This window comes from Macrobrachium rosenbergii, chromosome 49, assembly GCF_040412425.1.
Source record: "Macrobrachium rosenbergii isolate ZJJX-2024 chromosome 49, ASM4041242v1, whole genome shotgun sequence".
Classification (NCBI taxonomy): Eukaryota; Metazoa; Arthropoda; class Malacostraca; order Decapoda; family Palaemonidae; genus Macrobrachium; species Macrobrachium rosenbergii.
In genome coordinates, this window is record NC_089789.1 from 27,426,106 (window position 1) to 27,536,105 (window position 110,000).

General features: G+C 38.6%; 3 protein-coding genes across 12 annotated transcripts in view; 1 reads left to right on the forward strand and 2 right to left on the reverse strand.

Moving 5' to 3' along the window:
• LOC136832206 (AT-rich interactive domain-containing protein 3C-like) overlaps positions 1-24,154 on the reverse strand; it is a 383,925-nt gene extending 359,771 nt beyond the window's left edge. For 3 of the 9 annotated variants that reach the window (XM_067093037.1, XM_067093034.1, XM_067093032.1), the window contains exon 1: positions 23,951-24,154. In XM_067093037.1, coding sequence (XP_066949138.1) covers positions 23,951-23,986 — 36 coding nt within the window. In that variant the 5' untranslated portion in view covers positions 23,987-24,154. Of the gene's footprint in view, positions 1-23,616; positions 23,636-23,950 lie in introns of those variants that run through there. The other 6 variants (XM_067093040.1, XM_067093033.1, XM_067093031.1 and 3 more) reach the window with 4 other exon arrangements.
• A 27,974-nt stretch (positions 24,155-52,128) lies between these two features.
• LOC136832208 (nuclear receptor coactivator 4-like) lies at positions 52,129-89,125 on the reverse strand. 2 transcript variants are annotated; one of them, XM_067093042.1, is made up of 8 exons: positions 88,816-89,125; positions 83,668-83,778; positions 82,610-82,693; positions 78,230-78,384; positions 77,579-77,713; positions 76,761-76,932; positions 72,449-72,655; positions 52,129-56,159 (listed from the first exon to the last, which is right to left on the reverse strand). In XM_067093042.1, the coding sequence occupies exons 2-8, from the start codon at positions 83,776-83,778 to the stop codon at positions 55,242-55,244; spliced, it is 1,782 nt and encodes a 593-aa protein (XP_066949143.1). In that variant the 5' UTR covers positions 88,816-89,125; the 3' UTR covers positions 52,129-55,241. The 2 variants fall into 2 exon arrangements, with proteins under 2 accessions (XP_066949143.1, XP_066949142.1); XM_067093041.1 differs by lacking the exon at positions 88,816-89,125 and adding an exon at positions 88,643-88,699.
• Positions 89,126-103,878: 14,753 nt separating this feature from the next.
• The window catches only part of LOC136832209 (blastula protease 10-like), a 16,349-nt gene continuing 10,227 nt past the window's right edge, over positions 103,879-110,000 (forward strand). The window contains exons 1-3 of the mRNA XM_067093043.1: positions 103,879-104,109; positions 108,479-108,698; positions 109,835-109,915. Coding sequence (XP_066949144.1) covers positions 104,059-104,109; positions 108,479-108,698; positions 109,835-109,915 — 352 coding nt within the window. The 5' untranslated portion in view covers positions 103,879-104,058. The remainder of the gene's footprint in view (positions 104,110-108,478; positions 108,699-109,834; positions 109,916-110,000) is intronic.

Genomic DNA, 110,000 nt, shown 5'->3' on the forward strand with positions numbered 1-110,000 from the left:
GACCATCCATGTAAATTTAATTCCAGGTAACCTATGGGGCTACTCAGACGAAACTCGGAGGCTCCCTCTACTTCGGCGTGGTAGTTTGTTACACGCCTGTGGTTTCTCTGGAACAATGCAACTGTGTGCACATTAAGGCTAGGATTAAATGAATGTCTTTTCAGGATATGCTTTCACATTTACGCTAAATCACGTTATTAGGAAGCCATAACAACACGTAGTTTATATCTGAAATACACCTTCAAATCTCATTGGCTGCTTTCATACAGGGACGTGTATTACTGTAGTCACTCTCACACACATACACAAGCACAGAGCTGAACTTATGGTAATATTCTGTCTGCTAAAAACAGACGAATTCTCCTTAGGCTATTCTAACACATAGGTCTGCTTGCTCTCTCTCTCTCTCTCTCTCTCTCTCTCTCTCTCTCTCTCACAGAGGAAGAAGAAGAAGAAGAATGACATTCAGTACCAAGACAAAAATACAGCAAATCTCCAAGGAAAGCACTGAATACTTAAGCTTGAAAATAGGGTATCATTTGTTTATGCAAATTAGTAAAGGCCTGCTATTATTTTTAAAAACTTAAGAATCAAAACAAAAACATTAATACAAGTTAGAAAAACTAAGGCAATGGCTTTAGGGTCTTTAGAATAGTGCTTGGGTTATCCTTACAGCAAAAAAAAAAAAAAGAATTATAAGAGAGGTTACGTGTGTAGAAAGGAACTTTCTTCATGTGTAGAAAGTTCTTTTCTACTATATTACGTACCATCCCAATTCTGGCCCGGGGTAATATTAATATATGGGGGCCAGGTATAGGGTACAGTTTTATACGTCCATTACACATTCGCAAATTTATGGGCATTGGCAGAAATACTTCCCAGTCCTACAGTAACGGTTTTGAAAAATTCTCGGTGCTACACGTGTGACAACTTGGCGCCTCTACAGAATGTAGATGCCGTCGCTCCACACTAGTTTAGTTTAGGTGCTAAAAGGCACTGATGGAATCCCTTGTTGAAAAAATTAGTCTAAATGAGAGAACAATAAACCAGCAATTTGAAACAAGTGACAGGAATACCATCAGTCCCATAGAAAAAGCATCGTCAAATAGCCACAGTCAATAATGTTATCAATAAATCTTATTTTTTCCGGAGTTCTAATAAGTTCCGATTTGTACTTCATTCATGATCATTCTACTTCACTCCTTCTCCCTTTTTCGTCCATTTCCTTCATGCTTTGGATGGATAAAGATACCGAATTGCCAACCCCATCGGCCTGCAGATAAAACGAACAGGGCGAAAGGGGGGCTAAATTTTTTTGACACTCCTTCTCTAATCTCTTAAATAAATTACGTAATCTCGGTGTCGTTTCAAGGTGACCGTTTTTTACGCGGACCGGTATACAGAAAACGCGCGAGCGCGCACACGCGCACAAAGAAAACGAGAGAGTGTGGGAGATACATGTTCAGTGAAGGAGGCAGGGCTGAATAACCACAAACATTCAAGGTAGTCCGTCACGAGGTGTATGCCTCTGGCAGAGATTAAGCATCACTAATCAGTGTGCCTATTTAGAAATATGAATATATGTATATTATATATATACTGTATATATACTGTATATATGTATATGTATATATATATATATATATTTATTATACAAATATACAAAATATACATATATATACATATACACATATATATATATATATATATATATATAATATATATATATATATATACATACACTCATACCTACATTACATACATGCTACATACATACATACACACATACACTGCTTGAAAATGGAATCTTTTTTCCTTTCTGGAATTTTGTATTTGTGTTATGCTGACATGACGGAATTTGAGTGAAATTTTACACACACACACTCGCACACAAAACATATATTTATATGTATATTGTTATAATATATATGAGCGTATGAGCATGCGCGTTGGTTGATGATAGGGAAGACTTCACCTTCTGAGAAAAAAAAAAAAAAAAAAAAGAGCCCAGAGCCCATCCCTCTAAAGTGGGACAAGAAAGAAGTAGTACTGCACAGTTTCGAACGGCTCCTGAAAATCAATTTAACTTCCCTGTCGCCACACGGCCTCCACCCCTCCCTCCGTCTCTACCCCCTACTAGGAAGTCGGCCCCCTCCCCTCCCCGCCGGCCACATATGGTAAAAAATGATTATAAAATAACCGCAAAAAGGAGCAATTCATCTTTGTCCTTCGGCGTTAACGTAAAGTAACCATCAATTTGGATCATCAGCGGAAAAATAATGCCGATAATCAGGAAATGAAAACATGTCGGCAAATCGGGGAAGAAAAAACGCGGACATGTTACTGAGTGGAAGCCTGAGACAGAAAAGAAATAACTAGGCAAATATATAAATACAAACGACCAATTGAACAAATAAAGTCATTTCTCCGTAGCCATCACGAGCAGCAAGGTTTCTTGATGAATTAGATAGAATAAAAAAATATGAAAATGATATAGATCCTTGATCTACTAATAAAAAAATTGACCGAGAAACAATCAAAGGCGTTCTCCCTCATATGTACAAAGTCCCAAATAAAGTCCCATTCCTGGATCACACCATTCAGTAACTAATAAGTAACTGGGATTTTCATTCATTGATCATTTTTGCATTGATACAAGGGAAACCGTAAGTTTGTGGAGAAGACCGCTGGCTTCCCAATCAGATTTCCACGCAAGAGCCCGTGCTTACGAGTTTAGTTATCTAACAATCACCACCATCCCACAAAATAGCTTTCCAAATGAATAAGCACCGGAAGGATAAAACGACCTGATTCAAGTTTTTACGTAAATGCTCACATATGAAGACTCAATAATCTATACTGAGAAATTTAGATAAAACAAGATTACAAATATACTACAACGTGGTAAAATTCAGTATATAAATGAATATTGCGTAAATGGTTTGTCAAAAAAATAAATAAAAATTATTCGACATTATATAAAGACTGCGGTAACATTTGCTCAAAAGCGTGCGCTATTGTAAAAGGAGTGTTCCCTTAAACAACTAAGCATAAAAAAGCGTAAGTTTAAATACTGTGGAAGAAGAAGCCGATATGTTAAAACCATTAGGATCAAACCTAACTAAGCTGATCATATAAGAAATAAATACAAGTGCTTCGCGAGAGAGAGAGAGAGAGAGAGAGAGAGAGAGAGAGAGAGAGAGAGAGAGAGAGAGACTTGAGCTTCAACCAGCTGCTCCTTGAAATAGAGGCATTTGTATATATCTAATCAAGTTCCTTATACTAAGGAGTAGAACATTTTCAAATAAAATTCCAGCTCTTATATTTTCTCATTAATATAATACAAACACATCACATTTTAATAAAACTGCCAGAGCGCTAAGGAATAATAATAATAATAATAATAATAATAATAATAATAATAATAATAATAATAATAATAATAATAATAATGAAACATCAGACATTTGCTGCGATAACATCGTTTCCTTGGCTCCAAATGAGCGAAGAAGATCTAAGGTCGCCCTCAGAGGCACAGGTAGGCTACAACCACCCCATCAATATTTATATCAGCGCTGAAACACTCTAAGACCTCATTCAGTAGCGCATAATAAAACCCGAATCGGAGGCCATATATGACAAATATCCATAAATCAAATCATTTCTGGCTTCAATATAGATCGAGGCCATAAAGTGTCAAGACACGGCCTGCCTCCAATTCAGTAGGTCTGCTTACTGCTTCTCACGGTAATATTATCGCCTGCCTACTCCTCCTCATCCCCGATAACTACCTGCTTAACAGGTCCCTGATATCTGCCCAAAACAGCCCCGGGCATCAGCCAACTCTTTTCTGCTAATTAATCAAACTTTAACGTTATCATAAGAGGTGAGCACAGCGACAAGGCAAATGGAACCCAAGGGAGTATTGTTCTAAGGATTCTTTTCGTTCCCGCGCGGGTACCGTTACCGTTGCCGCACCTGACGGGTTATGGAAGTCCGAGACCTAGAGAAAAATGGGCCTTGTTCCCCCCCGTCGCAAGGGTGGGAATGGCCGGACGGCACTTCCTCACGCCGCCGGTGGGAGGTACGATTCTTATCAATTATTGGCGGGTATTGGAACATCCTCCCAGAGAAGCTGATCTGGGGCGTCGGCCAGCGTCATACTGGTATTATCCTTCCATAATCAAACTGCCACTACCATGCCATCATGGAAGTGCCATAATCCGGCCATAAAGCCACAATCGCAAAAATCAAATCAAGCCCTTCATAATACTCGGGGCTATCGCCCTTCCAACTATGTGCCTCTATGCATTAAGGGGGCCCATTTTGATTTGAAGCGTTTCACAAAGGAGATCTCTCAAAGGACCGTCGTTCCCCTACAAACCTTATATAAATAACAATTACTCTTCCCTGAGAGTTTTCTAAAGAACCGCCACCATCCTACAGAAGTTTGATAAAGGCTCTTTACTTCTATCAAATGTTTATAAAATCATTATACTTCTATCAAATGTTTATAAAATCATTACTTTACTTGGAATCAAATGTTTATGAAACCGTGACTGCTCTTAAAAATATTTATACTGAACCACCACTCTTATAAAACATTTTTATGAGGAACAAACTTTCCGGCAATTTTTCTTACATAAATAAATAAGCATAATTTTCCCACTGAAAAATATTAGAGAACTATCACATTCCTACAATATTTTACCAATAATTTTATCTTACTGTTTTTATGACCAAATATAACTTTTTAGTGTTACAAACCTACCTTTTTTTTTTTTTTAGAAAATATTCTTTTAAAAATAAGGTTATGCAAAATTCTATAGATAACCACCACTCGATTACAAAACACTTCATTAACAGCCATACTTTTTTTAAATAAAAGTCTTCCGAAGCATCATCACTTTGATACAGTTCTTTTATTCAAAAGAATCTAACTTTACTATCAACAATTTCTGGTGAAACGTAATTGGAAAAATCAACAGTTTCTGGGGAATGATAACGTGTGATTTCGTACACTTTAATGAAACTGTTTGTAAACAATTCCACGCCAATTTGATTCCCTATTTAACGTTATATTTCAAAAAATATGCCCACGTCTCTACACCAAAATATGAATACTGTATATTCATATGCAGTATCAGCCGCTGAGAATTGCTCACGTAAAGCTATATAAACATGATACGGATGAAAGTGCCGACGACCCCCCTCTACAAAATAAAAAATAAGAAATACGTGACGGAATAATTTATTAATAACCAAATGAGGTGTCTATGCCACGTAGTCACTCGAAAACATAAACATATCCAATTTGAGCACCAACCTTCATGCGATCGAGTAATTGGATAAAACGCTATAAAAATCCTGATGAGGGACATATAATTCTTCGTTTGAGGAACCGTGTGATAACGCTGTTAAATTCGACATACGACAGTAAATGCCCTGTATCAAATGGGCAACTAAGGCGTTGCCATAAGTCACTCAGAAGCTGTTCACGTCCAAGTAACAAACTGATGTCAATAATACAGCCATAACTGTTAGAAGTCACTCGGCCTCGTCTATAGATCCTAAGATACACTTACCAACCTCCTTAATTAGCAAATGATGGGAAACTGTTAACCACAATGTGAACAAAGAACAGCTATATACCTTATAAAGGACCTTGGAAGCTTCAACAATCATCGATTAACATTCTTCCGAATATCTAGTTGTCATCCTAATCTCCTAACCATCAAATTCCCTTTCCACTCGAGGAGTTGATAAAAGACTCGTAACAACCCCTACAACAACTAGGTGGAGATTGATAGATAGATAGAATGTGCAATTCAGGCTGAAGGCCAAGAGCTGGGACCTGTGAGGTCATTCAGCGTTGATAGGTGGAGATTGAGACCATTTCATTTATTTTTCCCCCCATCAAAGGTATGTGCCTTTTCTAAATCATTCATTAATCATCAATACGTTTCTGAGTCTGTTTTACCAAGGGCTCCTTAAAGTGTCGATTACAGTAATTAAACATTGGTTTCCTCCTTTTTAATCCTCTCTCCAGCTGCTGCTAAGTTGGTCTATATCCCTCACATTGGTACACCATTTTAAATTTATTTATCTATTATTATTATTATTATTATTTTATTATTATTATTTCAGTAGATGACACCTGTTCACGTGGAACAAACACACCAAAGGGGCCACCAACTTCAAATTCAAGCTTCCCAAGAATGTTGGTTTCAACCTCCCACCGCAGACCCTACACTGCTGCAGTAACTGATCATGATACAGACCCAGTGATTTTTCATCGCACGGGGGGAGACGCAAACCCACATCTGAGTGGCCAGCCTCGACACTAACCCCCATACCAGCGGACCAACTTGACTCTTGATGCCAATTATGAAGAAATGAAACATTTTAAGCCTGTGTTGGAAGCGATGTGGTTAATCTATAGAGTTTTACTGTACATGTTAATTACGTTTCTAGCAGCCCTTAGGAAGCCTAGCATCTATGTAGCAGCCTCTTTGGCCTTTACCTGCTGCGCTTAGTCTTTTCAACGTTCTATAGCGGTAAAATCCTTGAAAATAAAATGACACAACGTAAATTAAGCTCCTCTTCAACTGGAGTGGAATTGGTTCTGCCGTGGCCAATAGGCCCACCCAGCTTTTAGGTCCTATATTATGAAGGCGAGGATCAAGCAGTCTTACGACAACAGTCCACAATAATGCTGTCAACAATGTCTTTATTACCTGGACACAATGCTACCTCCTCCTCCTCCTCCTACCAAACCCACCCCGGGAGGAGTTTAGATAAAGCGATATGGATGAGACTCACACGAGGAACAATCAGCTCCTCTGCCCGCCCATATACCCCACCCACCCCCGTCCCTATATCCCCTAAATCATACAGCAATATACTATGACGTTTCACTGAGGTACATTTCAATGTTTTTATCCGCCCAGGAAAATGGTAACAATGTTTAAAGGTTCAAAATTTCATACGTCAAAAACGGCTACTCGGCGACAGTCGTACTAACGTTTTCACATCCATTTATTTTGGGGAATGAACTCGCTAGATATGCATACATAAAGCTACATAATCGCGCTGATAGTCCCATCAATCTTGCCGCCAAAGAGACCCCGAATCGCAATTTGTTGTCTTAGGGAACTACGAAAGGGCAGGTGTAACTACAGGGCAGTAACACCAGCAGCACCTGTGCAAGGAAATTGTATCAACACACACCAACCACACAAGTCGGCATTTTTGATCTGGGAGGCATATTTGACAGTCACGAGTCGGGGCCAAACAATGTGCGCTCCTCTTTCCACGTCGCTAACATAAACTTTTTTTCTTTCTTTCTTTTGCTCATGAAGAGGGTATGAAATGACTCCGTGTCCATTTAGATTGATTGATCGATTGATCGACTTACGGGTTTCAGGCATAGGCCTATATGCCAAGCACTGGGGCAACTACGGTAAACCAGCGCTTAAAATCAAACATTAATTTGGCTAAAATTCATTAAAACTGTAAATTAAGATAAAAAAAAGTACATAAAATACAGTCTTTTATACGAATTAAATAAATCTGTTAAATCTGATAAAAAGTTAAATTCTGAAATAAGTTAATTTTCTTTAAAAACAACATTAGTTTCCTGATGTCACAATTATTATCAAGTAGTACCTTTTTCCATTAAGAGGGGCGTCTCTAAGACTGTTCATATTTCGGATCTCACCAAGTCTTTTCAATTCAATACGATCTTGCTATCCCTCTTTGACCTTGCTGCAACCCAAAACATTCGACTAACCACTAGGTGCTAATTCATGCTTATTTCTTCAGGAGAGCAACGAATGCCTCGGGAACCAGACCTAGACTATATGGGCCTCTCGCTAGTTAGTCAAGGACGTTAACCACACATTTACCGTCCTGTATGCATATATATACCGTGTGTGTATATATATATATATATATATATAAATATATATATATATATATATATATATATATGAGAGAGAGAGAGAGAGAGAGAGAGAGAGAGAGAGAGAGAGAGAGAGAGAGAGAGAGAGAGAGAGAGGCAGCACTGCACCACTGTTCTTACTGAGAGTGTTGTCGAGCCCGCTCCAAACATGAAGCACGAGCCTATCGTCACTACAAGGTCACCACGAGGGTGTAAAAAGGATTTCAAACTATGGAAAAATGGGTAAATGCGTCGGAAACGAATAAAACCCATGCCCATTAGTAGGTAACGTATAGTTTAAATGCTATTCACTCACAGGAAGATAACAGATTCCAGAGCAGAAACTTGGGCGATGAAAGTTCACGGAGCGAACGGATCCGAACAGATGCACGTGGCGAGGTGAGAAAATATTTAGGCCTACTTGAACCACAACATTCGTGCATTGCGTCGGTTTCATAGAGGATACATTATACATTTCTCAATTTCATAAAATAAACATCTTTTCATGTAGATTTTTCCTTGTAAGTTCAGATATAAAATTGGAAAAGCGATGCCATGGAATACATGAGGTGTAAAATGACTGGAAAACAAGACTACCTTCATACCATGAAAGTGGAAATAAGCTCAGACCGAGAGAGCTATCTATGGATTGAAGGAACTATTTAACGCAGAAAAGTGACTCCCAAATTATGAAACCCAGGAAAAGGGGACTTACATAAATGTTATAAAAAAAATGACTCAGCGTGAATGTAAAATCATGATGGAATGAACGAGCGCCCCCGAGGTGATATAGTGGTAGGTGAAGATGGGAAGCAAACATGAGAGGGAGGGAATAAAGGAAAGAAACAGAAAAATGAAGAAGGAGAAGAAGAAGAAGAAGAAGGCGTTATCAAGGACCATCTGGTAAACAAGGGGGGTGAACGGACCTCCTCCGCCGAAGCAAACCATAATACTATACCTGAGGTCCTCTTGTCCTTTATATTAGCACAGGCGTCGTCTGCATGATTCAATAGTCGCCTTCTTCATCGCAGATGTATTTTCGAACATTGTCTTTGAAACCGCATTTAGGCAAAAAAAAAAAAAAAAAAAAAAAAAAAAAAAAGCGTCTCTTGAAAACATGAATAAGCAAGTAACATTTTTGGCGTTCTGTTGTCCTTTATGTTAGCAAACGTGTCATTTACACTTACATTCTTGTAGCCTGCCTTTGCAATTATTCCCATAAATTCCCTTTGCAAAGTTAAAAAAAGTTTCCGTAATGATTAATACAAATAAATTTACAATGCTTCGCCGAGTATCTTCATGAAATATCTTAATAAAAAGAACTTTACATAACAGTCTTAGGCAAATTCAAACCCCGTGTAATAATGGATCAACTGGCAATTAACACCCTTTCACGGAGTTTACATTTATAAAATTTTCCGTCTACCTGTAAAAATCAGCATTTTCCAACAGGCCTCTGTAAATAAATTTCTCCAGGGCAACGCTGCGATAACAGAATCTTGAAAAATGCCAGACGAAATAATGCCATGAGAGAATAACAACATTCTTCGTTGTAGAAACAAATCAGGATAACTCGGACACAAATATCGATCCACCTCTTGAGACAAGACGTTACTGGCGACCTACATTTGCTGCTGATGGGGACGCAGGACAATTCGGAACAAAGGCGACAATTTAGGGCAATGAGGACATTCCACTTAATAAAAAAAAACTCCCTAACAACGAACAAATCAGATCTGTGGGCGACGCGGAACGTAAGAAAATCAAGCACAAACAACTGTCAATAGTCCTGGCAATATAACTGCCCTGGGAATCATTAAAATGACTAAATGGCGGCGTATTTTATAAAAAAAAAAAATGTCCTCCTTCCCTCCACCTCTCTGTCTACTTTTAATTTCTGGCGGAGTAATTAACACCGACCGCAGATCACAAACACCAAAGTACGAAAACATCAAGGAGCGAAAGATGCCATATCGCCAACAGAGAGTGTGACAATTCGTTATTAAACAACCAGGGTAGAACGTTCAAGCGATCGAACTAAGATCTCAGATAGATAATGAAATGAACAAACATGCGCTCCTTCTATTAACGGCTTTTGAAAAGGGGGGAAAAGGCAATCGATTTTTATACGAATCGGGACGTGTGGCAACGTCCCGATTAATCCCGCCGGGTTTCGATCCGTCCCTATCGTGTTTCAAGCGAACTTCTTCTTCTTCCTCTGGGGGAAGAGCCACGTCACGTCTTCTTCTACAGATCTTACAAAAACAACACAATAAAACAATGTCTCATTTTTCTTCAATAATAATTATACAAACTGAAATGTCTTATTTTGTACAACCGTTACTACTATTAATTAATCAAATTTTAGCTAGTTACTTATTATTAGTTGTAGAATTAACAATAATATTATTGATCATGACATAGTATACTCATGAAACATCTTCACGAATTATGGCATTTTGGTTAAACTTGTGTCCTTTAGATCAAAATAAACTGAATTCGGAACCACGTTAACCACTGCTCAAGGGATTTTCCCAGTTACTTCGGAACGCGATGAGACTTCAGTGACCTCGCCACTGGTTCCAAAAATACAAAATGATAAAGGAAGACCCAGTTGAACATTAATAATGCTAACATCTATGGTACTCTAAAATAAAGTTTACTTTAAAATTGTTGCAGCAGCTTCGAATTAAGATATAAAACTGGTATAATAGGCGTCTATGATAATCTCTGTAATAGTAGTAGTATAGGAAGCCTTACATATACAACGGCTGAGTTGAACTGAAATCAATTTAATAAGCTAACGATCTTCTCTAATATTTCGCAATTATATTTCGGAAAGACGTACCACACGTGGTGCGAATCTACGATAGAGACTGACTGGTGTGAGAGAAGATTACAAGCAATTCTTTTACCTTTAGACTTTGTTTAAAAAAAAAAAGACTGGGCCTCTTTTAGTTAAAAGAAATATCTTGCATTAACTAATACACATAGAATCAATAGCTCGTGACTTTATAATACGGTGAATCAATTCAATGTGACCTGAAAATATACTTACCTAACATTAAACAGCATGAATGCATTGATCTCTCTCTATAAGATATATATGTATATACACACATATATATATAATGTGTGTATATATATATATATATATATATATATATATATATATATATATATATATATATATATATATAATATATATATATATATATATATATATATATATATATATATATATATATATATATATATATATTATATAATGTACATACACACATCACGATTATCTGAATCACACACTGTAAAACCAGTAAGAGAGCATAGCATCATCTACTACTCTTGACCTCAATCACAACACAGACAGAACGAAAGAACCCGCTTGTTACAAATACAAGGCAAGTGCTTCAACAACACAACGATTTTCTTTGGGTACTTCAATATCAGTACCTCATGCCTGTACAAATGTGACATTTGCCGGTAGAAATCTTACATTACTGAGAGGGCTTCTATATCCACCCATACACAGACATACACAGACACAGACTCACACACGACCGATCCCACATGGCACAGAATTGCCGCCAACACAAACAACAGTGAAGACGAGACGGCGAATTCTTAATTTAAATTTGCCTACCCACCACCCACACCCCCCCAAAACCCCACCTCCTCCACACAATAGGCCCTGGGACTCAATCATCTTCAAAATACGCTTTCCTGCGGTGCTCTCAAACTTGTTCGAAACGGTCCACGGGGCTTTGACGGAAGCACTGCTGAATTTCACCGCAAAACAACGTTCACCTGCCTGGAGTGGAACTTTGATAAACACTTCTCTTCGATGACTTGAAAGGATTAGACGACCTTCATGAAAGGCAAAGCTAAAACAGACGAAATCGAAAACACACGGAAATCAAATCCGCGGACGCGAGGCGCAAGAGGACGAGTGATGGCCTGGGGCAATGACCTGATACCGGACAGACATCACCAACGACGTCCCTCTTAACCTTATGGATTCGGTCCCCATCTCCTCCACCGTCGCTCTCATGGGCAAACACGCATTCCTCCAGAGCTCCAGATCATTTCCCTTCTGCGCGATGCTTTCAAGGAAATGGTATAAAACGGTAGGATGCTTGAATCACAAAATCGCGCGCGTATATTTGCGTAAGGTGTACCGTTGTCACGATTTAAGTTACTTGTATTTTGAATGCCCTTTACGGAGTAATTCCGTAGCGGAATATTGTAGCAGGAATATCTTTTCATTCCTTCAATATTCTTGAAAGGAATTAAACAGTACAAGTAATTTTTTGTTTATCCATGGTATCAGGTAATTATTAGCAGTAAAAACCTGCCAGATTCGACGAGAAATTCTACGGAAATCATATTCAATTTTTCATCCCTTACGAAAGCCGTCATTATATAATTATTATTATGCATTTCGGGAGGCCATGCAATGCCAATCACTGGTTTAATAATGATGACCACAGCCATTGCGACGCTCGATAAATAAATCAAACGAAGTGAGGTAGATTTGTCGGTCGTCCTCCTAATTAACCCACCAGCACCATTAATATTATCTAATCCGTATTAGCCTACTCTCCTTGTAGCGTTGTACCTACTTCGGTTATTTTGCCCGTTCAATGAGCTATATATTATTAAGTATCCAAAACACACACACAAATATATATACATACACACATACATATATACGTACAGTATATATATATATATATATATATATATATATATATATATATATATATATATATATATATATATGTATATATATATACATATATATATATATATATATATATATATATATATATATATATATATATATATATATATATATATATATATATATATATATATATATATATATAATTATTGTGAAAACTAGTGTGCGTAAATGTAAAACGCATGTGCCTTCCAAGTTCCATGTATATTTTGTATATATCCATTTTCTCCGGAACGGGAAAAAAGCGAATGACGCCCAATAATCACACCAAATTCAATTATTCGTCGGTTTATTTCTGCCTTTTACGCAACACTGTGTTACACGTGATGCTTGCGTGACAATCTACTAATAACAGTGGCCCCCTCCGTGGTTAGGTATAGGGCAGTCATAGGCGAGGTTAAGAGGGGGTGGGTCCAGAAGGGCGAAATTCGTGAGGTAATTCTATGGCCTAATTAATTCACGTAAAGCGGCGTCGCAAAATTCCGAGCCAGGTAAGTTTCTGTCACAGGTAAGCTTTCTGTGGGTGTTGCTAATTGCAACAGTGACATTGAATTTCTCGACTTCCATCGACATTTCGGCTACTCTTACCAGAGCGAGCCTTGGATCCAAGAGAGAAATGAATGTGGATCACCTTCTTTCCTCTAAAACCCACACCTGTGAGGTTGGAGGGCGTTGAGGGCAATTAAGAGGGAGCTGCATGGGCGTGAAGCCTCGGTCTGATAGGTCGCTGCTTCTCATGTAATGTTAGCTTAGTGTGTTTCGCTATATTCATTCGCTATTTTCCGGTTATTCTTCACATATGCCTCCACTATTCTTCTGCGTCAGCGAAATATAACAGACAACAAATTCTTCAGTAGACAGAATGCTAAATATGGGTATAAACACGATTCGTGGCTTCCAAAGTAACAAAAATGAGAATTCTCGAAGTTGTTGTTGCTTGGCGGTCATAGACATTTAATGTCATGCCCTGCACTTTATTTTGAGTAGAGGAATTCGGCATCCAACACTGTCAATGAACCCATCAACAAGGCCCACCCGGAGAAGCTTTAACCGAACTACCGGCATTATGATGTAAAACTGTGGCCTACAATGAACTCCAGTGCCACTCAACTGTAAACATCATGCAATCTCTTCATTAATAGATTATCTTCTAACGAAACAAAACTACGCATACCCCACTCCACAAAAAAAAAATAAAAAAAATTAAAAAAAAAATAAAAAAAAAAAATCAATATGTAATTAAAATTTTCATTGATTATTACATAAAAGCGTAACACTGTGAAGTGACAGAAAGCTTTCAAAGCCACTCAACAAAAAATAGCAAGTATCTATTCTGGCGACGGTGCCAATGCCGTGGTGCCAATGAGAAAACTCGGCAAAATTAACGTCAGCAGGTATCAGAAAACGTTTGCATCAAAATGATTCAATTCACTGATTAAATCAACGTCTAGTTACAAAATCGCCTTTGGAAAACTTTTGTTTAAAGCTTAATAAATAGTATTATATTGTTATACAGGAGCAGTTAACATTTTTATGCTGCTCATAAAAAATACAGTTAAGTGTATTCCATTTACCGAAATGAACTCTTGTTTAGGAATCGACATTATTCATCTGTTTAACTATAGCTGACGTTAAGTAGGAATCGACATTATTCATCACAATGTAACTGTAGCTGACGTTAAAATAAGGAATCGACATTTTTCATCACAGTGTAACTATAGCTGACGTTAAAAGCTCATTTTCTGTGATACACTTATACTGGTATAAGTGAATTCATGGAAAACAACAGAAGGTAGATATTAATTAATAAAACCTAAAATCCTTGGCTACTCCAGCAGGAAGGGGGTCTAGTCACACTACCTCAATATATATATATATATATATATATATATATATATATATATATATATATATATATATATATATATATATATATATATATATAACCAACTTATATAAATACACAAATAATAGCAAGAACCAAAATGAACAAATTCCATGTTGGTGATGATGAATAAAATCATATGTTGGGCATCCAGTACCCTCATTAAAATGCGTTTCTGAGGTGATATGCGTCACTAGCGTCACAGATTAACAAAGAGAGAAAAAACTAACTCAATTTCATCTTCATCTCCGTCTTCAGTTTCATAGCAAGAACCTTCCCTTCATCATTTGGCCTAAGACCGGACCCCCTCCAATCTCTCTCCCTTTTTTTCTACTTGTTAAGATTTTATATTCGTTCTTTTTCATCAAGCAGATCTTCAAAGTCACATGATTAAAATAACACGTTTCATTTTTACTTTAATTTTTTTTTTTTGTGCTTCCTAGCGAAACTTACCGAATTATTTTTTCACATATGTATTGCAATGTGGGGTAAACAACATTTTATGTCTACAGCTTTCATGAGGACAGTATTCATCTACGCTCTATTAATAGCGTTCCTGTCTATATGAAATTTATCATCAGTTTGGAATTTTTACTGTATTCATGTTTATACATCTCATTATGAAGATACTCCTACGAAAGTGTTGTCATATTTCTACCGCATTCAGTATCTGATCCTTTGTATTTAAGTATTTATCTATATACTTCTGGGTTCCTCACTGACTTGACTACTTTAGCCACATCCAGCCCCATGATATTAATAAAAACTTTCTCTCTTACAATTAATTTCCACTCCTTTTTGTCCTTACTAAATTTCAGCCCTTTGTTCCCCAAGTGTTTTCCTTTTATATTATGGTCTTTATTCCTGACATGATATTTCCCCCATTCTCCACCAACAAAGCAAAATCATATTAACAGCAAAATAACAAATTATCTTTTATCATAACCCGTGATAACTCAAAAATGTATATATACCGTACCAAACAATATATTTCCCAGAACATTTCCTTGTGGCACTCCTCATGACAGCTTAATTACTGAACGTTAAAATTTTCAATAAGCATTTTCTGAAAAAATATTATCTGGCGTCATCTTACAATTTTCAAGATACACAACAAGTTCCGTGAAAGAAATATGAAGATAAAACTCAAATCTATCAAGTCCTAGGTAAGACAAAACGAGTCACCTTAAATATCGACTGACTGACATTACATTTTGGTAGCTGTCATCACAACGGCTTCGCGGTCACTGATGCCGTAACTGTCAGCATATAAAACCACCTGTAGAGTTATATACAATAAAAAAAAAATCACGATAGCTGAAATAATGTGATCTAACAAACGAAAGCAAACATCCTCACTTTCCAAAGGAAATAGAAAAAAAGAACTGACAAGGCAATTTTCCCGCTTGTCCGGTTATCAAACGGTAATTGTAATGCTGTCGGCTACATAAAAGGCAAGATGATAATTAACGTTATTTTTTTTCCCACAAAAGCTTCTACAAATCAAGTTTCCGGAACCGAGATCTATACCAACGGCGTGAGGTTCATGATTTGGTGAGGTAGCACAGTCGGCCACGTACTGCGCATATTGTTGTGTATTTCTACACCTTCGATTTGCACTATAGCCTACACACCTCTGTCCACAATTGCTTTCAAACACAAAGAATTAACTGCATGGATAGGAATTACGAGCGGGGAAGCATTGCGCATGCTGGAAAACACTGCATTTAAAATCTTCCTTTTTCATCCGTTAGATCTTCAAAGTAACAGGATTAAAGTAACACTTTTACTTTAATTTTTGTTTATTTTACTTCCTAAGAAAACTTACAAACAATACCCGGATCCTAACACGATCGATATCGATTGTTGGTAAACATTTAATGATATTATTATATGATGATGCGATGCCTCGTGGAAGCACTGAGTGCGCGTGAAAATACTGCGTTTCACATAAATGTATACAAATCGAGAGAATAAACACTATATGAAGTACAGAAGCATGTCAATAAACTTTGTTTCTTTTCACACCTTACTTCTGTGTTGGATTAATCATTTCTATAATTACAATTTATACATACATATATAATATGAAGATATATAATATATATATACATATATATATATATATATATATATATATATATATATATAACCTATATATATATATATATATATATATATACATATACATATATATATATATATATATATAGTATATTTTGTGTTCTTGATATAGCTATATTAAACTATATATAAATTCTAGAATTGAAAACCACCAGATCTACTAAACATATTTGGCTGGTTCATATCTAATTCATCCAGCAGTATCATTCACCCGCTACTGTCCGTTGTGTGGAAAAATTCTGACCTAAACACACAATATATACAGACAATTTTCTCTTGCAATTCACGAACAACTGAAAAATAAACTAAAATGACATAACATATATATATAATCATATAACATATATATATATATATATATATATATATATATATAATAATATATATATATAAAAGTAACACCTAACTTAAATCTAATCAAAAGAAAAAATTCATTGTAAGAAAAATAATTATTATGTATTTATATATATATATATATTATATATATATATATATATATATATATATATATATATTATATATATATAAGTCTATATATGTATGTGTATATATTTGTATACATTATACAGATAATGTATACATATATATACACATACATAATTTAACAATATATATATTTATTTATATGATAACAACAACAATGGATTAACTATTATGCAAACATGGCCTTAAAGACAATTCTTTGTAGTTTCTTAATGCTTTTCCTTATTTTCGTCTTATCATAGGTAACAACAAACAAGGTAACATCAAATTATATCCAAAATTGGAAATAAAACTACAGGTCTGAAAGTGGGAAGTTGTCAAAGAAAATCTCCTGAATCACAGCACCAGTTCACTACCAATTGATTAAAAGTTCCTACCGACGAAATAGAAAACTTAAAAACCACACAAGGCATATATTACCCAAACCTACACGATATACCCTCCAATAGATTATGAAGTCAAAATAAAGACTTCCAAAGTATCTATGTTCCAATTCAATGGAAAATCTTGAATACGAAAAAGAAAATATGGTAGATAATATGGTAATTTAAAGAGCAATATTCAACATTAAAATCACACTGGAAAATCTTGAATACAAAAGAGAAAATATGGAAAATCAAGGAGCAATATTCAACATTAAAACCACAGAGTTAAAATGTGCAGTACAGATGATCTCTTACCTCTTTGAAAGTAACAGGAGGTAGTCACTCTTCTACTAATGCGTAATCGGGGGGTGTCAGTTTATGCCTAACCGGTTAAAGGCCCTACAAACATAAACGCTACCTGTAATACGAGGCTCCAAGTTTTCGATCGTTCCCTGCTACTCGCTCTCAATACCACCACCGGGCTACTCGTACGAAAAACTACGACCCAATACGAGGGAATTGTATCTATATAAGAAAATGACGAGCCGTCGATAAGAACAGTCATCAGCGTCGCTATTCGGTCCAAATTCCTGGCATTTCTCGCTCCACGAGCTCTCTCAAACATGACCCGCGCAAGGGGTGAGGAGAGAGAGGTGGCGGAGCGGCGACCTACCGAAAGGCCAAACGAAAACTATCTCGAAATTGCTGGTCATTCCTACTGTCGTCGTGGAATATACTACACTGGAAAATGCACTGAATTTACTACACTAGAAAAAGACACAAGAGTTACAAAAGAGCGGAAAACTGAAAAATCAACTGCTAAACAGACTTGATTCGTGACAGAAACCCACCGATTTCGGAGGAATACTGTCACCGATCAGAAGAAGCAACACGTGGATAGAAATCTGACCACAAACAGCATTCGTTATCAGTGCAACCTTAAATTAACAACCACACGGAACAACACACCGCTGAACTGGAAGGGCTTTGCTCTACGTCACTCAGTACTGGCATCGACAGAGCTTCGAACGGTCACACACGCATAGAAACCGACACTTGGTACGAAACACAAAACATGAGCATGAAGCACAGACCACCAGTGCCTCCAGAGACGAATCATTTCTTTCGGAACTGGGACACCTCTTCACTTCCTAAAATGTTATAAACTGATTTTGACCAGTATAGAATATGACATGTTTTACAATAAACCAGTCAAAGACGATGGTCGTTATCACCTCATATGATACCTGGAATCGTTTGTATCGGGAATAATGCATTTGTGTATGGGCCTCCAGCGCTGAATACCACTTTAAATGGAAACCTTAAGCACTTCAGAGTTTTACAGACTGTTCTTATACAGTATGCAGAAGGGCTCTACCAGGATATTACCTGTCAAATACTACGAAATATAAGACTGAAAAAATCAACAGAAGATTCAGTGTTCCATGACAACACAAATGCAGCGCACACTTCTTGGCTAATGAGCAGTGCAATAGTTCTCTAACTCCACTAACCAGGAACCGCATATAAAACACAAATGAAATATAAACAGCTAAATAACAACAAACGGAGGGCCTTCACTCGTTGCTGTAAGCTGGACTTCCATATTATTGTAAAATCACTCGCTACGCACGCTAAATCCATGAAAATCTTCATTTTCTGGAAACCCTACATACTGGAGACAGTTTCGGTTATCTAAAACGACTGCCACATCCTTTCGTTACGTCACTTTGCGCGTCGATCCTACAATGAGAAATCTGACACTTGTTTCACTTTGTTTGGTTTATGCAGACCTCCCGCAGGTTTAATTCCTGTCTTTCAGGCCTTGAACGTTTTTCAAAATGAGGTGCTTCTTATATTTTATAATCGTCTTTCAGTGTTTTCTCATCCAGTGTCACGCAGCTCCTGAACGGAGAGTCTTTAGTTCTTTTTTAAATCAGCTTTCTTCTTGTATTAAATTGCATAGAAGATTATTAGTCAAAGCCATGATCCGTACTATTTTTCACCTTTGACACATATTCTTTATATACTGTGCACTTATTGCCATGGTCGAAGGCAAACGAGCTTTGATTAGTTATAAGATGTCAAAATTTACTGAGCTTGATTCTACCGGTGATTTCACTCGTGATTCTTTCAAGTCAAAATATTACAAATCAAAGTCTAATTCATTTCAGATAAAAACACGTTCGCATCCTCTGACGCTCTGGACGTTAACAAGATTACATTGCTCGTGAAAGAAATGGATATAAATTGTAATTTTTACCTGTGCGAAGGCGTTAACCGATCTAATTATGACTGCGATGAATCTTACAAGTGGAAATACAAAGGCTTTTGTATCGACCGAACTTTACACGAGTAACGGTCGTTGAAACATAAGCAAGAGGAAAGAATGATTTAATTTCCCTCTTGCCAGCGTCACCGGTAACTATAGGCCTGCTTTAGTGTGATGATGTCTGCACTGATAAAATACGAAGGGTGCCTATTTGATAGTTTTTTCATAACTAATATGCAATAAGGCAGTTTTTTTTTAATATGTACGGTTATTTTTTTAAATATTTATGGGAAGTTATTTTTCAAGAGTTCTTCTTGCAAAATATCAACTTTTCACGTCTGCTATGCACCGTCCATATTTACACCTTGTTACCATTTTTGAAAAATAAAATTTCTTGGAAAATTTATTTGCTCCCATTACAAGAACGAAAAATTATACTAAAGCTTGAAATAATAATAATAACAATAATAATAATAATGAATTAATTCGCAACAGGAAACAAATGCCTCTAACGCTTATTATGGAGGAACATGGGAGCCATAAATGTCAATTTGGGCAAGACTGCCCAAGGCATTTCGCGGACGCAGACATTATGAAGTCAACACTACATGAAAGACAGGAAACATTTTCAGTCACAACTACGTACCTTTGGACGCCCTAAGGACATTATTGAACCAGCAAAGGGCAAGCCCCAAAAATCAGGATAAAAATATACAATGGGAGCCTTTGAAAGAGGGCACTCTTTACCATATTGAAATGCAGTTTAAAAGCGAAATGCAGTTTAAAAGCAATCGCTTTCGGCACAAAATGTAGGCTTTAAACAACTTCGAATTAAGACAGAAATAATGTTTTTAGTTTCACAGTCTTAATAGAATACAATCAACTGGCTAAGAAACAGTCCACGGAGGAATACTGTCAAAAGCAAATCTTCGAGGACATTAAATCATTTAAGAAATCACAATAGCAAATCATTATTTAATTTTAAAAAATTGTTCTCCACAAGGATATTACTATTTTGTCAAATCATTCTCACGAGACCTGGGTTCAGCTTATGAAAAAAAAAGTTATAAAAACTGTCACATGAATGAAACCTGAATCTTTTATATCTTGGAAGATTATATTATATATATATATATATATATATATATATATATATATATAATATAAAAATATCATATATATATATTATATATACAATATTTATATTTATATATATATTTATGATATATATATATATGTATATATATATATATATATATATATATATATATATATACATCTTATGATTAGGACTTACATATTTATGAAAATAAATTTCTTCAGATCCTTGATAGCGATATTTACCGCCGTGTACGTCCTACGGTATGTATCCAATATTAAACGATTAGTTGTTTAATATTGTATAAATGCATTTATGTCAATAAGGAAAAATACCGATGTGGTCTATATATATATATATATATATATATATATATATATATATATATATATATATATATATATATATATATATATTCCAACTAATAAAAACATAAAACCAAATTCAACTCGAAAAGGTCGCAATCGTAGTCTCATAGAAAACGTCCCTAGCCATAATTATTGTAAGTATAATAATCCAAACGCCTGTCATGTATTACCACTACCTAAAATTTTCTGTGAGAGAGAAGAGAGAGAGAAGAGAGAGAAGAAAGAGACCTGAACTCTTGCTATATGGCCGTCAAGGGTATATAAAATAAACCAACCAAACCTTCTAATTGTTGGATGGGCTGTAAAATGGCACGTTTGGGACACCATGGATGATGTACGCCCCCTCCACGACCCCCCCCAACACCCTTCCCCGTCCTATTTATAACTAGGTTCCAATTTATCCCCGAGTTTTCAGATCTGTATAAAAATCTTACTTTATGTTTACCCGGGAAATTATTTATGATAACAGGTTTTCAACTCTTCGGTCCCATGATCTTGGACACGAACATTTCCTAATTCTTATAACGTTTCCACAATTCTTCAAAAGGTATTTAATGACAGTTACTCTGTGCATCCTGGCAGCAGAGAAACCAAAATAAAGATTATGATCCCTGTATCGGAAGTAATTCCACTAAATTCACCAGGAAAATGCAAATCTTAAAACAGTATATAGAAACTGATTTCAAAGCCTGAATATCTCCCATTTGGTAAAATAAAAGCTCCGATCTCTCAGCCGGAATCTTTCAATTTTAAAAGCTAATGACGGGTGACAACCACAATTAACTTCACGTCCAGCAAATTCAGTATCACCCATTCCACAAGGAAATAAGACGTTGGTGCCATAAGGACTGCACAGAAATATAAATAAACATAATAAGCAACAGTTCACAGAGGTTGGGTATAAGCAGGCCGGCCAAAAACCTCCGCGGAGCAGAGAAACGAAGGATCCTCTGAGCCCACAACATTTTCTCCATTCTACTTGGACCAATATTGTAATAGTAGTAGCAGAAGGAGGAGGTGGAAGAGGAGGAGGAGGTGGTGGAAGAGGGAGGAGGAGGCAGTCGTTTTATCAGATAAAAATAAGGATAAGGGGAATGAGCCGGTATCTGGTGGTCTACTGGGTGGGAGGTTAATGGACAGGAGGGAAGGAGGGGAGGGGAGAGGAGGCGGGAGAGGGGGGGGGTTGAAATGGGCCTACACATCTATCACCTTATCAGGACCTATGCGAAGGGAGTCTGACACCCATAAAACGGCGTATTTATGTCATACTCTCTGGTTCTCCCGTACCATAAAGACATTGACAGCATTTCTCCACAGTTTTTACTGCTTTGGTCCGATTCCCTCCAGAGGAGAAATTAAAGAAATTTATGGGAACAATTGTTTGTCCATTAGTTAAAAGAATCAAACCGAGGCATCCAGGAACGAGGAGGACGTTATATGCTTCAGTAACAAATTATTCTCTGCCAATGAAGCTTAACCGAAATCATCACATTGGCATTCTGAAGGGGCACTGAAAGAGCCTAAAAATGTAAATGCAATGCTGCGGTCTACAACGTCTGCTTGAACGTTAAGATCAATTTCACGTGTTATTTAAAACATAACACGTGAAATTGATCTTATATAAAACATAGGCAAAACAAGCCAGTCTGCAGAGATTTCAGAAACACGGTTAGAAGAATAAAGAGGACGAAAAAACGTGCTTCAAGTTGTGTAATCATGAACTGTAAATACACTTTCCAACTGTCAAATATAGTAAATGCACCTTAGTATAGGCCTGTTGCAAGTTGAGTGTACACAACACTTATGTAAATTTACACACTATACATCATTAACTGTTCGTCCTCTCCCTTCTCAGTTACAAACAAATTTTAAAATAACTCATAAAACAAAACCTGTAACCGCAATCATAAACGTCAACCCTTCTAACATAAAAAAGATATCAATTTTGTTGTCGCATTAATAGAGCAACTGGCCCTATTTTTATAATTTTCAGCCTTTTAAGCTATTATCTTGTATGTCTATATACAAGCCATTCTGAATTATGCAACGATAATTAGAGATCTATATACAGTCGGATTACATTATCCGATAATGTTCGACCATTTCCTCGTGTTGAACACAAACTACACAAGAGGCAAACAAATGGAAGGCTTTTCAATCACTGAGAACTCACTACGAACACCTGACAGGGGCCCTACTCTGTTTCTCATCAGGCCTATATATAAGGACGTGGTCCTTGCACGAGATTTCAAATGCCCGTGACAAAACACATTGTTTCCATTATCTGTCAGATATCTTAACCTGCTACTACGTTTGACTTTGCACATCACCTACTTGGCCATGCGAAGACCAACGAATATTCGGCTTATATCCTTCGCATGGCCAAAGCACCAATGCTTAGTTTTCCAAAAGCAACTCTGCACGTTCGACGGCCAAAACACGAAAGCCCACAGTCTGCAAACGGAACACTTCGAAAAGCTGCAAATACACAAAGCCTACGAAACCCCCACCTCGCATCATCACACCCACGTGGGCCTCCTACAGGAATGTAGACAATTTCGCAACCAAAACAATGCCGTTGGGTTCCCTTGTGTTTCTTAGCCGCTCATTCTCCGACAGCGATATTTTTCCCATCGCAAATTAGACACTCGTCTCCTAAGGCACTCACCATACGGCCGTCCTCTTCTAATTCTGGATGTTCCATCTGGTAAACAGGGATGGGATCTCGGTTTTTGACCCGAATTTTGACGGTTTTCTGATCACCACCACCAACAATTTTATCGATCGACAGGGTACGCAGAATCGACAATCAAACACCCTTCTTCCACCGACAACGGATTCACAACTGACTGAAAACGTGCGAGGGAAGCGAGACCTGTGAACGTTGCCAGATGCCGCCAAATGGTATAACGTCGATATCAAGCGTGATTACCGCCCATCACATTTCACCATCGAACGACGGTATTGGCCAGGTTCTGCCTGACTGCCACTTCCAGCAGTTCATAGATTGACGTTAATTACGTCCAAATCTTCCATTTCTCAGCCATGAGGTTTATTTCCTTTGATTAATTCAACATTAAACTGTTCAGTATGGGGTGATAATAGGGCTGGCAACCAATGGGTGGGCGAGACAGGGTGGGTGTGGGGATGAGGGCGTGGTTATCACAGTGGGCGGAGTTTGATGCCGCATGATCAACCAATGATAGCATTTTGATAGGGTCGCGTCGCCCCCGTCCGTCACCAGTTGCGAAGCGCGGGCGCTGTAGATGGGAAGTAATGGCTAGTTTTCGCGCTTTAGGGCGGAGTTTGATATCAAATTGATTGGCTATAATGGTGTCCTAACCCGCAGACAGGTTGCAAAGCCATTCCAAGGCGAATGTGCAATGATCAGCCCCGAAGTCTACCACACTTCTTATTCAAGTTCAGAATCCACGATGTTCTCTTGCCATTTATTTCCGGTCAGTATCACAGCATTGCTGTGATCGTCTGCTTCAGCAGAATCATTGTCAAAATACAATAGCTGCCCTCTTCCTGTTGACAGCAGTTTAGAGCAGGATAACAATTCCAATTATAATTTTATTAACATTAAGTAGTTTGAAGTAAGCAGCTTACTTTTTTTTTTATTCGAGTTGAGAATACCTGCTGACACCAGGTGTAACCTATGAACTAACTATAAACCTAACTTTTTTTTTTTACGTATTTAAATTTCTGTATTTGAAAGCCAGGGGAAGCTAAGCGGAAATGAAAGGTTATCTTAAATATAGAAGAGAAGTTACACGCCACGTTATATTGAGTAAAAAGAAAGATGCATGATGAAATATTGGTTTAATTTCACTACGGGAGCCACGTTAACAGAACTACTAATCTAGAAGTTGAAGTGCCTTGAATTCACGTCACTGCGATTCTACTTTTATCTTAGGAGGCCCTCCTATCGACCTTCAGTCGATTGACAGAGAAGGGTTTTTTTTTTTTTTTTTGCTTGCTTCCTCGTCGTTCTTAGTGCATGCTTGGTTTGTCAGCGGTATGGAATGGAATGGAATATAGAGTTTAAGCCAAAGGCCAAACGCTGGGACCTATGAGGTCTTTCCGTGCTGAAAAGGAAATTGACACTAAAAGGTCTGAAAGGTGGAGGGAAACCTCGCAGTTGCACTATGAAATAATTGTTAGGAGAAGGTGGATAGCAAGATGGAAGAAAGATAATATGAATGGGCGTACAGTAAAAGGAATGAAAGAGGTTGCAGCTACGGGCTCAGCTGTATGGGCTTTGATATTATACACGATTGTCTTAGTTACATCACAGACTGTGAACTCCCCACAAATGCGAGAGTAGGGTAATGACTGATATATTTGCATACCGGGCGAACCTCATGGCACGTTATTCGCCTTTGTATTTCATAATGTCTGGGATTCTTCGATCTAATTCCTTGAAGGTCCCTTTTTTTTATTATATGTCATGAGTCAAACCCGCTAATTGCATAGTTCTCTGGCTAATAACATAGTTCCTCATTGGATGGGTCGATATCGTACTCGGCTAGCACTCTCTAGGCCCGCGTTCGATTCTCCGGCCGGCCAATGAAGAATTAGAGGAATTTATTTCTGGTGATAGAAATTCATTTCTCCGTATAATGTGGTTCGGATTCCACAATAAGCTGTAAGTCCGGTTGCTAGGTAACCGTAACCAATTGGTTCTTAGACATGTAAAATAAGTCTAATCCCTCGGGCTAGGCCTAGGAGAGCTGTTAATCAGCTCAGTGGTCTGGTTAAACTAGGGTATACTTAACTTTTTTTCTAGCTAATTACGTAAAAGGATTGAGACCTTAGCCTGTTGGTCGTACCCCTCCCGAAAAAAAGGGGCGGCACATTTGGGCAAATATGAAAAGTTTAGAATGAGTCAGCTAGAAGACAATTTAAATTCCCAGCTTGGTCTCCTCACATCGCAGATGGTTTGTGTACAATACCTGCTGATCTCTAGTTTTCTAATAATCTTTGTTACCTTACACGCTGTGCAACGGGCACAAAAGCACGCGAATAGTTGGTGTTCATGGGAATGTGTCTGATATAGGCTATAGTATTCCTTCCTTTTAACATAAAAAATGTGACAACAATAGGCTACATAACTGAATTAATATTCTGCCCACATGAATATGTATATATATATATATATATATATATATATATATATATATATATATATATATATATATATATATATATGTACATATATACATATATATACATACATATTATGTGTATTTATATATGTATATATATAGTATATATTTATATATATGTATATATATAAATATATATAATATATATGTAATATATATATATATATATATATATATATATATATATATATATATATATATATATATATATATACATACATAAATCATCCCCCAAGTCTGTGTGACGCAATCACCGTAAAAAAATCCTCCACTCAAGCCTCTCTTTTCCTTATTTTTCCCAGATCTGCACTCATCACCAGCCTCCGTTCTCACAGTTCTCATCTGGGTTGATCTGATCTGGGTCTTTCAACTCTTCTGGTGCCCTCAGGAGCCCAGCTGCCACTACCAAGTACTAGTCTCTGAAGATTCTTTTTATTCTCAACGTACTAAATCATTTACAAATTTCGTCCCACAACATTAGGCTCTGTTCTGTCTCAGGTAAGTCTGTCACAAGCCTTCTTTGGGTTCATGTACGCATAATTGAGCTTTTCACTTAACTCTCGAACTTTTCAGATACGTACGAAACACCCACATACACACTCTCTTTTAAGCGATGTTGCTCTTGTGTTAGCTATTCTGTTATGCCTCGTTCTCTATATCCGAACTCCATCATATAGGCTAGCCTACATTGCAAGTTATACTGAACTTAGTAATGTTGTACCTCCCGTGAAGTAATTAGATTATACCTAATCCAGACAGAACTTATACACCAAGTGAGCCACTATATCTGTAATTACACACACACACACATATATATATATATATATATATATATATATATATATATATATATATATATATATATATATATGTATATGTATATATACATATATATGTGTGTGTGTGTAAAGCCAATATGATGTTATTTCGAGTCTTTTCATATTGGACGAAAGCAACCCTTCAAGTCCGTCACAGTGTAGTGGCAAGCTGAATAACAGTGTGTTTCAGTGTGCCTGTGCAGTTTATTCGTACAGCAACATTTCAAAAGCTCACTGGCATTGTAGTAAAGTAAATGAAAGGCTGAAACTAACATCACACTGACATACACACACACACACACATATGTATGTATGTATGTGTGTATGTGTATGTATATATATATATATATATATATATATATATATATATATATATATATATATATATATATATATATATATATATATATATATATATATATATGTGTGTGTGTGTGTGTGTGTGTGTGTGTCAGTATGATGTTAGGTTTCGAGCCTTGTCATTACTTTACTACAATGCCAGCGAGCTTTTGAAATGTTGCTTGTACGAATATAAACTGCACAGGCACTGAAACTTGTTGCACTGAATAACTAGTTTACCACTACAGTGGCGGGCGGACTTGAAGGGCTGCTTCACGTCCAATATGAAATACACTCACCTTTTAGTCTGAGAGCCAGAGAAGCAGAGGAAGTTGTAAAGGAAATTAAAAACCGTAAAGAATGAAACTTTAAATAATTAAATTACTGAAATGACAGAATACAATCAGCGAGTGTATCATTTGCAGGCCATATGCTGTGTAATAAACAAGTATACAGATACACACATGTATGTGTATATATATGTGTATGTATATATATGTATATATATATATATATTCCTTTGCATAGCATTAAAATCATCTTCACCATCTCTTGAACGTCGTGTAATGCAAAAGGTAGAAAAAATATAAAACGCGAAAGAACTAAAAATTCGTCTATGGGCACTACCGCCGGCGATGCACACAACGCCTAGAGAAAGAAAGAAAAGCCTGCATTACCGATCGAGTTTCATCCAGAGCCCATAAGCAAATGCCTTAGATTCACACGGCTCGCCTTCGGCTGTCGGAGGGGATTTATTCTCACAATCTCATTAACCTTGTAAGATTTCCAAGGTTCTCTAATGCGATCAGCAAAGTCACCGTACTAAAAGTGGATTTGGGAAAATATGACAGATGGTGAAGATACAAAAAGAACGGCTGTTTTCTCTCCCTTTCCTCTTTCACCTCCATTGCTCTTACAAGTTCTTAAAGAACGTTATAGGTCTGCTCAGGTATATACATATTTGACTCGTCCTGTTGCCAAGCCGCTAAGTCTAAGTGGCCGACGGCTTCCCAAGTCAGTAACTGACTGAATTGAACTGAATGTTAAATTTAGGCCAAAGGCCAAGCACTGGGACCTATGAGGTCATTCAGCACTGAAACGGAAATTGGCAGTAAACGGTTTGAAAGGTGTAACAGGAGGGAAACCTCGCAGTTGCACTGAGATCAATTGTTAGGAGAGGGTGGAAAGTAAAATGGAGGAAGGGAATATGAAAGGAGGTACAATAAAAGGAACGAAAGGGGTTGCAGCAAGGGCTGAAGGGACGCTACAAGGATCCTCAAGTAATGCCTACAGTGCGCCGCATGAGGTGCACTGGCGGCACTACCCCACTATACGAGCAGCAAATCGGAGTTCAAGAGACAGGTTTCTCTATGTAATTAACTTAAGAAATCCCCTCTGACAGAATGGATTCATTCATAATGTAAGACGTGAGCATCCACATAAGCCCGTATAGGAATGTTCCAGGCCATACCATCCATTCTACGAGTATAAATCATATTTAAAACTGTGCTTATGTTCGTCGGTGCAATGTCATTTTGTGAGATTACCAAATCCGGGGGGTCAGTGAACTCGGCGGGCAATTGGAGCAAATGACATCCAGGTACATAACTCACCAATATCTTGCGATTCACCTTGCATCTTGGCTATTGCATAGCACGGTGGTGACATCTGGTATGTAAGCATTGTTCTTAAAGAAATATCAAGCTTATGCCTGTACAGCTTAGTAGCCTTATCCTGGGCCGTAATTCTCCTTCCCACAAGAGGAACTTATCATGACCTGAACTTGCCCTCTGCATCTACTACCCTGTTCAATTATATATATAATATATATATATATATATATATATATATATATATATATATATATATATATATATATATATATATATATATATATATACACATACATACATACAGGTATATATATCCAGAATGAAGAATTAGCAGTTGGAATTCCATATATAAATGATATAATCCTGATGAGTCCGTGGGTCTAAGTGATACAATTCTGATGACTTATTCCATTAATTAACGGCATGAAGATTTTTTCTTTAAGATATCCTGTTACTTGATCAGAATCAACGAGGTGGCACATAAGCAAACCTTGGAAGCTGAGCAGTTGAACCGGAATTGAACCACTAAATGAACTGAAATTGTTGATACTGAGCCGAGATGGAACTATTTCAGTACAACGAAAGAAATCTCATTTTGAATAGGCTACAAAATCGAGAGATTAGCTTGTTTGTGCAATCTAATTACATAATACAACGAACACATAATACTTGTTTTGTCAACAAAGAACGACAAAGGGACTGAACGAAAGATGAAAGATACCATAGGAGAATAATAAATTGAAAAAATATGATCAATAATGAAGAGAATGAATATTATTGAACCTAACAACCATTCCCTTTAGTCAAAGAAACAGAGATGTGTTTTGAACAAAAACTGCTTTACTATCCACAAGACGTTGTCAGCTTTTGAAATATACTCAAATGAAATAGTATAGTGTACAGACACTCAATTTACTGCGCTTTCAGATTTTAAGATCTTTATGTTCACGCTAAATAATGAAGGAAGGAAATAATACAGAACAAAAAGAAAATACACATATATAAATATATACATATGTATATATATATATATATATATATATATATATATATATATATATATATATATATATATATATATATATATATATTATATATATATATATATATATATATATATATATAGTATATATTTCCTGCAAATTGATGAATGCTCAAAACAACTGTAATTCGTTGTAATACCTGTTTTCAAGAAAACTGATGCCCTCAAAGTCTTACCCATCATGGTCAGGCCATTAACCCTGGAAGAAACTCAGAATATACTTCTTCTGAGAATTAAAGAAGCAAAAGAAAGACTGCAAATAAGCAGGGAGAAATGGAACCTTCAAGGGGAAGACTCCCGTACATACTGAAACTACCTATAAATAGGTAATGACATATAGGATCAGAAGAATCATTTAGTTTTCCCCTGGCGGACTGTGGATTACCTCTTCGAGGCTCTCTCATTTTGATGATGTATATTTGGGCAGAGAAATGACAACTCTCGCCAGGTCTTTTTCCCCTATTATTTTCTCTCCCCACATCAACTACGACCCGCCAACGGTAGACTCACAGCTAAGTATCCGATGCACTGCTTAACCACTATAGGAATGCTGGATTGCAGGGAACGCCCCCGTAGTGATTCTCCCCGTTCAGTTCGGGAATCGAATGTTGGTTCCTCAGTTAGCGAGCAAAGTGTGCTACACTGACTGACGGAGATGAAAAACGACGTATTAAGACTGTATGGCGTGGGACGATGTTTTTGAAGGCAACCGAAAGTAGAAAAAGTTTAATGATGAATATGAAGACAAATGAGTAACTGGTTCGGTATAAAGGCGTCTCTAAGACGAGGCTCGGTTACGTTTCAATGGTTGGCAAGCATTTTCATTGATGGAAAAGAAAGAGTTTAGCTGCAGGACATTTTATGTAGGTTCAAAGTGGTGGGGAAAGAAAACAAGTCATGAATCGAATGTTGAGACGCTTGAAAATAGGCCTATCACACCATGCAAACAATCTCCAAGTCCCCTAAAATCTCAGCTTGGACTTTCAGGATAAATTCAGTTTTTTTTCTAAAATATGACTCGTGAGATAGATCTGATGAAAGCTGGAACAAAATTCTTGGAAATATAATAATTTTATTATACATTGATTTGTATTATTATTATCACTTTATTGACGCCCTTTGGACCTAGAGGTCCGCACCAGGCCTCTTATGCTTCTGCTAATTGTAGAATAGAATACAGAATTTAGGCCTACGACCAATCTCCGGGACCTATGAGGTCATTCAGGGCTGGAAAGGAAATTGAGAATAGGTAGGTTTGAAAGGTGTAAAAAAAAAAAAAAAGGTGTAACACGAGGAAAACCTCAAAGCAGTTGCACTATGAAATAATTGTTAGGAGAGCTTGGATAGCAAGATGGAAGACAGATAATATGAATGGAGGTACTGTGCAAGGAATGAAAAGGGTTGCAGCTAGGGGCCGAAGGAACGCTGCAACGAACCTGTAGTAATGCCTACAGTGCACGCCGTGAGTTGCACTGGGGCCACTAACCCCTAACGGGGCCATATATGTATAGACTACAACTGCGTGAATTTAGAATGGGCGTTTGGCACGAGATTTACTTCTGTCCTTTTATTTTGAGTTAGAAGTTGACGCTCGACGTCGTCAAATAAAGTAGCTAATTAATAAAGCTTTTAAGACATAAGACTGTGACTCATTCGTCCATTGTTTAGCAGAAACATTCATGTCTTAATATCTTTGAGTACATTTTTTTGAAGTCGTGTGATACAACCTAAAAGCGGCAGTATTGATCTTCAGCTATATTATTATTATTATTATTGTTATTATTATTGCAAAGTTAATGAACTAACGCTCGTATAGAATGGACAAAGAAAACAAAATAACAACTGAATATGAACAATGAATTGAATTGAACTGAATTTAGAACTTAGGCCAAAGGCCAACCACTGGGACCTATCAGGTCATTCAGCGCTGAAATGGAAATTGACACACAATAAAAGGGTGTAAGGAGGAAAACCTTATAGCTGCACCCTGAATCAATTGTTAGGAGAGGGTGGTAGGTAAGATGGAAGAAAGAGAATATGAAAGGAGGTACAGTAAAAGGAACGAAAGGGGTTGCAGCTAGGGGCCGAAGGCACGTTGCAAAGAACCCTAAGTAATGCCTACAGTGCACCCCATGAGGTACACTGACGTTACTACCCCCCTACGCGGCTGATGGTAATTACACTTGGCTGACGAATATTATTCGGTAGAAGATATCAGATTCCATGACTAGATTCAACGCTTCCTTTTTCATCATTCTTGTTTTCTATTATCCGTCATATTCTTTATTCCTAAGAAAAGTTTTGGCTAAAACGAAAATGATATCTATTATATCGATAAGTTTCTGCTCATGAAAGATAAAACACCCTTTTCTACTACCGAATAATGCCTTTCAGTAGTAAGAAAGAGGTGACATCTTTCCATTGAGGGCATAGAATTTATGGATAGGAATAAAATATCATTTTCGTTTTTAGCCAAAAACTTTCCTTAGGGAATAAAGAATATGACGGATAATAGAAGGCAAGAATACGATGATGAAAAAGGAAGCGTTGAATCTAGTCATGGAATCTGATATCTTCTACAGAATAATATCCGAATAATATTTAATTTTTGCAGCTAATCCCGTTATATTTTCATGACAAGACCCGTCATTTTACTTCCGAAAATATCGAGTTACCTTGCTTTTAACTATAAACTATACTATCAATGACAATATGTGGTGCTATTCTTACAACTAAAGTTGCATTTCTTCAAAAAGAAAGTTGCTGCTCTTGGAACTAAAGCAACATTACTCTCACAGCAAGAAATGCCGTTCATAGATCTACTCAGAAAATTGAAGCAAATGTCATTCACGTAACAGAAAACATCATTACTGAAAGATGCCTTTTAAATACATCGACAGGAAGCCATTCGTAAAATAAAAAAGATACGCTTAATACAGTTTGCCACATGCCATTTTTTGTATACAGACTGCTGATGCCTTCACACAACCGATACAATGCCCTTCTGGGAAATAAACAAAGTCATTCTCACGTATAAAAAAAAAAAAAGGCTATTCCTACTGACACGTGTCAGGGCGCACGTAAGGATGATACTCCTAATGCCGCACTGTATAAGATTTATCACAAAGGTGAAGACATGAAGACTCCCATCTAAGGATCACTGTGACTTAGCGACAGAGAAGAGAGAATTACGTAACCCTGGAAGCTTATTTAAGCTCCGTGAGAAGCCTTACAGGAGTAAGGTGTTGCACATCGCCGGCTCGGTGTAACAAACAAAACCTGCGAATAAAGTTCGAGACAAAATGGTGATAAGTTTTTTTTTTTTTAACTGGAATTTACTGACGTCAACATTTCTACTCTCGTGGTTTTACTTCCTATTATACATTTTCCCTCAGAAGGTGAAAACTCCAAAGAAAAATTAAGATAGCGGGCACTGACATTTTTATCAGGTGTCTTCGCTTAACACTCATCAGTAATGTATCGATCCCTTACATGTATTGGGCCACTTACCAATCACTGGTACTTCCAGCTTACTGAGGCATTTTCTTCCCAGCATTTATTCTGCACTATTTAACCAGCATTTACTTTGTCTAAGTCTTCTCTTAATCTCAATAATTCTATCTTGTACCCTTTCTCTTCACATAACCAAATTGTTCTCACCTAATGTATAATAAATAAACAATTCATCTCTGTAGCTTCAACTTCTCTTTTTCTTTCACATTTAACATTCACACTCATTTCCACTCCCACGTTTGCGATCATGGATATTCCTTTTATTCCCAAACCTTCTACATGCACCCTTCCTCCTTCCTAAGGATACAACATCTACTTTGCAATTTCCCTCATTCATCATGCCACCATTCATTATGTTTTCAGATACATTTATAAATGAATAACTTATTCTCCTACCATCTGCTAACATTCATTGCGCCCATCTCCAGGCTACCAACCTTGCCGTTGCTCCCAATCACTTTCATCACTCTCTTCTTAACACTTTCAGTCTCTTTTACCAGTCCTTGCAATTTCTTTTCACAAATGCTCATCAACACTATTTTCTGTAAATCTAGACACTGCATATTCCACTGTCTGCGATGTCTCTGACTATTTTCCACTTAGGTCTGTGCAAGGCCCTACTCTTCATTTCACTAATTTTTTTTTCTTTAAGTCAATGTAAAACTTCACATTTCAACTTTTCTAGTCACTTTGCTCCTCTTTGTCTAGTCCCTTTACTTATTTTTTTCCTTTAGGTCCGTGCTGTGTACCGCTGTTTTTCCCTTCTCTGTTGCTGTTCATATCTACTATCTTTAGGTCAGCATTAGGTCCTCCTCTTATTTCCTCCCCAATCCATTTTCCGTTACACGGCTTATTTTTCACTTCGGGTCAGTGTTAGGCTCAACGCCTTCCTTCCCACTCACTTATCTTATGTATTTCCTTTAGGTCAGTGTTAGGTTCAACTCCTTCCTTCCCACTCACTGATCTTAATACAGTATCTCCCTTAGGTCAGTGTTTGGTTCAACTCCTTCCTTCCCACTCACTGATCTTAATACAGTATCTCCCTTAGGTCAGTGTTTGGTTCAACTCCTTCCTTCCCACTCACTGATCTTATATATTTCCTTTAGGTTAGAGTTAGATTCAACTCCTTCCTTCCCACTCACTGATCTTATATATTCCCTTTAGGTCCGTGTTAGGTCGTGTTTTTACTCGATTTCCAGTCACTTTTCTTTTTCTTCCTTTTGGTCAATGCTATTTTCCTATCTTATTTCCCCTCTCAGTCATCTGGTTATTTCTTTTTCCTTTGGATCAGCGTTGTCTCATTCCTTGTCTTCTCACACTCACTTTGTGTACTTCGATCCTAAAGGGCAGTTTAAGGTCCCACTCTTTCTCTGCTCCTGGCCACGGTGCATATCGTTGCTTTCAGGTCAATGTTGACTCTCACTCTAAGTCATTCGCTTCATTTTTCTCATGTCTTGCTCAGGTTTCCAGTCTCCTTTCATTCTCAGTTATTTGCCTCATATTTTCCTGTAGGTATTGCCTAGGCTTACCATCTTTCCTCATTCTTAGGCAGTTTCCTTGCTTTCCCTTCAGGTTTAAGTTAAAGAATACGAGGTTTCTACTCTGGGTATCCGTCCCATGAAATCGGTGTGCATTGCTTTCCTTCAGTAACTTTCTGCTCCAACATATTTGTAAAACGGCCATCCGACGCCTTTTACAGAGTAAGGTGTTCTAAAACGTGCTGTTAACAGTCTGAAAATAAAATGAAGCCTTACAACATGCATTTTATAAGGTACGAGAGAGAGAGAGAGAGAGAGAGAGAGAGAGAGAGAGAGAGAGAGAGAGAGAGAAATCATCTGGTTATTCGAACATACTTTCCGCAATTGGTTGTTGTTATATGTAAACTGTCTTGCAGAAAGCAGAACAGGAACAAGACAAATAAGTGTAATATCAGTAATGTGAAGTCCGTGTGTATGTCACATCTAGTTTAAAGTTTTAAGGTTTAAGTTTTGGTAAGAAATTGACTTTTGAGAAGCATATACATAACAATGTTCCTTTATTTCTCAAAAAGTTGGTATCTCGTGGAAATAAATGTTTTCAAATGTTTTGATGATGAAGCTGTTATATCTAAGTGTTTTAACTTTTCTTCTTCCTTGTTTGGAATGCTGTTCTCCAGTTTGGTCTTTGGGTGCTGACTCCCACCTGTAATTCTTGAATAGAGTTATATCATCAGTTAGTTTTATATTGCCAACAATTAATGTTGACTTGCGGCACAGACGTAATGTGAGTTCATTATGTTTATTGCATAAAATGTACTACAACGACACACATCCTCTGCATTATTCTTTACCTGACCTACCTGTGTTTAGCTCACAACACTAGGCATGCTGAGGCTGCAAACAGCGAGTCATTTTCTAATAGCAGGTTTAACACTACTCTGTTTGCTATGAGTTTTATTTTGGCAACAATTAAAATGTGGGATAGTTTGCCTAGCGCAGTTGTGGAAAATTCTGATCTCCAAAAGTTTAAGAAAGAGTCATTTTCATTCCTGCTTTCTGCTGATGTCTGCTGAATCCAGGTGTATTGGTTTTATTTTCTGCTTCTCACATTCATTTATTCGTCGCCTTTTCCTACAACCTGTCTCTCTCTGTAGGCTGATTTCTCCTTTGAGCCCTCTTGGGTTTAAAGTCTGTTGACTTTGTCCACAAGGGTTTTCAGCTAAAGATTTAAAGAAAGAAAGAAAGGAAAAGGATGACATTAGTGGAAGAATTCACAGAGGACCTTTTGTGTCACGTAGTGTTGAAGTCAATGATAATGATGAAAAAATTTATTTAGATGATATTTTTTCAAATCCGTTAATAATGACATACACTAGATAAAACAATGGAAAATAATAATTATTGGGGAAAACTTATTCCTCTTAATGCCAACTTCTTGGGCTTGAAAGGATCCATAATCCTTTTATCCATAATCCTTTTATCAAGCGAAAGACAAAATACTAAAGCTGGGGATATCACCAAATTCATTAACATTATGCTTATCACAAACTTAATTAATACTAGGCTGCCTCTTTACGACATAATTTCATATGTACCGTGTGTTAAAAAAATGACATGTCTTGTGACAATCTGGAGGCCTTCCTTTTTGGTAGCACTGCAAGAGGGAAAAAAAATCAGAGACATGGCAAGAAGAAAACACACTCTCTTAAAAGTATGTCAGACATTGTATGCATTTCATATATTCCTCAACAGTATATGTTATTCACATCAATATAACGGTCGAAATTATGTGTATCACATGCAGCAACACTCAAAATACTTATCTCTGCACCTTTTCTGCTTACTTCCCCCAGAACCAGTGCTTGGCACTTGTCCTTTTCACAAGATTCTCGACTTCTGGGATGGGGCCGGGGACAACGCAACTTGGTTCTCCAGGGATGGGGCCGGGGGTAATTTGCAACTTGGTTCTCCTGGGATGAGGCCAGGGGTAATTTGCAACTTGGTTCTCCTGGGATGGGGCAGGGGGTAATTCGCAACTTGGTTCTCCTGGGATGGGGCCGGGGGTAATTTGCAACTTGGTACTCCTCATCGACCTCTGCAACATTCTTGGGGGACGAGGTAGGAGCTCCCATAGAACATCACTGATGAAAACTGAAAAGAGTAGACTCATAAGTATCATGTGAACCATTGATGATGATAATCACACATCAACGAAAATACATCTCATATAACAAAATAATATGCATGCTTATTCTTGCTAACATAGTACAATGAACAAACAAAATAGGCACAATCTTGCACCATGGTTCGTAAATATTGCCTATCTTTATGATTCTACATGGAGCATGGCACAACTGGATTGGAATATAAAAAGTCAAGCCGAAGGCCAAGTTCTGGGACCTAAGAGGTCAATCAGCTCTGAAAGGGAGAGTAAGAGTAAAAAGATTTGAAAGGCATAACAGGAGGAAAACCTTGCAGTTGTACTATGAAACAATTGTTAGAAGAGAGTGGAAAGCAAGATGGAAGAAAGAGAATATGAACGGAGGTGGTACAGTAAAAGGAACGAAAGGGGCTGCCGCTTGGGACCGAAGGGATGCTTCAAAGAACCTCAGGTAATGCCTACAGTACACCATGTGAGGTGTACTATAGGCACTATCCCCCTACGGGAGAATTCGCTATACTATTTACACATACGCACATAGCACAAATATGTCGCATTTTGAGCAAATAAAACATGCATAATTGTACGTGATAACGTGTGCTAACACATGCTGTCACGTGTGCTTATATATGCTGTTACTTTTGACGAACTGACACTGACAGTACTCACATTCACAGGCAATGGTACGTAATTATTGCCTCATTTAATGATTTAACCTTGCACATAGCAAAAAATTTTTGAATTTTGGCCTAATAAACAAGCATGACTGTATATGATATCATATGCTAACAATTACTTTTAGCTAAGCAACACTAAAAAAACACACATTTATGCACGATGGTTTGTAAATATTCCATATATCCTTTTGATTTCACGTCGAAATTTGGCAAATATTCATAACTTGCATGTGGTAGCTTTTAACACCTATCATATTTTACGAATTTTCATTAAAAATCATCACACTAATGGAAAAACTCACGTGCATCAATTTCATACCTATGAATTCCTATACATAAACTATAAACACCTTGAAATTTCCAATCATGTTAGCCGTAAGAAGCCAAAACCATTATCGGTCCACATAGCCATAAACAGTCATGGTGAAAAATTGGTGCGCGGGCAAAGTGCTCACTCTCAGTTTTGAAGGGAACAAAGGTGGTACCTGCCAAGTGTCCATGAGTAGGGATTTTACTTTTTTGGCTATGTTTTTTGCTACTAACAATGATCACAGCAACATATCAGGTGCTTCAATAGTTAGTACAACTATTCACCTATACGTCGTGTATAGGGCGTCAAATCGCCTCTCCTTTCTTGTGTTTCGTTCTTCATACATACATTAATCACGTCATATATGTTACTTGTTGATATTTCAGATTCTTTATGTATCTCACTGTATGCATCATTGTACGGCCTGGTCGCCGATATATATATGTACAATACCTGCCTTTTACATGTTCTGTAACGCATTATATATGTCTTTTTATGCCTGTTAACAAACACAACCTTTGTATGGTCTCAGGTCGCCCGCTACCTTTCCGTCCGCTTTCTGTATTATAAACACCTGTCGAGAATAATAAAAGATCAGTCTTTCACTTTGGGATTTCTTGAACCTCACACTGGTGACGCCGGAAAGGGACAGGTAGCACGGTTTTGGCCCAGCCATTAACGGACTAAATACAGCCGCAGCCTACCATCAGAGAGCCTTTAGCGGACTAACTATGGCGCAAAGTTTAGACCTCTGATAGCTCCCTCCCTGGTGGAAACCATGCCATTAACGGACTAAATACAGCGTACCCAAAAAGGGCACGTTTTGGTACTTCGTTCGACCACTCGAACAATCAGCACCATTAACGGACTCAATACGGCGCATTTTCCCGCGTTTTGGTGCGTGAGTAGTAAGGATGTCGGAAGCTGAACCTCAGTGCGAACACGCGAGCATCGTCTGTACACCTCTCTCGCCAACAAAGCCAGACCCAGTCAAACTTCGCCCGTTTTCGTGGCAAAACACATCATCATGGCTCCTGTGTGCATACGCGCACTTTTACGTGGCGTGCATCTCAGACGATGCTGTCAAATCTGACATCAACATGACGGCGCTCCCAGAAGAGGTGTTCAACAGAATCTCCCCCTGGCTCGATGCGCAACCGGACAAGGTCAAATACGCGGCCTTGAAAGATAAATTTGTTGGGCCCCTTCCGCAGTCGGGAGGAGCCAGATACCTCCTGACGATCATAGACTGCTCCACCTGCTGGCCTGACGCAACCCCCATGGAGGAGGCATCAACAGCGTCATGCGCAGAGGCCCTCCTCTCCAGTTGGATCAGCCGTTTCGGAGTGCCAGACAGCATCACTGCGGACAGGGGCCCAGACTTCCTGCCAGAGCTCTGGGTCTCCTTGGCAAGCCTGATGGGTACAACTCTACACAGCACAACAGCATACAACCCCACAGTGAACGGCATGGTTGAGAGGGCGCACTGCTCTCTTAAGGCAGCTCTCATGGCACGCTGCACCGACGAGAGGTGGAAGGAACAGCTGCCCTGGGTCCTGCTGGGTCTCTGCACCACACCAAAGGCAAATGGCGATGCCTCCCCTGCTGAGAAAGTCTATGGGGAGACACTGGCTGTTCCCGGAGAATTCTTCCTGCCGTCAGCCGACGGCACCAACACCCCCCTCCCGAGGTTGAGGGAACTCACACAGAAGTTCGCCCCCTGCCATAAGACCTTCACCGACAGAACCACCACCTACAGCCCACCCACCTTACACTCCTGCGCCTACGTCTTCGTCAGGGTGGAAGCCCGTCGGCCGCCCTTAACCAGGCCCTACAGGGGGCCCTACCGAGTCATCAGGCGGGCCGCCAAGGCATACCTCCTTGACATCCACGGGCGGGAAGACTGGATCACCATCAACAGGTTGAAGCCGGCATTCCTGTTGGACAGTGAAGTACGCGAGGAAGCAGGCAGGCTCCCCAGAGTTCCCCCTCAGTACCTCCCCGCAGACATACCCACTCCCCCACTAAAGCGGGTTCCAGGGCGGCCCGGGAAACACATCGAGCCAACCCCAGATGTCAGTTCCACCCCACACCCACAGTTCTCCAGGAGCAGGGGCCCACTCCGGCTGCCTCAGCGTTTATGTGATTAATGTTGTTTCATCCAATAATTACTCCTTTAATTATTGTCTTGGGGGAGAGTATTTGTAAGGGCGTCAAATCGCCTCTCCTTTTTTGTGTTTCGTTCTTCATACATACATTAATCATGTCATATATGTTACTTGTTGATATTTCAAATTCTTTATGTATCTCATTGTATGCATCATTGTACGGCCTGTCCGCTGATATATATACCTGCCTTTCACATGTTCTGTACTGCATTATATATGTCTTTTTATGCCTGTTAACAAACACAACCTCTGTATGGACGCAGCGGGGGCCCTCAGGTCGCCAGCTACCTTTCCGTCCGCTTTCTGTATCTGTATTATAAACACCTGTCGAGAACAATAAAGGATCAGTCTTTCACTTCTGACATTTCTTGAACCTCACAGTCGTAAAGAAATATATAACTTATCATCATTATTGTAGGAGGTCGAATCTGCGCAGAACTTTCGCGGTTTGAACAAACTGCTAAATTTCAATGGGATTGCCCACCTAGTGGGCCCAAATTTGGCCAACAGTCATTTGTTTGTTCAGCTAAAACAACGGCTAAGGAAATCAACCTTATTGCCATCCATTGTTCTATCCCAAACATTAGGAGAGAAAGTTATCTATGCACCCTTCTCTCTGAGGTGTGGCATTCACGTGTGAATTTTCTAAATCGAGTTTATCATGAAAATGATGCATCTAACATTGCTAGGTACCTGGTGCAGAACTATGGATTTCATGTAACTGGCAGTGCCATTCTGTATGCCAGCTGCAGTTGAATTACCTTCACACAGAGAATCCACTTGAAACCAATCAAAATTTTTTCACCCACCTGTTTTAGGACAATGTGCCTTGCCACTACTACAGTTATGACATATAGAGCTGATAGTCAGAACCATTGCTTTGTGGGTTTGGCATAGACTCCAATAGTAAATATTAATTTAGCCCTATCCTCCATTCCTTTATACTGCAAACACCTGCAAGGGCTTCTATTCCCTTAAGCCTGACAGAACTTCTTTGACCCCTGTTGTCTCCTCAATTCAGTGGCCCCACCACGACTACAACTTATTCTCCAAAAGGTGATCTTCTTGGTGCTAGGAGCCCAAATCAGTGAACTTGGCTCTCTTAGACCGGGACACCACTTCATTATCCATGCGACTAGCCATCACTTACTGTTGTTCCCTGGCCTATCATTCCTGGTCAAAAGCAAAGATCTGTTGAGGAGGAAATCCCTATTTTTCTGTCAGAACTTTAAAAATCTGGCAATGGAAGAAAGAGTTAGAATGGTTTTCATTTGTTCCAGACTTGAAGGAATGCACCTCTTGCTATTGTCTAAATATCCAGGTTTGGAGACATACATGGGAAGTTGATGGTTCTCCTGTGCCTAGGAAACAGGTCCACTTCTGGATGTGAAAACAGGTTGGCAAGCTCTCATATGACTAATGTCGAATTCTAGAGTTTACTGGCTAATCCACAGCAGGCGCCCTTGTTGGCATAAAGCCAGCTTAATCTAAAACTATAAAACTGAAGATTTCGCAATGAATAGACATCTGAGACGATCAGAACATTCTGTCATTGTGATGTTTATCAGTTGCTATAGACAATAAAACAAATTTAAAATAAGAATTGAGATTATTAAATTATTGCTATTATTCAACACAGCCAACTCCCTCACTCCTCATCTTTTTGTGGGTAAAGGGATCTAACAATAACTATTGTTATATCAATATGATTACATTGTAATCTGATATTTTATAGTTAAGACATTTTTTCCTTTTCTCAACTAAATTTTTTTGTATTCTTATCCTTTATTACATATATATTTACTGAAGAACTTGCTATGGGCTTGAATAAAGTTAATTTGCTCTTAGAACATGGAGGGTGGGGGAGAGTGACTTGAATTCAGCCAGGTAAAATATTTACGACAAGCCGATCTTATTGCACTTATCTCAGAAACAGGTTCCCCTCCCATACCAAGCAACATTGTCGTTGTGGAGGGGCTTCAGGGATAGGGACCATGGCCTGATCCTGGGGGGAACAACCATTTGGCGTCCACCTGGACCCTCCTCCAGCCAATTTTTGGCTTGGTTTTTTCTTAATCTTTCATTTTATCACTCTTCTTTCTCACTATCATACCAATCCTCTTTCTCCATCCCCGACTATCCCTTAGGTGTGAGTGTCCGTGCTACGAGGGCTACGAGGGTAGAAGCCAACTTCAGGTTGGTCTTTAATGGCCTCCTTGATGCCTTAGGGCACAGCATCCTTGTTTTTCTGTTTTTGTCCTTACTACTTCATGCGGGGCTCTCAAGGAGTGGACTGTATACTTCCCTAGCATATACCCAGGCCCATATGGCCAATAATGAAAATCAAATAAGTCTAAGGGGTTGGGGACAGACCCTACTCACAATCAGACCCCCAATTATTTTGGCTTTTCTGACTTAACTAGTTTAGAGACCATGAGTCAAACTATTTCCCCAGAAATCTCCTCACCCCTATCCTCTTTCACTATGTCACCTGTTATTTAAGCATATGATGCCCCACGCTCCCTTTCCACCAGTTCGTCTTTGGTGACTACTCTACAACTGTACAAACCAGTGTTCTACCATGAAACAACAGGCCAATACAGCACCTCTGCCTCAAAAAACTTTTCTTAAGGCATCAACTTCATCCTCTTCTACCCACCTTAAAATGTCCTCCAGTACCCACCCAGCCCTTTTGTCACCCCTCTTTGGACCCCAGAAGTGGGACAAGTACTTCATCATCCCCCCAACCGCTCCTTATGTGAACAATACACTCCACTTTCAAAAGTATCTGCAAAGACAGGTAAGAATGGTGAAATTCCTAACAAGATGCGACCGCTCACATCTTGTTATGGTGAACACAGAGGCTCAGGCTGAAGCAATGTCCACCCTAAAAGACCCACAAGGTAATGCCTTCCCTACCACTCCATATCCTCACCCCAACAGTTGCACTGGAATAGTGGTGATACCCTTTGAGCAGTGCCCTGTTAACAATGTCAGCTGGAGTGACTGACTGCTCAACTGATCTCAAAAAACTCCTAAGTGACCGCCATGAAGTTCTCCAGGTTACGTGCCACACCCTTGGGGACAAGAGCAACAGGAAATATCCACAAAATTTTGCAAAGATCATATTCACAAGACATATACATCGGAGATCAACATTACAAAGTCCAAAAGCATATTTCTCCCCCACGCCAATGCCAAAAGTGCTGGCGCTTCAGCCACCCAGCCAATTTTCCAGATCACAAGCGCGCTGCCCGGTTTACAGCTCACTTGAACATGATTGAGCAAGTTGCCACTCACAAGAGCACATTTGCACCAATTGTGCCGGCAAACATAATTTTTTACCGTGGCTACACTGTCTGCAAGTTTGAATCAGAGGTGGCTGCCCTCTGCTTCAAGCGTGGATTGACCCTGAAAGAAGCTAGACAGGAGGCTCGCCGCCTTGGCTTTACCATTGTCACCCTGGTCCAGATCGCGATAACAGCAAAACAAACAAGCAAAACCACTGCCAATATCACCCCACAACCAACCCCTCCCCCTCCTCTTTAATTCCCCAGTCCACCACCACCTCTAATACTTCCTTAGCCTCATCCCTTTCTTTGCCCAGACCGTTGCACAACCAACCCCTCCTGCCCCTCCCTCCTCCTCTTTAATTCCCCAGTCCACCACCACCTCTAATGCTTCCTTAGCCTCATCCCTTTCTTTGCCCAAACCGTTGCATACCTCTAAAGCACCATCATCCACCACCTCTTCCCTTCTTCTTATCTCAAGTGTATCTTTGTCAAACCCTTTTGAGGTGTTAAATTCAGAAACACCTACTTCTACACCCCTATTTTCCTGTCCCTCACTCCCAAATCTTGCTCTCCTTAACACAAACCCCACATGAAGAAATAAACTTTAATTTGGAACAGCTCCAAAGACCAATAACAAATTCTCCCCTTCCAAATTCCCAGTCACCTCCTGCTTGCCGTCCACCCAAGAAAACCCTTACAGCCAAGTCTCCTCCAGAAACCATGAAGGACATTGAGGATTACATAAATCAACCCTTTATCACGATCCCAAACCCAACCTCATCCCCCCACCTCCCCCCACACAATGTACGCTACTGTCCATCATACCACTGCTGAGGTCCATAACCCTCCCGCTATCCTTCGCCCAATTCCCCTGCCAACTTCCACAGAATCTCCACCTGCCTCACCTTTCCCCTTACCTGTCTCCTTTCCCACCCAACCTTCCAGTCAGACCTCTGTACAGAGAAAAAGTATCCTTGATCTTGCCTTACCACCATGTTGTACCCACAAGTCTCTCTCTTCCTATCCCTCCTCACCTTTAGACTTCCCTTCTACAGATGACTCAGGCGTTATTCCTGACACTCACCCATCCCTACTTCATACTGAAGACAATCCACCCCCATCTGACAACCCTACCTCAATCATACTGACTATAATATCAAATTGTATATCTCATTCCCTTTAACGTCTGCACTCCAATGGAACATTTGACGATTCCGATACCACAGACACGGTCTCAGTTATCTCCTCTCACAATATGAACCTTAAGCAATAATGCCTCCAAGAAACTTTCCTTACCCAACCACAGACAACTTTTCAAAATTACCATTTCCATTATTCTCCTCACTCCATTTGTGCTTCTTCTTTTCAATTCATCACATAATACCATACTTACACGTAAGCATTACAACAACTTTCCCTTGTACTATTACACAAGTCTTCCTACAACAATGGATTACCATAGCACAGTATCAGTCTACTTTTCTCCCTCCTACCCTATTGACTTGACTGCCTTTCAAGACCTCCTTTCCCAATTACCATCACCCTTACTTGTGATAGGTAACTTCAATAGTTGCCACTCATTATGGGGCTACTCGGTTGTCATGCACCCTTGGACAGTTTTAACACCCGACACATTTTAACACAAACACACATCCCTTTTCTTGTCTAGATCTATTGCTATGCTCTCCTGCTCTCCAACTAGACTTTCATTGGTCAGTATTAGACCACTTCATAACTAGTGACCACTTCCTACCATTCTTTCACCTACTTCTTATGTCCCACTTCCTAATCCTCCATGCCGGCGCTTTGATAAAGCTGACTGGCACTATTTTTCCATGTTTTCAGACATATGTCTACCTCCTACATCCTTTTCATCACCCTTGACATGCTTGCATACTTCACCATCACTGTTCTAAGTGCTGCATTCATAGCCATCCCACGGACCACCTGACCTTTCACATCAAAGTGTGTACCCTGGTGGAACAAAGACTGTATCAGAGATCTATGCATAAAACGCACTTCTTGGTGTATCTTCAAACAAAAAAGAAGCTCTCCTGGACACCTCACTGCCTTTATAATTTTCAAGAGAGCCACAGTCTTACTGAAATGCACAATACATGCTTCACAAATCACAAGTTGGAAATGCTATGTCTCCTCATTAACTTCTTCCTCCCCTATTTCAGCAGCTGTCTGGAGATGTATACATAAAATATCAGGAAAACACCCACCCCACAAAGCCCCAGTACTAAACACACATCATTTTATTGCTGACACAACAGAAATAGCCAACACACTAGGCCAATATTTTAGTCACATCATTACAGAAGAATATCTCCCTCCCAATACACAAACCATCCCATATTCAGATTACTTTCCATTCTTCTGTAACTACTTACTAAATTGCTGCCAGTCTTTCTTGTCCAGTATCTAAAAAAACAAGCTCCGCACAGTTAAACCTACCATACTACCTTGGTTAAACCCATGCCACAAGAGTAGACAATGGGAAACAGCTCTTGCCTGACTGCGAATTGACCATTCAAACCTCACACACTCCCACCTCATGAACAGACTCCCGCCAACCTGTGTCCAACTTGTCATATCCCTCTTTCCATATCCCATATAAACTTTCCCTGGCCCCAGCACACAGTTGCACGCAACAGAGCCTTTACCAGCCTAACCTCTCTTTCCCGTCCACCTTGCCTTCATGATATTCTCACTGAAACAGAACTCTTCTCCATAGAACGTGTAATCTGCTTCCTTCAACAAATAAATATTCCTCATCTAATATAACCTACCTACCAATAATTCTTATCATACTGTATCTATAATCAGCACAACATAGCACCATATGGTCTCAAGGCCTGGTGCTTGATTGATATTACAGTAATTCAGTTCAATTCAAAAACAGGTTGAAAACAAGTCAACAAATGTCAGTGGACAACTGTCATTAACAAAGACTGGATATTGTATGAAACAGTAATATGGACTACCACAGAAAACACAGTAGCAGAAGAAGTACTGTAAGTCTTTCCTGATATGTCAGTGGCTGAATTATATAGTATGGCCTTGTTGTTTGTGACAATGAAATTGAAACAATGTTCCAGACGTCTAGAGATTTGTCTTGGACAATGGCCTAAGACATTATTCTGCTATAATGTGGATGCACCCTTAGAAATGCCCTGTCAGGTGTACAGTTTTGACTCCCTACTTTTTCATCTGCACTCGTCACTATTATATAACACGTTATTAAATCTCTGAACTCCTTAAAAACTGTTTCACTTCTTTATTCCTTGCGACTGGAAAAATGTCCTTACTTCTCATTTTGTTTCCCTCACCATAACTAGACTGTATCTTTCCATTACATCTTCAAAATCATCTGACTGCTCCTACTTGACCACTGATGTCTCCTGCTACATATTACCTCATGGCTCCTGCCAATGAACCCCCTTAGGGATGCATTTACCCTTATGTGCTACAGTGGCTTCTGCTCGAATGCCCTCTGGAGCCTTCTACTAGTTTACTGTGGCAGTCCTGTCATGGCCTCTAGCTTGTCCAATATTGTTATGCATGTCCTGCATTACCTTCTTTACAAAGATCTTTCCATGCTTTCCCTCCAGCCTCTGTAGCAGCTTGCACCATCTCATCTTTAACCAGTATACAAATATCCTTCACTTGCTTTAGGGCGTGATGTCCCTTCCTACACGAGTTAGGGTAGAAGAGACTCTTTAGCCTTGGCAGGCAACTTTCCTAGGTAAAGGACACTCTGAAATCAGGTTGGAAGGGAACCTTTAGCCTTGGTAGGCAATCCTTCTCCAACCTGGGACTGTGCTATACCCATTGTACCATGGCCTTCCATGGTCTTGGGTTTGAGTTCCCCTGCTTGAGGGTACAATCACGCATTTTTCCTCATTTTTGTTCACTTTAATGTTTTTTCAAAAAGAATGTAGGACAGGCTGATGCGAAAGCAGCAGTTGCTTGGTGGATTATCAGGAGGGTGCTGTCTTCTTTACTTAATCTTTTCCTTCTCAACTTTTTGTAATTTCTAAATCCATCCTGACTCCCCTCACCTAATTGATATAGCAAACCTGGTGGGTTCCTTTTTTGCCCCAAAAGGTGTCCTGGCTCCACCTTGTCAACCAGTTGCTTCTGGAACTTTTTTGATGACATATGATCAGTGTTACATATCCATTGTATTGGAAATACTGTAAATAACATAAAGACTGTAATTGCTGACTTTATTGTTAATGCTTTTGATTTTTACTGTTGTCATTGTTATGGATATATTTATTAGATTTGCCTCTAATTTCAAAATGTTCACTTCAATTCTTTTGGGAGATATGGAACTCTATCCAGGGCCGCCTCCTCATTAACATAAGAAAAATTGCAGCATACTTTACTTAAATATTTTGAGGCTTAAGGTCAAACTTTCTTGATCTCCTGAGTTGTGCCCGTAACTATGATGTCATGCTGTTATCCGAGACATTTGTAAGTAGTAAGTAAAAAATTTAATTTTGAATCCCAAGTTTGATGGCACTGACTTCATTTATTGTTGTAATATCCAACATGCACAAGGTAAGGCTGTATCAGGACCTACTCAGTCTGGACCTATTTATCATCAGAAAAACTTGGAGTGTAGTTGCCATAAATTTTATTGAAGATTTTTAGTACGTTCTTCAATGCTAATGTATATATTTACTTTTTACCATAATACAAATATTGACAACTATATATAACTATCTGTTATCTGTTGGAGAAGATTAGTATGGCTCAGTCACAGGATACAAAAGCTTCATTCGTTATTTGAGATTACAGTGCAAAACACAGTGAATGACTCAATCCAAATTCCACTGGTCAACATGGTCAGTCTGCTCTCAAATTCTGTGTATCCTCTGATTTTGTCCAGCTAACTGAGTAACCCACACATATTTCTGGTAATAGATTATAGTACTCCTCGTATTCACAGATTTTCCAACTATCCAGTGCAAGGTCTGTGAGCATGTAGGCACTTTCAATCATTGTGCCATTGGGATGGACATATCTGTCAATCAATATAATCCTAATGCCACCATTAGAAGAATGCTCTGGCTGAAATCTAGAGCCAGTTGGGATTACATTATTGAAGAAGCTTGTCAGACACTTAACATTTCAGATACAAAATCTGATCCAAACACCGAGTGAAGTATGTCCCTAGAAAGGTCATCAACATCAGGACAAATTACCAGCCATGGTTTGAAGATAAATGTAGAGGAGCTTATCATGACAAACAAACCAAATTCAACACATGGAGATGAAATTGTTCACATGAAAACACCATTTTTGTCAACTCTTGTCATGCGTGTATGTAGAGTTTACCACATAGCTGAGGGAAATGAAAATAATTCCTCAAAGAAGAAATTCAAAGAAATTGCCCAGCCTCATGTGCGGTGAACCAAATGGCTATCTACCTTTGGGTCAGGCTTGTCTCCCATCAAACCACTACTAACAGATGATGGTGGATTGGAAAAGGCTGAACTGCTTCATGGAGCTTTTGAATTGAATATAGGATTTAGGCTAAAGGCCAAGCACTGGGACCTATGAGGTCACTCAGTGCTGAAATGGAAACCGACAGTAAAAGGTTTGAAAGGTGTAACAGGAGGAAAACCTCGCAGTTGCTCTATGAATCAATGGTTAGGAGAGGGTGGAAAGAAACACAGAAGAAAGAGAATACAAAAGGAGGTACAGTAAAAGGAATGAAAGGGGTTGCAGCTAGGGCCCAAAGGCACACTGCAAAGGCCCTTAAGTAATGCCTAAAGTGCACCGCATGAGGTGCACTGATGGCTCTAGCCCCCCTGCAGGCTTATATGGAGCTTTTGAAGTTAATCAATCATTTAAGGATGTCCCTTTCCCTGATACTTGTCATCCTGAATCTATTCTTACAAAATTTGCATTTTGCTATAGGGATGTTAATAAAATTGTTGAAGATCTTGTTAACTGGGATGGAGAAGAATCTGATGGCTTCTCCCCTTTGTTTTTTAAGAAGGTTTCTAGCGTGTTGTTTCCCAAGATTAGTAGATTCTATAGATTTTTATGCCAACATAGTATCTTTGCTGACAAGCGCAAGCTTAGTAAGTCAATGCCCGTTCCACACTGACCTATATGTACACCAAAGTAATGACAGGCCAATTTCTAGTTTCCCTGCGCTCTCCAGAGTTGCAGAAAAACTTATTTTTAAGCCATTATACAAGCACAGTATGTAGAATCTAAAGAACTGTTAGCTGATTGACATGCCATTTGCACGAGAGCCTTGATAAGGCCACTGAGTGTAGAATAATGCAAATAGATTTTAGTGCTGCTTTTGATTTAGTAAACCATAAGGCACTTCTTTTTACCTTCAGAATCTTGAAGTGGGTGGATTACTTCAAGATTTCCTTGCAGGTAGGCAGCAGCGAGCTGCTTTTCATGGGATGTTTAGCGAACCAAGACCTACTCTGTAAAGTCTGGTGTTCCACAAGGTAGTGTTTTTTATCTGCTGTTATTTATACACAAGTGGTACAGTTGTTGGCATGGAAAACAAGATTATTCAGTATGCCGATGATGCAATACTTGGGGGGGTAGTAAAGTCTCTACTTATGGGCTGGATGAGTGAATGGTGTAGTCAGTGGGGTATGAGGCTGGAGTCCAGTAAAACAAAAACTCTCTTGATCAGTAAATCTTGTACTGATTTTCCACCCCATTCTCCCTTTCTAGTGGAAGGGACCTGGCAAATGAGTCTGAAATTTTTACTGTACTTAGTGCAACTTTTGACTCGCACCTTACATTCGAGAAACCTCTACTGAAAGTTTCAGCAAATGTGGCACAGAAGTTAATTATTATATGTTAGGCTTCATATATTCATAACAATAAAATCAATGCATTATGCAGAGGTAATTTATCCTTCCTTTACTAGATCTCCGGTGTAGATGTCTGCTTCTGCCAGAGGTTTATCTGTTGTAGATAAGAGCAGTTCATGGTGGTAAGTGTTCCCTAATACTAGGATGTAAGACTTAGACCACTGACGGCTGGTCTTCGTCAATTTTTCATAAATTGTATTCTAGATTGATCCCCGATTCTCTTTCCCTGACAAGAGTGACCAGATTTGTTGAACAGCTGCATCAGTATGCTGCAAATGTGCCACATGGTTCCAGTAGCCTTTTATTCCTCATACTGTTGGACTGTGGAAGTCTCTCTCTGGGGATTGGGTGCAATTAGAACCTCAAAAGTTCAAGCAAAGATGTAATGCATTACTAACCTAAAACAAATCACCTCGTATTTTAATCATTTATTTATATCTTTTCATTTTGTTAATTTATCAATTTTCTTCTCTAATAATTCATCTCTTTAGCATTTCCTGTTATCTTCTGCAACTTCTTTCAAATGACCATCACATTCTTTGGAAGGTTGAACTTAAAGTCAGTGGCCCCTGTTGGTTTGTTCCATATTCACTGGACTTTTATCTTATGAATAATAATAATGAAATGATTCGTTCTTGTGTCAGTAATTATTGTTTTATTTTCTAACCTCCAGTATATATTTATATTTTATTGTCATCTCTCCATCATACCTATTCTATCATACTTTTGTTCCAAAATTACCTGCACTCACTTCCACTGTGCATATTTCACTGTAATATTTATGCCTACTTGCAAATCCTTACAACAGCTAAAGGCTGCTGGTTACTGGAGGTTATTTCATTTGTGATAAAATAAGTATACCTTAGTTTTACCAGACCACTGAGCTGATTAACAGTTCTCCTAGGGCTGGCCCGAAGGATTAGACTTATTTTACGTGGCTAAGAACTAATTGGTTACTTAGCAACGGGGAGCTACAACTTATTGTGGAATCCAAACCACATTATAGCGAGAAATGAATTTCTATCACCAGAAATAAATTCCTCTAATTCTTCATCAGCCGGCCGGAAACTCAAACTCGGGCCTAGCGAGTGCCAGCCTCACAACTCTACCGACTCGCCCAACGAGGAACTTTCATTTGTGATGGTCATTCTGAAATTTAAAGTTTTAATGTCTTTAATGTTCCCCTATACCTTGACTGACAAATTCCACCTTCCGCATCTTACTGACCTTAGGACCAACTACTGATGGGTCAATAACTCATTTTTAGTTTCACAACCCAATGTGTTGAAATGCTCCACAAACTTTCAAAGTTTTCTTTGACTTAACTTAGAAGAAAATTTCAAGCCACAAGACCAACAAATCCAAAACTAGCAATGAATTAATAAAAACCCTGAAACAGTATATAACATTTATTGAGTTAAAGCTTTGGTCAATAATATATACTAAAACCTGTATAGTTGAGATTATCAGGGTAAAATATTAACCATGGGTCAAAGAACAGCTGCTTCATATACTTTTTGTGTCGAGTGAATTATAGTGCTTTGACATGTTACTCATAAAAAAAAAAAAAAACCCAATATTGTGCTTTGTATCCATGAGGATTTTCCACCATTATATGTAACTTACAATACAAAGGTCATGCCCCAAACACTATCATTTAATTTACAATTCCCAAAAATAAATTACTCTAGATAAAATCTCGCACCAATAAAAGCTTTTCATGTTTTTACATCTGAGTTGGAGCAGTGCACTGATACCACATCACCAATATTGCACCAGGATCTGTGACCATTATAAAATGATCAAGAAAAGAAACCTGTGGGTAATTGCAAACCTTGTGTATACAAAGTAACAGGACCTACCCAATATAAACAAACAAATTTGAAAAACTGAACTTTTTTGTTTGTAAACAGTTATAATTGTACTAACTGCAGCACACGGAATGTTCTGATTTACCAGTTTTTTTTTTTTTTTTTTACTGTAAGGGCAGAAAGTCATTCAGTCAAAACAAAACAGCAGATCACTGTAGAATACAAATGTCTGTTCCCTCTAAAGTATAGGAAATTGAAAAGGAAGCAACTAAAAATCCCACAAACTGGTTAAGGATCAAAAATTGCTCTCGAGAAAAAATATACAAGTGCTTAAATAGCAAAAAATTGTAGGGTAGACTTAAAATGAGATATACAATATAAATTGCAGATCCAAAAACTTACTGAAGAATCACAACTCTTGGGTTTGGTATATCAGTAGGAAATGAATCACCAGCTTTCTTCAACAAAGCAATCACAAACATTGAAACTCAAACTCTAAACTCTACTCACCTCACACTACAATTTATCATCTTCCAAATATTCCTTATAATGAAGATGGCTTTTTCAAGTATAATCTCAAAATTTCTTCCTACATATTTTTTTTTTAAAGATACAGTATTGACACATACCAATATCCTCACTGCAAATGATATTAGCCATGTTATCAGCTAATATACCACAAAAAAAAAAAATTGAGTGTTCCATCAGAAAATAAAATATAAAATTTGACTTCTGACCTCATTCTGGTGTCACTTAGTGATATATTACTTAAAACAGGGATAATTATCCATATTAATTGCCATACACAATTACCAGATTTCTGTCCTAAGTTCAATTTCCTCAAATTCCACTGCAATCCTACTTTGACTTTGTAACAGAAGGCTTGAACAACTTAAAAAATAAATAAATTTCCATGTAATTTTCAAATTACATATCTTGTTGTAGAGCTTTGACACTCTGGTATTTACTTCGATTTTCTTTAAAGTAAATGAAAATACTTAGCACAAGCAAGATCAAGATCTTGGAGCTTTCAAAAGAAAAAAGAAAATCCTTCAAAAATTGTTAACTGCTTTGACATAACTTCAGTCAACACTACAATGCACTGTTTAAGTATACTGCAGTGACATAAATAAATTGAAAATATACTGCTCTGAACTGTTCATTTGCTGGCTTGGCAGATGTAAGCTTCAAACAATGTGCAGCTGAACACCCAACAAAAAATAAAAATATTCAAACTGAATATATATAAAAAAACTCGAAACACCCATTGTAAGCTTGGTATCCAAAATTTGGAAACATGATAACAAATAATCACTAAAATGTTTAGATTTTCTATTCCAATTCAGACTTTTGTTATTGCTGTAAACATTGAAACTTACAAAAATAAACATCATTCTTAACAGAAAAACTTGGGAAAATAACATGCAATGTGAATCTACCCATGACCATTGGACAACTGAAATATTGCATTACTACTTTTATAAACTACTTTATCATGGTATACATGCCCACCATACACTGCAAAATATATAAACACAAAAATTTAAATACATAAATTATTTAGTTACAAAAGAAACTTTCAGATGAACTGAAGGTGAAGAACCACCATAGGATTTTTCTAACTCTATGATAATTTAGCTTTTTATATATCATTATTTGTCTGATGTTGCTTTTAAAAGACTATGGAATAGCAGCAATAAACAAAAGCCTTATACAATAAAAATCTTAAAAGCTGAAACATATCACAAATGATATAAAAAAGGAGTGTCTTCCTTTTTTGTGATTTTTCAGCATTCAAAACTGACATTATATTTTAAAGGCATATTCATTATTGCCATACCTTTTACTCACTTCTACTTCTTTGAAAAAAATAATGGATGCAGAAACATCAAGATCAATTTACAGAAGTGTTTCAATAAAAAATTCAAATCCACATGCCAATAAAACGGGTTTTGAAGTAGGAAAAACCTATTTTTGGTAGCCGCTGTGAGTCCTCAAACGGGTACTCTTCACAGCCAGTTGTCTCTTCCCACTTATACTCAAAACAAAATAAGGAAGAACCTGAAAAGGTTCCTTGCATCGCCCAGTGTTTCCAGACGCCAGTTGAAACGTGTGATGGGCCTGTTACAGTTCGCATCTGTGGTAGACCCAATCCTCAGATTGGAGGAAAAAAAAAAAGTAAACAAATTCTGGCTATCACATGCAAGAAAAAAAAAAAAGTTGTGATTGACTTCATCAAATGAGTCAAAAAGTTGGGGAGATACTCCTGCTGTGGACTTGGAAGGGGTCTCTGGCAAAACAGGTCACCCTGACTCCTCTATCTCTACGAGTGACAATACACAAGGATGCCTCCTTGACAGGTTGGGGAGGCCACTAGGAAGATCATCAGTTAGCAGGGAGGTGGTCACCTGCTCTGAGGAAGTGTCACATCAAATCATAACACTGACTATGTAGTGCAGCATGATTTAAAGTAATATATGGAATTAAAAAAAAAAACATTCAAGTGTAGCAAATTAAATGTAGCAAATTAAAGAAATCCAACAATAACTGACTTTCAGATTCCTCTGAATGTAAAATATAACTAAAGAATAAATGTGAGCAATAAGATAATAAAAACTAATATCAGTATCCTATTTGACATTACTGTATTAGGTAGCTTTCATATATTTCCTATAGCTTAACAAAAAAAAATAGTTCTATAGCCTTTTTAATAACCAACTATCTAAATTACTTTGTGCAACAGTTAACATGGAATCTGGAATGAAAGGCAGAGATAATGATGTTTTACTTAGCTTTAAGTTTGAACTGGCTGCAGGGCTGCAAGCAAGCCAAGGACTCTTATCCAAAGTCAAGTCGTGCATTTTATCATCAAAAAATTTATTATCAAAAAGACTGTTATTACCACTGTTACCACGGAGGTAACTGGCTGATGATGGGGTACCAGTGCTCAATACAGGCTCTTTGAAACAAATTTTGTTGGTTACATTTTCACGGTGCAATCCAAAGTCTTTCAACTTCTTAGCCAGCTCATCACTAGCTGTTTGACTGAATTCCTTTTTCTCATCATCATCTTCAATCTTCTCTTTTTTCTCTTTGGCCTTTTCTGCTTTTAACTTGTGCAACAACCAAATATTGGAATGAGTGCTCAGCACAACATGTGCAGCCTGAGGTGAGGTGGTGGACACTGTTGTAGATGATGACAACCACATTTCACCTGGAGCTTTATACATAGACCGCTTTGGCATGTGGGCAAGGCTGGAAGGGTTTTTAACTAACCATTTTGAATTATCTGATGAGAGAATATCTGCCATATGTGAGAGCACAGGATTAAAATTGTACACTTCAGAGATGGTTCGCTTTCGACCAACTTTTGCATGGTATGCAGCAGATTGCCTGGCTTTTTGAAGAGCAGAATCAACACAGCTGCCTTTGCAAATGCACTCTGAGAAGTTGGAACAGGGTTCATTCGCTTGACAAACATCAGCTATTTTGATCTGTTGCACTGACGACAACTCTGATGAGGTCTGCTTTGGTCTAAGCCAACATGATTTGTCCTGTATACAGTTTGAAAGATTTTCTATCTCACACACAGATCCTAGGGTGCTACACTCCTCCTAAAAGGGGTAAAAAAGAAAAAACATTAGAAAATCTAAAAAAAAGATGTGACAAAGCAGTCTGATTGGGACATAGAAATATTAATCCAAACTTGTCAAGAACAAACTTCTTAAGGTCTGTTCAATATGAATCCAGATTTTTACTTGTTTAGCCACCTAATTTTCGATACAAAATGAGCTTTAATGATACAGTGCCCCTGCATATGTAAATTTCATCAAAATGTTTCATAGGGGGTAAGATGCCAATGTAAAGCATATAACACCTTTTAACCTGATACTACTTTAATGTCTAATTTCTATTTTTGTTATTTTTCTGCTTGGCTGTCCAGAAGCAACTTTTCCTTACTCCAATTGTGGCCCTAATTCAAGAATCAATATTGTACTTATAGTCATCTCATAAATCTAGTTTACTGGTTTGGTTAAACTTCATAAGGATAAAAGATTTACATTGTTTGAAATATTCTGAACTTGGTATCTAAATTTTGCTTCTATATAATATAAATTTTCATAATAAAATTTATCATTTGGATACACACCTACTTGTTAAAGATAGCTTATATCTCTCACCTACTGGAATGGTGATATAAGACATCTTTACCAGTGGGTAAGAGTCATCCATAATAATATCTTTACATAACGTACCATCTCACCAATGGATCCTCGTAAGCAAAATTCTATGGATAAGTACATGTGACATCAAGGAAAATAAATTCATCTGGGCGACACTCAAAATATGGGGTTATTTTAGTAAAGCAAGAAAGGGATACCATTTAGCAGTGTGAATGCAAGGTGGAGATTACAAACTTGTTAAGAAATACTAAATTATCATGTATATCGTTTTTAACAGCATTGTCTCGAGCATTCCTTGTGTTGCTTGTAGACATCTTTACACAAGAAAACAAGTTCATTAATCCTTTATCTACATGTACACATGGACATATATGTAGTTTCAAGCATCAAATTATAAGGTTAACTTACAAAAATTCCTTATAAAATCACTTTTACTACGCTTATTCTCCAGTCAACCATCTTTTGTTATTAATGGTCTGTAAAGGGAAAGTTTCTTTACATATTACTATCAAGTACCTGCAGTTTAACAAGACAGCCAGATCAAACTTCATGACTCACCCAATAAATACAATACTGGATTAAAGGTGAAAATTGGAGCAAGGCAAAGTTAAAAGCTGAAGAGCTACAAAGAACATATGTACAGTCTACAGTGTGCCACACAAAACACTATCGTGAAGATAACAAGGCTGATCACCACTGCATAGAAGAGTGAAACTATAGAAAACTACTAAGGGATTCAGAGTCGATGAAACAGTTTTTCGGCAATACCTTTTTATCGAAGCATTGGATAAAGGTGAAAGCTGGAAAGTGTATATTTTATAACCCTACCTAATTTTTGCAAGTATCATTTAGTACCTAAGTTCAATAGTTCTAGTACTTATCAGAGTAAAAGTGTTTCCTATGCCAGCCATCAAAATTGCAGGTAAGGGTTTTGAACACAGTAACGTTAACCTATGGGTCATGAGGCTCCACCCAAAGTGAAGAGATGATTACTTATGGGGAAAATGTCTCTTCACTGTGGCTCTGCCCACTTGCTGATGACATATTCACTAATTAATATCAGTACCCATTCTAGGTTTCAGCCTTGTCAATGATGGCGAGCATTCTCAATAATTTTATTATTATTATTACTGTATTATTATTTTGTGGAGGTTTCGTCGCAACTTCCACAGCAGTTGTTGGGACTTAAGTTGTTAGCTTGGAATTCTTCCATTTTCTTGATACTTGTGTTGTTTCTACTTTACAAATAATTCAATGTATGTAATTCATCCACAAAATGAACCAGTTTATAGTTCATTTGTTAGATATACATCTATTCAAGGCAGGAATACAAAAAGACCATCCGTTTTGTTTTACCTCAGGTTTCGACACTATAGCCTTCTATTTGCAGCAAGTCAGGAAAGGTCACTAGAAGCAGAATTCAAATGAAAAGCAATGATACCTCATTTCCCTCAATTGTTAGAGGTGTAAAGGTCAACGTAATTGTTTTATTTCAGTTAATGTAACCCCACGCTATTTTTGTTTGTTTTTTTCATTTAGTACATATACAGCACCCCAAACAGCGCTCGTATAGCCTACTTGCTGCAAATAAAAAGTAATGGTAGGAGGCAAGATTCTGAGGGCAAGCTATTATTTACCTACTTAATATCAATCAAATGTAACACGATTTATATTGATATGCATGGAAAGGAAAATACATCGGAATCAGTTTGAATGACAAACATAATGTGTTTCAATAAATATGTTTTCGATAGACAAATAAAACATCTAACACTATACATAATTTATTTACAAAATGTCTTCATCGTCACTCTTGAGGAAGAGATTGGGATTGTCTAACAACAGGTCCTGCCCACAACTTCTGGGGTGGCCAAGTAACTATTACCCACGACAGAAGTAATTACCTATTCACGGGTGTTCTCGCTTGTATACAAAGTGGGAAGCTGTAGCACAAATGCAGTCTTGCAACCATGGGGACAATTCCATATCCTGCTGGCCATTATTGAATTTGTTGAAGCCTTGACTATAAGCATATCCATTCACTGCCCATCTGGTGGATGGGTGGAGCCTCATGACATCTTATTACTTTGACGTAATGAATTGTTTTAGGATTGTTGTCCATAATTTTCTCAATCTGGCATCGGCAACTTCATTTTACTCTATAAATATCAAAACTATCGAACTTAGGTACTAGATAATACTTGCATAAATTAGGTAGGGTTATAAAATATATGCTTGCCAACTTTCAACTTTATCCGATGCTTTGGTAAAAAGTTGTTGCTGAAAAACCGTGTTTCATCAGCTCTGAATCCCTTAGCAGTCACATTACTGTGATAGTTATATTACTTTGCTTGTTACTAATTACAATTTTATCAATCGATTTTTCTTACTTTCATTACTAATTCCTCTGCTGCTGTCTTCCTATTTATGAATCTAATAATGTGCAGGTGCTTATTCATCACATGCACATGGATAACTTAATACAATGCAATCATTGGTCAGGTTAAACTACATAAATAGGATAATAAAGTGTAGTTCAAGTGGGTGGTAATTAGAATTTCCAGACCTCAAACACTATACACATCCTCAAAGCCTGTAAATGCATATGAAAGTTCCATGATACAATGGGAGGGAAATTCTGGCTTCTTTCTAAGTTTCTACACTAGTCACTGCACTAGTTTTAGGACAAAAGATATGAAATGAAATCCCTTAAAACATATGTTTTCCTGTAAAGGAAAATCAAATAAGCAATAACTACAGTTCCACCAGAAAACACTGGCGCTGAATTTTGGTAATCTCTCGATTATCAGGATTAATAGAACCAAGGCCCCTTTGGATCAAGTCAAATAAAACTACAGTATACATGTGTAAAACAGCAACTCTGTACCCTTACTCCCCTACTTCATCAATCCTGCACAACTATCAACACTCAAGATGCTTATAAATAACAACCATCACACTTTAAACTGAAAACTTTATGCATAAGTCAATAATCTACCTTATTTTCCCATAAAGATAACCCTTCTCTCTCTCTCTCTCATAAACAGCACACAATATGGTAGGTAAGTAGCCAACCTGCATTTATCCACAGCCTACCATGGTTTTATCACTAATTAAGTAATTTTATGGTAATAATCTTATCAATTGTTACCATATTGTATTATACAGTATTGTATTATCACTAATAATGTAATTTTATGGTAACACTCTTATCAATTGTTACCATATTGTATTATACTGTACTGTATTTCATTTGTTTCACGTATGATTTGATAAATGGAATTTTCATTCTAAAATTAATTTCAATATACTTACCTGGATACTTCATACAGCACTTGGTTACGCCGCCGAAAAACAACACTTACAACATTATCACCTTAATACCACTAACCCATAAAGAAAAAAAATTCTTAAACAACCAATTATCACCTCTGGTAACGACCGCAACAGCGCCACGCCCCTCTCCGCTCAGCTGATCATCAGTAATCCCAACATTGAGAGTGGGAGGTGGGGGATGGCGAAATATCCAGGTAAGTATATTGAAATTAATTTTAGAATGAAAATTCCATTTCAAAATACATTCCTGGATACTTCATATACAGCACGATTCCCAAAATTTTACTGGAGGTGGGATCGATCGGGCTAGAGGTTGATTAGTGACCCATCCAACTATTCTACTCATTGACTTGGTAAGAATAGAAGGAAGCTGCGACTCACCTAGACTCAGAGTTCTGCCGACTCATGGAGGTCAGGTATGCATGAGAAGGTCTGACGTCTCAGGGATAAGAGTGTGGAGGCAACATATAGCCTTCTACATCCACTTTGCTCTTATATGAGTCTCAGGGATAAGAGTGTGGAGGCAACATAGCCTTCACATCCACTTTGCTCTTATATGAAAACAGTCTAGTCATGTGTTAGTTGGTCTCCTGCCAGGGACCCGAGAACTTAACCCAACATACTGCGGAAATTGCAATAATGAAGTTAATGTCTTAACCTAATAAATTGCTTATTAATCAATCAGAACGTAAATATAATAATTTTTAAAATATATATTTAACCATATAAATATATAAAATAAATAATGAGTTAATTAATTAATGACCTGACCTGCAGCAACAAAAAGGTCCCAAAGAGGAACAACCATCTAAACTCCATGAAATATCTTTAAAATAAAATAGAGAAAGACAGAATTGGATCTCCAGGATGCTGGCCTCCAGCACCCTAGAGATAGAACAATTCTAAGAAAAGCCGCACTAGTGGCTATAGATCTAATGCTGTGGGCCCTGGGAGGAGGACCCCTACACCTCCCAGTGCTCCAGCACCAGAAATAACTTCTCTCTCAGGAAGAAAGAAATGGCATTTTTGGAAATGCTCTTCCTGGGTCTCTTAGAGAAATAAATAGACACTTGGACGCGGACGAGGTCCTTAGTCCTGTCTAGATAAATAGACAATGCCCTAACTGGACAAAGAGGTGAACCCTCAGGAGATCACCAAAAAGTCTCTGAGGGACTTCAGGATAAAAGACCTGGGAACAGGCTTACTAGCCGATTCCGTCTTCGCCATGAAGTGGGAGACATAAGAGAGAACTAAATCCTCTCCTGAGGAAGGGACCAAGAGGAAAGGGCTTGGAGCTCACCGACCCCTTTAGCTGTGGCTAAGGCTACTAAAAAGAGACCTTCTTCACATGATCCTTAGGTCCTTTGATGCCAAGGGTTCATATTTAGAAGACATGAGGTCTTGCAAAAACCACATTAAGATCCCAAGAAGGGAAGGAGGAAGCCTTCCTAGGAACTTGTATCTCGAAGGCTTTAATGAGATCTCTGATGGCCAGGTCTGAGCTGATGGAAGGTAGCTTAAATCTAAAAACTGCTGAAAGCATAGACCTGTAAGCCTTAATGGTAGGGACAGAGAAATGTGATGTCTCCATAACCACAGAAAGAATTCCGTAACCTTAGGAATGGAAGGACGCGAAATAGAATGTCCTTGCCTCTGCACCAACCTCTATAGACTTTCCACTTAGATTGATAAGAGGTTAAAGAAGATTTTCTTCTGCAGTGGTTAAGGACCTTAGCCACTCTAGAAAGAGAACCTGAGGCTCCGCGAATCGCTGAAGAGTCGACACGCATGAAGACGAAGCATTCAGGGATTTCTGTGGAACCTGCGCACATGAGGTTGACGAAGGTGGTTCCGTCTGGGTGGGAAGAGGAACAGGTGGTTCCAGAAGGTGTTCCATCAAATCTGGGAACCACTCCCTTTGAAGCCATAGTGGAACAATTAGAGTTAGCTGACAGTTGGTGGAAGACTTCAGCTGTTGATCACCTGGCGGATCATTGCAAAAGGGGGAAAAGCGTAAGCCTGAAGATTGTCCCACGGTATAACATCGCATCCACCCCACAGCCATAGGGTCCGAGGTTAGCAATATAAGCACTTGCAACGGTGATTTAGCGATGTTGCAAACAGGTCTATGTTCACTGGCCATCTCCTCCTTAGCTTGTTGAAAACTTCCATGTCCAGCGTCCATTCTCTGACCTATGATTTGGTTGGGTCTTGAGAGAGCATCTGCAATCACGTTGCAGCGACCCATAACAAACTGAGGGCTTAGAGAGATCTGCAGGTCTCTGTCCATCTCAAGATTCTCTGAGCTATATCGTTGAGAATGACTGGAGCGGACACCCCCACGCCTCAAATACGAGATTGCTGTCGTGTTGTCCGAGAAGACAGCCACGTTGGCTCTTGAGCAAATCTTGAAAAAGTGAAGACCCCTCTCCACCGCAATCAGCTCCCTTGCATTGATGGATAGACCCATTTCCTCGCTGGACCAAATCCCTGAGGCGGAATTGGTTCGCCAGATTTTGCGCCTTCAACCCACGTCCCGAGGCGCCGGACCAAAACAGAAGCTCTGGTGGGGAGGTCACGAGATTCCTGATGGGACGATCCTCTTTCTATCCACTCAGAGAAGGTCGTCGTGACAAGCCAGTCCCAAGGGATCAGGACAGAGGTCATGCGTCGAAGTCCCAGCTCCTCCTGAGAGCCAGTTGGAGTGCCCTCACACGAAGCTGAGCTCCAGGAACTAGATGAGCCAGAGAAGACAGATGGCCCAAGAGAACCCTCTAAAATGCAAGATTGCTCCCTTGAGGATAGAAATTCTTCTGCTATTGAGAAGAACCTTTCTACCCTCAAGGGAGTCGGAAAGCCCCTCAAAATCGAGGACTCCAACCTGATCCCCAGATAAGTCATAGATTGAGAGGGTGTCAGATTGGACTTCTCGAAATTTATAACAATTCCGAGAGTCTGACACAGGTCTATTACCAGGTCCCTTGCCCGATCATTGCTTCCTTCAAGAAGCCAGAACCAGCCAATCGTCAGGTACCGGAGTATCCACTCGCCTGGTGAGAAAAAGCAGATACAGGAGCCATTATCCTCGTGAACACCTGAGGTGCCGTGAGTAAGACCAAAACACAGGACTTTGAATGCCAAGCCCTGCCTCCAGCTACAGAGAAACTTGCGCGGACGATGGACGAATAGGAATCTGAAGGGTAGGCGCCCCTTCAGATCTATGGGAGACCATCCAGTCGCCCTCCGAATGGACTGAAGGACAGACTGGGTGGTCTCCATATGAAATTTGGTCTTTACAATAAAGGTGTTTTAGGATGGAGAGATCGATAATGGGTCTCCCATCCTCCAGTCGCCTTGGGCACCACGTAACATGCGCTGTAATAGCCTGGAGACGAGACGGGGCTCGACGCACCCCTTCTGCTGAAGAGCTCGGATCTCTCCTCCAGCGCTATCCCTCTGATGGAAAGAGGGGAATACGAATCGAGGTGATGGGAGTCCCAGAGAGGGGGAGGGGTGTGGAAAGGAATCACATACCCCTCCCTGAGGACTTCCACCACCCACGAAGTCTACACCTTTGTCCTCCAAGATGTCCAGTGAAGGGACAGACAGCCGCCAATCTGAACCGGACAAGGGAATGATCTCCTAGCGGCGAAAACCCCGTCCTCTAGGAGATCGCCCACGGGAGATTTACAGGGAGGGGCCTGCGGCGCTGGAAGCTTACGCTTATTGACAAAATTAGATTTTCCGCCTCGATAAGAGCCCCTACACTCTCTACCGGAGCCACAAGTAGAGGCGCCCGACATTAACCCCAGAACCACCAGAAGAGGCCTTCGGGAGGAACCTGGCTGAAGAAAAAGAGGGCAGTTTGACCGCTTTAGAAGTAGCTAACTTGGCTGAAGTAGTGGAGTCATCTTTAACTTCACTAATGACTCTTTCTAGAGTCTCTTGCTCAAATAAATCCTGACCTGCTAAGGGGGACAATAATTGGGTCTTTTTGGAATTGTTGTACTGTACATGAGGCAAATGAGATAAGATACCTTCCCTTCTCTTGACTTGAAGGAAGGTAGCGATAGAGGCAGCAATATTGGAGGAATTAACTAGAGAAATGGAAAAGACTGAATGAGAGCCCTCAAAGATCGAGGATCCGGAGGGACGATTCGATTCTTTAATGAAGTTAAGGAGAGTGGAAAGGAGCCAGAAAGAAAAGAATTATTTTCCAGCTGGTGACGGGACCTAAAGATTCTAATCGGGAACATTCATCATCATGAGATGCTCAAAGACCTCTTCTGCGAAACAGGGGCCGAAAGCCTACCTAAAGCTACGTTAGGTTCGGAGAACCTTGCAAGATCAGGCCCGAACGGAGCTAAATATAATTTCTTCTTATGAGGAAGAGGACAAGTGAAACCTTACCTTCCGATAGAGATTGAAATCTATTCCTAACATCTTGGATAACCTCCAAATTCTATCGTAGATTGACTCTATGCTCTGATTTACCCTCCTTAACCTTGGAGGAATAAATCTTCTATAAAACGCAACCTTTCTGAGGATTGGAAGGTTCAGGAATGGATTCTGGATGGAAAGCCCAAATAAGCTTAAAAAACTGCGTCGAGTGGGGGAATCAGAACCAGAATCCCCAATAGACGAAGCATCATCCTCATTAGAAACAGACTGAAAATTAGAAAAATCAATTACTCAACCGACTTCTGGAGGAGGAGGAGGAAAGGGCAATCCTGCGAACACCCAGGAGCCTGAGAAGAAAGTGAAGAACCCAGCGAAGACAAAGGGACAGTAAGAAGCAGAAAGAATCTGCGAACTACTCGCCAGACGAGGGATGAAGCTGCGAATGACAAGGAGCAGCTGAACTCTGCGAAAAAGAAGCGGGAAGAGTGAGACTGCAAAAATATCTGAAGCAAGAACACCTTGCGGACCAGACAATGAACCCGACAATCAAAATCACAGAGGTGGACTGACTCTTCACAATCCCAGGCGAAGGCAAAGCCTCATGAACAATCCAGCGCGGGAAAGCCTGCAACAAACCGACACAGGTGGAACCTGCGAACTCCCAGAAGCAGAATATCTTGCGACAACCTAATGACAGGACGAACCTGCGAAACCACAGGTGCAGGAGAAACCTGCGACGACCCAACACCTTGCGGAGGAAAAACACCATCAGTCATGACCCTGAGAAACTGACCCATCAAGATTCGCATCTATACTGCACGGCAAACCCTGAGATGCGACACCTGAACCATGACGCACGTCAGATCGCTGAGAATAAACAAGGTTGAGCTACTTGCTCAGGAATATTTAAACAATTGCCTAGCTTTAACAAAATCAATACAATTAATAATATCGGGAAAAATACCCGACTGCACCGGGCCAACTGGTTCCCCATGCCGACATGACACTTCTCGGGTTAAGCAGAGGCGGATCATTAATTCTTTATTAGAGGAATGGCAGACCCGAGGCAGTCGGGGAATGTCTGAAAAAAAGAAGGGTTAATGGTACAAACATCATCATCTTCAGTCCCTAATCCCTATCTAAAAGATTGCCTAATTCAATAAAAGACATCTGCATCGATTCAGCAATCTGATCCGAAAAAGATGCAGAAAATTGACTGACTGATTTATCAAAAGATCAGTTATATCAGATTTTGACAGGTGCTCACCGAAGCATCTGCAACATTTACAACATCATTGCTATTACCCAAGAAGGTTCGGTTAAGGGCTCCTCGATAACCCCTTGAATAGCAGCCGTCTTGCTTTAGATTTTCGTTTTTGTACTAGAGATTTTGATGTTTGACATATCTGCAAACTCATCAGATGACCATTGTTCACAATCGGCACATTTCTACTCTCCGCATAATGCCCCTCTACAATTACAAATAGAATGTCTATCATTAGACAGGCTACTCATCCGAGTCTTGCCAATTTTTACAGCTGCGTCTGGAGTCACACTTGTCAAAGTCCTGTGACGATAATCCTTCGAATCCATATACTGGGAATAAGAAGCAGGTGACAAAACAGGAATAAGAAAATCCTAAAGTTGAAAGTGAAGCGAAAGCCGAGAGAACCTCTCTGTGACGCAGAAAACAACTGATGATCAGCTGAGCGGGAGAGGGGGCGTGGCGCTGTTTACAGTCGTTACCAGAGGTGATAATTGGTTGTTTAAGAATTTTTCTTTATGGGTTAGTGGTATTAAGGTGATAATGTTGTAAGTGTTGTTTTCGCGTGCGAACTAAGTGCTGTATGAAGTATCCAGGGAATGTACTTTGAAATGTGCCTTTTTTATTCGTTGCTGTGTTTCTTTACCTTGGATTACACCAACTATTACATATTTTATTAGTCTGAAGAACATTATTTGAAAAAGTTATCATTAATTTTCTCTTTTGTTGTGACCACTTATTCTGCTTTATCATGGAAACTGTATGTGTGTATAAAACATCCTGTGTTTACAGCTTCAGTACAAAATGAATTTCTCAATGACGTGTCCAAAGCAAATTCATTTTAAAAACAATTCCAAAAAGTAATTAATCATTTTATGTTTTATTGTAATTAATGATTTTTCATTTCACTTAATAATACTGTGAAGTCCCAATCTGTCACCAGGAACCCCCAGGGCACCCTCGCTTCAAAACGGAAATCTACGTGACACACCGAGCGCTCTCAAGAATACACCTCGACTCTGCCTCTTACTTGGCTCCTTGTTATAATATCAAGGAAGCTTTACTTGTATGCATGTCTGTTTACATCTACATGTGGCATTTCATCAATGCTGACATCATCGTTTAGCTCTTACTTTTTTTTTTTTTTTTTTTTTAGCTGACTCTAATATGATTATCACACATCATAACAGTGCACAAAAGAATATATTATCACTGTTGATACTAGTATATATTCATCTCAAATACAATTTTTGCTTTCATGTTTCATAATATTTGTGGAGAGAGAAAGAGAAATAGATTTTCATAATGAAATTTATTATTTGGATACTTACCTACTGTTAATCTCCCTGTCGACAGGCGAGTCGGCATTCAAACAAAAGATGACTGTCTATTACACCTGTTTTCCACCAGGTGCACTTCAAATGTTTTAGCTCTAGTCAGAATTCTCCTTGACAGCTTAAAAGTTGTGGGGAGGTTGGCTGGGGTCCTTTGTCAGTAAGTAAGTATCCATCCAAATAATAAATTTTATGAAAGTAATGACTTTTATGATAAAATAAATTTTTTGAGTACTTACTCTCTATCATTTGCTCTATCTGCAACTACTTGGCGTCTGTTCAACAAGTGTTAAAACTGATACTATCGTTAATGAATGCTCCTGATATTTAACCCCACTCTTGGGAGGGTTGGGGGTATGACAGTGACTGCTTTGGTTGTCATTCTTCTCCTAATCTCTTAAGAGGGGAGGAAGGAGGAAACTCAATGACAGTGGGTAAGAATCTAAAAAATTTGTTTTATAAACATACCTATTTTTGAGGTGAAAATTTTATCCTCAATCATTTGCTGACTCCAACATTGTGTGCTGGAGGAGGGCAAGAGATTTCCCTATAACTAAATTATCAGATATTAGAAATATCCTTATACCTGCTTACCTGATGAATATGATCCCATGGCAAGTACTTGTCAAATGAGGATCTTCATCAGGTAGGAGGTGGAACGTGGACCCTGAATATAGCCATTGGTTGAGATTGTGCAATGCAGAATGGCAAGTTAGGCCTCTGTACCACAGGCCTGCAGAGCTGATGGGAGCTAAAGCCACAACTAAACATGATCTTTAAAGAGTTACCACCTACCTAACTCAGTTGCTGTGGCACCTCACACCCAAAATAACACCACCAACTTGTATGAAAAGGTGGTTCTCAATTAGCTCAGGGTAGCTTTCTCCAATAAGGAGCAATGGCTCTGCAACACAAGTCCAACATTACTTACTCTAATGAACTTTGTTTGCCTGTACCTAACAGAAACAAAGCCAATGCAACTAAGCATGATACCATAATCAAAACAAAAGTAAGAGTAAGATCTTACCATGTGTGTGTGAACTCCAAATACATATGGTTCTCCACTTACCCAAGATGGGGGTCAATAGCAAGAACCTATGCCTTAAGGGGAAGGCTAGGAGAAATCTCCCATACCAAAACTTTAGGTACTAGTGTATGGCAGTCTTCCTACTGGATCTTAATGGCCCTCACGTAGTTTCGAGTGAACACAGAGCTAAACCTCCAAAGTGCTGCCAAACCCTGACGGTTTAGAGAGAGGTGCTGATGAAAACTAATACTAGACGTAGCTGCTGCTCTGACATCGCATAGTTTCACATTCAAAAGGAGGCCATCCTCTGAGACAATGCATGGTGTGCTTCCAGGATTAAGGATTTAATGAAGCCATGGCATTCTCAAACATAGGAACCTCAGGATTCTTGACAGTACATAGGTTCCTACAATGCTACCTTTATGGTTAAGATGCTAAGTAAAAATCCTTAGAGCCCTAACAGGGGATAAAAGTAGCATTTCTTCCTCAGGAGTTAGAGTTTCTACGGAGGGGATAGAGAAAATCTCTTGGAAGAGCTTTGGTCTTGACATCATTCTTACCACGAAAGGATGCCAAAAAATCTTAGTTCTGCTCCAATATGTGAACTCACTATTAACAATGATATTGCTTGTAATTCACTTAATATGTTGACTGAGGCCAAGGACACCAGAAAGAGTGTCAAGAAAGAGCCTTGAGAGAAGCCTATCCCAGGAGTTGCAAAGGAGGGTCTGTAAGGTGTCTCAAGCCAACGACTAAGTTCCATAAAAGCAACTTTAGCAGACCTTTGGCATTCCAGCTGAATTAATTGAACAGCTTCACCTAAGTCAATCTCTTTTGAAATACCCAATCCATAATGCATTAATACATAATCCAGCATGGATTTATAGCCTTCATGAAGGAAACATACTAACCTCTGGCATCCCTCAAGAAGAGCAACAACTTTATTATTATGTTAATGTTAGTGCAAAGACAGGAAAGACCCCTGGACTTGCACCATGAACTATAAAGCTCCCACTGTACTGAACAAGAACTGAGTGTACTTTCCCTTTGCTGTTAGGAAAGAGTCCCTGTACGACTCAGAAAACTTTCTAGAACCGAGGAGCTTGTCAAAGATTTCCATGAGGTTAGATGAAGCATTTCGATGTGACCATGAAGCTTCCCTGTCCTGACTGATGAAGCAGATTTGTCTGTGGAGGTAATTGTCAGGGAACTTCCACTAATATTTTCAGAAGGACTGGGAACCAATGCCCCCTTGACCACCAAGGTGTGATTAGAATCATGGTGTTCCCAGTAGCCCTCAACAGCGGAAAAATAGGGGAGGCATACACGAATGGGTTTGTTCAATCTTGAACCATAATGTCTACTGCCCAGGTCAGAGGGGGTCTGGAACTGGGGATAAACACAGCTGGAGACGATGATTAGGCTTCATTGCGAAAAGATCGATGAGGGGTTGGCCGAACACTCTAAATTATCTCGCCAACTACAGGGTTAAAGATCAATTGTGGGAGAGTACCTGTCCTGGACGACTTAGCATGTCCACCAAAACATTCAGTCAGCCAGGCACAAACTGGAGCACATGGACAAATTCCTCTCCATTGTCCAGAGGCTAAATCCCTAGTGATGGCTACCAAGGTTTCCAACTTCATGCCCCCTGCCTTCTTAGATAAACCAGAGAAGACACATCCGTGAAGACAAAAATGACTTTGTTGGACACCACACAACCAAGTTTTAAGTCCTTTCTGGATAGCCAACAACTTGCAATTAATGTGAAGACTCGCTTCTACTGGTGATGACACCCCTGAAGCGACTTGGTTCCCGATAACCGCACCCCCATCCTCGTCCGAGCTGACTAATACAGTGAGGAGTATGGGCTTGTGGACTCTACGGACTTCCCTGCAAGAGGCACTATTTTACTATGGACATCCACCAACAAAAGGAAGGGATCAGATCTTGGCTTCATGGCTCCCACTCATTGGCTGGCCTGAGTCTCTCTCTGTGCCAGTGCCTCTCAAGTGCAATGGAAGAGGTATCATCCAAAGTCGAACACTCAGAACTAGCTTCTCTACAGAAGATGTGGCCTAAGAGATACAACCAGCATTAGCTGGCATGCTCCCTAAGGAGAAACCTCTCGTGATTAATAACAGATAGTCTACTCGAGCTTGTGTCGGAATAACCTTGAAAAGAACTGAATCAATCATCATGTACAGGTAGGTCACTCTGTGTAGGTTCCAGAGATGACTTTGCAATATTTATTAGTAAGCCTATGGGTTATGCCAAGCCCATTGCAAGCTCTCTTGCCCACAGGCAACCCTCCCTGGACTTTGCGAAGGTAATCCAGTCTTCCAGGTACAGAAATATCTTTACTCTTAATAATGAAGCCATTCACGAAGGAGATAGCACCCTAGTGAAAACTTGGGGAGCAGAACTCAGCCTGAAACAAAAAGCTTGACACTGATATGTCTTTCCCCTAAAGGCAAAATGAAGGAACTTCCTTGACAGTTGGTGAATGGGGAACGAAAGTAGGCACCTTTCACGTCCACCGTAATCATTCATGTACCTTTCTCCACGGCGGTTAAAGACCATGGAAGTTGACTCCAAGGAAATACGGGAACAGTTGGACACAGAGGTTGAGTCTGGATATGTCTAGGACTGGCCTTCAACCTCCTGTGGCCTTTGGAATTAGGAATAGCCTGTTGAAAAAGCCTGGCAAAGTAGCTGGTACTTCCTCTAATGCTGCCTTCTTTAACGGAGAAAAGACTTCCTGACTCAACACCTGTCTCTTCTCTAGGTTGCTCTGTATGACTTAAAGGTTATGAGATGGTTGGAGAGGTGGTCAATTCCTGAAAGGATTGCAATAACCTTCCAAAATCACTTTCTTTACCCAGGCATCTAACTCTAGATGTTCCCACACTCAAGTGAAGTAGTCCAACTTTCCACCCATAGGCATCCAAGGGCTCAAAGAGCTATTCTTTATCAGACATAGGACTCTTGATATTAGTGGAGGAATTGCACAGGCCCCCTTGGGCAGAACGAAATCTGGATCCTTGCTGCCAAACTGACACATCTTCCTTCCTGAGCCTGGAAAGGAAGACCAAGGGCAAGAGTTAGAATTGCCCAAAGTCTGTTTATACTGAGGAGAAGACTTCCCTTTGGTGGCCTGGGACTGGTGGAGAAAAGTACTATTCTGATTTTCTCCGTTCTGCAGCGATAGGCACGGATAGCTTGTTGTCTATTTTTTCCCAAAGGGATGAGCTGAAACCCATGACCATCTGCTAAGGAAGGATACTGAAGGAACAGGCCAAGAGCATAGCTGCTCTCTCATGTGAACTAGTAACATGAGACTTCACCTATCACATCAAGAAATGCCTTGTAATGGGAAGCAAAAACCCTTAGGGCTTACCAAAGGAGCCCTGACCAAAGGAGGAAGAAGTCCACCAAATCTCCTTCAAACACTGTTCAACAATGTTCTGCACCATTCACTAAACGACACAGCTACGATGGCATTAGCCATGCTCTTATACATATCTCAGAAGGTGTGTGTGTGAACAGCTTCTCACTCCCATCCTGCCATCCTTCCAACACTGCCCCCCAACCTCCACCCTGGAAACTTTCCTCATCCCCACTAAACCCTTTCTCAACCTGTTCTGAGTGTACGTAGTATTACCAACAGTTCCTTGGACACACGCAGCATTGCCACCTATCAGAAAGCAGTTTTTTCAATTTTTATGAAATTATAACTACATACAGTATACAGTATATATACCTTTGGTCCCTAAAGTCTAGTTGTGTCTAGATAACATAGAGTTCCCGATTATGTGAATTCAGATAACTGAGGGAATAAGGTACTGTCCTGAATATATTGGCATAATTTGGTAGTCTATTTTTAAGAGCATGAAAGAAACTGCAGGTTCTTTTAAAATTCTTGAGCGCAAAATTTACCTGGACCCTTATAACGACACACATACTACTTAGTTAAGTATATCTTAGTTTAACCAGACCACTGAGCTGGTTAACAGCTCTCCTATGGCTGGCCCGAAGGATTAGACTTATTTTACGTGGCTAAGAACCAACTGGTTACCTAGCAACGGGACCTACAGCTTACTGTGGAATCCGAACCACATTATGATGAGAAACGAATTTCTATCACCAGAAATAAATTCCTCTAGTTCTTCATTGGCCGCTTGGAGAGTCGAACGCTGGGCCAACAGCGAGCTAGCGGAATGCTCTACCCACCTCTCCAATGAAGAACACTTGGTCTCATGTTTAGTACTGAAATGTCAAAAAGCATAAAAACTCCAACATAAGTGATTCTCGCCCTGAAATATCAAGAATATGAAGAAAATCTACTAATAATTACCTTATCTGAATCAATATGGCTAGGCACAATCTCAATACTTGAACTCTCTGAAGTTAATGCAGGTGTTGAACCACAATTTGACATTAGATCAAAACTCCCAATACTGGAAGAAGTTGGGGCTGCTTCTTCCTCATCCTGGGTTCCAGATAACTGCAAATTACTAAGCCATGAAGTAACAGTGCACTTTGAATCTCCTACCCTCTGAGCCTGTAATAAAATGAACAATCTTGTTTGACATGAACCACAAACACTATAAAAGTATGTTAATTTACCGAGCAATTTTAACTAAGTGCTCCCATTAATAATACAGGTAGACGTAAAGTTACAACAAGGTTAGGTTCAAGATGCATGTTGCAAGTAAAATTTTTACATAAATTGGTTTACAATTCAGTCTATGGGTATATATATGCTACCTCATAACCTAACTCCTTTAACCTATACTCTACCATGGTTTTACCACCATGAGTATATTTTTATACAGGAACTTTATTATTCTTTACAATAATGATTATATTCATTTGTTTTAATTATAATTTAGTAAATTTGCCTTTTTACATTGTAGTGTTCCATTACTGTGAATTATATTTGGCAAGTATTGTGTCATTCATGTTATGCTTTCAACTACTAAGGGATTCAGGGCTGATGAAACACGGTTTTTTGGCAATACCTTTTTATCAAAGCATCAGATACAGGTGAAAGTTGGGAAGTGCATATTTTGTAACCATACCTAATTTTTGCAAGTATTATTTAGTACCTAAGTTCAATAGTTGTGGTACTTATCAGAGTAAGTGTGTTTCCTATGCCAGAGCCATCAAAATTGCAGTTAAGGGTTTTGAACATAATAATGACGTCAACCTATGACGTCACGAGGCTCCACCCACAGTGAAGAGAAGTTTACATATGGGGAAAACGTCTCTTCACTGTGGCTTTGCCCACTTGCTGATGACATATTCACTAATTAACATTAGTACCCATTCTAGGTTTCAGCGATATCAATGATGGCGAGCATCCTCAATACAGTAATTTTTATTATTATTATTTTGTGGAGGTTTCATCGCAACTTCCACAGCAATTGTTGGGACTAAGTTGTTAGCTTGGAATCCTTCCATTTTCTTGATATTCGTATTGTTTCTACTTTACAAATAATTCAATGTATGTAATTCATCCACATAATGAACCAGTCTATAGTTCATTTGTTAGATATACATCTATCCAGGTCAGGAGCACAAAAAGACCATCCATTTTGTTTTACCTCAAGTTTCAACAATATAGCCTTCTATTTGCAGCAAGTCAGGAGTGGTCACTAGAAGCAGAACTCAAATGAAAAGCAGTGATACCTTATTTTCCTCAATTGTTAGAGGTGTAAAGCTCAACGCCATTGTTTTATTTCAGTTAATGTAACCCATTGATATTTTTCTTTGTTTCTTTTTATTTATATCATACAGCACCCTAAGCAGCGCTCGTATATCCTACTCGCTGCAAATAAAAGGTAATGGAGTCAAGGTCTTGAGGGCAAGCTATTATTTGCCTAGTTAATATCAATCAAATGTAACACGATCTATATTGATATGCATGGAAAGGAAAATATATTGGAATCAGTTTGAATGAGGAACATATGGTTATAAACATTGTGTTTTAACAAATATGTTTTAGATATACTGTACAAATAAAATGTTTGACACTATACATAATTTATTTACAAAATGTCTTCATCGTCACTCTTGAGGAAGAGGTAGCGATTGTCTAACAACAGCTCCTGCCCACACTTCCTGGGTGGCCAAGTAACTATTACCCACGACAGAAATAATTACCTATTCACGCTATAGTAAATCTTGCCATGGGCCTTCTTGCTTGTATACAAAGTGGCAAGCTGTAGCACAAATGCAGTCTTGCAACCATGGGGGCAATTCCGTATTCTGCTGGCCATTATCGAATTTGTTGAGGCCTAGACTGTAAGCATATCCATTCACCGCCTACCTGGTGGATGGGCGGAGCCTCATGACGTCACATTACTTTTACGTAATGAATTGTTTTAGGATCCTTGTCTGTGGTTTTCTTGGTTTTGGCAACGGCGACTTCATTTTACTCTATAAATATCAAAACTATTGAACTTAGGTACTAAATAATACCTGCAAAAATTAGGTAGGGTTATAAAATATACACTTGCCAGCTTTCACCTTTATCCGATGCTTTGGTAAAAAGTTGCCGTAAACCTGTTTCATCAGCTCTGAATACCTTAGTAGACTCTTAGTACAAGCAATCCCCGGTTAACGGCAGGCTCGAGTTAACGGCAATCCAATTTTATGGCACTTGTCTAGCGACAAAAATCGGCAATTTTTGGTGCAAAAAATTGCTGATTTCCGCTTATCGCCATTGATAATTGGGTATTGATGCCGATAAATACCTAACAGAGGTGGCGATAACCAAAAATTGGTGCTTTTCGGTGCCGAGAAGCCCCAAAAAGCGCTGAAAATCGCCGATTTTCGGTTATCATCACACCCTCAGAATGGAATCCCTGCCAATAACTGGGGACTGCCTATACTACGTTGTTTTTAAAAAATGTATTTAAAAGGTATTACTGTATTAATTTTCTGCTTTATGTAATCATTGATTTTCCATTTCTCCTTGTTACACCAAGGAAATCTTGTGTATGTAACTTATTCCGTGTTTACATCTTCATTTGGTATTTCATGAAGTATGACGTCCTGTGCAAAGACACACCATTTAGCTTTTTTGTTATTTTTTTTCTTTTGTTTAACTGAGTATCATTCATACTTAAATATTTACATCTTATGTTTCCAGTTCACAGGAGAATATTTCATCAGTGGCTTGCCCAAAGTTTACATCTACGTTTGGTGTGCTTTGATGGTACGCCGGAAGTAACTGCGTCCAAAATAAAATCAGTTTAACCTTATTTCACTTGAATCTGATGAATATCACACCATAGTAACTCTGTACATTATTGTAAACTACAGTACAGTACAACCAATTTCCACTTGTCACAATATTACAAAGCATTTTTATTTTTTTTGCGTATCAAGTGTGGCACACATGCATTTGATGGTGTTTACATTTTTGTATTTGTTCTGGAGCTTTTTTTTAAATTTTATTCTAAGAATGTTTCATAACTCATAGTTTTTGAATGGGAAATGTTATAATCTTTTATCCTTTTTCTTTTATGAATTCATCAAAACTATCATTGAGCTTTCTCGCTGCCTCTCATGTTACCCGAACATTAAACAAACTGAATCCTCTTTTGAACCTTTTGATCCAGTACTTTTGATGCATTCTTGTTGACAGTCATCACCTGCACATTCATAAAAGGTCTGCAACAGACTTCTAGCCTTTGCCTAGATGGTAATAAGGCTTAATGGTGTTTGTCTTTTAATCTGGTCTTTTATCTACACCATTAATAACTTCCATTTCATGGATTGGCCCTTACCTTTGCTTCGTAATTACAGTAGAGTTCACTGAAGCAAAACCTTTTAACAGCATCATGAATGGGTTCTCGATCCCTAAAAATTGTTGACACTGTTGAACATGGAAGTTCTAGGTCACATGCTATAAGTCTTATTTTTTTCCCCCTTCATAATGCTTAATCACAGTCAATTTAACTCGAAGTTAATGTCCTTTCTTGCCTTTTAGTTGGCCAAACTGTTGACAATAAAAGTGCCCCCTTCTGTCAACATACTGCAGCTTTATAAAAAAGTCAACAAAAGTGCCCCCTTCTGTCAACATACTGCAGCTTTATAAAAATTTTTTTAAACAGTAAACAAAGTGCAACTGATAGCTACTGTTCTTGGGACAAATACCAGCACGAGACAATAGTGTTGAGAGGGGAAGATGAAAGCATATGTGTGCGTGTACGTGCATGTTAGGCGGGCCACAAACTATCTGACTGCAGCTGGTGTACAATTAAATGTCAGTATGCATTGTAGATCTTTGGTGTAAACACTTTATATAGATGAATATCAAACTTAGTGAATCTTTCCAACTGAGCCATACATTCTTAAAAGTGGTTAATTGTGTGATCATATGCCATGTTGGATATAAATGTATGATAGTGTATGGCCTGCTTTACATGCATTGCTACTGCTAAAGGTTGCTTGCTCCACAATGTTTCATAAACTAAAAAAAATGTTTTCTATATTCTTACTTTCGTATATTTTTTTATACTGTCGTAAACACTGACCGTTGTAAGTTGCACCTGTTGTGAGTTGACACCTGTCTTTAATAATAATAGTAATAATAATAAAGAAAAATATTTAATGATAACTTTGGTACTTTCACTTCCAGTGGAGGAACATCCTACCTTGGATGAAAAGCCTGTTACACTTGTTCCTTGCTTGTGGTCAATCAACCAACTCTGCTGATTCAACCTTGGGAACTGAACAGTAATTCGCATAGGAGAATCAGGTCCTGATGCTGCTCCTGCTACACTTTTGTGCAGCACATCATGGTCTTCATCTTCATATTCTTCAACCCTGAAAGTGATCACAGTAAAGGTTCATAATACTGTACTTTATTCCATTTCAGGGATCACAGTAAAGGTTCATAATACTGAACTTTATTCCAAAGTCTTCTTGCCCTTAAAATATAGGGGTATGAGGACTTGGTATGGTTAATTATTCTTAACAAGAGTAATGGCAATAAAAATGGGAGCCTGCCATGGTAAGGTTGGTGTATGATAGAATGACTGAGAAGGCAAAATACAATGGACTGACTCAGAAGGGAAAATGCATGAGAAATTGACTAAGTAAGAGGTGGTAGAGGGAAGGTTCTGTTAAGAAAAACTCATATGAGAGGTTTACTGTGTAAAGCAATTGAGTTGTATATAAAGCATATCAGCTTAGAGAAAGCTTGATGGAACAGTGGGAGATGCAATAAACAAGTTGTTACAAAAAATGGGGTATAAAAAGTAAAAGTAATTTGTTGAGTAAAGATTTCATGATGAAAGTCAAGCTTTTATTGGAATGTGTCAAGACGAGTGACTGATTTAGTGCAGAACTTGGTCTAATCCAAGTTCATATGATTCCATGACAGGCTGATATACTTAAGGATATGGCAATATTGAAAGTTATACATAGAGGTGCATGGGGATAAAAGGGAAAAAAATCAGGTGTTACATACTTAGCAGGAATAACAGGTGATGGGTGATGAGTGATTGTCTCAGGTAACTGAACACTTCCAAAGGCTCCAATAGCAGAAGTCAAAGCAACTTCATTCAACTCCACAGATACCAAATTGATAGGCTGGATATTTGTGCTGAAAAAAAAAAAATCACAATAAATAAGGTCTAAAAAAGTGAAATTAAATCAAGGAAAAAGGATTTTAGTAAAAAAATTAACTATTACAAATTTTGGCAGTGTTGTTTTATGTCCCAAAGTATTAACAATGGAGAAACAAGCTTTGCTAAAACTGACATACTTCTTTACTCAAACTCATGGCATTTTAAAACAAGAACTGGATTTACAGATGAAAGATATACATGAGGATTCTGTTTGCTACCACATTTACAATAAAAATGTGTAAAACTTGTTGGCAAAATATTACGAAAGGAAACATTACATACAGGAATAAAAACTATGCATACAGACTGTGGCAACAAAATTATAAGATCCATGAAAGCATTCTTTTCAGGGAAATAAAATTTATTGTAACAGTGAAGTATAAGCATTCTTTTCAGGGAAATAAAATTTATTGTAACAGTGAAGTATAAAACACAAATAAAATTTACTTTAACAGTGAAGTATAAAACACAAATAAGTAAAAATCACTTACCAGGGGATATCATCCATGTTGATTTTTGAAAGGGTTGATATGTCTGCTGAAGTACAACGCTGAAGCAAGTTCTTTGTGGCTGTCAGCGCGCCCTGACTATGCATCAATCCTGCTTGCTGAGTGCTAAGTAAACAGTTCTGATGTGCAGTCACAACCTGCCCGGATGAAAGAACAGGGGGATCAGCAATCTTAAGATATCTAGCAAATTATATTGGCTGCAACACACACTAGATTTCAAGGGCATTCCTGAATACGAGTACAAAGAAGTGAAATACTTTACTTAGATATCTAGCTTATGTTAGCCATAACCAACTGATGGTTTCATCAGATTTCCTGATTTTGAAAAACTTATTTCAAAAGTTCACAAGATGATAAATAAACAAGTTAGTGTTGGATTGTGCCATAGCTTCTACACTATGAACTTCCAGTCTTTGGGTGGTTCTTTGTCTGAGGATATACTCAAGCCTTTTATTTCTTATTATTGTAGTTATTAGTTAAAACTTTCACTTAAAAATTTGCAGTTTTATGAGGTTATAATTCAAGTCTATTTAATGTTATTTAACCAAATTCTTAATAAGTCATTCCTAATTCAAGCGACCCCCACACTTTTCTTAATTCTGGGAACACTGATTCAATGCTGTGAAAGTCTTCTAAGCAAATTTGGCTCATTCTACAAGTGTCTATTAATAATCATAATAGTTTCATACTTATTTTTGGACCTCTCAACAAAATTCATACATATAACTATAGTTCGTTTCATTTAATCTATCCACTCACCAATGTAGGTTTTTGGTGGATGTGGCAATATGCATAGCTCTCTGGTGATTGGCTGAAATCAATGTTTCCAATGTCATAAGCAGACTGTGATAAAAAGGTAAACAATTTCTTCAGTAATACATCTGAATGCTTACATATGAAAAGAACCTTCACACCTTTTGATACTGTAGGCGAATAAAAAGACATCTGGCTATACGAGTACTAATAAAAGGTATTTAAATAATTTTCGTGTAAATCATCTGAATACGGTAATATTCATAATAGTACGAAATACTGTTATCTATGAAGTTGTCTGGGGAAGATGAAAGGGGTAACCAGCTGTAGTAGTTTTCTTTTAAGAATACTCTGCATATTTATATATTTTTTTCTTGAGCATTCAAATCATTGTACTGTAATAGCTCAAAGACTGGGCAATTTCAGGAGTATTTTACCAAATAACTTATTGAGCAAAAGTCTGCAATCTAACTGAGTTCCTGTCATCCACTGTGCGTTGATGGCACATGTATGGCACAAAATGCTAGCCTACACTCATTTTTTAAATGTAAGGCATTGGAACGATACTTAGATAGGAAAAATAAATAAAGGTTACAACTAGGAAGTAATTTTGACTGAAATGAAGTGAAAGTATGCTTAAAAGAAGGCCAGTAAAATCAAATATCTGACGAATAGGCCTACAGTTCACTTGTCAATGTTTCATGTTCTAGAGGTCAACACCAATAAAGGTTATTTTTCCAGTTAACAGAAGTGGATATAACTTTAATACCAGTGAGATAAAACATAATTATTGAAAGCCCTTTGTTCGTTTGTGTTTGATCTCAGTAGACTGTTTTAGACAAGTTCTTCTTTCCTGAGCTTCTATTGGTATACAGTACGGTATTATCAACATAAATCAGCATGTTTATGATTTGTATGACAAGGTGTGAGAGTTCTTTGTATAAGTAAATATTCATATATGTCACTCAAGAAATAGTTTATTTACCTCAAACGAACCATGTTGGAAACTCTGACTGTTAGCCATATCTTTACCCACAGGCGGACAGATGAAATGAAACCGTCTAGTCTCCTTTATAAGAAAAGTGACTGCAGACATATTTAGTTGCCCTCAAGTAAGCAATAAGACATGAGGATGATGAACAAGAATCTAAAATTATTAAACCAGTGGCCATAATATATTTTACAGATAATCTGAATTTGAGCAGTTTTTCTGATTTTAAAAACAAGCATTGCTACACTGTATTAACACTATCAGCCAAAAACTTAAGCAATTTCAACTAAAACATTCAGAATTTGATATTTACTGCAATTAGCCTTCTTATAACAGCTGCAGCAGAAATATCACAAATTAAAAAATCTGTAAAATTCTTTGCAATCATCCTCTATTAAAATATAAATATAATAAAGTACATTCAAGGCTTCTAAATGAGAGAAAATCAGTGCTTTTTATAATCTGAATCCAAGCCCAGCTGGATTATAATTAAGTAGTTTGCCAACACCATGAGTTACATGACTTAACTCCAATATGACTAGCCTGAAGAGTTTGTCTCAAATAATATTTCAATTTAATCTAAAAATCTGCATTCTTTAAAAATATAATAACTGAATTTGCAGTTCTTTAAAAATATATTAACTGGATAAGTTGAACACAATGATAATTCTGAAAAATTCCTTGATTTCCAAAATCTGACATTTACTGTTAGTGGAGTAAGCTTGGATATTCACATAAAATAAAAATATTAGAGATGACCTTTATCAGGGAAGGGTAGCTGTGTCAAATGATTTGAATACAGCAGAGTTAAGTGATGGAGATACCTGTCCTAATAAAGATGACAGAAGTGCCTGCTGGAGTTTTGGGAATACAATATGGGGTTCTGAATGAAAAATTCAACAGTATGTGTAGTTGGGAAAAAGAAATGAGGATAAAAAGTTTTAGATGTTAATACACAATCCCACATTTACCTAAATTCACCTTCTTTGCAACTCAACATTATCTACATGCAATTGGCACCCAAGATACATGTAATGATCTGGTACACAAGCAGCTCTTACATATGTGCTTTCTCTGTTTAATATTTTATAACTGGTGTGACGAAAGAAATTAGGAAATAAAAACAAGAGAAGCAGGCACATGTTTATGGGATACAATAAAAGGTCAAGAATGGAATGACTGACCTTTCCAGATGATAAAATACCACATTAATTGGAAAATCATATAAAATGGCTGAGAATGCTAAATGTTTTAAGACATTTGTAAGAAAAAGTTGAAAGTCAATGTTTACAAAACTAAGGCTATAGGGTTAAATGGAATCCCAGAAAATGGAAGGTGTTAGTATAGATGGTGGAAAAGAAACATTAGTTGATTCATAAAGGTATTTAGAATTGACCAGTGTAATGAAGATGGTAAGAGTGAGAAATGAATTTAAAAATGTGGCAGAATGAATGGTTCAATGGAATACTAGTACTGTCTGATCAAAACGACTGTAGAGTCAACATCCTTACATAAGTTTGAAATATTGTTTGTTGTATGCTAGTGAAAAATGAATGGTACCTGTACTGAAAAACAATATCTTTATGTTTTAATCAGTTTGATCATATGGACTGACAGGTAGCTGACACTGATGAAATGGGAGTTATTCATATTTTAAGCAAAGGACAACTGAGGATAGGGTAACCTAAGCAGCTAATGGTGTGGAAAGTTTTTGTACAGGTGGTATATCATTGATTCTGCAACCATCATGTACAAACCACCAATCAGACCATTTTTTGTGCCATTATGTAGTAGTTGCCAAATCTGAAACTTGTGCAGCCTTGAAAACTTTTGCATTTCACTTGTATTTGTCTTTTGACAATAAATTTTACTTTTACTATATAATGGCCTTTTAATTATATAAATTTTTTAAAAAATATTAGCTCTTTCGTCTTTTATGATTAATAATGTTAGCTGTGGATTTATTCCATAGATCCAATTTCAGTGATCTATATTCAAAGTAAGCAGTAAACTTCAAAAATTTGAAATATGGTTTCATGTTAGTTTGTCATTTTACTTGTATACTGATAGCACCAAAACCTCTAATAGGAAAGGAATACAGAATGGAATGGAATTCAGAATTCTAAGCTGAAGCCCATGCACTGGGACCTATAAGGTCATTCAGTGCCAAAATGGAAATTGAGAGTAAAAAGGTTTTAAAAGTGTAACAGGAGGAAAACCTAGCACTTGCACTATGAAACAACTGTTAAGAGAGGGTGGAAAGTAAGATGGAAGAAAGAGAACATGAATGGAGGTACAGCAAAAGGAATGAAAGGGACTGCAGCTAAGGGCCAAAGGGATGCTGCAAAGGCTCTTAAATAATGCCTACATTGCAGTGTGTGAGGTGCTTTGATGGCATTACCCCTCTTACATGGAGGAAAAGAATATGAATACTCTTTTTTCCTACAATTCAGAGCATACAACAGAAGAATAAGACCATAAATAGCTTTAATTCATAAAGGCAGATTTTCATGGAAGGGCACGGTATGAGGAGCTGCTGCACAATATTAAAATATTACAGCTGGTCTATGTTATTCAGGAAAATATATTTTCTGTCCAGCAGTAAGCAATGTCCTTACCTCAACCTGGCGAACCAACTGACGTTCCCGTCCCCTGAGTGCTACCACTTGACGATCAACAGCTTCGTGAATATCTTCCTTCACCTGCAAATATAGAACGTATTACTACAGTATACACTTAATAACACTGAATTTATTATATACCTCTATTTTTTATGCCTGATGTGAGTTCATATATTATCAATATAAATTGGTTTATTGAAACCAGTGAGTCGCATGTCCGAAATCTTGCAGGCCTTCCCAAAGGGATTTATTCTTAAATAGGAACTGGAAATTTGACCAGGGTAAGGTAGAAATAGAAGTAGTTGGACAGCTAAGTAGGAAGAGACGAAAAGAGAAGGGTAAGAAGTGAAAGTCATTAAGCACTACAGCGTGGTTAAATGAACACTGTAAAGAACCAAGAACCATCTACAGAGGGCCATAGTGAGAGGGCAAATTGCAAGGGGCAACCCCCTACACAGATGGTTAGTATAATCAATTTGACTCCTCCTCTCCATGATCTGCATCTACTGGAGCCAGAAGGATCACTGTGAGCAACATTCACATTCCAATGGCCCTTTGAAAGGGATGCTTTCCTGTCATTTACTTTTCATCTGTTCTACCAGGTCTTTCCCTGCCAAACTATCCAAATTTACCTTCCTTGCCAAATTTTTACCTTTCATTCAAGAACAAATCTTCCATACTAGCTCAATACAGCATAACTGGTCTGCATGCAATTCTTCATCAAGACAACACAGGTAGTAAAATGTAGCAATATGTATTACAAGATCGATCTCATTAAATATTTGGTCATACATCATTCCTCCTTATTGTGTAACATTTACAATTTATCTTTACAAAATCTGGTAAGCTAGTATGGTAACACTTTGGAAAATATAAAGAAACTAAATTTTTTATCATTTGAGTGTTGGAGTATTCATATCATTGCCAATACAATTATACTTTTTAAGGTTGTCCTACAGGATCTAGCATCAAATATGGTGTTAATTAAATTGCCATAAATTTCAATATGTCCTTAGTATGGTATTCTTGTATGATTCTAAACTGTAGTGACTTACCTTCCTGGCATTTTCCTGCAACTGCTTCCGATAATCCTCTACTTTTGTTAGAGATTTATCAACAATGGCCAACTTCAGAGCCACATCTAATTCAAGGTTTTCCAAGGACATCTGAAATATATGCAAGAAAATAAATTTTCGTGATCTATACCAAGAATAAATTGACAAAAAAATGTTATATTTCAAGACTTACTTCTCTCACAAGTCATATCGTGAACCTACAGCTTCCTTGAATTTAGGTATTAATCTTTGCACTGCATGCAGTATGGATAGCTGCAATGACTAGTGTTTACACAGCAATCATTATAATACAGAAGTATGGCTTACAGACAACAGATCGAAAAGTGAATTAAATTTCTGAAAAAATATCCACAGTTCCTTTCAATGTCTGCTACTCTAGCATGACCACTTCCCTCCTAGCTTTCTGATATTGGACTTCCTGGATACACCATCTTATAATTATATAAGGCACTCTGCATCCATGGAGGCAGCCACCATATTTCAACGCTACAAAAAATTCACAGTGCCACGAGTACAAAGGCTGCAGTGACTTATGAGAAGTTGTCTAAAGGTGTATTGCTGTGAAAAGTTCAACATGTGCCCTTATCTTTGTATCTCCAAAAAGGAAAATAAGCATAGGTTTTTTAAATTTTGGAAGGAAAAAGCAAGCACTATATACAAAAAGGTAACTTTGTGTTTTAAATACTTGCTAAACCATGTACAGTACTATGCAGTACACAGTTATATTTTACAGGACAAATTTGGGAATCCAACTCATATACTAGGAAATTTGTACACCATGTGTACAACTATGAATAATATTCATATATGAAGACTGTGGACTTATACTTAATAGATACCTGCAGTTATGCTTAACATATGCAGTATATAACTACAAACATTCAAGAGCTTACGGCGACTCACAGAGCTGGAAAATCTGTACAGTGATTGCATTACATCACATAACCAATGGCCCTGCCTTAAAATTGAAATTCTGGAGTTTTATATCACCAATAATAATGCCTGAAAGGCCAAAAGATGGCTGTTTAGACTGACTCGAGAAATAAATATGGAAGACGCATATTAACGTGGGCATTTTTTACTGGGTTACAAGCGGAAGATGCTCCTTCCATTGTCTTTTATCTCAAGCACTTTTTGTCTTAATGCCTACCTGGTCTATTTTATCCTTCCTCCATGAATTCCTAGAGATTTGTCCAGGTTCCTGCTACTTTTATAACAACTCATTACTTCTCAAGCTTTCACAGAATATCCAAAACATCCTAACCTCTGAGAACTTACATCTGCAATCTTACTGGATCCCATTCATGTAAGAATAACCATTCCTTACTGATACAACACATTAAAGTTGTTTGCTGAGAATGGCCAGCCCTTCCCTTTATCTACAATATTCAGTGCAACTTCTATTCTTCATAAGATTGATATCTTTATAGATTAATAAAACTCCTGATTGTAATTTTACCGATATAATTTATTATGTAGCAACATAACTACACATTTCTGCCTATGAGATTTTCAACCACGACTGTCAAAACAGAGGGCAACTGTAAACTTCCAAAGTGATTTTAATCATTCAAATATCAAGTTACATGTCTAATAAATCAGGTAAAGAATTGCAGTATAAATGCTTTATTTACAACTGGTAACCAATAATTTGTAGAGTGAAATGCAAAGAAATCTATTTCTGTACACATACTGCCACTTAATTAGAGTTAAAACTTGAGCTCTGGGACTGTTATAATGTATATTCATAATCACTTTAATCTTATGTGGACACTTGTTTACAACAGTCATTGTATACCACTCTAATACTTACAAGTCATTCTAGCTATAATAAAGTAGCAAGTATTTGTAATGCATTTATGCAACAACTGTTTATCAATAACTAAATTTTAAATGAATACTAATTAAATACTGTAGTACCTAAATAATTAAATATTTTAACTTTATTGTAGAAATTAGTCCAATTCAGATTGTACTCATAACTGTGAATATCAAATGAGTTCTAAATTTAACATACATTATCTGTAGGCTGAGTGAATAATTGTTTTTTAACATCCATGCCCCAGGCCAATATAGGCTACAACCATATAAAAAAAAAAAAAAAAAAAAAAAAAAGAGAGAGGGTTGCATACACTTCCCATTGTAACAGAGGTATTGCGGCCTGAGGCAAGGTCCTCTGCCATCTCTGAGCTAGGAATCCATTACAGCAATGACGGTATAGCTGTTTGAAATGACATCAATACTGGTACACATCCATGTTTTCTCCACCTATTAAATTTGCATTCATATATAAAAATGCAGCTGTTATAAGGAACCCTATCATGTGTGGCTAAATAAGCAACAGCAACTAACAAGGATAAACTTAAATTTCACCACTGAAGGACAACATAATAAGTAATGGAAGATGTCACACATGTCTTCTCTTACCTACTGGATCTAGTGCTTACCAAATGGTGCTATGTGGTGGCTTCTCAGTAATTAAGGCTAACTAAATGCGATTCAAAGTTCCAGCCCACAACAAGTTTTGTTATTTGAGCCATGCTATTGGGGAAAAGGCAGTGCTGGGTAAGCTGTTCATTTTGTAGTACATGGGCACACATGAAATGGGCTAGTAATTGAAATGAAAAATGAAAACCTTTGAATAGTAAATTGAGTCTGCAATGTGTGAGACATTAATAAGAAGGCATGGTGGGATCATTTGAAATATGAGTTGGAAGCCCTGAAAGATATATAGAAGTGGAAACTAGGGCAGAGGGGGGGACGTGTAGGATGATGGGAACAGGTTCCGCTGATGAGAATAAACCTAACCTTTCCTAGAATACTGTGTCCTGACCTAACCAGACCTTACCTTCCTAACCTTACGTAGGGCACTGTGCCCTGACCTGCAGCCCTCCCCAAGTAACACTGAAAATCGTAAACAATGGACTGTGCTTCCATTCAGCAGTAATGTTAGAGCCTGATCCCATCGTTCTGCAAACTACCCCAGAGTTCTCAAGTTCTCATATGATCTGCAGAATGTTGAGAACACTGAGAGCAAAGTTTCAGGTATTTCTGATAAACCAGCTGCTGGGATTGCTAAAACATTACATATTGAAATGTAACCCAGTTGTTAAAGACCTAACACTGTAATATCACTTCAACTTAATGTTTACTATCAAAGGTAGGGTCAAACAGGGCAGAAATGGCTTGTTAAAATTAAGAGATGATCCATGCTTTGCAAAATTGATCACAAATCAAAGAACAAAGAACCATAATTCTACGTTGTAAAAATGCATAATACTGTTGTAAGCATTAGGGAGGAGACTGAGAAGAATAAAAACACAAATATCCGTTGATACCAATTTTGTGTAGGCCTAATTGCTAATAAATGTGATTTTACAAACAATGAATGGTTGGCTGTGAACAGTTTAAATTGATGATGGGCCAATGACTTGTTTTCTGGATTGTACAAAATTGCGCTTGTTGGGTGAGAAGAATTTCTGTTCTCACCAAACAAGTCTTGTAATAAAAATTGGGTTCAATTTTGTAAACAATTCTTCGGGAAAATATACCTCAAAACTGTCTGAAAAAACATTAATACACATTCACAATTAGGTTAGTGATAGCTACACGGCAAAAACGTAAGTGACACGGTATGAACTACGATGAATTGAATTTCAAGAAGTGGCCATGCAAAGTGTATTTTTGATAAAATCAATACCATACCATAATCGGTAGCTTTACAGTGAGGTAATCAGCAAACTTTTGCTACAACATTCAAACTTGAAACTCAAGTCTTATACGCTAGGCTAACTTAATGGAAAAATGCACATCATTTTCCAAACACATGACAGTTTCAGGATAAGTGCACACTGGGGGTTGGAGTGGGGGTCATACAGCGTAACTCATGGCAGACTTCCAGTCCTCAGTTCCAGGGGGCCAGGGCCAGAATAAATAAGGGTGGCAGCTTGCTGGTGTTAGGTTATCTAAATCTAGACTACGTTGGCCTATGGTAAGCGTTATCCATATTAGATCCTCTCCTATGCAGCCTAGAATCATTCCTGGGTGTCACCTACAACAAACTTATAGTTTTCTGTTACAGAAAACTACTGCGGTAGCTATTTGTCTGTCCGTCTGTACTTTTTATGTCCTGCCCTCAGATCTTAAAAACTACTGGGGCTAGAGGGCTGCAAATTAGTATGTTGATCATCCACCCTCAAATCATCAAACATACCAAACTGCAGCCCTCTAGCCTCAGTAGTTTTTTGTTTAATACAAGTTCAAGTTTGCTATGATCGTGCATCTGGCACCGTTACAGGTGCCAACAACACAGGCCACCACCTGGCCGTGGGTGAAAGTAGTCAGATAGTCTGCAAGAGTGAATACAGCAAAATTTCACGAAACATATCAATACAATAACGACCCCCTCTAACACACAGCCTAAAACCTCAAGTGCACAGAGGTACTTAGGGGTTAATCTATCTGACCAGTGTTATAGCCTAAGGTGGATACCGAAGTCCTTGAATATAAAAAGCATTGAAAATAAAAAGCATTGATAATAAAATGCAAACACTATATAAAACGGAAAGCCACTGTGAAAACCCGTGCCACAAACGAGAATACAAATATAGGCCTAGGCTACGTCAGCCCAATCAGGATGGTGATGAGTAAAGGAAATTAACAATTGCACAACGGCATATGCTCTCATCCTGGAACACACACACACACACACACACAAATAAACACATGTACTCATGTTTCCATACGTACACACTAAAAAAGGAATATTAAAAGTCACAATACGTTACGTAACATTTTACACTCGTGTTTTAAAATTCATTAAACGCCCTATGGGTTTTCGTATTTTTATTGGGCATATTTACTTATTTGCATCATATTTCATCATTCAAATCACAGTTCCTCGTGAAAATTAAAATCCGAATTACTGAAAATGTAGAAGTGAATGTGCACAAACGTTGCAAGCAATAAATATAACGGGGGGGCCATCAGCTGGCATCCTCCTCCATAGCAAAGGGGACGGAAGGTCACGTAGACACCTTTCACTTCAATTTAAGTCTAAATAGCCAACAGCCACGCAGACTGAACAACAACAGACTGCTGAAACGAAAGCATATTCGATCTACTTACCTCCTGAAATTGGTGTACACTCAGATTCCAACGAGATAACGGTCGTTTCCTTCAGTAAAATTAAGGGCAGGCGCCGTCCGATAAGAGTTCAGGAGCGTCGTCTGCTCGACATGTCACATCAACTGACTGAGAGAGAGAGAGAGGGAGAGAAAGAGAGAGGGAGCAGTGTTGCCAACTCGGTTTGATTTGGCAGTAAAGCGCTAAAAGTGGATCGCACAGGCACTAAAAAGGCGCTAGACTTTCCCATTAATGCGCTAAAAAAAGCGCCCAATAAAAATAGACGGTAATTAATAAAGCTTATGCTGTACTTAAGTATACTGATCACCATTAAAGATTATACACGTGGTTCTGCTAAATTTAGAAGTCTTCTAACACTCCAATAGGCTCTCATCTGTATCATTTTCATAAGCTTCGAGACTTCCAATTTTCTTGACAACATCACTTGGAAGCTCACATTGATAGCAAAATTGCCCGCGCCTCTTCAATCCATATTTAATGGTAAGAATACTATATAATGTAGAAACCCTCTTTCCATAAACAGCGCTAAAAAAGGCGCCAGCGCCAAACGAAAATTTTGGGGCCGAAATAATTGCAAGCGCGCCAAATCTAGCGCGAAAAGCGCTAAATTGGCAACAGTGATTCTAGAGACAGAGAGAGAAAGAGAGAGAAACTGGTTCTGTGGTTCAATGAAACCGGAATATCTGGGATTCGAAGCATTCGAAGTTTCGAGCTATAGTTTCGTTTTTAATAATAATAATAATAATAATAATAATAATAATAATAATAATAATAATATTCTTTATTTCAGCTCAGGGCCGTCAGGGCCGTATACATGGAATATACAAAGTAGAGGCAATATAATAGACACGAGTACACAGTCTAGATACACGAGATAAAATGATAAAAATGATAATTGACTATATCCACACAGTTGCTGAAGTAGTGGTAAAAAATTGTAATTATATTAATGGTAGTGACAGTATAGTAACAATATTAAAAATGATAATTAAAACTCCAGTTAGCTTTAAAATTATCATGTTAAATAAAATTAACAACAAAATATCTTTCCTTATTAGGCTAATACTGTTGTGTTACACGCAAACATTGGGCCTACACTTGTCACTAATGGTTTTAGGAATGTATATATATCTAGAATAATCCTTGAAAAGTTACTAATAACTTCCATTTCTCGCTTGAATAATCATAAAAGGTCTTGTTATTTCTGTCATTTTATGAAACACCACTGTTCTGGTTCGAAGTTTCGAGCTCTCATTTGTCGAGATGCCTGGATTCTTCTCGCATGCTCAGAGCTCGTCTTCGGTAAGTTCGGTGTTTATTTATGGATGTCTTCTTATCGGTATTCGTTACGACCACCAACAGACACATTTGTTCGCCAGTTGCACTTCGCACTCTTCAATGTTGTAGCTAGTTTTCTAAAATAAATTTAGTATATATTTCTGGAAAATCTATAAACGTTCACATCGTTTCAGGTCTTTATGCAACTTAATTAACAATCTAGGCTCCGTGTGTTTGTATACAAAGTTTGTTCTTGGAACCTGAGCAGTTTATTCCAGAAGTTTCAAGTTTTAGACCGAATGATTGATTCAGGCATAACCTTGGTGTGTATCGATTTCACCGAATGAGAGAACCGATAGGAACTTACTGGCTGAAACTGACTGAAATTTATAAAAGGTAACTGTCACACGTCATACTGCTGTACACTTGCTGAATCATGGATGAGCCCTCTGTGCAGCAAAATTCCACAACGTTAACGGCTTCATACACCAATATGAAAGCTCATCAGCAGTACGACGCTGAACACACAAACATATATATTATATATATATATATATATATATATATATATATATATATATATATATATATATTCTTTCTCTGCACCTTTTCCCACTTCTATATGGGGTCAATGTTTCTGACAGATTTCCTCCACCTGGCTCTGTCAAACACCTCGTCCTCTGACAAGTGTTTTTCTCTCAGATCTTCTCTAACTACATCCATCCACCCTCGCTTTGGTCTTCCTCTTGCTCTCCCACCAGGCACCTCCATTTGCATCACTCTCCTCCCTACATATGTCTCATCCCTTCTCATCACATGGCCATACCACTGCAGTCTTCTTTCCTAAGCTTTCTTTGATATTTCTACGACTTTAGTAGTTCCTCTTATTCTTTCATTTTTGATCCTGCCCATCTTTGTTACTCCACACATCCACCTGAGCATCTGCATCTCTACCGCATCGAATTTCTTCTCTTGCACTCTCTTTACCATCCATGTTTCTGCTCCATACATCAAAGCTGGTCTCGCTACTCTTATACACTCTTCCTTTAACCTTTATATTGATTTTGCAGTTGCACAAGACGCCTGGCATCTTTCTCCAATTTTTCCATCCAGCCTGCACTGTGTGTGTTATTTCTACATCCAAATTTCCATCATCAGCCACTGTTGAACCAAGATACTTAAATTTTTCTACTCGGTTCAACCTTGTCCCTTCCATTACTAATCTCGAAGTCTTGGTCTTCATTAAAACTTAGGTATTCAGTCTTTTTCCTACTGATCTTTAAACCTCTGTCATCTAGTACCTTCCTCCATTGCTCTAGTTTTGACTCCACTACCCATCTGTTGGTGCTGCATAACATGATGTCATCAGCAAACAACATGCACCAGGGGGATTGATCTCTGATTCCTTGAGATAGCACATCCATTATCAGGTCAAAAAGATATGGACTTAAAGCAGATCCCTGATGTAAACCAACTCTTACTGGTATCCATTCAGTTAACCCAACACTGCATCTGTTCTCTATGGTGAACCTCCCGTTTTCTATAGTGCCTCCACAGCTGACCCGAGGTCGCACTTACACAACCTTATTATCATTATTGTGATTTGTATATTCACTACCTGTTCATTTGCCCTTATACATAGTATATGTGTCAGAGTATTTTTTGTGTCCAATCAGCTGTTGTTAATCATCATGTTGTCTATATATACCTGTCTTGTTTTGTGTAGAGAAATAGTTTGACCTCGGGTCACTTGTAAATTTTGTACTAACGTCTGTGTATACGCCGACGTCCGCACACCGCTTTATATGCGGGTCGCTTCATCAGTAAAATAGCAATACTTATCTTCTTGCTCTTTCTTTAGCACCTCTCACAGTGGTGACCCCCAGAGTGGTTCCCGGAGCCATTAACGGACCCAAACGGTGACTTAGTCTTGGCCTGATGAACCAACCCACGGCCCTAATGGACTAACTACCGTGCTCTAACAAAGTGTTCGGGCGCTACCGACCCTCGTCGGCAAATCACCGGCGTCATTAGCGGACCCACACAGCACGCTCCCAAGTGTGTACTGACGCAAGTGTTCCCTCACACTCCAAGTGAGAGTGCGGAATGAGCATGGATGCAGACATTCCCTCCCACATCCAAATAACTGCGAACTTCTCGGAGGCAGATGTCTTCCTCACACAACCCCCTTTTGAGCCCTCCCCCACGCTGAAACCTGCGCTCCTCCATGCCGGTACCCGCTCCCCTTGCGATGCCCTCCTGACGGACCAACCGAGGGCGGCCCTCAGCATAAAGCTACCACCGTTCACCCGCCAGAACCCAGCGTCTTGGCTCTACAGGGTCGGGAGCAATTCAGGGTGGCAGGCCTGACCGACGAGGTGTTGGAGGTGGACATTGTTATCAACGTCCTATTGGAGGAGATATGCAGGAAGGTCGCCCCGTGGGTGATGTCAACCACGAGCCCTGCCACCTTCCAGAAATTAAAGGCCACTTTCGTCGAGACGTGCTCCCTGCCTGTCTCTGAGAGGGCCGCCCACGCCCTCGACCTCGCCATCAACCCCCGGTAAGACATGAACCTCTTGGAGACGTGGCATACCCTCCAGGACCTCCTCCTCCTCCCTGAGACGGACAGCAGCGGCAGGCACAAAGAGAATAGCCTGTCGAGGGAGATCCTCCTCTGGCAGCTACTCCCAGAGATCCGTGGACAGATTATGGAGCCCTACACCCTGCCGGTCAAGGACCTGATAAGGATGGCGCAGCAGCTGACTGACTCCATGAGGGTGGTGAAGCGGGCATCCATGTCCGCACACCCCATCAACTGCCTCCAGCCGGAGGACCCCGCCACAGAGTGCATCAACGTCGTCGCCAGGAGGCAGCCACCCCACCACCAGAAGAAGGAAAGGCTGGGGCTTTGCTACTACCACCAGAGGTTTGGTACAGATGCCTGGAATTACGAAGCCCCCTGCCTTTTTGCCCATCCAAAAAATGGAGGAGGCGGCGGCCACCCTCACAGGCCGCCATGGAAGCAGCATCCAAAACACCCAGGAGCCCCGCACCAGTAGGCTTCTACATCCGTGACACTATCTCCAGCAGGATGATGCTGAGCGACATGGGGGCAGTGTGGTCAGTGTTCCCGCCTTCCAGAGAGGACCACAAGCACCCGCCAGACCTGGCTGCCTCCCTGACGGCCACCAACGGGTCCCCTATCCTCTCCTACGGCACCAGTCTCCTGTGGGTCTCCATCCTAGGCCGGAGGCCGCAAGCGCCTGCCAGGGATCACTCACCATAGCACCACCGCCTACAACCCCGCAGCCAATGGAATGGTGGAGGGGTTCCACAGGTCCCTGAAGGCGTCCCTCATGGCTCGTTGCACCGCCGACAACTGGACCTCCAGAGCAAATGGCGACCCGTCCGCAGCAGAAAAGGTTTATGGGGAGTCCCCTGCAGTCCCAGGCGAACTCATCACGGAGGACCGAGACGACCTAACAACACAGAGGCTCCACGACAGGGTTGGGAAGTTTGCCCCCTGCTGGTGGATATATACCGACAGGACGTCCCCCTTCATGCCTCCCGGTCTATCCTCCACCACCCATGTCTTCGTCAGAAACGATGCCGTACGCCCACCCTTAACAAGGCCCTACAGGGGACTTTTCTCATACTGGAGAGAAACAAGAAGGCATTCCGGGTGGCCGTCCACGAGAAGGACGACTGGGTGTAGGTAGACCGCCTCAAGCCCGCATCCCTGGAGGAAGACGTTGGGGGCACTTCCCAAAGCCCCCGCAGGAGGTGGCGCCCCCTCAGCCCACCCCGCCCACAAGAAAACCTCGTGGGAGCCCCTGGAAGTCCCCGGGTCCAGGCAGGAGAGCAACCCAACACTCCCATCTGCAGGGCACCGGAGAGGTCGAAACACCCCCCAGCTGGCATTGATCAGACGTTACCTACGCTTTTGGGGGGGAGTATTGTAAAGTCCCTGCTCAATGGGTTCTCTATGGTGAACCTCCCGTTTTCTACGGTGCCTTCACAGCTCACCCCAGGTTGCACTTACACAACTTTATTATCATTATTGTGATTTGTAAGTTTATTACCTGTTCATTTGCCCTTATACATATTATGTGTCAGAGTATTTTTTGTGTCCAATCAGCTGTTTTAATCATCATGTTGTCGATATGTACCTGTCCTGTTTTGTGTAGAGAAATAGTTTGACCTCGGGTCACTTGCAAATTTTGCACTGACGTCTGCGTATACGCCGACGTCTGCACGCCGCTTTATATACGGGTCGCTTCATCAATAAACTAGCAGTACTTGTTTTCCTGCTCTTTCTTTAACACCTCTCACACTTCTAACCCGCGTTTTTGCTCCTTCACACATAACCTGGACCAACCTCACATACTTCCCTTTACTCGCATGCACCTCCAAACCTCTTGGTGTGGTACTCTATTGTATGCCTTTTCCAGATCTATGAATACTATGTGCCATCCTTTCTGCTTTTCCCGGTGTTTTTCCATCATCTGTCGGAGGGCAAACATCGCATCTGTCGTTCCTCTCTCTGGCATGAAATCAAACTGTTCTTCACCTACAGATGCATCTTCTCTAATTCTTTGATCCATTGGTCTTTCCCAGATTTTCATGCTGTGAGACATTAACTTTATTCCTCTGTAGTTTGCACAATCCTTTATAGATAGGTACAATGAAGCTTTCTCTCCATTCTTTTGGTATCTTTTCCTGACTGTATATTTTTGTATATTTTCTTTGCTAGGTCCCACAGCATGTCTATTCCTTCTTCTCCCAGGCCCTTCCACACCTCTGCAGGAATTCCACCTGATCCTATTGCTTTACCATTTTCCATCTTCTTTAGTGCCTCCTTTACTTCCTTCCTGGTAATAGTATGTGTCATACCAAGGTTCTGAAATCTATCTTCAAAGAATTTTCTAGGATTTTATTAATTTAACAGGTGTTCATAATATTCTTTCCACCTCTTCTTTATCTTATCCTCGTTGCATAAAACCACTCCATTCCCATCCTTCACCAGCTTTATATGGTGCTCTTGCCCCTCGACTTTGCAATTCTATGAATTTTCCTATCCCCCTTCAGGTGTTTCCGGATCTTCGTACATTTCATCTAATGCTCTTGCCTTTTCTTGTGTAACTACCTTCTTTACTTGTTTCTTATGTCTTTGGTACCTCTCCTTATCCTCTTGCTGCCCATACCTTTCCCAGATCTTTTTTTGCATGTCCTTTGGCTTTCACCTCCTCTTTCACCTCATCATTCCACCACCAGGTTTCTTTATCGTTAGGAGGTTTCTTTCCAGATGTCTTTCCCAACATCTCTCCATCCAGTCTCTTTATCACCATACTGTTGTGTCGACCATTCTTGCAATCCCTTTAGCAATCTAACTTCCCTCAACACTATCTCCTTAAATTCCTGCCTCGCTTCTTCCTCTTGTGTCAGCTTCCATTACTTCATTGTTGATGGGATACGTGCAGGCCTACCTTTTGCTGTGTTCTTTATTTCCAAGTCCACACACAAAACACACATATATACGCGCACACACACACACACACACACATACACATATATATATATATATATATATATATATATATATATATATATTCAATAACTGGTTTGGACTTTCAGTATCCAAGGGTGCAACATTTTTTTTCTTTATAGTAGTTTTTAAAAGAGCCAGATGGACGGCATGGCGACGGGATCCCTCATAGGAGTCTTTTATGCCAATAAGTACATGAGAATGGTAGAACAAAGAAGTTTTGGAAATTCAAGAACCTGTCATCAAAGGTCTTTAGACCTTGCTATCATCTTTGCCAAGTAAGTGGAAGATATTTTGTCACAAAGAATGGCGAGGACGACTTTAAGAGACCCCGGGAAGCCGTGCAACGAAACTCTGTCTTGAGATTTACCGTCGAGAAGAGCCAGGACCAGCAGATTCCTTTACTTAATATTTTTCGTCAATATCTGGTCCACGTTAAGGAGTCATGCACTCTTTGCTCAGCGCGTCGCCAGGTGCGTGCTGAACTCGACAGACTCCGCCAACTACTGAATAATAAAGGGTGCAAGGAATACGTGATCGAAAATTGCATATGAATAACACCCAAAAGGTTGAAAGAGCAAGGAGACCAAAGGAGGTGGATAGGAAGGTCACCGTCTATTATGGGATGAATTACTGCATCGCATACAGACAGGAAACCCAAGCCACCCTACGGATAATCCGGAGGGGTAGGCCTATTCAACCTTAATGATGAAAAATACTACTGTCACACCGAAGGGAAAATCAGTCAAGACTAATACTGTATATAAATTTATGCCAGAGGGAAACTATGTATCCCCGTATCCACCTATATTGGTCATACTATGACTACCCTGAGGAGGCCTCTGCAGTGACTCAGAAATCTAGGTGACATTTTTCGGCATAGCACCGAATGTCATGACACGAAACAAGCACTAGTGACTAGACGCACCAAAGACTCAAAAGGGGGCGTTTATATACCGGAAGACTTTAATTTTGAAATCGGGAATTATCCAGTGCTTTGTAAAACTAGTACGAGCTAACCGCACGGCAACCTTTATGAGTAAATGACTCACGTTGCAAAGAAATAGGATTTAGCAAAAGTGAATGTGGTTTCATTGTTCATAAAGGTACTGGAAGGTCAATAAAAGATTTATTTCAGTTACAGAATAATGGACTTTGTTATAACACCAAAGGTATATTTAGAAAACAATTTATAGTTAGAAAATAAAATTCATAATATAGTCACTACATTGTAGTTTATATACGAGTATCATATAAATATACCGAGAAACCCTTTAGTCTCATTAATTTATTGTCAGCTAGAACGATTTGCGCTTTCCACTTCGTATATCTGTCAGGATGCCCACAAAATGTTATAACGTAGGAGAGCAAATTTTTTAATTTCATCTACCAAGATCCTCATAGAATTTCTTCGTGCCCTCAGATTTTTCTCTCCACGATATGTTTGGAAGACCTTCTCTATAATTCTTAATTTCTGCAAAAAATCGCAGGTTGGTTGCATCAGCTTTTATTTTTTCTCTATAAACGCATTTATTCAAGGGGTTATCTCCAGTCTTTACATTGGTACCTAAAAACTCCGTGTTGAGTAAATTTGCGTGATCTGTCAAAATCCATCGAGTTTTCATCAGGAGGGTCAGTCCTAACCTCATAATCAGTGATCTACAGTGAACTGAAATTCTAGCATTTACCTTGCAAAGAAACAGAAGATATTGGCTAGGTATTGCAAAGAGATTAACCAGGTCAGTAACTGATACACATAAGGTTCAAGTCCAGCTACTCTCTTTTAATTTTGTTGACGTTTGTTTGCTTCATAGGAAATATACTGAAATGTTCATACGTATAGTTATCTAGAAAATAAATAACGGAGTACTTTAATAATAAAAAAAAAATATTTGCATTATATTGACTCTTTCCTTGTACACCACCCAAACTCTACAGAGAAAATCGTGACGTCTGATCATTTGCAACATCCTCATGCGGTGCACTGTAAGCATTACTTAAGGTTCTATGCAGCGTGCCTTCGCCCCCTAGCTGCAACCCCTTTCGTTCCTTTTACTGTACCTCCTTCATATTCTCTTTCTGCCATCTTACTTTCCACCCTCTCCTAACAATTGATTCATAGTGCAACTGTGAGGTTTTCTTCCTGTTACACCTTTCAAACCTTTTACTGTTAATTTCCGTTTCAGCGCTGAATGACCTCATAGGTCCCAGTGCTTGGCCGTTGGCTTAAGTTCTATATTCAGTTCAATTCAAGTTTTCTTGGTATCAAGATTCGAAGTAATTCACATTGAAAGTTTCTTGCATATGTAGTTGATCCAAAATGGAAGTTACGAATCCCTGAAGATTCCGCGTTTAATTTGTCATTTCTCTTATGCAGATGAATCCATTCTTTCGGATTTTTCTCTTTGGGAAACTTGGGAAAAGTAAGACAAGTATTTCGATTCGAACTGGAGTTACATCCATACAGTGCGCATTTATCCAGCCTGACTCTATGATGACGATGTTCAAAATACACAATATAATATACTGCCCTAAAATGGAAAACTGCTGTATCTGCAAAATTTTCGAATTTGAGATGTGCCACCTATTGGGTTCGTGAAACACTAATACACAAGTTACTGCGTTTCAGAATGATTCTTCAATGCTGTATTTAGGGGGTCCCATTTGCACTATCTGCAAAATCAGTAGTAAGGCAAGGGAAAACTGCAGTATCTGCCATTTTTCTCAGTTTTGTATTTTTGCAGATACTACAGTCTTCCGTTTTAGGGCAGTATACTACCTTGACCTTACAGGCAAATAGCCCGTGCGTTCGCTTAGTGACGTCATCGGCGACCTCTGTCCCATTCCGGATCAACTGTGAACAGACCTCCTCTTTCTTAGACCATGGCCGGGGCGCATTTTCCCGAGATGTAACCGAGTAGCGAGACCTTTCCCTGAAAAAAGCGGGACGCCGTATCTTAAAAACCAACCACAGAATATTCTTGAAAATAATCTCATTATGTTTCCCACACCCAGATCACCCTGAATATAATAGGTACAAGTTACCCTAACTTAGGGGCATAGCAAAAAAACCGGGGCTGGTGCAATGTTAGCATACATCTCATGAATTTTCGGCCGGGGCCCAGGCTGAGAGGAGGGATTTACCAAGACGACCTTAAGACAGAACGGTAGGCTTACCCGAAAACCACAATAGCCAGCCAATCAGGAGCCAGCGCGCCTAACTATTAATTTTTAATTGGGTCAAATATTTATGACGTCACTGCATGAAGTTCTAAGCGCATGTAACAATGCATACCGTACTTGGTAACTATAGACTCAGTTGTACCTGAGAACCGGTTTTGGCACCGAAATACGTTCTTATCGTGAGTTAGTAAATAAACCAGTGACGTTTAAAATTCGGTTGCTCTTAAACTTGTCCGGGGTCTGTGAAGGATAACTCAAAAATTGAAATAAGAATAAAAACTGGCATTTTTTTTAATATAAAACGGTAGCAGACAATAACATAAAGGAAAGCTATACATAATACCGAAAACTTGTGCTACAAAATTATTAGTGATGAATTTGCTGATGTAAAACGATATAAACTATATATATATATATATATATATATATATATATATATATATATATATATATATATATATATATATATATAATGTATGTATGTATATATATATGCATATATATATACATATATATATTTATTGATTCCCTTATGAGTGATTGTATACATTCATGCATGCAATATTGGATTGATCACAAGCATATTTTCTGTATTAAATACCTAAGACTTGTCAATACTGAATTAGACGCAAATCTATTCACAAGTATGTAAGAATATTCATACAGGCACACCACACACACACACACACACACACACACATACACATACAGAACATAAGAACCCGATTCACACGGCTGACCCAAGAAATCGGCATTTCCGTAACTGAGAGATGTCAGGCTATGAAAATCAAGAAATGGTGAATCTGATAAAGTTCTCCAACTTTGGCAGACGTGCAAGTTGCCTTCCCGATATTGGCCATTACACATGTTATTGATTGTAGTTGCATTCTCTCGGTCGATTTCTTCGCTCGACTGATTTCCGGCCCCATCCGGATTCGGTGCAAAGAATCGCCACCAAGGCCCAAAGGATAAAGCATTCCAGGGACATTGATTACCGCTGCCATTGCGGCCTTGTGCATAGATTTATCCAATCGTCGATCTCTCGGTGTTTGGGTAAACACGATACAAAACCCTTTTGCAAGGCTACAATGACCATCAGATTTACATGAGTTAATGCCCATTACATTGACATGATTGTGAACACTTACTTTTAGACAAGGACAGATTAATGTCATTACATCACTTACATTAAACTTTTATAAACCCGAAACAGTTTACTTCAGCGGACAATTAAGTCTAGAGTTGCAAATATTACATGCACGAGACAATCGTAAGATAAAAATGAGGCTAATGTGGCTAATGTTTGCCCCATAGTCTCTGTAAATCCAGGCACAGACGTTAACAAAAAATTATTACGTCAATGAAATGTATGTAGTGTCAAAATCTTGTTCTGATTTCATACTTTATCTGTAAACTTTTATGGCATACTACTCATTCCATGCTGCTGAAAATATAAATTTCTAGTTTCATAAAAAGCAAAAGGGAAATTGTTACAATGTACGTAGTCCTCTAAAAGTTTTCAAACAAATCCTGGGAGCTGTTTTTTTCGTCTTTGAGTCCTTGTCCCGTGTGATCACAAAGAACCAAACAGAAATGCTTTGCATCGTCTAAGACCTGCACTTTGCCACAACATGGTGCTTTACTTCCTTCTTTCCCAATTTGCTTCTCTTGTACATTTGGATGCAATGGAAATTTCTCATTCACGAGCATTTTTCTTGACACCATCCCGTACATCTGGACACAATATTGACTTCACCCCCCACACTTCCCTTGCTCTACTTTTTTACTGATTTCATTGCCAGTCAAAATAAGCTTTTCTCTGCTTACATTAATTATCAGTAATCTCCACGCCGTTCCAGTCTTCTGCCTTTTAAACATTTCCTCAGCCTGCCTCACCTTGATTCTGCTGTTAATACTGGATATAATCTTCATATAGCAGGGTCACGTGCCTCCCTTCCTGCACTCTTTTGTAGCTTCCACTGTACTGCGATGAACGGCAAAGGGCTCAGAGCTTTGCTTATTGACTGAAACTAACACTTCTTTTGAATTATTTTCACACATCTGCTGGTGTCTTGTATCTTGGTACACTATCATCTCTACCTCCATGAATCTTTCCAATATCCTTAGGCTTTGGAATGACCTTCTATTTTTTTATCCCATTAATCTACTAATATGCAATATAATCTCTTGGTAATTTTGGTGTATTTGCCTCATTATAAGATTACCTCTTTTGCTGGCTTCTCTGGCATGCAACCAAGCAGACAATTGTCATTTTTTTTTTTACTTTTCTCTTGCACCATTACCAGTGCATTCATAACATTATCAAACGATCTGATTCCTTTCTTACTTCTATAATGCAGCGCTTACACTTTTCCTTTGTATTGGTGTAATCAAGGCCTTGGGTGTAATACTCTTTCCGCACCCTTCTGTTCCTCTCCTTTCCTTTATGAGGTTTTCATAAATCTGGTCAAGTCATCAAGTCATCATTGAACTGCTTTCCCCTTTTTGATCTACTCAGGGGACCTTTTGTGCCTCATCAGATGTTACGATCTCAGTCGATGCCTCTTTAATACCAGAATCTTCTAGTTCGCGGACGTTTTCTTCATATCCAGGTTTTCAAAATATTGCTTCAGTTATTTAAGTATCTTTTTCCCTTTAACTTTATTTCCTCCGTTCTCATAGTTTATGTGCTTTGCTCTGTTCATATCTTTTGCCATCTGTCCTAAGCCATGTGGGTATTCTGAATACTGTGCTACGATTCATATACCATTCCTCCCAAGTCTTCTTTGCCTTCGGCACTTACTTCTACTATCCTTCCTATGCTCCCTGTTTATATCTTTGTGTACACTGCATTTTGCCTGTCCTCGGCCTGAGATTGAAAGGCTTCCTCTAACTTGAGTTATTCTTTGAGCGTCTTGATTCTACCATAATTTTTTTTTCTCATGCCTCTGCTGCCGACTTTTGTACATCTACTTTCATCAGTTTCCATCAGCCACTTTTGGTGAGATATTTGCTCCACGTTTTCTTAATTTTTTGTTTACTTTGTTTATTTTTTTACTTTTCATGTTTTTATTCTTCTGACTGTCTTTTTTGCGGCTCTTCTGTCTATAATTCACTGAAATTATCCTCCATCAGTTTATGCTGTGTTGGGTATGCCCAACCTGCTATAACAGTGCATTCCTTTTCTTTTATTAAAAACACCATATCTCCTACAAACCTCTATTATTCATTTTATTTTTTCCCTTTTTATATCTTCCAGTTATTACTCCACCACCAAACACTTTTCATCCTTTGTTCAAAGTCTCATCTCTAAAACCATCTCCTATTCCCTCCATTTCTTTTATTATTTTATAAGCTATGATATTGAACAGGACAGTGGATGCTGTACACCTTCATTTAATCCCAATTGTTACCGTGTATTCTTCTCTAGCTTCACTCCCTAATTCTATTCTTGCCTTAGCTCATTCCTACATCTTCGGTACTGCTTCAGTGACACCTGGGTGTGCTCTGTATTCTTTCATTCCACGTCATATCAAAACCAAGTTGTGTGTTTTCAGATTCTTTCTGGATTTCCTGTTCATCGTTTTTAGCAATTTTAATCTTTTGCTAAGGCAGGATTCCCACGCCACTTCTCCCTCTTAGTTTCTCCTTCCCAGGTCATATAATCCCATCGCAAAATCAACCCTTTCAGTTCTCACGAGTGGATTTAGGTCTCCTCTACCAGCATCCCTTCTGCCTGTTGTATCTCTGTCACCTCATTTGATAACCTTTCCAAAATTCTTGATTTGCTTATTCTGGCCTTCCTGACTGTGGCGAGCATACCGAGAGCACATGCGCTACCATTTTTCATAATCTTAATTATTCTTCAATTTAATCCTCCCACTCCAGTCACACTGCAGTTTTATCTTGTGCAATATGCTTAGACTGTTTTGTCTTAGATTGCCACCATTCCTCAACAGCTGTTTTTTGTGCCAGCTCCCTCATATCTTACCTGTTAAAAAAAGATAATGTCTACGTTTCTCCTTGTTAGCATCTCCGCCTCTTCACTACTTTTTCTTACTATTGTTCCAATATTTCTCGTACTCATTTTTACTGACCTTGCTGAATTTCTATTTCCAAGGGCATTCTTAGTTTTCACTGCCTAGGCTTCTTGGTACTGAAGGTCATTTCTGTTTGAGAACTCATATTTTATTTGGGGCTGCCATATTTTTTACAAGTTCCGTGTCCCTTACTGACAAATTCAACCTATCAAATTTGTCCTGGCTTAGAACTGGCAGTTGACTGGTCATTCAAGTGAATTTGATCATCCATAGGCTTGAATTTTAATGAGGCGATAATATGATTGGTATATTGAGTGTTGTCTAATGTATGCCGAAGAGAATGTTTGGAGAATGTACCCCTCACTACGACGTACCTATGGAAACGGACCTATCATCACACCGTCTGGCCAGTCTTGGAAGGGCTCTATTTGTCTCTAGAGGCAGTATCTGATTGGATGGTTGATGCGTTACCCTGGCAAATCTGCTACCTACGTTTTAACAACTGCTCTGTCACAGAAGATTCTTATTTAGATTCGTTTACTTCAGATCATTCATCTATGATAAATAAAATGACATGTCCGGGGTTGGCAATCGTAGATGTTGTCACGCCAGTTTGCAGAAGTTAATCAATCAGTTATTTTTTCTTTTCCTAATCTCCATCCTCATTCATCCATTTCTCTTCTTTTCACCACATTCCTCTCTGCTCTGTTGTTCACCGTCCTTTTTTTTTTTTATCTTATTTATAATATTCTACTTCACCTTTCCCTTTATCCCTCTGCCTTTACGCATTAGTCGCCTTCCCTTTGCTCGTCCTTTTCTTTGTGCAACATGTTTATCCTCTTATCATTATCACCTATTCCTTCGTAAAATAACGACTTAACGTCACACTGTCATATCATCGGCGACGTCACCGCTACCAAAGAAGGTCATATAAAACAGATTAGCGCACACACTGTAATAAACTAAGGAAAGGTGTTTCCTTTTGTTACCTGACTCACACCTCCAGATACTGTGAAGCTCAAGCTGATAAGCAGAGCTTTCGGCGACGCTCGCATGCAATCCTCTTATCACGTCGACTAAGTCTGAGAAGCGGATGTGGACGTTTCAGGGACAGTTCGATCACATAAAAAGCAATCGGAGTGGAAGTTGGCGGTATTGTACACAACAGCGCGGACCATGGAAGGACGGAGTTTGCGACCATTTCTTCTGGCTGTTATTCTTGTTCTCGTAAGTTTCATTTCCCTTTTGTTAGCAGCGAAAACTTAATCGGCTGACAAACAACGAGGCTGTGAAGGTAAGCAGAACAGCAAACTGTTCTGCATGTTTCGTTGGGCCCCGTCACGCGGCACACAAAACTTTATTTTGTCACCTCAATATGTCAGGAACTCAAGTGTTTTGCTAAGTGTTTAGATATTCTTTTTCTGATACAGACAGTGGTCTCTCTTTTTTTTTTTTTTTTTACTTGAAATACACCCGGTGATCACTTCAACTATGTGTCAACGACTAAATTAGCTCAAATTACTTGCGTAAGGCGCGTAGAGATGTGCATACTTCGAGAACGTTACCATCAGGGGTGTTCTTTGAAGACATTGTTTCATTAATGAAAACAGGTAGTGGGAACGGAGTACCCGGAATTACTTAATCATTTCTAGAGCTCACGAATATGAATGATTTTCATCATGAAATTCAAAAGCAAAAATGCACGGTACAAGAAAAGGATACCGATAATCTGCAATATTCTGGATAACCAACTGTCAAATTACATTATACGCAGCCAGCATGTATTGGGCAACTTACGTAAACTGCATTTCCAGCCTTGTTTTCTCACCTACATGTCGTAATTCTCTTGAATACATAACACGTACAATTGCTCTTTCCTACCTTGGAACGATATAATGATTCAGTACACTACTTTTGACACTGGTGATTAATCATTCCTGTAAAATTGTCCTTTTGGTCTTAATTGTTTCTTACCCTCTTCCCTTCCACCAACCTTTTCTGTTGAGCTTTTCACATTCCTAGCTAGATGGAATCTGAGTTGTCCTGAAACCTTTTATGAAGCGATTGATGCGTTTGTATCTAAGGCGTTGGTTGGAAGCACTAAAATGATACCTAGGTCATAATCATAGTGGCTGATTCATTCCTCTCTATTCTCCTTAAAGCACTGACTTGATATCTGGGTCACATTCATAGTGGCTGAATCATTTCCTTCTATTCTCCTTAAAGCACTGACTTGACTGATTTTCCTTTCCTGCCATCCCTTCTATGACATGGGTGCAATTAGTCTCATGAGTTATTTCGCTATTAAGCCTGGCTTCTAAATCTTGGGAATCTGTGAACTCTACAGCCATTACAGAGAACATTTCCTTGCATTAAAAGGATACCTAATTTCTAACAAATTACTTGATACTTTCTATAGTTTCAATTTCCCTCCTCTTGTCAGCTGTGATGGATCTACATCAGAAAATACTGCAATTTTTTCTCCATTTCATCAATTTTCTGTTTTTTCATGAATTCCAGCAATTATGATCCCACTACTTTTCCTGTATGTAAACTTACTTTTTGTTCGTAACGTTCTTCTGTACATTATCCTTTGAGGACCGACTATGCATCCTGCCTGGACTACATGCCACTGTAATTTCTAAGCAGGATGCTGTCTTTTTTGTGCCTATCTTTTCCTGAACGTCTTTGAACCTTTCACTTCAAGTGTAGATCGTACTGACCTCGGTCTTCTAATCAGGGTGGTTGAGAATACCGGGAAGGAGACTTTTCAACCATGTCCCTTTGGATTTCAAGGCTATCATTGGAAAGCATCTACAAAAACTGTAGGAAAAACATTAGGTAATTGGTCAATGAGGCCTAACAACTGATGCTTTGTGGAATTACCAAAGAAAGATACCACGAAAACCTTCGAGTTACGATGCTGTTGCATAGTGCATGTGGAAATCTTATTAGGTATTACAATACCGCAAATGTAAGGAACTCACAATTAAAGTTAATAGGCGAACTGACACATCTATGGGAGATGACAGATACAAAGGAAAGCGAGCGGACTGTATATAAAAACCACTATGCGTATTAACAGAGGAAGAATTCCAAGAACAAAGTCTCGGAAATGATTGCAATATCCGGGAGGATGTTAAGGATTTATGTTCGAATAATTATGTAAGACTTATCCACAGTGTGGTAAAATAAGCGTGAATGGCTGTACGACAAAGTGAATGATTATTTATACCTAGGTAAATACAAAACCGATAGACATAGTATCATATAAAAATGAACGTTTCACCTCCATTATTTCCAGTCAATATCCCTCTTTCAATTCATTCATTCAAGTATTTTTCTGGTTTTTGAAATTTCCTGGTTAGTGACATATTTATTTTTCCTGACATTTTAGCTGGCATACCCTAATGCATCTGACTCTACTAAAGATATGAAGGAAGGTATTTTTTACTTACGTTATCTGATATGGTGACAAGTAGGTCAGGGAACAACTCTGAGAAGCTGAGTAACCTTTATTGCTGATAATTTTTTTCTAAACTACTCACGTATTATTGAGGATTATTACGGAAAGAGCTTGGTGGAGTGCACTACGCTGTGCTGGAACCCGACGCTGCGCGCCATGTCTCCCCTACAATGGCACCGCTACCATTGACATGAATGTCACACCAGAGGATAAATTTTACACCGTGAAACAATAATCTTAACTAGTCAATGATGTATACATTAAAATAGAATACATTTTATTCCAACTAATGCCAAACAATAGTTATATTTGTCTTCAGAATATGTGATTTCAGCTATGCAATGAATCTAATATATCAAGTTCATATTCTATGGAATAAAAATTCAAAGTTATGTAAATGTCTGTGTGGTGAAGCTGCATAGCTGGAGAACGGTAAGTGAAATGTGAAACTATGCATCTGTTTTCTACCAAACACAAAATTCACCAAAACGCTTAACACTTGAAAAACTATGCCTGTAAGTCCAAGTAAGTCCCTTACATATCGGGTTTGTAATCATAAAATATTTAATTGAAATGCGAGTATATTCTAAATATTATTTTGCCTTAACAAGCCCAAGATCTTATATATAAAAAAATAAACAGTATGTAAACTCCTGTGCATTTTTACAGCTATGAGCTGTTTAAACCTTTAGAATATAACCTGATTTTTATCAGAATAAAATTAAACTTATAACTCAAGTAGCCACTATTGTACGGCAATGTCCTACTTGTGTGTTGCTGAGCATCAATTGCCAAATCTGTCAATTATCAGATGGGAATTATGGCAGAACCCGTGCAAGAATTTACAGTTTTTAATCACTGAAATTCATTCTTCAGTGAGTGGCAAATTCATTCTTCAATGAGTGGCAAAATATTTAATGAATCCAGAAGCGGACTAGAATTGGCGTACTTAGCATGCGACACATTTGCTGTTAGGATAAATCACGCTACTGTTGCAAGTGTTATGCAGTTACTGTTCCGAAATGAACTGTTTTCTGTCTGGAGCAAACTGACACTTGTAATACTGGCAGTATTTTATAATAATACCAGAGGAACGTTTAGTATTTCATTGTTATGGCCTTGGAGTTCAAGCAAGTGTTATAGTGCAGTCTGATGTCATCACTACCAGTGACAGACAAGAACGTCTATAACGCCAGAACGTCAGAACTGATACGGTAGTTCTGAATGGATGCCCTGATAATCAGATCGGTGTTGCTGCCATTAATATCTCCAGGCATTGTTAAAGTTTTAACAACATTCTCCATCTTAGTTACAAATGGATGGCTTCAATTTCAATTAATTATATAGAATAGGATTGCCCTGTAGTGGGATATTGTGTGGGCCTTTAGGGAGATTTTAGCTATTCGATTTTCTGGCAGAGGTGGGTGAATATCGTCTCCAAATACAAACACCTGAGTTCGACGGGCGATTTGTATATGAGAAGACGATATCCACTTATACCTCACTTGCTGGCCGCGTGGGTTAAAATGCGTCCACTGTAGTCCTGAGTTCTTGTCTTCGCTGGTTCGAGCCCACGAGACGACGAACTTATTATCAACTAAAAAATTCCCCTTTGGTAACATATATGAAAATATATTATTTCGAGGTAGAGAGCGAATTGGATATTAAAGGACGTTTGTAGCTTACTGATTGAATATGAATCACGGTGATGTGATAAAAAATATATATTTATGTCATATATATTTATATATATATATATATATATATATATATATATATATATGCAAAGGCCACAGGAAAATAAAAGAAAGAAATACCAAAGAAGAAGCACTTGGTGCTTCTTTCTTTTTATTTTTCGTGTCCTTAGCTGAATATATTGTCAAATGCTATTAAGTACTATATATATATATATATATATATATATATATATATATATATATATATATATAATATGTATGTGTGTATATATATATATATTATATTATATTATATATATATATATATATATATATATATATATATATATATATATATATATATATATATATATATCTCTATGATGTAATAACTGTAAACATCATAAGAGCAATATCATTATTACTGTGATTCAAACAGATGCTTTCCTTTCAGAGTAACAGCGCCAATGGGATGAGACTGCCGCTTGATGTAGAAACCGGTTTCCTTAATGCAACCGACGGAATGGAAGTAATCGGAGACATGATTATTCCTGATGAACTTCATAATTATCTCACAACCCTGAATATTCAACGAAAAGTTATTGCTGCCCCTGATTACCGCTGGCCAGAGGAAGGTGGATTTCCTACAGTTCCCTACAAAATCAGCAGCAGTGGTCTGTAAACGTAAAAGCACATATGTATAATCGGACTTTGCCTTTGTGTTTTTTTATGTTAATTTTTTTTCTCAGCTTATTTTTTATTTTAATTCAAGAACCGCTGATAATTTAATCGTGGATTACGAAACGTTGAGAATAAATATATATTCTAAAAAACCATTCCGGAATATTCCTGTCTGATGTCTGTAGTCAGGAATACCTGGTCCCGCTCATTGACTCAATCGACTATAAGGGGGAATTTTGCACAAAGGGCACAGAGTAACAGACAAAACATGAGAAATAAATCAAAACTGAAGGAACACATAGAAAACACAAAAAAACATCGAAACACTAAAAGGTTAAAATCACAATGTAAAAAATTAATTAAGGGTACGGATCCAACCTCTCATTATGACACAAGTAGAGAGGATGAGGAACACGAAATGAAAACAAAAGAACCAAAGCATTATTACTATGGCAACCCGAACCACCAGTACTCGAGTCTTTAATGCTAAAACAACTTGTTTCGAGACTGAACATTCAGACTTCGGCTGTTCCATCATCCCTGTCATAGTGATAACGTTTTGTTGCTTTGTTTTTATTTCGTTTCCTCATTTTATCCATTTGTGTCAGATTGACAGGTTGGCTCCATACCCCTAAATAATTTTTCTATCGTGTTTCTAACATTTTAGTGTTTTAAAATTTTGTGTGCGTGTGTTTTCTATGAGTTTTCTTAGTCTGAATTTTTTTCTTATTGTTTTGACGTCTCCTGTGCGTCCTTTGTGCAAAGTTTTCCTTATTAGTCAGTTTTTCTGTTGCATATTCTGACTTTAACAGTGTTTTTTTTCTGTGAAATTTATTGCCAATGTTTTTTATTTTAATTCTAGAGCTCTTGATAATGTAGTTATGGATTACAAAACGTTGAGAATAGATATGTTATCTAAAAAAATAACATTCAGGAGCATGCCTGTCCTCCTTCTTCTTTGATGTATATATGTATGTATACATACATACATACATACATACATATATACATATATATAAATTTATATATATATATGTATAGATATAAATATATACATATATATATTGTAGATATATGCATGTATATTTGTGTATGTAAATATTTATGTATATATAATTTCTTGTCCCAGTTTCTCGATACGCGGACGTCATTATGGAGGGGATGAAGCACTGGCAACAACACACATGCATTAAATTCAGGGAATACACAGGTAAGTAAATGCCATAAGTTCTTAATACTCTCTCCAAAGGACTGTTGACGGCATTATTGATAACTGTTGATGCATATTTCTTGGC

Bases quoted from the DNA above. Each gene is read 5' to 3' on its own strand.
- LOC136832208 (XM_067093041.1), bottom strand. From the start codon at position 88,684: ATGCCAGCTGATGGCCCCCCCGTTATATTTATTGCTTGCAAC. The intron at 82,694-83,667 runs GTAAGTCACTAC...CTATATTTGCAG, and splicing joins TGCAGGAAAATGCCAGGAAG to GTGAAGGAAGATATTCACGA. The intron at 78,385-82,609 runs GTAAGGACATTG...TCATCCGGGCAG, and splicing joins AGTTGGTTCGCCAGGTTGAG to GTTGTGACTGCACATCAGAA.